Consider the following 144,179-nt stretch of genomic DNA (forward strand, 5'->3'; position numbering starts at 1 on the left):
CTCTGAAAACACCACAAGTGTTTCCAAATCCAATCCAAGACCCCCAAGATAAACCGCAGGGGCAAAAAGGGAAGAATCGTAAAAAGAAGATTGGGACGTACCCAAACCCTGTAGACGAGATTAAGCAGGTGAAACATCTAAGAGGTTTAGTGGAGGAGACTCAAAGGAAACTAGAACCAGAACCCATGCATATCAAAATTCATGACACAGTGTTTCCCACGCAAGTTCATCCACCCCACATGAACCATAGACCGTTAGCCATATCTAGTATCATCCAAGAAGGGAGTGAGGACGGGACATCAGAAAGTGAGCATACACCCTTCTTGTTGGAAAGGATGTTTAACGAAGGAATACCTGATCCCATTGAGGAATATGAGATTCCATCCTCACCAGTTCCTAGTCAAGGACCTACACCCTGCAAAACGCCAATGAATGTTGCCAAACTAGTGGACTTCATGTCTTCTGAGGTCCGAACCACGATCATAGCAAAGCTGTATGGAGATCCTGAGTTATTCCTTGCACTTCGAGCATTCCTTAACGGAGAGCTACGAACGGGATTACCGCAGTTTGCGCAACCAAATAGGCCTGACTCGATTATGATTGATGAGGAAAATCATGTGCAATCACTTGACTTAGATGGACACGAGTCTGTGATTGAGGTACCCATTAACGAATTAGGGCAGTATTTTGAAGGCGACGAGTCTAATGCGACCCTACCCATCACTACCAAGGGATTAACTATAAAGGGAATTCTTGATGGTGGTGCGGGAGTTAGCATCATTACAAAAGATTGTTGGGAATCCATGGGAAAACCCCGCCTCAGTGTTACTAACATTGTGGTAAAGATGGCAAATGGTACCATAGCCAAACCTATGGGGATGCTCAAGGATCTTAAGATCAAAGTTCTAGGACACAAGGTACGACATACGTTCATTGTAATGGATTTCTCTAAACACCTTATGTCATATGAAATGATTTTAGGACGACCATTCATGAGGGAAGCACAAATGGTTCATGATTGGTCTAAAAATCATGTCTATTTACAATTCCAAGACTCTGTCCTTAGAGTGGATTTGGTGACTGGTAAGGTACACCCCTTAGGGAGTAAAACCATTATTGATCATCGCTCTGACACCACAGTTCACTCGGCCCCACTACAATATTGTTACACTTGTAAGAAGGATACAGACATTGGCCAAGATTCTCCTTATATGGATGTGTTACCGGGTATGACGGAATCAGACAACGTAGATTGGGTCCACCTAGCATCAACCATAGACACTTGGGGAAACAGGGGGACGACCTGGGTAACACCTGAGGGGGATGAAATGCCTATACCCTTAAATATGCTACAAGCAATGCATATCGCTTCCGACAAGACTCATCCTAATGTAACGAAGAAAACATACAAGTGGGTCCCTAAAGCTTCTTTAGTGACCATATCTAGTGCTAAAAAACAGAAGCCTTGTAAGAAACGTACCACTCGCTCCAAGAAAAGTAAGAAAATGTTGCGATGGATCCCTAAACGACTATTGGAAGCCCAAGGCTACTATCAAGGAAATGATCAAATCTGGGTGCCAAAACGTAGATTGTGCTCTTACCTATCACCTGACCCAAGTGAGCCCAATCCCGTAGCTCCAAAACGAATCAATGATCGTGGAAAGGAAAAAATCACAGAATGCTACACACCCGCTCCCGAGCTAGTTTGGGTACCAAAGAAAGAACGATTTGTTCCACCTAGCTCAGGAAGGGGGGAGTCCCATGAAGATTCTAGCTCCTCATGTAATACATCCATAGAGGTAAAAGCTTCTACACAGCCTCCATCTATAGTAGTGGACCTCCATGAAGCTACAAAAGAATCCACACCTCCCAGTGTTCAAGAATCACCTGATGAACCACTTCAAGTTCGATCCTGGGAGAGTACCTTACCACCCTTGCAACTTGACGAGGCACCTAGGGTAATAGAAAACTACTGGCAAAAATCCTCACCTATTACCAACTGGAACAATTGGTTTCAAAGGGTGACAAGCTCATTTCAAACGGTATGATCTACCCAAGGAAGGGGGGAGTGTTTGCTGACAGTCATCATTCATTTGTTTCCCTCTCAACCTTTTTCCCTGACCTCTTAATCTCCAATCTTAGGGAATGTACATATAAAGCTTTATACTCACCAAAAAAAAAAAAAGAGCAAGAGCAATTAGCAAACGAGTATGCACAATAAAAGTCAAAACATTGACTCAGACCTACACATGTCACATCTGGTACAGTCAAACAGAAACCTATGCCATAAAACACCTTTGATCCTCATCACTTGAATGATGGAGGGTAGGTAAGATTAGTACGATAGGAGTGTTTCTGTTTTAGAGTTGAGTGATTAGCAAAGTTCTCTTTTCCCACTGATGTGCCTCCTAGAGGTATTGTTTGTGTTTCATAGTGTGTACAGGAGCGTGTTGCTATTGATAGGATTTGGACCTTCATGGAACCTTTCTCTCGTTCACACTTCAAATCAAGCGCGACCATCAACACAAACAGGTGTTTCTTATCCATTAGCATTGCCCTTATCTTTTTGCATCTATGATTGTCTGCTTTGATTGTGATTGGTAGCATAATATTCAGCGCATTTGCTTAGTATCAAACATTTAATTCAATGTAATGTTTTGTCATAATCACTTGTCTAGGTTTAAAACTCAAGCAGTCCGACTAAGCTAGTTTGACCAAGCTAGGTATTAGAGATCTTCTCTTAATACCATGGGGAATGCCTTCCTAATAAGCAATGGTTACTTAGGTTCTTAATCCGATTTAGGCAGCATTGTATGAAATGTACTAGGGCTTTCTAGTGGGCTTAACCCTATTGACCTTTAGCTTAAGTATTATAAAGGGAGTTTACTAATGTGATGAGCCTGGGGAGGGTAACAATGTTATATGACCCCCCAAAGTTACAAAATTTAAATGCTGAAAATGAACAAGCAAAAAATCAAAGTGCCACAATGTAGAATTTTAAGCTGGAAGAGAAATCTCAGCTTGATTTGGTACTTCACTCACATGTATCGCCTATGGTACTAGAGCCCTAGAGGTTCCTAGTGTGGGTGCTTTTCCTTGAAAAGCAAAAAACCCAAGGCATACAAAATAAGCACACACATCATAATTGAATCAATGTGAAAAGACTTTGGGGGGTCAAAGAAAAAGTAATCAGTCAGGCGATGATTTCATGAGAAATTCCTTTTATGGTAGCTTAACTACAAGGTTTTCTAGATATAGCCTCTAGTCAGCCCTCGAACATGAATACTTGGCTCTCGCGATTAAACAACTTAATTGACCACAGAAAATTAAGAAGCTTACCCATGGTATTAATATTCGATCTCTAGTGCCTTTCGACCGTCAAATTAGCGACCCCAAACTTGTTTAATTTTCTACCTTTACATCTGTTTATGCATTTGATTACATTGCAATTTAATGTTCATTGCTAACAAATTGTTTGAAATTCTTTGACCAATCAATTTGTCTACCTAAAACTGCATATGCTTTTTAAGAGAATGCAATTACTGTGCCAATGTTGTTTGATTTTGCAGTGACTGAAGAAGGCTAAGGACATTCATCTCAAATGCTCTTCCACCTCGACGAACCAGCTTCAACTCAATAGCTTCCGATGGACGCGTATTATGTATTATTTAGAGTCAGGTACCGGGCTTGTCGGACCAATAGGGAAAGGTAGAGTGATCGCCGATGAGAGGCGCACTTTAACTGGGACATTCAAGGGATTAGTTGGCTATGTTACCATATACATGTGGTAGTGATGTGTGTGAACACACTAGGACCGCCGGGGCATTTTTTCCCTCTTTAGGAGGTTTTTTCCCCCGTGCATTGTATATACGCCCATCACTCTAGGGCTATCTATCTTTCCATTGCACACTAAGGAATACACTCTCTATTGTGTGCCTTGAGCTTCCTTCGTCTTCTCCAAGCTGTGTGTGTTTTCTCTGCAACCCTAATTCCAACAATTGGTATCAGAGCAGGTCACGTCCTCCCGGGCTTAGTCGCCAGCTGCTCCAGCACACGCCTGCTCACTTTCTCCGATTTCAGTGAGCTTTGGCAAGCGTTCGCAGGTCGACAAATATTTTGGGGGAACTCGAAGAGCTCAGTCTGCTCAGAATTTTGATTTGGGCTCATTTCGGCCTCCGTTTCCACTACGGGCAGTACTGCACAGGTTATTTCGTCATTTTGTGCAGATTTTCTGTCAGTGTCGTTTTCTGCATAACAGGTGCCTTATAGTCTTCTACGGTTTGTGCTATATAGCACAAGTTGTTCCCGCTCCATTTCTCCTATTTTCGGGCAGTTTTCACATCAGGTGCAGCATTTACCATGGCTGACAACAACAACACAGATGTGTTCAAGATGTTTGCTGCTGAGGACAGGTTGGATGGGGACAACTACCCTATGTGGGCTTATATGATGCAACACGTTCTTGTGTCAAAAGGTGTCTGGAACATTGTGCAGGGCATTGATGTACGTCCTGGTTCTGAAGATGTAGGCGATATTGAGGATGTTGCAGGTCTTGCTGCAAGGATTGCAGCTGTTAGAGTTGTTTTGCCTACAGCAGAACAAGCTCGTTGGGATGTTAAGGATGCGCAGGCTCATGCATTGATTGCGTTGTCTGTGAAGCGCACCATTATTCCTCACATCCGTTCAGCAAAATCTGCAAAACAGGCTTGGGATATTCTAGCAGGTCTTTATGCAAGCCGCAATGAGGCTAAAATTGCTTTGCTGCGTAAAGAGCTAGAGTCGAAGATTATGCATGAGGAAGATGATATGGACACTTTCCTTGCTAGTGTCAAGGATATCAATGAGCAACTCATTTCTGCAGGTGAAGTCATTTCTGACAGTTCCCTTGTGCAGACTGTTCTTGATGCCTTACCAGATTCCTACCAGACTTTTGCTAGTACTTGGAGACTGATGACCCAAGGAAATCCTGAAGTTGTCAAGTTTGATGCATTATGCACATTGCTGTTGCAAGAGTCACTTTCTAAAAAAAACAGGACTAGGCAGCGTGCAGTTGAACAGGCTTTTATTGCTTCTCAAAGAAAGGGTGGTAACAGTAATGCAGCCACTTCTTATGGTTCTGCTGCGAGTGGCAAAAATTCTGTTCCTAATGCTTCTGCTGGCAGCACTTCGTCTGGCAATTCTGGTGATAAGGGCAAAAAGAAGATGCGTTGCCATTATTGTAAAGCCAATGATCACTTGATCAAGTCGTGTCCTAAGTTGAAGGCCAAAGAGGCTAAGAAGAAAGAGGGTGGTTCCACTGCAAATGCTGGTTCCACTACAAATGCAGCCATTGTTGAGTCTTCTGTGAAAGGAGATTGTGATGCTGATGTTGATGCAGAATGGGCTTTTAGTGCAGAGTGCACTTACAATCCTGCTGTCCATGATGCATGCTTGTCAGTTGCTGCAGATTCACATGTGTGGTATTTCGACAGTGGTGCTACAAAGCACATTACCTCACATCGTGAATTGTTTACCTCTCTCGAGTCTGTCCCTCATGGGAATTCAGTCACTTGTGCCAACAACGCCTCTTATCCAGTTCAGGGAGTTCGAAAGATTGTGCTCACTGCTGCTAATGGCAGTTCCTTCACACTTGTTGATGCACTTTATGTACCTGGGATCAAGAAGAATCTCTTGTCTGTATCCGCACTTGCTAGACTTGGACTTGTAGTCAAATTTGTGGATGACAGATGTACAGTTCATGATCTCAGTTTTGGTGATGAAATTGTTGCATCTGGGCTTTTGTGCCGTGGGCTGTATAAGCTCACTTTGTATGACAAGTGTGGACAAAATTTTGCAAATGCTGTTGTAGATTCAAGGGCTATTTCAGATGCAAAACTTTGGCATGCACGTTTTGGTCATCTGAATTTTGCCAGTTTGCTGCGTTTGCAGAAATCTGATATGGTTGCTTCTTTGCCGCCTCTTGAAGCACCTATCAAACATGTTTGTGAAGGCTGTATTCTGGGTAAAATGCAGCGTTCTAAGTTTCCAAAGGATGGTTCAGTTAGGGCTACATGCAGGTTGCAGCTTGTGCATAGTGACGTTTGTGGGCCCATGCAAACTCCGTCCTTGGGCAATTACCTGTACTTCGTGACTTTCATTGATGATTACTCCAGGCATGCGTGGGTATTTCCGCTTAAAGCGAAGTCCGAAGTTTTTATGTGCTTCAAACAATTTTTGGCTATGGCTGAAAATGTCTCAAAATGTACTATGGGCACCCTCCGTTCCGATCGATGGGGGGAGTATATGTCTCATGAATTTAATGCATTTCTGGCTAGTCGTGGGATAAAACACCAATGTACAGTGCCTTATACACCTCAGCAAAATGGTGTTGCTGAGAGGAAAAACAGGTCACTAACGGAAATGGCACGATGTGTGGTCAAAAGTCAAGCTTTGCCGCATTCTTTTTGGCTTGAGGACATCATGTGTGCCACTTATGTACTTAACAGGTGTCCTACGAAAGCTTTGCAGTCTATTACTCCATATGAAGCATGGCATGATAGAAAACCTTCTATTGAGCACATGCGTGTTTTTGGCTGTTTGGCATATGCTTTGGTGCCACAAGTGCAGCGCAGAAAATTGGATGATAAGGCTGTCAAATGTATTTTTGTTGGTTATAGTGCTGAAAGCAAAGGTTACAGGTTGTATCATCCGCAAACAAAACGTATTTTGGTTTCACGGGATGTAGTGTTTGTGGAAGATTCTGTTCAACCCTTGCTGTCATGTACTAGAGACAGTAATGTAAGCTCACAGGACATTTATGACACTTTGTTGCCTCTTTTCAGTGGTGGAAATACGAATGTAAGTTCCAATGAGGCAAATGTACAGCCTATTACTGATGCAGATGTACATGATGTACTTGATGAGGAAAGGGCTGAAAATGAGCAGGCTAGAGGTATGCCAAAATGGCTGGTGCACACTTTGCGTGACAGTAAATTGGATGCACCTTTATCTAGTCGTACTCGTTCAGGCTCTCGCCATGCATCTTATGCATCAGATTGTTATGCTTTGGCTGTGTCTAGTTTACATGATGTTGAGGAGCCTCTGTCTTTTGATGAAGCACAGAATTCAGAAAATTGGATTGCTGCCATGAAATCAGAATATGATGCACTTATAGAGAATGACACATGGACTTTATGTGATTTGCCTCCTGGCAAAAAGGCCATTGGTACCAAGTGGGTTTACAAGTTGAAACGCAAGCCGGATGGTGAGATCGATCGCCATAAGGCTCGACTTGTTGCAAAGGGTTATGCACAACAAAAAGGCATAGATTATGAAGAGACTTTTGCTCCCACTTGTCGTATGACTACTGTGCGTTTTCTATGTGCATTGGCAGCTCATTTTGGTTGGGATGTACATCAATCAGACATTGTTACTGCTTTCTTGAATGGTGACATATTTGAGGAAGTTTATGTAACGCAGCCTCGCGGTTTTGTCATAAAAGGACAAGAGGACAAAGTGTGCAAATGTAAGAAGGCTTTGTATGGGTTGAAGCAATCTCCTCGTGCTTGGTATGAGAAAGCTGACACTCATTTGGTTAAACGAGGCTTTCGTAACAGTCCAACAGAAAGCACATTGTATGTAAAGCGTGAGGATGATGTATTTCTCATTGTGGTTCTTTATGTTGATGATTTGCTGATCACTGGACCAAATGAGAGACATATTGCTGAATTTAAGGCTGATTTGAATGCTACTTTCAAGATGAAAGATTTGGGGCTGTTGCATCATTACTTGGGTATACAGTTTAAGCAGTGTGATGGTGGTATTGCATTGTGTCAGAAAAGTTACATAGAGACATTGCTATGTAAGTTTGGACTTGAGGATTGCAAACCTATTGCCACTCCCATGGAAACAGGTTTGAAGTTGAGTCTACATGATGCTGGCGATCCTGCTGATGTCACTCTTTACCAAACTGCTGTTGGCTGCCTCATTTATGTATGCAACACGAGGCCAGATATTCAGTTTGTAGTCTCGCAGGTCAGCAGATTTATGCATAGCCCAGGGTCTAAGCATTGGCAGGCTGTCAAGAGGATTTTCCGCTACCTTAGTGGCACTTTACATCTTGGCTTGTTTTATCCCAAGGGGGGATCATTGCCGCCAGACTTACATGCTTTTTCGGACTCAGATTGGGCTGGTTGTTTTGACACGCGAGTGTCCACAAGTGGTTTTTGTTTCATGCTTGGTAGTTCATGTATATCATGGTTGAGCAAGAAGCAACCTACTGTGGCCACTTCGAGTTGTGAGGCTGAGTACAGGGCAGTCTTCACAGCTACGGTTGAGTGTGTATGGCTCAGACGCCTTATGGCTGACTTGGGTGTTGGACAGGACACTGCCAACACTATCTACACTGACAGTCAGAGCGCATTGGCAGTTGCGAGGAACCCAGTTTTTCATGCTCGCACAAAGCACATTGAGGTGCATTACCACTATGTCAGGGAGAGGCTCTCAGCAGGAGAGATCAGCTTGGCTTATGTGCCAACACAGGACAACCTTGCAGATCTTTTCACAAAGGCATTGTCTCGTGAGAAGCTTGAAGCTTTCCGCAAAGCTTTGGGCTTACTCCCCTTTGTGGACTGATCCTGTCCTCAGGGCATGGCACTTCCCTTTACTCATGTGCCAGCTCTCGTTCACCGCATCACTCCAGGGGGGATTTGTTACCATATACATGTGGTAGTGATGTGTGTGAACACACTAGGACCGCCGGGGCATTTTTTCCCTCTTTAGGAGGTTTTTTCCCCTGTGCATTGTATATACGCCCATCACTCTAGGGCTATCTATCTTTCCATTGCACACTAAGGAATACACTCTCTATTGTGTGCCTTGAGCTTCCTTCGTCTTCTCCAAGCTGTGTGTGTTTTCTCTGCAACCCTAATTCCAACAGGCTAAGCATGGGCGCCCAAGTGTGAATGGGGTGAGCTCCTATAAAAGCCAACTAAACCTAATTTTTACTCATTCTCTCATTTGTGCAATAGAAGAGTGCTCTTGCTCCATCTCCATCTTCTTCTTCTTCACCTCCTTGTGTGTGTGTGTGTGTGAGAAAGAGAGAGAGGGAGAGTGTGTGTGCGATCGAGCATTACAAAGGCACGACGGCGGCGAAGTGGTTGAGCACGGCACGACTGCAGCTTCTTCTTCATCGCGGCGAGGAATCCACCACGAAGGCGAGCGTAGAGCGGTGAGTGACACACCCTTTGCCCTCTTGAGCTTGCTAGTTTAGGCTTGTTGTGTGCTTGGAGCCGTTTGTGGCTCGCACACGGTGTATTGGCAAGTCACTTGCTTCGACAGTGCGGCAAGGAGCGCACAAGGAGTTGCTACCAATGATCAAGTGAGTTGAGCCTTGTTTTGCAAAGGTCGTTCTTTCAAATGCAGGGAAGAGTTCTCATCTCACGATAGTAGTGTTGTGGACATTAAAGACCAGATAAAACAAAAGCAGCACTGGCTATGGATTGTAGAGCATCCTGGAGTAGGCCAAAGAAAGATTTCAGTAGGCAGCAATCAGTGTGGTGGAGATGCTTGGCTTCACAACTCCCTTGCTTGTGGTGAGAGTTGTAAATTATGATAAGTACAATGGGATCATAGTTGTATTAAAAAGTCCAATGTCCATGCAATTATTTAGTTATTGATGCAACATGCACTGGATGGTTGTAGCAAAGCTAATTTCTCTCATGTCAACAACACATTCTTACTCTATATATTTATTGCAGATGCAAAATGAGACAATTTTTCCTATCTGATAGTTGAGCGTTTACATCACTCTGTCATGTAGTATTTGAGTTTAGTGAAACTGGCACATAAGCCACTCTTGAAAGTTTTTCACATGTGTACAAAATCTTCTATGAATAGAAATAACTACTGATCACAGTAAGAAAGGGTTTAGCTACTTCATGATGGCCTAAGGAAAGGCAAGAGTTATGTGCACATGCTAGTTGGTGATTATTGCTAGTATTCTTGTTCATTCCCTCCCCAATCTACTTTGTGCTTGGTTTTTTTTTCTTGATTGAGTCTCCAAGGTGGCTTGTTAGCAATTCTTCAGGGGCTTCATAGTAAGGAGGTTGTATCAAGTAATGGCTTCATTGTAGCCACATGCTCTCCCATTGAAATTTCACTTGATCAAGATGCTATATGGTAGCTGATTTATTAAAATAACCATTATACTTAATTAACTTGGCATGAACAATACCTTTGCAAGAGAGAGATAATTAGAGAACTTGACAACAATTGAGGACCGGATTTATGTGGAGCCGCCCCCCCTCCAATAGGCTTTTGTATTATAGATTCTCCCATAAAGAGAGACTTGGAATAATACAATCTTTGTGTTCCTTGTGACCTTGGTGATGCTATGAAGATGGAAAGCTTCATGCATCACGAGCATAACATAAACTTTGTAAAAGCATTAACCATCCCTGGCCTCAATCCCAAGGCCTCAAACACCTTCAAAGGTGGAGAGAGCTAGCGGGGAATGAGGGTAGGGAAGAGGAAGAAGAAACATTCATAGGAAAAAGAAATAGTTCCTTACTTATCATCACGCTTCTTGCTAGCATACATAATAGCATAGTAATGAATATGGAGAAGATGGCAAGCTTAAGCATTGAAGCATGGCTCTTGGTTGGATTTGCATTCCATGCCCAAGAGTGTTGGTGTAGGCTCTCAACTTCTCAACAAGCTTGGAGAAGGAGATAGAGTTCCTCCTCTTTCACCAAGTGAGAATATGTGAAAAATGAGTGTGTGAGAGGGTGTATACCTCCAAGCACACCCCTTCTTGCTTTCTTTGGTTGACCCCTGCTTTTTGCTCAAGCTTGAAGCTCATTGGACCCCCCTCATCCTAGCCAATCACATGCATAATGCATTTCAAGCAACATGGGTAGCATTAGGACAAGTGTTCTCCTTACCCCTTTGAGAGAGAGAGCTTGAAAATATCTAGATATTTTTTGAATTGAACTAGAAGCTCATTGGACCCCTCTTTAGCCAAGCCAATAGATAGGATTCAAGCACACCATGTGGCTAAGCCTATAGGGAGAGCTTGGCATGTGTCCATGTGCCCCTTGAGAAAGGGGGTGCCCTTTGGGTGAGTGGGAGGTTAAGTCAAAGATTCCCCTAACTTTGGGGCTTTCCCCCTCCTTTCTAGGGTCTCTTTTTGACTGAAGCACCCTACACCCATGCATGGGAAGCTTCTCAAGAACCTTCCTCATCAAGTATGACAAGCACCTCAAGTACCTTAGTCAGCAAGCACGACAAGCACCTCAAGCACCTTAGTCACCAATCATGATCAGCACCTCAAGCTTGGGCCGGGTTCCTAACTCAAGCACAACCCTAGCTTTCCTAAGGTCTAAGGACTTTTAACAGTAGCCTTTGGAGGTCTTTAATGAAGATAACCCTAAGGTATTTTTAGTTCCATTAGATGCATGTTGCTCTTTGATAGACTATCTCCTTTTGGACCCCTATTAAGATGTAACCGTCTCACCTCTTGGTCCCCTGTTGAGATAAGTCTAGAAGCATTTATTACACATTGCTCTTTGGTTGAGATGCAACCATGTCTTCTCTTGCTCCCCTGCTGAGATAAGTCTAGAAGAACTTATTACACATTGCTCTTTGGTAGACAATCTTCTTTTGGACCCCTAATGAGATGCAACCATCTCTCCTTTTCGTCCCATGCTGAGATAGGTCTAGAAGCACATGTCTCTATTCTAACTCTTGTTCTCGTTTATTATCCCACATTAAATGATGATTTTAATATGAAAAAATCAGTTGGGATAGCTAGATATTATATTTTATGACATTACCTCTCTCTTAAAATCATCATCGTCCTCGACTATGAGGTAGAGAAGATAAAGCCTAGTCATTAGTCCATGTTTCTTAGCGGGTATAGGATCGCTTTTTACCCTACGACGTCATTCCAAGATGGATGATTAATCCATTTGGTGCTCGGGAGACTTAGTTGCCGCAAGCATGTCTCCTCTTTAGTCCATATCATACTTCCAAAGTAGAGTGACAAGTTCTACTTGGTGTTTGGGAGACGTCGTCACCATAAACATGATTCTAAGAATGCATACTATTTAAATTTGGCACAATAAAAAGAGAACTAGTCTTATAAGACAAAAATTCATTCAAAATACATTTTCATTTGCTTACTCTAGTAGTATTATAAGCATTGACAAGGTTCATATTATCCTTAAGCTAGGTTCCTTGCATCCACCATCATCTTTAAAAGGATAATCCTTAAACTTAATATGATATCATTGGATAATCTTACCATTTCTTAATACCTTGTCTTCATGTGATAGGATGGACTCACATTGAAGTACTTCTTCTTGATCTTCGATTTTGGAGGGTCTGCAACTATTGCTTCTTTTGGTGGCGCTCCTTTATAAGGCTTAAGTAGGCTCCCATGGAAACATTATGTATGAGCCAATGGTTGGGCGAATTTAATTGATAAGCCATCTCATTGATTGACTTAAGAATTTGAAAAGGAACATAGTATCTTTTTGCTAGTTTAGCATAATACTCTTGGTGGCCTATAGGATTCTTGCTCGTAGTATGCCTTAGACGAGCCTTGAGAAACTTTAGCAAGACCCAATCATTTTCCTTAAAGGCCAAGGCTCTTTTGTGCTTATTAGCAACAACTCTTTTTGCCTTTGCTATGAGATGGATATAACCATTTTAATGTTTGGAAAAGATTCTTGTAAGTCTCGGCTATATTCATCAACACCAGCAAAGATCTTCCCATGTAATTTAAGCAGTAAGGGACTTTTGGATCTTCCCTCTTTAAACTCAAAAGATGCTTTCCCCATAGAAGTATGTACAATGTTATTGTATGCATACTCTATAAGAGGTAGGTACTTCTCTCATTGAGAACGTTGATCTACTTCCATGACAGGGACTTTTAATAGATTCAAGAATCATTAGATTAGTTATTTCACTTTGGTCATCCATTTGTGGATGATAGGAAAGAGAAATTTAATATAATTCTTGGTTATTCTAGTCCTGATCTATGTCCGGCACTATGGATGTTGGCAAGCCATGATACTTGAAAATTTGAGATCTGAAGAGAGTTGCCATTTGATGTGCCTTACTATTCTTTTTGACAGGCATAGAGTGTGTTTTCTTGCTAAACTTGTCGATTGAATCAATCCAAGTTGCTTCCATCGATCAAATTTCAAATTTTGGTATACCACGCATTTTGAAACATACTCTTGTATCTTTACTTTTCATGCTAGACCAACAGAAATACATTTCTACTCCTCGAAGAGGAGATTATGGAATCCCTCTTTGCCCCGCATAAGGAGAAGCATGGGATTCATACATGACTTTCTTATTGTATGGGTGAGTAACACATAGCTTGTTGCCATTTGGAAGATAATCATCCTTCAAGGTAAATGGTTATTTTTTCTTCCCTAATGCAAAGGTTGTAATTATGTACTTAAAGTCGCGGTCAATACCATACTCATCTATCATAAAAGATAGATCATTTTTTTTGCTTTGCTATAGACACCACATTTACCCTTGGCTGTCATGAAAGTATATCGACCACTTGAATGTGCTTGCCAACAATGTGAGCAATAGGAAATTTAAATTGCAAAATAAACTTTGCCCACCTCATTTGTTTGTTAGAGAGCTTGGTTTGCATCATGAAGTTCTTGAGGCTTTGTGATCCATTCGTAGGATGAATGGAGTCCCCAAGAGATAGTGTTTCCATGTGTGTAGGACATATAGAATAGCTAGTAGCTCTTTTTTGTATTTTCCCAATACTCGCTTATCAGAGTTGTCTTTGACTCTCATATGTTGTGGCATGCCCTTCTTGAAGCAAAATAGCTCCAAGACAATCACAACAAGCATCACATTGGACCTCAAATGGCTTTGAGAGATCTAGTAGTGTGAGCACACGTTGAGAGATAAGCTTCTCAAAAGCTTCTTGCCATTTTGCAATCCATGAATACTTAATGTTCTTTTTTGTTAAGGCATGTAATTGGCCTGCTACTATTAGCGATTATTTTTCTATGAAGCATCTATAGTATGCACACACCTATAAAGCTTCATAGCTCCTGTAGGTTACTTGGATTAGGCCATCCTTTTATTACCTCTAGGGTGCCATCTTTAGAGATAATGTGACCTAAATATTGAATATCTTGTAGAAAAAATTCACTTTTCTTTTGATTAATGAAAAGCTTATTCTCTCTCACAACTTGAAAGATTACCTAGAGGTGTTGCTTGTACTCCTCAAGCGAACTTGAATGGCCTGAAGATTTTTGTCCATCATGAGTTTGAATGTGTATAGAGCATTTGTCAGGCCAAAACTTTACTTATCAAATAGATCCTCTACCCGTGGCACACACATGTGATATGTGCCATCTTTCTTTTGCACTAAAAGTACTTGTGAATAGAATGGAGTGGAGCTAGGCCTCACCATCCCATTTTCCACCAATTCATGCACTTGCCTCATGATCTCCTCTTGTTGATCTTGTAAAACTCGATAAGGAGGCTTGCTCAATTGCATGGTCATCCCCATCCCTCATTTTGAAGGTAGCTCAGTAGGGATGTCATCAATGAAAACATCTTGGAATCCATTTAAAAAATTAGACAACTCTAATTCCTCTTGATTGCCTTTATTGCTACTTTTGAAAACGTTGGAATCATTTATAGATTCTCCAATAGAAATCACATACGTAGAAATAGAGCTTTTCATGGACTTATCAAAAGCAAGCGTATTTACCAAGAACCATATTAGGACCAAAAACGACTCAAAAAGGGCTGTTTGTTAATCTAAGGATTAAGGAATAGTCCAATAGTTATTTGACACGTATACAAAAGTATGGCACTCTTGTCTCCTCTATTGTGGGTTTTGGTGGTCCTATTTTGACGGAGAACCGCTAAATGTCTTGATCACAAGGCTGAAACTGCTATATTTAGGTGCTTTCGGCGAGAGAGCTCATTAAATTTGCGGCTCAAAGCAATGAAGTCTCGTCTTTTATTCTATTTTATATTTCACAAAAGCGTTGTCAAAAGATACGAAATCTATGTCAGAAGGCTCTCAAAACAAGAGCATTAATGACAAATCACCTACTTTTTTCAAACGTATACCTTTCTCGCTCTCTAGTTTGTGAGAGGTTTTAGTTTCTCTAGTTTCCGTCTATACTTTCTTTCTTCTCTAATCCTGAGTTTCCATGGCGTCTTTTGCACGTCGCCCTTCACATAACATAACTTCTTGTGACTTTCATAACGTTAGAGAGGATGTTCTTTGGAAGTCCATATCTTTTCGTGTGAATGACTGGGTAACAATTCTTCCTTCATGCACAGGTGTACACAGAGTGAAGAGAACTAAACGCGATAAAGTAAAAAACCATTGGAAAGGTCGTGTTCTTGCTTTCAAAGTGACCGACAATGACTGGCTAGCTAAGGTTCAACATGTGTACATGGCCAAGGATATGGTGTTAGACTGGGAAGAACATCCCACACTACATTCTTACTATAAGTACAAAAAAAAAACTATTTGATACAATGAATTTTTTTCATTATCCCATTGTTTTTCTCATTTTTTGATTCCATTCCAAATATATTTCCTTCAACAGCTGTGGAATGGCAACCTGTGGAGAGTCTGAGTGGGACATTCAAAGCAATGCATAAAGGGATTGCAGATGCTATGTATGCTGACAAGCCACCTTCCTTTTACAAAACAATGGATTTGTTTGTCTATTTTGCAGAATACAAAGTTCCATCACGAGAAGGTGCATATGGAGAACTACATCAGTTACCCGTTCCCACCATAAGTTCACTTGATTGGGAAGCTCCTGATGCATGTACTATATCAAGCTTCAAATCCAAGATCAAAGAATACATCCTTAAAGCTATGTCTCCGGGCAGGATATCAAGAAGGATTAAAGTTCAATGGTTCTTGCCTATACATGTCTTTGTGGCATGTTTCAAAACAATGGATTTGCAGAGGACAAAGACGACGTGGCTTAATAGAAGACTTTCTATGACTGAACTTGATAATGTTCTTGGAGACGGATGGAGCACCAAAGAAACTTTCCATATTGGTGACAATATTAGTTGTAGAGTAAGCCCAAATTCTATGTCTATCTCATATCAACTATATCGTCAATCATTAGTTCTGGGCTACGACTATAGGAGATGGAGAAGCAAATTAGGTAGCTGGGTTCCTCTCGACTCTGAGGAAAATTGTCCAGAGTTTGAACTAAAGGTGACAGTACATCCACACACCGAGTATAGAAGCCTGATAGTAACAACAAATTGGAGACTAAATGATGGTAGAGAATCTCTTGAGTTTCTTGATGAAACATCTCCCGAGTATAGATTCAAAGTGGATGAAATTGTGGTGAGCACAAGGATGGAGAATTCAACCTCTTGCATCACATGCCTTCCCCCAAAAAGAGTTGTATTTGAGCCACTTGCAAGGACGTGAAAAAACAAGTTCAATATTGTAATCATTTTGCAAATATATTTATCTTTTCTCTACTTATGTTGTTTTAAAATTACATGACATCATGATACACATTTAAGAATCGACAGTTGGTATTAAGTATTTGAAGTACAAAATTCTGAATCACCAAAGGGTATATATATATGTTCATATGGACAAAATGAACAAAAGTGTACATAGCTTTTGTGGACTATTCAATCATGAAATTCCACTTTTCTTTTTGCCTGAGAGGATTCTGCATCCTCAGAGACCCTTTTCCTTTTGTGTTCAAAAGGGGGTGAAAGTTCAGGAGTGGGTGGTGGTGGTGACTTGGCAAGGGTTGGTGCTTTGGGATCCTTAGGACTAGCTGTCTTGGGTGATTTGGCATCTTTCTTTGACAGCATAAATGGTAGCTTGAAAGGTGAGCTAGGTGCCTCCCCCTTGTTGTTCTTAAGTGTACGACGCTTTTGAACCTTGAATTTCAATGGTGAGTGGAATGGATGGCCCTTTGTATCTGCTCTTTTTTTTGAAGGGCTCTCAGTGGGACTCTTTCCCTTGGCAGTCTTCTTAGTGGGACTCTTCCCCTTGGCAGGGATCTTCTTTTTGGTAGGAATCTTCCACTTGGCAGGGATCTTCTTCTTGGGACTCTTCCCCTTGCCAGGGATCTTCTTCTTGGGACTCTTCACCTTGGTAGGACTCTTCTTGTGATCCTTTTTCTTTGTATGGATCTTTGCAGGACTTTTCTTCTTTTGATCCATTTTCTTTTCATCCAAACCTTTGGTGGCTCTACCTTTCTTTGGTGGCAAAAGAGAATCTGGATCATTTGGATTTATTGATCTTTCCAAAACCATAGAAACATCCTTCTCTCTCACCCACGTGACCCAAGACTCTGGATAGTCATGCAACTGAAAAAAATAGAAAAAGGAACTAAAGGACATGACATACATACATAAAACATCAAAATAAATACATGAACCACACTTACAGTGAGTGTAGTCATCCGGCACCTTGACTCAAGATATCTCCATGCATTTGCAAGCACCCTCCATCCACAAGATGTTGAGTCTGTCTGTAAAGGCACTTTTTGATTGTAGTACTTGAAAGCTTCTATATTGTAATCCTTGTTTGTGGTACTCAGGTGACCAACAATAAGTTTGGCAGCACTGCAAGAAGACATTGAATCAAAAAGCTACTAATAGAAAACAATGGGCCATCATCAAGCATAGATTATGCTTCATACTTCAAGCATAGATTATGCTTCATACTTACAGTTTACTTTTCCCATGGATACTTGACAATGAATTCATAAATATAATATCTTTCTCCAAAAGATTGAAGATAATAAGACTCCAATGTCCTCTACAAAATAAAAAACAAATTAGCTAAGAATACCACAAAATGTCAAAAATAACATGTGAGGAGTTAAGAATTACCCTTCAACATAGGGGTATAATATGTAATTGCAGGTCAGCATGTTAAAATCATCAAAAAAACTTGAAAGGGTTCCTTGCTTGTTGAAAAGGCACTGTGTCACTAGAGGGTCAAGTATGGCAATTTACATAGCTAGAGCCTCTAGAAGATCCCTCATAAGACACCTGGAAAAGGAAACACAAGCCACAATGAGCCCCTTGTGCATGTCTGCCATGCACATGCACATTATAATAATTAGCAAAGCAACACACCTGAGAGAGATATAGAGCACAGTGTCACCAAGCTCAATGTTGGGATTTACAAGCATATTTGTGTCTTGAGGGAATATGTCCAAATATGCCTCAGTATCTCCAAACAAGGAAACATCCACCACCATTTGGCCTGTGACTTTTTCATAAAGAAGAGAGTTGGATGCTCTTAAAATTTCAGCTTGCTCTTTAAGGATAGCGTCCTCGGATATCATGTCTTGCTCCCTCTCAACTTCCTTTCTTGCTTTAATATCCTGAGACTTTCTTGTCTCGTATTCATGTGTACCACCCTCAATGACAACCCTAGAATCTTTTTGCTGCCTGGAAGGAGGGATGTTTAAAATTTGGAAGGCTCTAAGATCCTCACTAGGAATGAGCTCAAGAGCCTTATCAAACTTGTACCTTAGCCTTGACACAAGCACAAAATCTTTGCTCATAAGTGTGACCCTGTGAGCAAATGCAGCTGCAATGTAGCTATCATTCATAAAGTCTATGAGAAAATCTTCAGCAGCTTCCTGGAGGCACATCACAGCTTGAGACTGTCACCTCACCGAGACAAAAGTTTTGATATTCATCATGCTTACAAGTCTATCAGATATCTCTTTCACAACCCTCATGGAAGAGAGCTTTGGAATTAGTAGACAAGTAGACATTTGTGCTTTCCTTATTTCTCTTAGGGACTTCACCTGATAATTCAATCTCTTTCTGGCATTGGGCCTCTGACGAGGTTGTAGAGGGGGTGCTTTCTCTGCATCTTTCTCAGCATCACCTATTTCTGGATCGGTTGGGGCTTGGTAGACCTTCCTTGCAGTTTGCTTAGTCCTGGCCATTTGGGTACAAGAACACACCACGCGACAGAGGGGTAGGCTACAACCTTCAAGATGTTTCTATCGCGCCGTGTGTGAAGAGAAGGATAACACGACGCGATAGAAGGCTGACAAAAGCTGTGGAAAGCGTCGTATGTGACCACCGGAACGTGCGAAAAGAATATCACAGAACTGCCTGTACGACGCGATAGAGGGCGCAACCACACCCTAGAACATTGCCGTATCGCGCCGTATGCGAGGTGAAATCTTTAAGCCGAGAAGCCCCGCACGACGCAATGAGAGCCCCACCCAGCAGTTGCAACATACGCTTATCGCGTCGTATGGGAAGCCATGAATATTTGGAGGTGGACACAAGCATCTCAATGCAAGAAATGCATCTCTTCATCTTCAAATTTTATAATGTGCAAATTTTCACCTCCATACATCTTTTTACTGCAAAATCTCATTTTTAATGTGAGTTCGTAGAGCTTTTTGTGAAATCTTCAAGGAGAGATGCTATAGAGCCATCAACACAAGATACACGAAGAGGTAAAATCCACATCACTATCACTTTTTTCATTCTCACCATCTGCACAATGCATCAATCGAGGCAAACTATGTCAAAACTAGGGGCCACTTAAAGGAAAATTCATTACTTATCGGGATTCCTCCTCCCCCCGCCCCCGCCGGCCACACCACCACTATTTGCTGCTCCTTGCATCTCATTGCCTTGCCTTTCTCATCTACTATTCAACCTTCACGCATTGTCACTTTTTATCCTTCTCTTCCCACATGCTTCTCATTGTTAAGTATGGAGCCTGATTTACCCTTGTAATTTTCTGTGGTAAAAGCGCACATTTGTAAAGCCCCCATTATGAGGAGAAGCCATCGTGCGTGAAGGAAAATCACTCACCGGAAACCAAAAATTTCATGGACAAGAATCAGGGGAATATTCTTTTTCGCCGGAATATTATGGCCGGAGGTGGTCGGAAAACAACCGATCGGTTGGCCGGTGGCCGGTAGTCAATGGCCGGTGGCCGAATTCAAAAGCGGACTTGTCTTCTCAAGGGCAGCCACACATGGACGGATTGGAGGGTCCGATTTGGACTTATTCGCACAAGGGCGGCTACACATGGCTGTCTCTCATAAGAGAGGGCGGCCCTTTTGGCCTATAAAAGGAGGCCATTTCTACACACATTTCATAGTGTGAAGTTGATGCAACAAGGTGAGTGTGAGGTGGTGAGAGTGAAGCAAGGCGGGAGCTCCATTAAGGGTATAATCCCTTTGTAAACTACTTCTTGTTTTGAAGTACTAAAGCCATTGAGTGGCTGCTTTCCCGTGGACGTAGGCCACATTGGGTGAACCACGTATATCGTGTGTACTCTCTCTCTCTCTCTCTCTCTCTCTCTCTCTCTCTCTCTCTAATCTCGTGTATATAAATCTGTCTCTCTCCATTAAGTAATCTACTCAATTATCTATTTAGCTACGTCTTATTTCCTAACACTCATCCCCTTCTCTCCTCATTTGAGGGTTTGTGTGGCACTTGAGGAAAACGAGAGAGAGAGAGAGAGAGAGAGAGAGAGAGAGAGAGAGAGAGAGAGAGAGAGAGAGAGAGGTGTAGCGAATGACACAAACAAACAAAATGATGTTATCAAAAATTATAAGGACAGCACGAAAACGGTACGATGCTAAATATAAAGCATGAGTGATTTACGTTCTTTTTTTTAAAAAAAATTGTAATGGCTGGTATGTAGTTGAATTTAGTGGGTTCCATGGTATCGCTCTCGTTCTATTGAAGATGGCAATCACCATACAATTTCCAAAGCTGGGTGCCCTTATTCCCCTTTTGATAAAAGCCACTCTTTAAAGTTGTATGAATTCTCCTATTTTGGACTTCAACTTCCCCACCTCCCTTCCGCACCTAGTGTAGAAGCAATGTTTGGGAAAAAGAAATCATTTTCTAAACCACTCACACTTCCTACATTAGGATTTTTCTAAGGGAAAAACAAATGAAATTTAGTTTTTACTAGTTTTACACTTTTCTCCTAAATTTCTAGATGTGGTTTTTTCCTTTCCCTCTTGGCATTTTTTATTTTCAAAACATCACAATGTAAGTTGAAACAAACTTTCCCCAAAAACTACCCTTCTACATAGCACCCCTAAGCGCTCCAACAATCAACCTATAACACCAATAGCAGCATCGATAGACCTCAAATTTCAATGTTGCCGTTACCTTTTGTGGTATATTGATTCGTTCTATTTTAATGCTTGTATTTAGTCCTAGGTTTGAATATAGCAATGTCGCCCTTGCACCTCTAAAGTCACCACATGAACTAATTTGTTGAAATTTGTCCGATCATGTGCTCATGTGAGTGTGCTATACCGGGCACACTTATAGACAAGTGATCCTAAACCCACCATGGGGCCTTGTAGATTTTCGATGTTAATGGGTAGGAATGCCGTAGTATCTATATAATCTGATGTATTATGATTAATTTGTCTTGTTGATGATACCATAAGTCTACAACTTGTACTCTCCCTTAGGGTCCATCTGAGCTTTTGTTGAGGTATATATAAAATCTTGTAGATCTCTCTAGGTCTATATTATTGAGAGATATTTTTGCTGCTAATCTCATATTTTAGCTTACAAAATTAATGTTTCACAAAGCTCCTCCTTTGAAAAACACAAGATTATGTTATCGAATCAACTTTTTTTTTGGATAGTTTAGTGTGAGCTAAAATGATGATAGATTTTTCTTATAATTATGAGGGTGGAGATGTCCATTATCTTACTTCTTCATAGAGGGATAGCCAAATGAATTAGTTATCCTTCATCACCCTTTGGCCATCCTTGCACAATCTAGGAAACTTTGGTTGCTTAGTGTTTTCAATTTATTCAAGTTTGTCCGCCTCTAAAGTTTTTCCTTCAGTTTGCATATGTTAGAAACATCATAGCACATATGATCCTTCAGTATTTAAAAACTCTAGAGGCCATTATTTTGAAAAGCTTTAATATGTAGAGTGAGAACACTATCAATTAAACACAATTTTGTGTGTTATTCTTTGATATGATGACTTGAACAAAGCATATGATTTTATTAATCCATTGATTTGTACATTCCGATTTAAAAGCACATTAATTACTAATTTTCTTTTTTTTTGGGCTTTGCCAGTGTACATTAGAGATAAGATATGTTCAAGATATGTAGATTTTTTTATGATCTTTCTCATATATAAGACTAAGCACATGAGCTATGGGAAACTGGAACAATGGACACCATGATCGTAAGTTATTTTTACTCAAACGTACTCAAATAGTTTCAAGGTGAGATCATTAATTGTAGCTTATGCCATGCTCAAACCATTGTCACATGCACACAACTTTTTCGATTTAGGTAATGTGTAAAAGTTCATCTTGGTGTAGATTCACTGGTTTAGGGAACACTACGATGCAGATTCACAGATTTAGGCAACACAACTTTAAATGTAGATCCACCAGTTTTGGCAATGTTAGTGTAGATTTGTTGATTTAGACCACACAATTGTAAATACAGATTCACCAATTTTAGTAGTATAAATGCAGATCCGTCCATTTAGGTAGCATGAGTACAAATTCACCAATTTGTAGCACGTCTAGTTGGTGTCAAATTACCAATTTAAGCACCTCCAATTACAAAAGCATATTGTAGTAGTTGACCATCACTGCTATTATTACGATTTTGTTGACCCAGGTATATGGTGGAAATGATCATATTTCATATGGAATTGGATTTGGTTAATGATGATACGATGTTGATAATGTTTATGGATTTTGACTTCCAGATTGATGGAACTTGCTTATTGATTGATTATTGTGACTAATGATATCTTGATCTGTCAAAATCTCACACATACTGCTTATTCTAGTGGTATGAGACACTAAAATATACATTTGTGAATGATGAAAAGCATAAGCAAATTAATTTGTTCTTTGTGAGATTTTACTATATAAGAGATGATGCTTTTGATATGTAATTTTCAACTAATACTATTGAAAAGTCTGAATTGGAGATTCATAATGTATCAACTAAGGGTAGTTGCTTCCTTAACGGAGAACGATGTAATGATATTTAATTATGGTCTATAAATAGTTATTAGCTGACAGGTGGTAAAAGACATTTGACTTAAAGGCTGAACAATCGCCTATCGACATTTTACTATATGAGAAATACTATTTTATGTCTAGGCCGCCAATTGTAATCACTATTGAGCATTGAATGAAATCTATAAATAAGTACGTGTAAGAGGGAAAATCTTAGGGAACATTGTACCTAATGCTCATGTCTCTCTTCTCCTATGTTGTTCTCTATCCCATTCTCACTCTCATGCGACATGCCTAGCAATCTGATCTAGGAGGTGTGCATAAACGTGTCCCCTTGCCCTCTTCTTCTCTCTATTCGTAGGCTATGTGTATTATCCTTCACAATTTTAAATAAATGTTTTGAATGGGTAGTGTGAATTGATTGTACAAAAGGAAAGGTTGCCGACGCACTCTTGTGCGCAATCTGCACCCGCCCCAACTTCTAGTGATACTCTCTATCAACCGACACTTGGTTGACTGATATATGTATGCATTACAAAGCCAAATGTTCTATGCGGTTGCAAGTGATCAAATGTATGCATAGCCTGGGTCTTCGCATTGCAAGATAGTTCAGCGGATCTTTCACTACTTTAGTGGCACTACATCTTCGGTTGTTTTATCTCAAAGAGGGGATCATTGGTGGCATATTTACATGTTGTCATATTGGTTTGGGTTGATGCTATGACACACAATTGTCCACTAGTGGTTTTTGTTTCATGCTTGAATCTCTTGTTTGAGCAAGAAGTAGCCTAGAATGGCCACCTCTTGCTGTGAGGTTGAGGTTAAGGCATCTTTCATACCTTATGTTGAGTATGTTTAGCTCATACGCTTTTTAATCGACTCGGGTGTTTGACAACAATCTTCCACCATGATATTCATTAAGAATGCTTTGGAAATTGTGAAAAACGAGATTCTCTTACAAAGCACATGGGTGCAAAAGAGGTCATCTTGGCTCATACGCCTATGCAATACATCCTTGCTAATCTTTTAAAGAAGGCTTTGCCTCATGAGGTGTTTCAAGCTTTTTGCAAAGCTTTGGCCTTACTTCCCTTTGTTGACTGATCACATGGGGTTTTGCACTTTATTATACACGAACACGAATACCACTAAATATTCACTGTATCACTCATATATATTCACTGCATCACTCATATATATTCACTGCATCACTCGATGCAAGTACTCCTTAACATATTACGGCAGTGATGTGTGTGAACACACTCAAGACCAGCGAAGTTCTTTTTTCCCTTATTAGGAGCTTCTTTCCCAGCTATATATATAGCCATCACTCAAAGGCAATTATAGGAGCACACTCAATAGTATTCCTTCCTATGTTGTGTGCTCTTCAACTTCTTTCCATCTTTTCAACATGGAACATTGAAATGGTTCCATATGCTTGCCTATAGTCTACTCATCAATTTATACAAGCTTCGTTGAATTTTGAATTCATTTCACTAAGACTTGCATCACATTAAGCAAGAGGATAAGATTGTCTATGTCTAAGATTTTACCTACAATTTGTGTTGTACTGGTGATGAGGATTACCCATTGCGCTTGATACTAGTGAGTAATCGACTAGCATTGTAGATGGGACAATCTAGGTTATACTCTTTACTTCGTTGAATGAAAACAATACCAACCATAGTCAAACAAAAATTAAAACTAAAATGCTTGGACCTATGACTAGTACCACTCAAAGGGAATAGATGCATTAGTAAGCTTAGTCAAAGGATGTACAATATCAAGATAAATGCAAATAAAGTGATGATATCATACCTTGTATAATTAATAGTGCTTTGTACTCCCATTGGATTGATGGATGTACAAAACCTTAAAATAGATTTTACCTTTTTTGGATTAGGAGCAAGGCCCTTATGACACAAGGCTTATGAAGCATATATTAGAGTCACCAAAAAGTCACTTATTAGGATTAAGCTCTAGCCACACTTCCCTATTGTAGGAACATGGAAGCCAACTAAGCAAGGTGTTTTTCGTAACTCACTAGAGTGAGACTATGCACGTGAAGTTTGATACTTCATCATTAAAATCCTTAAATATTGAGTGAGGAGAGTATACTACTCATGTATAAGTTATACCTCTGACTACTATCTGATGTCTGGGGTCTTGCAAGTACACCATCACTTGGTGGCTCATTGTACTATGTAGCATTCATAGATGATGCGACCAAGAAAACATGGGTTTACATAATGAAAAATAAAACCAATGTGTTTTTCATATATCAAAGGTGAAAAGCCTTTGTGGAGAATGAAGCAAGTACCAACGTTAAATGCCTTAGATCCGACAATGGAGACGAATATTGCAACCAAGCTTTTGAAATCTTTTGTGCTATCAATGGCATTCAGAGGCAAAGGAAAACCCCAATTACACCTCAACAAAATGACATTTTTGAAAAGATGAACAAATCAATCATGGAGCGAGCTCAAAGCATGCGGTTACATGCAAGCTTATCGCTTGAGCTTTGGGCGGAAGGAATAAGCACATGTGTACTTGATCAACCGGTCACTCTCGACAGCATTGGGATGGAAGAGTTCCAAAGAGATGTGGACATGTAAACCGGTGAATTATTCATTTCTCAAAATGTTTGGGCACGAAGCTTTCATACACATAGATAGAAGCCTAAAGTCAAAGCTAGAAGATAATGTGGATACCCAACTCAAGTGGATAAGTCCGAAGGAAATACATCTTTGAAAGACTACATGAAAGATATTACCTCGTCTAGTGGCTGCCGATGGTCCCATAGCCAAGACGCCAAGAGAATAACCTTAGGACTCTTTGAATTCCCTCAGTTGACCTCCTTAACTGGGTCATGGAAGCGGGCTGAAGGAGGGTCCTTATCTCGAGTAGCAACGACACGGGAAACTGAGTTTGGGGTGAGGATGTAGAGGTTCAAAAAATACGTAGTACCAATGGTGGAAAATTTCAACCAGGTAAGAGGTGGTCGCTTTCTGTGACCCTAGACCACCTTGTAAGGTAGTATAGTCGACCAATTGGTGCTCGGAAAGTCCGTCAACAAGCTTACTAGGCAAGCTGGAACTAGTTCAATTAGCTTTAGTTGGAAAGTGAGGAGATTGACCAACATGATTTAGACTAGCTTGAACTAGTGGCACACCACCTCCCCAGCTTCAGGCCGTTCGAACAGCTTGACTACTTGACAGCCTGGACTAGATTAGTCAATCCAACCCATGCCTAAAAATTTGAACGTCATTGAATTCTGCTGCAGCAAAAAAAGAGGACAATATACTTGGAGGCTGACTTTGATCTTTGTTTGCTGACTCATCCTATTTCTAATGAATGGACGTTATCAATATCCCACATTCATCTCAGCCTGCCTTTAGGCGAACAATCAAGGAAGCACAGACCAGAAATATTACGTTTACATCAAGCAATGAATTCGTCCACACATACTAGCAAGGCTCCATAAGTTGACCAATTTCCCGGAAAATCTGCAGGAGTTTGCTAATCCGTCGTGATAAATCAATAGAAGCTGATTCAATAAACCGATTTACTTAAAGAAATCAATAGAAAATAAGATCCATGAACAGGAACAATGTTGATTGAGACAGCTTAATTTATAATGGTGGGGTTCATTAGCTGCATAGTCATAGAGGGTATACTAAGATCTCCATAAAATGTCTGAAAAAACACATGAAGTAATATACAAAACTCGTTTGCAAGATTGGCAAGCCAAAAAATTTCGTAACTTTCCCAGGCAAGCATCTTTGCAGATCGGCTCAAAAAATATATGGGAGTGTTGTGTAACACCACAAAAGCATTTTATCCAACGCTTTCCATGTCTATGTACTAACTGCTATGTTGAGCAGCACACAAAACACATGAGATAGATCAAAAGGCAGAAGAATTTGACTATCCTTTTCTTCGTTTTGCTGGAGGCTTGCTAATTGCTTCCTTGGAAGCAGTCTTTCTGGGCGCTGTTGACCCTTTTCTTTGCTTGCCTGTTACAAACATGTTCATTAATGTATATTCACAGACCCAGAAGCAATAGGCAGAATTTAACTTTTTTGACAAAGAATTTCTTCTTTTTTTTTTAACGAGAAATTCAATTCAAAAATGTAGCATCGAAGTCACCCAGCACAAAAGATAAAACACAAATAACAAACTAAAGCACACACCTGCTTTCCCATTACTTTCCTCCAAATTCAATTCCAACTTTTCATTTGCCTCTAATGCAGCTGTTGATGGCAGTGATACATTCGCATTAGCAAAAACAAATGCTAATCGAAACAAACCACCTTCTGGGCAAAAGCAAAAACTCACCTAGCTCATCACCATTTGAATCATCTTCATCGACATCTGCGTCTGTGGAGCACAAGTGACAGACTAGAATTCAAAATTTGAAGTTCAGCACATTTGAGCACTTGAACAACTTGACAGCTTAAGTACCTAATTCCTCGTCATCCTCTCCTAGTTCATTGTCCTCCAATGGAGCAGGTGATATTTGCAGCCTGGTACGTTTCTTTGGCAGCTTCTTCTGACCAGCTACAGTGAAAACCGGAAGCAAGTCTGATGATCGTACCCGCCTGTCACTCTCTCTTTGCTTGTATGCCTTGGTCAAGGCTGCCTTAACAGCCGGTTGAACACCTGCCATGGGGTCAGGCTGGCCCTGTAGGATCAAAAAGCTTAAGAGATGAAGTCCCTGACCTACTTGGATGTAAATGGAAACAATCCTTATGAGGGTTTAAAGGAGGTTGATGTTCAGTGTATGCAGGAAGCAGACATCAAGATGTAAGACATGGTAATCTATGTGGCATAATTAGACTATTCCATTGTAGCCTGTTGCAGCACAAACACGCACCCTGGCATCTGAGAGGTATACAATTGTACTTAATTCTAGCTAAATTCTGACGGCATGCTCTCTAATAACTAAGCCCCTTTTCCATGGTAAAATAATAGCCATAGTTGGCAGTCACCATAACTCAACCACAAAACCTCAACCAAAAAAAGATACCTGAAATTTAATGAGATCAAAAACAGAGTCTAAATCTTCTTGTGTAAATGAATAGTCCTCCATAACATCAACCACAGTCTTCACCGCCGCTTCCTACAGCAAAAAAATTCTTGATGAACGTCCAAAAAACGGCACAGGATACTCTTTAAGAATGACAGCATATCCTGGCAGCAGAAGGTTCCAGTATTAGCATGGCACCTTAGGCATCTCTTTCAAAGGAGTCGTCAACTTTAGAGCAAGAACATGGAGATAATCTCTCCTGACTGCTTGCCTGCAGGACAGAGTAGTCAGCAAAAGAAAACAGTTTAAACAATTGCCTATTATAAACTTCAAGGGATGTTCGTCAAGCAGCAGTACCGTGTCGGCTCACATGTCCGAGACGCCAACATATGCACATGTATGTCATCCAATAGTCGCAATTTTTTACCATAGGATGAATTTTTGCCGAGCCAACTCCCAAATCGATTGAAATTGCGCTCGCCCTGTTGTCCCACCCCCAAAAAATTAGCTATTACAACCATCAAATCAATCCCCATGAAAAATTCTCATTTAGCTATCCACAGACCATTAGAAAGTACGTAATTAGAATTAAAAAAGGGGCCAGAGCAGGAATGTTACATCACATGCAGATAACTTTGAGCAAGAAAACAAGTGTTGTCTCCCCCTCTACACATAGCTACTCCACATGCATAATTAGACAAGCTCACTGATCAGACAAGTAAACCATTTCTTTTTCGTAGATCAACACAAAGGTGGACTATTGCTGTACCTAAAAACTGCAGACTCCACTTAAGGCTTGACAAGGTTTGCTTCAGCCAAGGCTTACTTAATAATCCTCTGCTTTAGTTTAACGATCCCTAAACTAAAGCAGAGCAATATGAACAATACTGATACATTTATAGTAGTGTGAGGATATGGATTAATGTTGCAAGATCTTAATGAATATTTCAATCCGTATCAATTAAAAAACATTAAAAAAATCAAGCATTGATTGCTGGTGCATTTGTAATTTGGCAGGATTTCTAGACGAGCTACCAAGATCCGCATTTGGATGGAGTGTTGCTGGATTCAATACAGGAAAACGACACAACAAGCAACTTCTTCCCAAATTTACTTCACAAAATGGTCATGAGCATATGGGGCACACAAAACATTGTAAGAACCTCCACAGCAAGATCCTTTCTGAAAACTGACTCATTTTGAAGGACTTTTAATTTACAACCTCCACAGAAAGGGCATTTCTGAAAATCAACTCGTTTTGCGGAATTAAATCTAGAACCTCCACATAAAGGAAATCTATGAAAATCAACTCATTTTGTGGAATGTTATCATTGCTCTTAGCATCTTATTGTCTTGCTCTTCAGGAGTCTGAAGCTCTATCATGAGTGGCAGTAGCAGTAATTTGTACATCCCCCAAGATGCCGATTATGTAGAGCTTTACTTATGTTACCATCTTTACTACACTTTTGCTCATCGCCTCGCCCACCCCCCCCAACCCAAAAAATAAAAAACATAACCACAATTCTAAATAAGTGGGCTAAAACAGCAACATTGATACGCCATATCATCACAAGTTCTAGTACCTGTGTCAATGTCTCCCTTCGTCCATGCATCAGAGCAGCCCTGAACACATGTACAGACAAGACTTGAGCAGAAGAAACAAAGTTTCTCAAATCATTTAATAAGTACTGTATGAAGCAGTCTTTTGAAAAGGTGTAAAAGGAGACTACGGAATTATAGATGACATAAATGCAGCCATTTGTGCATGTTGCCATTGTCGATACTGGCGTATTTGGACATTGACAATATCACCATCCGCTATGCAAGCAGCAGATCTTGCAATCAAATCCATTCGGGCAGTACCATTCTCATCTCTGCCTGCCAGTGCAGGACAATAATTGAGATAATTTTCCTGCATCAAATTCTTATGTGATTAGTCTTTATCGACAACCATGACTCTCAACAAAATTCCATGCAAAGCCTTTCGGCCCTGCTTGATTGCTGATTTGAGAGTAGCAATGATCAATTTGAGAGAAACACTCATAAGATATTGATAGCTTATTGCAGATTATGAGCCATGAATTCAAATTGATTCAGAAGCTAAGGGCTTGAGATCATGAGCATCCCGACAAATAATTCCAAAAACAGTTTTAAGAGAATAATCTGAATAGCACTATTTGACAGGCAGTGAAAAACTGCAGACTTATACCATAAAACTGGAAGAGATGAAATTACACTTCAGGTAAGATTTCAGGGAGTGTACCTTTCTCAGCACTAATTTAGTCGAGTAGATTTCCCTCGATCTAACTTCTAAATGATGGAGATAACCAAAGATCAAATCTGTGCTCGATATGGAGAACGAGCTCATTGCTGGGATACCGTAAATCTACATCTAGGCTCAAGTTATAGAGGCACCAAGTTGGCTGCCTGCAGAGATTGGCCTGAGCCCTGACTGCAGCCATCTACTAACCGCCTACTTTGGGAATCTAAACATGGAGATACAGCCATCATCTCTTGATGAAAAGTGCAGGTGAAATGTTCCTAATACCATAAAGCATCTGCCTATCACATGGATCCAAGAGTTTCCTCTACATCACTCTGTTAAAGACAGAGGACTATAGAGTGGAAATTGTGGCATAGCCTTACGCATTGTTTTGAGTGATAATAGATTTGGCAACATACTCACATTGAGTGAATACTTATATATGCTAGTTGGGCTAACTATCTTTGTTTTAGATTTGCAGATTAGCCCATCAGCATCATAAGTTTAATGGCCCATCTGTCAACCTATCCATTGAAGTTCACTCCTTATGTATACACTGTGAATAGAGTCCTCGTGACCCAACACGGACCATCAAAGAAACCTCACCAATGTTCATGAATAGGGATCCATAACTTTCCTCAAAATAAACCACGCTAACAACCTGGGATTAGCTCACCAATGCGCATTGCAAACCCTCTGTTGATACCAGAATGCTGATCACAATGTAGCATGCAACGTAGTCTGCAAACAACTAGGGCTCAAATGCAAAACCTCGACGACATCATGAATAGGGATCCAAAACTTTCCTCAAAATAAACCACGCTAACAACCTGGGATTAGCTCACCAATGCGCATTGCAAACCCTCTGTTGATACCAGAATGCTGATCACAATGTAGCATGCAACGTAGTCTGCAAACAACTAGGGCTCAAATGCAATTATTGAAACTTAGCCAAACACTGTTCATGTGATATTGATTTCAGTCAAAGATAATCCAACATTGCTATCCAAAATCCTTTGCGAGCCTCGCATGCCCCAAAACGCTTTTGAGCCATGGCTTTTATGAGTCGATTTTGCATGCTGTCTTAAAGGGAGCGCGTGCGCACGAGAGAGAGAGAGAGAGAGAGAGAGAGAGAGAGAGAGAGAGAGAGAGAGAAATGAAATGAAATGTTATATTAACGTCTTCAAAAGGCCATAATGACCTATGAGACCCGAAAGTTACAAAGTGGTGGATCTGATACAAAGTCAGGGTAACAAAATAACCTAACAACAGTACAAAACAAAGATATATACTATGGGGTCCTAAGTTGGTCGATGTGAGCCAAGCAAAAAACTAAGCAAAAAAATGGGCGGCTTGTTGGGATAGCTGAATCACAAAAGATCTAGCATCGGTAGTTGGCGAATCTCATCAATTTCCTCCATGGTTAGTAGTCTGACCAGGCGTCGTGCATGCCTGGCCAGTGTGCTCCGAATTTTCTATCGTGGCCTCTGTCAATGCTGTGTAGTTCTTCACAGTCGCGGGCGCCTGGATTTCTCCAATTCAATCGCTCGGTCAATCAGTGTGTCTCTGGTGTGAGACGAGGGGGAGCTCTGCTGTGGGAGCGGCTCTTGCGGCTGTCCCGTGTCTGCTCTGAAGAAGTCTGTGATCCGTCTTTGAGACTGGCTAGCCTCGCCATTCATCAAGCTATCTCTGTGTCTGCGCAGCTCGAGCAAGAACAAACCCAGACATCTCTGATCTTCGTATCCCATGACTCTTGAGAGTGGTCCAAAACCCTCTCTGAACAAGCAATGGAAGCGACCTCGTATCTCGTAGTAGACGGGACAGCGGCATGTATAGTGTAGCTCTGTCTCAAGTTCCATGTTACACAAGGGGCATGTCCTGTCCTCTGCTGGTACTCCGCTGTATCTCCCAGTCTCAATCCGCAACTCGTGAGAAGATGTGCGTAACTGGCCAAAAGCACCTCGTATCCCATGAGACAAGTGGGTATCCATGTATCTGGGTCTCGCCACAAAACCATCTTCCGTAAGCTGGAGAAGGTGGTCTCTGTAGAAAGCCATCTTCGTGCCCAATTCCTGTGCTGGTTGTATCCATGTCCTCATGGTGTCTAGCTGGGTCAGGTCTTGGCGGATGAGCTTGGTGATCTCTGACTGTGTAAGAGTGAGAGATGGTGCATCCAATGAGTAATGGAATGGTGGCATCCTGTCTATGCTGAACCCATGTGCCTGAAACCATGATGTCATCTCCCCATACCAGCATGTTGTATCTCCTTGTATGGCTAATTGTCGAGAGGATTCAAGTGCTATGCGAGCATATCCGTCTCTAGGAAGTTCCCATGTGCGGTTTATGAAGGAGACTGATCTGGTGAGCGCCTCCACCACAAGTGGGGGGGTCGCTAGCTCTGCTCGGATAATGGCCCATGGTACTGATGCCTTGGCTCTAATGAGCCGCGAGATCATAGAGACGAGAGGTTTCTCCATGTTCCCCCATCCGTCTGAGCGACCCGGTCTCCCATGGTGATCCAATGAAGGTCCCCATATCTCGGTTCCATAGAGCAATGCTGAAGCCACCAAGGTATCAAAGAGCCAGAGCTTCGTCCGGGGCTCCTGGAACTGAACCTACGAACACATCCTCTCCAATCTACCACACACACACACACACACACACACACACACACACACACACACAGAGAGAGAGAGAGAGAGAGAGAGAGAGATGAAATGAAATGTTATATTAACGTCTTCAAAAGGCCAAGATGACCTATTAAGTCCAAAAAGTTACAATTGGTGAATCTGATATCATGTCTGAGTACAAAAATTACAAAGAACTAACACTACCACTAAAACTAAAACACTAAGGAAAAAAGAAATAGGAAATGAATCTGAATCTGAAGCTGATTCGGAATTGAGACGGGATACCGGGGGGGGGGGTTCAACTGAAATCCCTCATCGGTCGCTGTCGAATCTCATCAACCTCCTCCATGGTCAGTACTCTGGTTGGGCGTCTTGCATGTAGAGCTAGAGTGATCTGTATCTTCTGTTGCAGCCTTCGTCGATAGTGGGAGACCCCCCGAGGTCGCGGGCATTTGGATCTACCTAGCTCAGTGGCTCGATCAAGCAACGTACCTCTAGCGTGGGCGGACTGTAACACACTTGGACACTCCAAGTCACGAATCTATCGTGACAGCACAATTAATCACTTCAAAACAATTCACAGTTCACAATTGATTCGACACTGGCCCGGTGGAGTTCCGTGCCTAGAGATATTGGCCCCAAAGATTGGCGCCCCTTTCGGTATTTCTTTTTGTATTAATCCGAGTTCAAAGTACAAGAGTGCAGGCAGGCGCTCACACTCAAACTCTGCATCCAAATGCTCTGAGTTATGAGAGGCCCTGCCTGCTTATTTAAAGGTACGAGGGATGCCAAAAGCAAAGCCCCAAAAGCTGGAATCAAAGCTGTCCCAAAAGCTGAAAATTAAAAGCTTTGGAAATAAAGCAAATCAATGTTTTCTCTCTCAACCCATACTTGGCTATAAAAGCAAAGCTTTTAAACATAAAATCTCTCTATCTCTCACTTAAAGCAGTGCCCAGCCTTGCGTAGCTTTTCAGCTCCCGTAAAATCCGCCGTGATTTGCGGGCTGCCACGTCAGCAGTCCTACACAATTTGCCACGTCAGCAGTCAGCCAGTTCAGTCTGCAGCCAGCAGAGGAAGTATGTGTGTGTGTGCTATGGCACGCCACATCACCAGTTTGTGACACACCCCCCTCTTGAAAGTATTGTAATCACCCTCGATTACGCCTGCAAAACAAACAGAAGCCATAAACTGTCTTAGCAGACACTGAGTGTTAGTACCTACGCACTAGGAACACACATCTAGCACATGTACCCATCGACAGTCACATCACACAACATCACAGGACATCACATGACAAATCACATTCAACATTCATTCGGATCTCAGACCATGATTTATCGGCAATGCAATTAGCAATCGCATCTAGATCCACTCAAGACCTCATAGATGCCCGATTGCAACCATTCTATCGAGAGCATTCAGACCAAAATGCTGCAATCATTTCGTCTATCAGTTCCTGCACTTAAAACAAGTCAAGAACAAATCAATTTCATATTTTTTCCGGAATTCCATTTCATAGAGTCATACAGCAAAATACTGTCAGCTCTCAGTATCCCTGAAGCTCAAAGAGACATCAGTGACTCTAGTATTCAAAAATTCGAGGCATCTGTTGACAAAGCAGCAGAGTAACTCCCCTCTTGTGCATCCCACTGCACCATATCTACGGCCAATCTGATTTTTGGGTTCCATTTGGAATAGACTATGCTAAACCAAAAGCTTCAAGGTAAAGTTTCACAATCTTAGGAGTATCTGCTAGGTCCTCCTCCTCCATCCACTTCGCATCCAATGCAAGATAGTTCTTGAATTTAACCTAGAACCGCCTTCTTACTTTACCCTTATTCTTTTTGTCCTTATGTGCCAAAATTTGTTCAAGAACAAGGATCTCCTCGTTTTCTTCCACTTCGGGTTGCTCATCAGGCTCCCCATCTTCAGGCACATCACCTTTGAAAGGTTTCAAGAGACTCACATGAAATGCATTGTGAGTCCTCCAAGTGTCAGGCAGTTTCAGTCGGAAGGAGACATCATTGATCTTTTCAGAGATCTGGAAAGGTCCATAGTATCGCATACTAAGCTTTGGAAAAAGCCTCTCCTTTTCCTTCTTCTTTCTCAAGCGTGCCTTCTCAAAACATAAGAGCACCCAATCATCCTCCTTCAATTTCGAATCGCGACGATAGCGATCTGCTGCCTTTTTCTTTCTTTCCTGAGATTTTTGCAAAGCCTCGCGGACCTTGGCAAAAGCCGTATCTAAGTCACGCGTGTACTCATCAGCTTCAAAAATCTTATCTTTCGTGCTTAGGAAGGGTGGAACCTTCGCAGCACCTTCAACAATCTCAAATGGTGCCTTCCCCGTCGAAGAGTATATCGTATTGTTGTAGGCAAATTCCACCAAAGGTAGATACTTTTCCCATTGAGTCTTCTGATCTGAGATATAAGACTTCAATAAATCTAAAACCATTGAATTGGCAATCTCAGATTGCCCGTCAGTCTGCGGGTGAAAAGATGACGAGAACTGCAACCGCACGCCAATGTTCTCTCAAATTGCCTTCCAAAACAAACTCGTAAATTTGGGGTCCATGTTGGAGACGATAGTCTCGGGCATGCCATGTAATCTGAAAATCTGTGCCACAAACAGTCTCGCTGGGTGATCCGGCTTGACTGTTTTCTTCACTGGAATGAAATGAGCCTACTTGCTAAATCTGTCAATAACAGTCCATATACCATCGTGACCACTCTGTGTTCTCAGGAGATCAAAAATGAAATCCATTACAATACTTTCCCAAGGGCGGGTGGATATGGGCAAAGGTTGTAACAATCTCTGTGCCTTATGCCTGTTAAACTTGACCTTCTGGCATACCAAGCAACTGCGCACAAACTCGTCCACATCCTTCTTTTGAGTCTCGGCCAAAAGAAGTATCTCTTTACCCCTTTCATGGTGGTAGCAATGCAACAGTGACCCGTAAAAGGCGGACAGTGGCATTCGGTCATAACCTTTTCCCTCAACGGCTACAAAATGGTTTTCCTCATCAAGTAGCCATCCCGAATGGAATATCCCGCTATTGTCTCCCTATCCCGTATCCGTGTGAAAACGTCTGCAAAATCCGGATCTGTGGCATACTAGTCGACCATATCCTCGAAGCTCCTATGATGTATCGCGGAAATAGCCAGAACCAACGGCTTCCGAGACAAAGCATCTGCCACCAAATTCTAATTCTTGCTCTGTGTACATCCTAGGCGTAGGAGGTTTCTTGGGTGGTTCTGTGGTCTGCCGCCACTGCGCGTGCACCTCCTCGAAAGAGGTCTCGCTCATATATTTTGCAAATTTTGGGTCCTTCGCAAAATTGAGCATCATCTTTGTTGCGTCACCGATCAATCATTGACGCTCCATCTCTTCAAGCTCCGCATGAGTAGGTCAAGGCGGGCCATACTCCTTGTGTGAATCTTCGTTGTGATCCCTTCCCGCATTTATGCATGCAAAGGGAGTCGATTGATCTTTGCCTGAAGCCATAAGTGCTACGAAAAAAGAATAGGGATCGGATTTCCCGTAGAAGAGAAATCAGTCGTGCTCTAATACCACAGAATTGGACACTCCAAGTCAAGAATCTACCGTGACAGCACAATTAATCACTTCAAAACAATTCACAGTTCACAATTGATTCGACATTGGCCCGACAGAGTTCCGTGCCTAGAGATATTGGCCCCAAAGACTGGCGCCCCTTCGGTATTTCTTTTTGTATTAATCTGAGTTCAAAGTACAAGAGTGCGGGTAGGCGCTCACACTCAGACTCTGCGTCCAAATGCTCTGAGTTATGAGAGGCCCTGCCTGCTTATTTAAAGGTACAAGATGCCAAAAGCAGAGCCCCAAAAGCTAGAATCAAAAGCTGTCCCAAAAGCTGAAAATTAAAAGCTTTGGAAATAAAGCAAATCAATGTTTTCTCTCTCAACCCATACTTGGCAGCAAAGCTTTTAAACATAAAATCTCTCTATCTCTCACTTGCTATATTGCGTAGAATAAAGTAGTGCCCAGCCTTGAGTAGCTTTTCAGCTCCCGTAAAATCCGCCGCGATTTGCGAGCTGCCACGTCAGCAGTCGTACACAATTTGCCACGTCAGAAATCAGTGTAACAAACTGCTGACGTGTCAAAGCTTAAAGAATGGAGCCAACTTACAGATGCCGGCCGAGGGGCCTAAACCCTAAGAAGAACAAGTAACAAAAGAAGTGTCACAAAGTGATGACGTGGTTGCCCGAGAGCAAAAAACCCTAACCCTGATTTCTGCCTAAAACCCTAACTGCTGAAACCCTAATTCTTGAAACCCTTACCCTAAAACCTGCAAACCCTAATTCTAGAAACGCTAACCCTAAAACTACAGAAACCCTAACCCTAACCCTAAGGGCAACGTGGCAAATTTCCAAAAATTGCATTGGCATGATGATGTGGCAGGCTGTACGGATTTCCGCGTTTTGCGCTGGCTGATGACGTGGCAGGCTATACGGATTTCCATGATTTAGCTGGCAGCTTTTGGCATTGCTTTTTGGACCAGAAGCTTTTGAATTTGAAAGCTTTTCATGTAAACTGCTTTTTGGACCAGAAGCTTTTGAGTTTGAAAGCTTTTCATGTAAACTGCTTTTTAGGCCAAGGGCCTTTAAATATGAGGCTAGGGCTCATTCTCTGGCATGCTTCCTGGAGAAGGTGTAGAGTCTGGAGTACCGGCTTGTACTTTGATGATGCAATATAAAGAAATACCGAAAGGGGCGCCAAGGTTTGGTGCCAATACTCTTTGGGGTGGAATTCCGCCACTCCGTGTCGCGTGTCGTCTCTCTCTTTCAGTTCAGTTGTTATTGAAGTGCTAAAAGTCTGTTCGGTATGTTCTTTTCTATTGGCACGTGGTGCCCGCCTTGTAACAGTCAGCCAGTTCAGTCCGCAACCAACACAAGAAGTATGTGTGTGTGTGTGTATGTGTGTGTGTGTGTGTGTTGTGGCACGCCACATCACCAATTGCGACGGGCTTTGAGATCTGCTGTGATGATTGCTCCTTTGGCTCTCCCCTGGCTGGTGTAAAGAAATCTATGATTCGTCTCTGAGACCGTCTTTCCGTTGCTGTCCTCAGCAAGCTCTCCCTAAGTTTGTGCAGCTCTGTAGACACACCCATGTCTTGTAGTCTCCGTATAAGTCTGGCTCTCGGCACTGTGTCAAAAGCTTTGCGGAAATCCACAAAGCTACAATAGATCCTCTTGCCATGGTGTCTACCCTCCTCAATAATAGTGGAGAAATCTCTCTTGAATCCTGATTGCCCTCGTCCTAGTATGCCTCTTGCTCTGCCCATCTACTCAGCTCCTGCTCAAGAACGGATGCATACAGCCTAGCTAATGTGTCACCAACCATGATGGTGCGATAATTCCCGAGAATCATGGGATCTCCAGACTTGAAAATAGGCACAATCGTAGACATACTCCAAGTCTCAGGGAAGCCTTCATACATGGCTTGATTAAACATCATAGCAAGGAGCTCTGCAAGCATATCTCTGGCATGGATGAAGTGCTCTGCTACCAGACCATCGTGATCATGTGCTCTCCTTGTCTTCATCCTGTCAATGGCTTTCCTTACCCTCTCGGCAGTAAAGAAAGAACATGTCTCCAGGCATGTCTCTAGTGGGTCCGGTAAAGGTGGTTGCCTTGATGCTGTATAGAGAGATGTGGCATATTCCCCCCATGTCTCTGTGGAGGTGACCGCTGGTGGTGGTGAATGCCCGTGGAATAGCCTCCATGCTTTGCCGGAGTCTTGACTCATAAATAGCTGATACAAATCCCACTCTAGCTGAGATAGATAAGCCCTTTTCTTTCGTCGCACTAGGCAGCGAAAGATAATCCGTGACTGTCTATGTGTGGTAATACCCAGGAGCATTTCCCTCTGTAATTTGATCCTCATCTCTCTACACTCCTCATCATACCAATTGGTATGGGACATGCTCCCAGATCGTCTCCGTGTAGGCTCACTCTGGGGGTATGCCTCTGAAGCTGCATCATGGAGCGTCTCTGTCAGTTTCTCAGTGAGTTCAGCTAGTGGCCGTCCCGGCTCCTGAGTGCATGGCTGCATGTATATCTCATCCATATACACAGAATCCGTCTCCCTCATGAAGGTATACCGAGTGTGCGTGGGGACCTCTCCTAATGGATGTTGTGCTGAACTGAAACGTCAGGGTGAAAGACAAGATAGCATGATCAATTGCTACTCCAACTGGCCTAGTGCCCACCATGAAATCCTGAAAGAATGGAATGAGATTTGTCTGGGCCATAGCATAATCCACTGTGCTAGCACCATGTCGGTGTGGAAAGCAAGTAAAACCTCCAGCTGTCGAGAATCTTTGTAGGCCATTCAAAATGGTCAATCTATGTGCAATTCCCATATCTATCAGGTATCTGCCATACTCAGTGTATTCCTCATCTTGTGATAGTCTGGATAGGCCAATCTCTGTAACGTCTAGCTCCCTAAGCATCTCCTCAGAAGTATCATAAAATATTGTCTGGTGATGGGCAGTCCTAGCATTGAAGTCCCCTAGTATGATAATGTCACCATCCTTGGAAAACTCCCATATGTCAGTATCCAAAATAGCAAAGGGGGACTGTCCTGTAGGTGATGCATCTAGTGACATACTAGGAGTAAAGTAACAAATAGCAACGTAGAGGTATCTGCCCTGAGCCTCACCCACATGTCCCTAATTTGTTCATCCTTGCACGCTACAATGTGAGTTCTGTGATCTGTCTCTGAGACTGGCTAGCCTCTTCTCTCATCAGGCTCTCTCTATGTCTGCGCAACTCGAGCAAAAACAAACCCAGGACAAGTAGCCCAAGAGATTGACATGGTACAGCAAAGCCTGTCATCAGCATAGCCAATAAAACAGCTCGGCCCTACTTTATTGAACAGAATATAACAGCTACACTATAGCAGAACTGATTTTGAACCGAGAAATTGGCCAAACTTTTCCTTCATAGCAGGTCTTGTAGCTCAAACTTTCAAAACTTTTCAAAAAGCATCCAACAAATTTCACGAACCTGAATTAATAGAGGAACTAAATCAAGATCTGACATGCTTGCATCAAGACGAGCATCCATGCGTAGCCGTCCTCCATCATAAGACATCAGTCTTCACGAAAGAGAAGTAAAAATTAGCATTGACAGTGTAAATCTTACTAAATCAGTTTAAAGCTACTACAATCATTGAAAGGGCATACTTATCAACTGCATTAAATGGACTAATGTCTTCATCTTTGGCACTGGAACTAAGACGAGCCTTCACATCATCAAATTTGATACTTCGCATTCTCAAACTCATGTACTGCAGCTGATTTAACGCCATCCTCATGTCTCCATTGACCCGTTCAGCCAGCTCCTCCAAAGCTATCTGGACAAGAAGGGAGCATGTGAGCCTTGCATTGCAGCACAACGCATCAAGTACAGACATGAAGTGCACTGCAGAATAACCTCGTCTACTTGCATGCCTTCTGCTCGAGCAATTTGCTGAAGCCTTTTGGCCATCTGTTCAAGTATAGAAGAACAATCACATATATACAAACAAAGAGCAAGGTTGGAAGTTTGCTTATAAGTTATAACACTAAAAATCTCAAATAGAGGTAATTGCATAATCCTGTTATGTTCATGATATCAAATGTTGTGCAACTGTCCAATTGGATCTGATCCATGCCATGTATGATATTGTAGCAAAGAATTCAACAAGACAGGCAGAATGCCCATTTTGCTTTTGAGGATATTTACCTTGCCGTGATCAACATCGAGCAAACAAATTCAATCTCCTCCTTTGACATCCTAAAAGCATACTTACATGGGACACTTGCTTTTGAGGCTATTTACCTTGTTGTGATCAACATCGAGCAAATAGATTCAATCTCCTCCAAAGTCAACTTGACATCCTAAAAGCATACTTACGTGGGAGACACACACACACACAGAGAGAAATGAAACGAAATGTTATATTAAGCGTCTTCAAAAGGCCAAAATGACCTATGAGACCAAACTGATACAATCTTGGTAGATCTAATATGTCTGGGTACAAAATAAATAAAAGCTAAAAGCTAAAATGAACATCAGTGTCCGAGGATGCCTGTCATCAGGAGCTGTCCGAGGATGTACTACATTGGCCGCTGAAGAGCCTCGTCAATGTCCGCCTCTGTAAATAGTCGTCTTGAACGTCTCCGATACCGTGCTAGAATAGTCCTCATCCTCTCATGGAGCCTCCGTCGATGTCGTCGTGGCCCTTGTAGACGTGGGCGTTTAGCTCTCCCAAGCTCGATGGCTATGTTAGTCAATATACCTATGGTATAGGTGGACTCTTAAGTCTACTGTGAAGCTTGCTCATCTGACTCCCGAGTCTCTGCTCTAAAGAAGTCAGTGATCTCCCTCTGTGAATATCTCCCGCTGTCTAATCTCCTCAAGCGACTCTCTCTGTGTCTGCACAGCTCCAACAAAAACAACCCAAGGAATCTCTGATCTTGATATCTCATGACTCGAGTTAGTGGTCCAAAGCCCTCTCTAAATAGACAGTGAAAGCGACCTCGTATCTCGTAGTATACCGGGCAATGACATATGTGATGTAACACTTATCTCTGGCTCTATATGACACAACTGGTAAATCCTGGCCTCTGCTGGTATTCTCCTAAATCAGCCAGTCTCAATCTCCAGCTGATGTGATGATGTGTGCATCTGACCAATAGCACATTGTATCCCATGGGATAAATGAGTGTTCATATAGGCAGGTCTGATTACATATCCATCCTCTGTTAGCTGGAGAAGATGCTCTCTGTAGAAATCCATCTTCATGCCAAGCCTTCGTGCCGGCTTTGTTCAAGTCCTCCTGCTGTCTAGCTGAATCAAATCCTGTCTAATGAGGCGAGTAATCTCAGTCCGTGTGAAGGACAAGGAGGGTGCAACCAACGAGTACTCGAAGGGGGGTAGTCTTTCCATACTACATCCATGAGAGAGAGGCCATAGTTATGGAAGGGGGTAGTCTGTCCATACTAAATCCATGTGAGAGAGAGAGAAATGAAATGATATATTAACGTCTACAAAAGGCCAAAATGACCTATGAGACCAACTGATTACAATGATGAGTCTAGTACCAAGTCTGGGTACAAACAAAGAAAACTACAAACAAAGAAACTGATAGGAGTGCTACCAACTCCTATGGGTGGCTGGTAGGCTGATCAATGGTATCATGCCATAAAGGTACAAAGTGGGGATAAATGTCACCATGATACAATATAACAGTAGCATGAAGCCTATCCTGATCGACACTCTGGGTGTCGTGCTAGAATCCTGTGGATCCTCTGCCGCAATCTCCGCCGGTGCTGCGTGGCTCCCCTCCTCATCAGTCGCGGTCGTCTCGATCTCCCTAACTCTATAGCTCGATCAATGAGAGTAGAGAGAGAGAGAGAGAGAGAGAGAGAGAGAGAGAGAGAGAGGCCATAGCAATAGTGGGCATATTGGCCTTGCCCGTTGTGCACAAGCCCCTTGGGCCTTCTGTAACTCAACAATTCCGGCCCCTACCGTCCTCTTTCCCTCATATGTGGCGTTGGCTGTCTTCTCAGAGGTGTTGCCTCCTTAACTCAAAACCTAGATCAAACAACCCCCCCTATCGCTGGTTTTCTGTTTCTCTGTTAATGTTTTAAAGTTTTGTGTCTTTTCTGTGTGGTTTGTTGTCTATGCTAGGCTGCACTTGTGGGTGAGCGCACACGCGGGCATGTGGGAGCAGGGTAGCCAGGTGTGAGTATGTGAATGGATATGTGTGTTGCTATGTTTGTATACATGTTCATCCATATTTGTGTATGCACATGCTATAACCGGCCCATACAACGTAGAGGGCAGTACTATTTCAATTACCTGTTAACTTTACACAGAGCACTGAGAAGGGAAGAGAACACAGTTGCATCCAGCGACTAGAATGTCACTGCGCACACGAGACCGACACCCTGTAGGCCCCAAAGACTGGCGCCCCTTTCGGTATTTCTTTATTCAAATTAAGGTAGACGATCCGACCACTTAGCACAAGCTTTCACAAAGCTGTCCAAACCTGGCGAGGGCTGAAAACGCAGGTTTTCGACCGGATTTCGACAACATAACGACGCAAAAACCCCTATAGGTCAAAAACACCTGTCTAGGACGGATTCCCTCGATATCTGGAAGCTTTTTGGTGAGCTGTCACAGAAATTCCGCGGGCTGTAATTCTCTGTTTTTCACTGCCGGGAGCCCAAAAGCCTGTACACGCATCCCAAGGCTCTCACGAGGCTCCCCCGATGTTCCCTTGCAGTTTAGGTGCGAAACCCTAAACCTGCAGAAAAACACAGCAGGCTGTAATTCCCTGTTTCGGATCGTTTTTAGCAAAGCGAACACGCCTACGCGTGTCCCAAGGGCTCCCGCACGCAATGGGACAGTTCCCCTATGAATTGGACAAGTTTTCACGCGAGAAAACTCTCCAAACTCGCAATCTTTCGTGATGGAACTGTGCGTACCTGTGGGGGATTAGCAATTAGCTAATCCGGTTCCTGTTCAGAAGGCTCTTGCCTTGGCAAACGCGCATAAAACCCCAGAACTGTACATAGGTCAAATGAGAAGCCCACTAGTGGGGCATAACATACTGTACGTAGGGGAGAAAGAGAGCAGTATGTAGCGTGCGGGGCATCACTCCCGTCACCATACTGTGCATAGAGGGCAAGGTAAGCATTCCATAGCTTCTGTACCTGCTACAATCCACCCGAGGCTGAAAATGGCGCCCCCTTTGTTCATATGCAGCTCGTTTTTGCCTCCCAAAGTGGCAGCATCGCTCACAGGCTGACACGTCGCCCAGTTTCCGAGTTTGGGCTTTCCCTGCTAAAAATATCTCAACTGGTGCGTCAGTTGACTTGGCAGCAGAGCAATAAAATGTTCCCCTTGTCATTCCAGAGCTAATGACGCGAACACATTTTCCGGTCAAAAATAGCAGTTCCCTAAATTTTAGGAGATGCTTCCATGGCATCCCTATCGGTCTCCTGACCATCATTGAAGACTACCATTTGACCAACGTCTACAATGTGGGTTAATTTACTGGCCCCTTTCAACTTATAAAGTTGCAGTGACTTGACGAGTGGCCCAAATTCCAGTTTGGCGCACACGAGCTTCCATACTCATCAGAATTCAGTGCTAACTGGCTCGGGCAGTCCCTATCTGACCGACCTAGATCCCCGATGTGAGAAACCCATTTGGCTGCAGCCGTTTCACACTGGCCATGCAATGTCCACTTGCACCTTTTCAAGGGTTTTGGGACAAACAAGTAAAAATAAAATAAATATATCTAATACTTATTTACGGAAGGCAACAGGAAAAATACACCTCCTGGTGACACATGCCTATATGTAGCTACATGCAGCCTAGACATGTGTTTTTCTGTGTGCACCCTTGCATGTGTCACGTGAGTGTCTGCGCTTGGCACCCTCATTGTTTGTGGCTTTGTTTTTCCTTTTGCACACAAAAGATATCTATATTTACAACAGCGCAGGAAAAAGCCTTTCCTAAAGAGAGTAAAAGGTGCCCTAGCCATTTACATTGGAGAGTAGAACGCCCAGCAACCTCTGAAAGGCAATCACCTCAGTCAATAGCTATAACCACCTTCACCTCAGTTAATGAAAGTGGTCATGGCTGTCCCAAAGAAACAAAAATCCACAATCTAGGCAAAAACTTCCAATCAGCATTTGCTACCACCACCAACCAAAGGCCACCCAAGGAGTATAAGAAACTGACAATGACGCCAAAAGATAAGAAGCTGCACAGAGACACCAAGAACCCTACGACCAGTCTCCAAAGGAGAAGGCACTGATTGCTCTAATTTGATCAACCAAGGAGGATTCTCAAAAGCTGAAGAGACCAATCTACTAGCTGAAGGTGGCTGCTGAAAGCAGTAAATAAATGGACATCTTGACTTTCACAAAATGATGAAGTGACAACACTGCCCGGACACATACACAGCAGATGACCCAGCATATGGCAGAAGTGCCACGTGGCAGCAGTACGGACTCCCGCAAAACGCGCTGGTAGGTTGACCTGGCAAACTGCACAGAAACCCGGATTTTGTGTTGGCTGATTGTGAGAGCGCGTGTGCGGAGAGAGAGAGAGAGAGAGAGAAATGAAATGAAATGTTATATTAACGTCTTCAAAAGGCCAGAGTGACCTATGAGACCAGAAAGTTACAATGTGGTGGATCTGATACAAAGTCAGAGTAACAAGATGACAAAATGACAAAATAAAATAATATGGAATCCTGAAATGCTAGGTGTGAACTAAGCAGCTAAACAGCTAGCTGGAATAGCTAGATCACAGGAGATCCAACATCGGTCGCTGGCGGATCTCATCAATCTCCTCCATGGTCAGTAGTCTGACCGGGCGTCATGCATGTCGAGCCAAAGTGATCCAAATCCTCTGATGCAGCCTCTGTCGATGTTGTGTAGTCCTCCGCAATCATGGGCGTTTGGATCTCCCCAGCTCAATCGCTCGGTCGATCAGTGTGCCTCTGGTGTGAGGCGACGAGCTCTGCTGTGGTAATAACTCCTCCGGGTGTCCAGTGGCAGCTCTAAAGAAGTCTGTGATCTGTCTCTGAGACTGGCTAGCCTCTCCTCTCATCAGGCTCTCTCTGTGTCTGCGCAGCTCGAGCAAAAACAAACCCAGGCATCTCTGATCCTCGTACCGCGTGACTCTAGAGAATGGTCCAAAGCCCTCTCTGAACAAGCAATGGAAGCGGCCACGCATCTCGTAGTAGACGGGGCAGTGGCATGTGTAGTGCAACTCTGTCTCAGGCTCGATGTCACACAAGGGGCATGTCCTGGCCTCTGTTGGTACTCCGATGTATCTCCCAGTCTCAATCCGCAGCTGATGTGAGGATGTGCGTATCTGGCCAATAGCACATCGTATCCCATGAGACAAGTGGGTGGGTGTCCAATGTCCATGTATCTGGGCCTCGTCGCAAAACCATCCTCCGTAAACTGCAGGAGATGCTCTCTGTAGAAAGCCATCTTCGTGTCCAGCTCCTACGCTAGCTGTATTCATGTCCTCTTGATGTCTAGCTGAGTCAAGTCCTTGCGAATGAGCCTGGTGATCTCGGACTGTGTAAGAGTCAGAGAGGGCGCATCCAATGAGTACTGGAAGGGAGGCAATCTGTCTATGCTGAACCCATGTGCCTGAAACCATGATGTCATCTCCCCATACCAACATGTTGTATCTCCCTGCATGGCTACCTGTGGAGAGGACTCAAGTGCAAGGCGTGCATATCTGTCTCTGGGAAGTTCCCACATGCGGTGTATGAAGGAGACAAAATCTGGTGACCACCTCAACCACTAGTGGGGGGGCAGCTAGCTCTGCTCGTACAATAGCACGTGGTACTGAAGCCTTGGCTCTAATGAGCCGCGAGATCATAGAGACCAGAGGCTTCTCCATGTCCCCCCATCCATCACTGTGGCCTGTCCTCTCATGATGATCCAATGAAGGTCCCCAAATCTCAGCTCCATAAAGCAATGCAGAAGCCACCAAAGTGTCAAAGAGCCAGAGCTTCATCCGAGGCTCCTGAAACTTAACCTATGAACACATCCTTTCCAATCTACCCAATGCTGCATGGGCTCTGGTCAATCTAGTCTCTGTTGCCCTCCTCAATGAAAATGCTGGCCCATTAAATACCACTCCAAGGTAAGTGTAAGCATCTGTATACTCCACCTTCTGCTGGCCGTACGTGAATGCTGGCACTGACCTCCTAATCCACTGTGGGGTGGTATTAAATACCATGACCTTGGTTTTACCAAGGTTGACGGACAAACCACTTTCCTGGGCAAACCTATGCAAAGCATCCAAGTGACGTTGCATCCCCTCCGAAGAGTCGGAGATCGACACAATATCATCAGCATATAACAATAGTGGAATCCATGTCCCTGCCAGCTGTGCACCTCTATCACCATCTCTCTCAATGTAGTCAGAAACCTCATCCACATACATACCAAATAGAGTACGAGAGAGCGGGCAGCCCTGCTTCACCCCAATAGTGGAGTAAACCGGGTGTGGATAGACCCTCTGGGGTGCGTACATGCCCTACTACTCATCTGTATAATGCCATGACCCCCCAAATGAGCGTTGTGGGTACTCCCACCTGCTGTAATATGCGCATCAATCTAGCTCTGGGCACTGTGACGTGGCAGGGCTGTACGGAAAACTGCTTTTTGTGCAGCTGAAATCCTACGCAAGCTTTTGGATAAGCTTTGGGTAAGTTGCTTTATTTTAAGATGCTTTTAAAGGTGGCAACTTTTGGGGCTCTGCTTTTGGGGCATCCCTTGTAATCCTTAAATACGTGGGCAAGGCCTCACAACTCGGAGCATCTGGACGGAGAGTCTGAGAGTGAGCGTCTGCCTACTCTCTTGTACTTTGAACAAAGATTAAGACAAAAAGAAATATCGAAAGGGGCGTCAGTCTTTGGGGCCAATATCTCTAAGGCAAGGAACTACGCCGGGCCGCGTCAAATCTGTTTTGAAGTGAATCTCTGCTGTGTAGCCGTAGAATCTTGACTTGGAGGGTCCAAATTTGTTACATAAAAACCGAAAGAATTTCAAGTTTGCCCTTATTTTCTTCGGTTGGGAAAAATGTATTTTTCTAGCCCTACCTGGAACTGAACCTCCCAACATCCTCTCCAATCCTCCCAAAGCCACATAAGCTCTAGTCAATCTAGTCTCTGTTGCTCTTCTCAAAGAAAATCTCGGTCCAGTAAAGACTACCCCCAGGTAAGTGTATGCATCTGTATACTCCACAATCTCCTGACCATATGTGAAAGTAGGTGCTGATCCACTGTGGTGTGCTGTTAAACACCATAACCTTGGCTTTACCAAGGTTTACACACAATCCACTATCCTCTGCAAAACTGTGTAGCGCATCCATATGTCGCTGCATACCCTCTGGTGAGTCAGATATCAACACAATATCATCAGCATATAACAACAATAGGATCCACGTCCCTGCCAGCTGGGCACATCTGTCACCCTCTCTGTCAATGTAATCAGACACCTCATCAACATACATACCAAATAGAGTAGGAGACATGGGCAGCCCTGTTTCACCCCAATAGTAGAGTGAACTAAATCAGATACCCCTTCCGAAGTGCGTACATGTCCCATTACTGATTTGTACAAAGCCATAATCCCCCATATCAACTCTATGGACATCCCCATCTCCTGTAATGTGCACATCAATCGATCTCTCGGTACCATGTCAAATGCTTTGCGGAAATCCACAAAGCTACAATAAATCCGTCTCCCATGTGACCTGCCCTCCTCAATGATGGCTCTGAGTATCAGAATATGATCAAGAGTGGAGAAACCCGTCCTGAAATCGGCATGGCCCTTTGCTCGTATACCCTCACCCTCTGCCCAAGTACTCGAGTGCTGCTCAAGAATGGATGCATACAACCGTGTCAATGTGTGCCCAACCATAATACTGCGGTAGTTCCCACGCTCTGTAGGATCACCTGCCTTGAAGATAGGCACAATAGTAGACAACCTCCAAGTCTCAGGTAAACCCTCACACATGGCACGATTGAACAACACTGCAAGAACCTCCATCAACATATCCCTAGCATGTATAAAGTGCTCTGCTACTAGACCGTCATGATCATATGCCCTCCCAGGCCTCATCCTGTCAATGGCCCTCTGTACCATCCCAGTGGTAAAGAAGGTGCTGGGCATGGCTCTGTAGGGTCTGGAAGGGGTTTCTATCCAAGAACCGTATATAACGATGTCGCATATTGGCTCGACACATCAGGTGAAGTAATCATTGGGGGAGGGGAGTGCTCATGAAAGTGTCGCCAAGAGAGAGAGAGAGAGAGAGACCACAAACACTAGACGTAAGCAGAGGGGACGATCCGCCCCCCACTAACTACCATGAGCAGAAGACCCAATACACAATGACCAGATGATAGCGGAAGTGGGTATCCCCTCGCCCCATAAATAGGTGCCCAAGGGGAGGTAAGGCAATGCCTGAAAAAATCCCCCACGACCCAACAAGAAATAAATGAAGTATGAGGGCACCCAGACAAGGTGGGCGGTCGGCCCAAAAGTGGGCGGCCAGACAGTGCAATCTATATGCATATGCAAAGGGTGGCGAGCCCGGAGGCACACTAGTCGTACATGCATGCCCTAGACATGTGAAGAAGCAGAGTGGTGTAAATCTAACACCCCTTATGCTGAACAAACCGTGTGAAGCCAAAGATGTGAGGCAAATGATGAAGATGTCTGTTGCAATGTCCACTGAAGGACAATACTCGGCGAACTCCGCGAGTGTAGCAACAGTCTGGGGTGTCACGAACAGCCGAGAGATCTCCAAGGTAAAGTGCCATCACGAGCAGTGTAGCAAATTGATGTACTCCGCCGATACAGGGTGAAGATACTGTGTGAAGGTCCCGAACTAAGTGTGAAAACAACTCCTTGTCGTTAAAGAAGTACCCATAGACCCGGAAGTGTCCTGCCCAATAGGATTTGTGGTGTTTGTAGTCAAACCATCTGGAGAAAATGGAGAAGCCCAAGAACCGTCATGAAAATGACAGGAAGCCTATCAATGCATGAACCTATAACCCAGGGGGGCCAGGTGGCTAAGCTATGTAAAACTCCAAGAAGGTGTAACAAACTACTGACGTGTCAAAGTCTAAAGAATGGAGCCAACTTACAGATGTGGCCGAGGGGCCTAAACTGTCACAAAGAGATGGCGTGGCTGCCCGAGAGCAAAAACCCTAACCCTAATTTCTACCAAAAAACCTACGTAACTGTTGAAACCCTAATTCTGGAAATCCTAACCCTAAAACTTGCAAACCCAAATTCTGGAAATCCTAACCCTAAAAATTGCAAACCGTAATTCTGGAAACCTTAACCCTAAGAGCAACAGGAAGATTTCCGAAAATTGTGCTAGCTAATGACGTGGCAGGCTGTACGGATTTCCGTGATTTACGCTCGCAGCTTTTTGAGCATTGCTTTTGGACCATATGCTTTTGAGTTTTGAAGCCTTTTCATTGTAACTGCTTTTCAGGCCAAGGGCCTTTAAATATGAGGTTAGGGCTTTGGAGTACCGGCTTGTACTGTGTTGATGCAATATAAAGAAATACCGAAAGGGGCGCCAAGGTTTGCGGCCAATACTCTTTGGGGTGGAATTTCGCCACTCCGTGTCGCATGTCATCTCTCTCTCTCAGTTCAATTGTTAATGAAGTGCTAAAAGTCGATTCAGTCTATTCTTTTCTATTTGCACATGGTGCCCGTCTTGTGACAAAAGGCCAGATGTAGCAATCTGTGCCGTAAACGTCCTTCGAATCAAGGAAAGCCAGACTAAACAGTCTGCACTATAGAAGCTATCGTAAGCTGCAGGAGTCACCAGGAGACCGCACGGACCACCACCGGATGGTGTCCTGTCAGTAGGTAGGGTAATCCAAGATGAGGGGAAAGCCAGAATCAACAGTCTGCACTGTAAAGGGCCTTTGAGAAGAGGTGTGGTCAGACCAAGCTGTCTGCACCGTAATCATCCTGTATGAAGTAGGGAAGCCAGACTAAGCAGTCTACGCTGTGAAGATCCTCTAAGAAGAGGAAAGCCCAGACCAATCTGTTTACCCCGTCTTGCCTGTATCTCTGTCTCCAATCCTCCGGTGTCAACCAAAACAGAACCCACGCCAACAACGCCACCAAACCGCATCTCGGTGTGGCTCTCAGTGTGAATGAGCTGGGAGTGGCCTACTGCCCAGGTCGTGGGATAAGTCTGTTGTAAGGTTAACAAGGGTGAGTGTAAGCAACTCTGAAAGTAGCAATCCAAATGCTCACCAGTGTAAAAGAGCAACTGCACTATCATCCAAGCCAAGCTCAGGGTGACCCCGGATGTAGTCGGGTAATGATGCCTGATCTCCTGCATCTCGCAGGTAAACTCTCCAAGAGAGTCCAAAGCACTGAAGTCCCACTCCACTTTGTACATCCAAGCAATGAACCTGTCCAAGAAGAGATCCAAGATCCTCTCCCTAAGTCCATGTAGATGCTCCTGTGTAAGCAAGTGATCTGACATGTCGAGGTCAAGTGGTAAGTGTCTCTCCACCCAAGATGGTGGTGTCCTCTCTAGGAATGTCGAAATCCCATATGCCATGAGCATGGCCATATCTCATGTAAACTCCTCTGATGAGGGGATAGGTGTGTCCATAGCAAACCACAAGTCACCACCCCCTCTGGAATGCGCAACCGCAGAATGATGGTTGGAATGAATGCATCTCCCAAGGATCGTACGCCTATAGATGATCAAATTGACGTTGAAGATACTGTGTACTGCAACAGTCACTGAGAGACAGCGTCGACCACCACCGGATGGTGTCCTGGCAAGAGGTAACTTCATCCTCTGTAAAAAACACAAGCCAAGTGTCTGATGTCCACCCAAAAACGCTATTGCGAGGTGATGAAAACGTTGCTGTCCAGCGATTTTCAGCGTGCTCGTACGCTCCCGGCATGGTCCGGAGCGGTGTAGAGGGTGAAGGGAGGGTGGGGAATCAATATCACAGCCCCAAGTGGGCTGAAAAGAGAGAAAGAACAGCAGGTGTATGGCTGAAAACTGATGGAAATGTAGAGGAATCTGAGCCGGTCCAGGCACCGGATGCCTAACCGGATAGATAGGGTAAGATCCGGCAAGATCTGGGGTTAGAAAGTTGAGCGCTGCCCCTCTATGCTGTAAACGCTGATGCTCCCAATAAACGCAGATGGGCTGCAAAAATGCAAGTAGAGGGAGGGGTGTTCTGGCGACGGAAGTGCCCAACAGAGCTAGAGTTGGCAGCCAGAAGCAAAAATGCTTGCTTGATCTGCAAAAACGCAGGTGGAGGGGGATCCTCCGCGTTGAAAACGCTCCAATTGCCATCGCGTGCCTGGCTCATGCAAAACTACTGGCAGATCAGCGAAAACGCTGGCTGATTCTTCTTGGGAGGAGTACATGATGTTGATGTAGCGCCTTGGATTATCGAGAGCCTGAAGCTCTGATACCATGTGAGTGCGCGTGTTCAGGAGAGCGGGGGAGGGAGAGAGAGAGAGAGAGAGAGAGAGAGAGAGAGAGAGAGAAATGAAATGAAATGAAATGTTATATTAACGTCTTCAAAAGGCCAAAATGACCTATGAGACCAATCAGTTACAAAATAGTGAATCTAATACCATGTCTGGGTACAAAAGAACTAGAAGTGGAACAAAATACTACTACTACTACTACAATCTAAAACTACGTGGGTGTAGCAGCTGATACAATAGGTACCCGGTAAACTGGATGTAACAGTGTGAGAAACAAAGATGGAAGAAATGGTGAGGATCCATCCTCATCTGCACTCTGGATGTCGAGAGAGTATGGCTCGAATCTTCTGTTGTAGTCTCCGTCGATGCTGTGTAGCTCCTCTCCTCAGTCGCGGTCGTCTGTATCTCTGTAGCTCCAATGCTCGGTCGATGAGAGTGCCAGTAGTGGTCGAATGAGTGTGGGACGAGCTCTGCAGTGGTGGCTGCTCCTCTGGCTGTCCCATATCTAGTGAAAAGAAATCTGTAATGTGTCTCTGGGACTGCCTCTCTCTAGCTCTCCCCAGTAAAGTGTCTCTATACCTGTGTAACTCAAGTAGATATAGTCCAAGACATCTCTGATCCTCATAACTCATGACCCTAGATAGAGGACCAAAACCCTCTCTGAATAAGCAGTGGAAACGCCCCCGTATCTCATAGAACACTGTGCAATGACATATGTAGTGCAACTCTGTCTCTGGCTCTCTCTGGCATAATCGGCATATCCTGCTGTCTGCTGGTATCCCTCTGAATCTACCGGTCTCAATCTCGAGCTGATGTGAGGATGTGCGTATCTGACCAATGGCACAACGCAAACCATGAGACATATGTGTGTCCATGTAGCTGGGTCGAATCACAAACCCATCTCCTGTGAGGTGGAGAAGATGCTCTCTATAGAAAGCCATCTTTGTGCTCAACTCCTGAGGCGGCTCTATCCATGTCCTCCTAGTGTCGAGCTGGATCAGGTCCTGACGAATGAGTCTAGTGATCTCCACCCGTGTAAGAGACAGCGAGGGTGCCTGAAGAGAATACTGGAAAGGGGGCAACCTGTCCATGGTGAAGCCATGCGTCTGAAACCATGAAGTCATCTGTGCATACCAGCATGAAGTGTCCCCCTGTAGAGCTAACTGTCTGGAAGAGAGAGAGAGAGAACCACAAGCGCTAGATGTAGGAAGAGGGGGCGATCAGCCCCCCACTGACTACCATGAGCAGAAGACCCAATACACAATGACCAGATGATAGTGGAAGTGGGTACCCCCTGGCCCCATAAATAGGTACCCAAGGGAAGGTAGGGCAATGCCTGGAAAAATTCCCCACGACCCAACCAGAAATAAATGAAGTATAAGGCGCCCAGACAAGGTGGGCGGCTGAACAATGCAATCTAAATGCATATGCAAAGGGTGGCCAGCCCGGAGGCACACTAGCCGTACACGTATGCCCTAGACCTGTTAAGCAACGAAGTGGTGTAAGTCTAACGTGGCAACCTGTATGGATTTCTGCAATTTGCATTGGTCCAATTTTTGAGGACCAATTGCTTTTGGAGCAGTTTGCTTTAGAGTTAAACACCTTTTAAGGCTTTGCTTTTGGGCATCCCTTGTAAGAATAAATAAGCCCTAAGGGGCTCACTCTTCACAGCATCTGGACGCAGAGTCTGAGAGCAAAGGACCCTTCGGGAGTTGTACTTTGCTCAAAGATTAATATAAAAGAAATACCGAAAGGGGCGCCAGTCTTTGGGGCCAATCTCTCTGGGCACGAAACTACATCGGACCGTGTCAACCGAATTGAGCTGTGCTTTAAAGTTGTGAAGTATTTCAAGTGATTCTCTCGTGTGTCGTGTCGGTTGCTCTGCTTGGGGTGCCCAAGCTTGTGATAAAGGTATCGGAGCACGGCCGATTTCTCTTCTACCGGGAAATCCGATCCTCTTACCATGACACACATGGGTTCAAATGACGAATCCCGCAAGAATCAGACGAACCCTCCTGATACTTCTGAAACGAGAGATTGCCTAGTTCGTTCTCATCTTCTTCTGACACCTTGGACAACTCATCTTCTGACTCGAGTGATGAGCACAAAAAGGGCAAAAACGACGGACAGATCATATGTTTTATGAAAAAAGGAAACATTTTTACAGAACCAATCAGTATGATTTTCTCGACAACAAGGGCAAAAAGGCCAAAGAATTCAAAGAGGGAGGACATGCAATAAAGTTCAAGTACTTTTTAGGGTTACGAGATGCTCCCAAGGCTTTAGCCTTTATCCAACAGTTTGATATATCATTTTCTGGAGACCGCTATACGGAACACTCAAAGATCAAACGAGCAGCATCCTTTCTGAACGGCAATGCACAAACATGGTGGTCCACTCTTTTGTTAAGGAAACAAGCACCGACAAAGTCGATGAAATTTAAGAAACTCTTTATTTCTTCATGGCTCACACAAGAATATAAATGAGACACGATTACTAACTGGAACCATATTTCGGGTGGTCAAGACAGAATCTTTGGATTCTTATTGTGAGAGATTTTGGGATGTCTTCTTACCTCCTCCATCCTTTGAGAAGATCAGTTTTAAGGAGCAGATTGAACGGTTTTGTTGTGGACTTCCTAAAGAAATTCGAGACTATTGTCTTGAAAAGAAGTCTAAGTCCATATAACAGTTGATGGGACATGCGAAGCGGCGATTTGCTATACATTCGGGAAAGTTGACTTACCCACCAGATGAATCTTCGACAAGTCATAATAAAAACAGACGACAAAGAGATACAAGATCTCGACTTACAGAAGAACAGAGAGAAGAATATTTCGAAGTAGAAAAAAGTTTTGAATATAGAGAACAAGGACATATCGCTGCACGGTGCCCCAAGAAGGCACAAAAATGAAAATGGTTGGACAAATCGGAAATAGAAAGGGACGAGGAGATACTCGTTCCAGAACAGATATTAGGAAATTAAAGATAGCATTATTTTGCTTTATAAATAAAATAGAATTTTTTTTAAAGATGATTTGATTTAAGTATGAAACGAACGTTTTATAGCAGATCTTGCTATTTGTGAACGGATGACAGAATTAAGAATGAGATGATGATGATTTTGGAGCAGTGACAGCTCCCGAATGAAGTTGATATCAAATTATGAATTTTGAATCATGAATGATTCAATGGAACTGTCGTGCGCGCATCAAGAGTCCTTGCTGGATGAGATGGCCAAACAGCTAGAACTGAATGATTGGACCACTCTATTCAGAATGAGCTTAGTGATGGATTGGGATCCACAAGGAATGATTACTCGCACACGAGAGTGCTGGAGTACAGATGAAATGATCACTCGCACACGACAATGCTGGAGTGTAGAAATCTATGGACATGATCACAATATGGGATTAGTCAATCCGACATCAATGAGATCTGGGATAGATCTAGATGCGGTTGGTAAATACGTTGCCAGGAATCATGCTCCTAGATCAGAACCGAATCCATGGACGTGATCGCCATATGGGATTAGTTAATTGACATCAGTGGTTCTTCTTCTACTTCTACTAGGGTTTAGGGCCTAGGCGCCTCGATCGGTATCTGCAGGTTGGCTAGGATTAGAGGCTGAGGGAGTCCTAACCCTCCGGTTCTTTAGTGGCTTGACACATCAACAGTTTGTGACATCCCGCGATCATGTTTGCAAAACAACTCAAGTTAGATCAAAAATATATGAGGGTCAATCCAAGGGTCATTCAATATCGAGCTCTTCATATTCTGGCATAACAAAATTAGCCATCACACCCAAACAGCGTTGATCTGTAATGGGTGTTCTCCATGCACTAAAGTAGCATATCCAAGCAATATGACCCAATTAGGAATATTCAGTGGTTGGCACATCACGATACAACACAAATATTACAGATGCATGTTATAAAACATAGAAACATACAATCACCCCAGCAAATAACTGACAAGGTCCAAGCCATGAGCTACTCGACTCATCCCTCATCACTCGTCCCGCAGATCACCTAAAAAGGTTCGCACCATGAGATATAGAGGCCTTTTACAACCAAAACCGCAGACTATGTTGCTTGGAGGTTCCAAGAGTAAATACATCTTAGACTCGAGCCAATTTTCTTTTCAATACTCCTCCCCCAAAAGCCTGAGCCACAAGTAAAGCACCACTTTTCAATTACTATCTTCTACTGACTACTACTCCCAAGAAAGCCTGACTACTACTCCCCAAAAACCCTAAGCCATGAGATTATCAAGCATCAATTTTTCTCTTCAATACTCCTCTCAAGAAAGCTCGAGCCATGAGTAAAACACAGCTTTGTTATCACAATTTCCTCTCGAATACTCCTCCAAGGAAAGCCCAAGCCATGAGTATCCAAAAGTGTTTCCAAAAACATTGAAACCAGAATCAAGCAATCTCAAATCGGCACCAAACCAAGTTCAAAACAGATAAAATCCATTTCAAACAAATCCTAGACAGTATTTTCAAACAATATCTCAAGTACAACTTCAAGCAAATGGTTCTCCTAGTTGCAAAAGAGTGGATCTCCAACTCCCTGCTCCCAAATGCTTCCAATATTACTTAATTGCAAAAAGCACCCAAAACATAATTTTGACCCATGCTGCAAAAACCCTAATTTGCTGCTTCAAACCTCAATTTTTCGTAATTGTCGAAATCAAAATCCGCTCACGTCAATGCATAGGGCTCCTCGAAAGATCAACGTTGACTTCTCTTGCGTATCCAAATTCTCAACCACCAAAGAGATTTTAAGAGGCCTCCTCTCCACCAACAAAAGCATCATAAAGCATGTTCTTAGAGCTTTTTAGGGGGAAAACGAACTCCTCCATTTTCATTTTCTCCTTCTCTTGACATTTCTTCTTCATCCAGCTATTTCTAAGTTCATGTAGGTCCGCTTTTCTTTAAAAAAAGGGAAAAAAAATTCTATAGAATCTGGAAGCGCCATCTTGCTCTGTCTGCTCTTGAAGCACTTCAAAACAACTAAACTAAGAGAGAGACTTCACACAAGACACGGAGTAGCGTAGTTCCACCCCCAAAGTGCACTAGCCCCAAACTATGGCGCCGCTTTTGGTATTTCTTTATATTGCTTCAACGAGATACAATACGTGCAGCTCTGCTTTGCACCTACCGCGGATAGAATGCCAGAGAGTGAGCCCTTATTACATATGTAAAGGCCCTTGGCCTATCCAAAAGCAAATACATGAAAAGATGCAATTCTACAAGCATCTGGTTCAAACGCAAGCACCCATGAGCTGTCCATACGCTGCTGCCACGTCATCATTCCCCAGCACAAACCGCAGAGCGTACATAGAGTTACCACATCATTATCTCTTCGAGGGGGGGGGGGGCACGTGCGCTTTATTTAGGCCCCATCAGATGGGGTGCAATAAGTTGGGGTTGGGTTAGAATTTAATAATCTTAACCCCTCATATTTTTAGGCCACTCGGCAAGGATTTGTAAGTTGGTAATTCCTTCTTCTTCTTCTACTTCTAATAGGGTTTATGCCCCTCCGCCAAGATCTACAGGTTGGCTAGGGTTAGGCTCAAGGAGTCCCCACCCCTCCTAGTCTTCAGTGGCTTGACACTTGCAGTTTGTGACGCCCTCCCATCAGAAAATCAATGCGAAGTATCTATCACTCCGTGGATGGCTCGCAAGCAGGTAAGAAGGCAACGTGAGAACCAATGGGCAAACATAACTCTGGGTGCCTTGCTCCAGGTGGTCTTCCAATGCATGTCAGTTGCTGCAAGATGGACCATGTACCATGTGGAGATGCTATACATACTTCAAATGACTATCCTTTTAATGTCTGGCATTGCACAACAGAAAATCGCCGGACACTCAAAATAGGAAGGACCTACAAAAGGCAACCTTATTAAAATAAAAAGTGAACATATTGGCTGTTGAAGCCAATGGTTTGAAAAAAGTAGAGTAACTCAAAACCAGAGGCACCTAGAAGCACACTGCAAGTAACAAAAGGCAGCACGGCCGAAAAGCAAGGTACCTATGTTCCACTTTCCATTCATGGGCTCTTACTGTCCTCTCTAAGTCTCTCCTTAGCAAGAATGCCCAGGGATAAGGTTATGAAAAACATCTATGGTATCGTCAATCAAATGAAGGCACCAGCTCAATAATTTTCCTTTAGGACCAGCAAGCTGATGCAGGAGTCTATATATACCCAAAACAAGGGTCCTACAACCAGAAAAGGGCAGCCAGACACTATAAGCTTGTCAGCCACTTAATAAAATGGGCAACCAACTAATGAAAGAGTGCCCAAATAATAAACTGGACAAAAAATGGGCCATACTCTTAATCAAGGCTAAAATAGAGGGTACTGCATATACAAGTCTGAAGTAGCCATGCAACCATAATAGGCAGCCTAAATACTATGATCTGGAGATGACAGAATCTCTCACAAAGACTCCCTAACTTATATGCAAATGCAACTGATCACCAAATATCTACACTTAATCTCAACCCTTTCTTCCAGATCCTTTGCAGCATGTAAAACGAAGGTATACCTGTTGCTTTGTAGGTTTTCGATAATTCAATGGTAGGCAGTAATTAATGAGGCTCTTCAACTTCTGACTGTAGCGATCATTGCAAATGCAGATTACAGGTATCTTGCTAATTTTTATGCTAGCAATCAAGTCAGCAACCCCACCTCTATCGCCCCCTGACATGCCATCAACTTCATCCATGATTAAGACTGATTTTCTGCACAATACCTTTGATAATCAGAGTTCATGGACATAACACACTGAAGCAACAACTGTATAATGCAGTAACTAAAAAACAGACAGACTGACTAACCTGTGTTTATCTCTGTCCACTCCAAAAGCAATTGCTTCATTGCTGACCATTTCTTTGATGGCATTGGCTGTGCTGCCACTGATTCCTTTCCCAACTTTCGCATCTGCCTTACCCCTGTTGTCGCTTGCATTTACCTACATCGTATCCAATAAGAAGTGTAGCTCAGGCACTAGATATTTATATATGCATACATTTTTCCCAAAAAACAATTAATATGAACCTCAAAAGCTTCAAACCCCAATAAATTGCTTATCACTCTTGCTGAAGTAGTTTTCCCGATTCCTGGAGGCCCACTTAGCAAGACGGCTTTCTTTACATTGCTACTGTCCCCACCACGCTTTTTACCTTTCTGCTGCTTATTTGGGGAGTTCTGTTCAAACCACTGCTGCAACCAATCCTGTAATTGCTTCACCTGTCGAAGCAAATAGAAATTCCTTAGCACTTAAATACAGCCTCAAGCTGCAAAAAAAATACACGAAACATGTAAGCAGCTTAAGCAAGCGAACACTTTTCCTCTTAAAGTTTTCTGCCTCAGTAAAGGAAGCTCGAGCACCTAGACAGAGGAACGCAAGAACGGTCTGAGAGTGCTCCACAATGCTGATAATATATACGTCACAAAATACGATACCCACGTCTTTTCCATTGGCACATGGTGCCCGTAAAAGGTTTGAGTATACATATTGTTTATAGAAGGTTGAGTATACATACGCATACACTTACCTGGAAGTGGTCTTCACTGATCCAATGTTCTCCTTGAAAGCAATAGAGACCAGACTAACGAGAGCAAATGCAGCTTTGGGAAGGATGGAGAGGATGCGTTTGTGTCACGTGCACACGGCTGTGTGTGCCACGTGGACATGCTTCATTGACTTCTAGAGCCAGTTTTCCCTTTCTTCCTAGATAGGAGTTTCTAGAATCTTAGGAGGGTTAGTCCGGCATTTTTAATGAGTTTGTTTGCACATGTCCGGACGAGTCCATTAGAGCTGAGTCTCCCCAGCTTTCGCAGGGTTAATGACCTACTAGCAGAAAGCTGGTGGCACCCACACACTGCTTGGCGTGCCTACGAAAACCTTGCTGAAAAATGAAGCCGCAGATCAATTCCTCATTGGCCATGGATTCCGAGAGTCAAGCTCCATCGTTGTCGTCCAAGAAAATAGCTTATTCCCCCCCCCTTTTTCAAAGTGCTAGCAGTGCTTGCCTCCACCTTCGACATTCATGCCTGCTCTCTAGGAGTTACCAAATGTAGTGAATCCAATTCCCCACTCCCCCTGAGTGCGACCCGGCTCTAGATTAGGTTTTTCAGTTTTGGAACCCTCTTGCATAAATGGTTTGTACACGCATTTGGACACACTACGGTGGGCATTTGGCATGACGTGCATGTAGTTTTAGGTTAGAGGATCCGACAAGCCATTCTGTCACAAAGTGATGACGTGGCATGGTCGACTAGACATTCTCCGGACAAAGGAAGGTCCAAACCCTAGTGAATGATGCAGATAAAGTTATTACAACCAAGTTCCAAGAGGCCAAAAATGAAAGATGCAACTTTTTAAGTTTGAACATAAGTTGTTCCAACTTATAGGATCCTGAGATGGGGCCCAAGGGACACAAGAAGTGAAACAAGCCCGTGGGGCGGTAGGCTTTGGCTTTCACCCGTAATTCTTTACTTTACTTCACACACACACACACACACACACACACACACACACACACACACACACACACACACACACAGAGTACTTTGCAAAAGAAACCTGCGACGGAAATTAACACTCAAGTACACACATGGCTCGGAAGCTAGATGCTCCGAGCATACGCCAACAACCTGTAGGCCCCAACATTGGCGCCCCTTTCGGTATTTCTTTTTTCTTTAAAGTTTAGGAGGGTAAATTACAAAGAAGAGTCCTGGGAATCCTTTAACTGTATCCTACTAGATACCACCAGTTCTTGCAAAATTTCGGCAACATAACAACCCCAAAACTTGCCCGAAACCAATTCCCTTGCTAGAACTCGCTTCTACTAGCATAAACCCTCTGATTCCTGCCCAAAAACAGTAAATTCAGCACGCTGTATTTACTGGTTTTTCATCTGTTTCCAGCCCTAAACAGTCCCCCGAACTGTCGTCTAATAGTGGGGCACGGTTCCCAATGATTCTGGCTTCATTGCGGCTGCAAAACAGTCCAAAAACAGCACATACACCGCTGAAAATGCATGACCCTCACCGGTGCCTGCTTTGGAGTAGCAATTAACTACTACTGTTCCTCCTCAAGGAGGCTTTTGCCTCGGCACAAAAGCATGAAACCACACAGCTGTACATCAATCAAATGAAGAGCCCTCTTGTGGGGCATCACATAACTGCACGTAGGGGAGAGAGAGCAGTGTGTAGTGTGCAAGGTCATCACTCCTAGCACCACACTGTACATAGAGGGAAAAGCATGCACTCCATAGCACTTAACATGTGACAGAAGACTACAAATAAGCCTCCCAACTATAAAAACCAACGCCCATTTTTCTGCAAGAGGAAAGTGCACTATTTTGTGCCACTTGGCGCAATTACAAGCATTTTCCCGTTTCAAGGTTGCTGCCTCAAAATCTCCCGATTGGTTGCCCAGTTGACTTCGCAGCAGAGTTCTAAAATGTTCCCTTGTCATTCTGGAGGTAATGACGCGAATAGATTTCATGGCCCAAAATAGCAGTTCCATAAATTTTAGGGGATGCTTCCGTTGGACTCCCACTGGTCTTCTAACCATCTATCCCCATTGGGACCGCATCCAAAAGTGCAATGCGGCCCAACTGTCGAATACTTTCCTTTGGTGATCCCACCTTGGCTTTGTGCCTTTATTGAGTTCACTTCCTAGTATCCACCAACTTGCTAAGTGCGACGGGGGGACCTACATGATCTTGACCTGAGCCTAGACATTTGTCACGTGACACATCCCAACCCTATGTGTCCGTGGACAAGCTACACCATAGCAGGGTTCCCGTCAGTTCAGTCAAGTCTAGATTAGCAATGATCTGGCACTTTTGTGAGTCTATTTGTAGACCGTGCATGCCCAGTCACTTAGCATAGATGCATATCCTCCGGTTGCACACAGCATGATCATCGGAATTCCCATCAGAATCCATTCGCATCAGTTAGAAGAATTTTTCAGTGCATTTAGCCTATTTTCCTATTTATTGGGATTTTTCACTTATTATTTTTAAGTGACTTTCCAACAAAAGTAGGTAGGGCAATTTTGCTAAGTTTCTATATAAGCAAACCCAAGTTAGCACTAAATGGCAGAAGAGGCAGCAGGAGCTTCCCGCTCAACAGGCAACTTCTCAGTAGTAAACCCCCCCCCCCCCCCTCCCCAGCACGTAGCCTCGCCATATTTCCCCATCCCTTGGCGTTTCCAAGCATCAGCATCGCCATCGACTCATCCCCTTGGTGTTCCCCCCCTACAGCCAGCCATCGCCCACAAACCTCCCCTCCCGGCGGTTGTGTCCCCTTCAAGCAGCACCAGTCACTAGCGTTTTTGACAAGCAGCATCAGCCCCAAAACCCTAGTGTTTTGGCATTCCAGATCTTCAGCAAATCAGTGTTTTGCCCTCAATTCAGGTCCTTGAAAAACGCAGCCATTGTGGCGATTTTGCAGCAGGTTTGCAGCCATAAAAAACGCAGTAGTACATCAGCCCCATCAGCGTTTTCTCAGCGTTTTTTCAGCAGGTACATCAGCCCTTACAAACGCAGCCAAAGGGGTACAGATCCTCAGCGTTTTGTCCCCCAGCAGGAGCCCCAACAACCCGATCATTTTCAGCCATGAAACAGCAAGAAAACAGTCATTTCCAACCACGAAGACAACCCCGAATTCAGCTATAGAAGATCACAGATTTCAGCCTTAGCCGTCGTCATCACCGTCGTCGTCATCGGCATAGTCCCATTGCATTAGTCCATTGCATCTGCATTGTACGCATTTGTGCAATCAAGTTAGACCACTCTCGCCGACGAGAGTGGGGCCTTCGGAGGAGGGTTTTACAACCCCTCGGTGTCGTATCTTTTCTCTCTCCTTTTCTCAGTCTCATTCATTTGCACGCACAATATCCACTCACTTTGTTCGTGATCATAGCACTCTCCATAAGACGGAAAGCTCTCTTTCCCTAAGAACTAAAAGGAACCTTGAGCAATAAGGATCACTAATCTTGAGAAAAAACAACATTCATTCCGCTACACCTAACATTGGTATCAGAGCTTTGGAAGTGTTCTGCATTACTCAAGGAAAGAACCACAAGAAATTTTTTTGCTTGTTGCGATCGCACGAACCCAAGTTTACTTGGGCATGGCGATTCCTAATCGTGTTTTGTTGAAGAGTGACAGGAATCCCAAGAAAGAAGGGCTTGTCCAGCCTCCCCTTGTGTCTCTTTTCACTCATTGAGAGCGGACCGTGCACTTAGCGGCCGGCCAATCGACGTGAGGTGGGAAAAAGCAACCTTGGTGTGAGCGCAAGGCCGCCAAGGGGTGCATCCGCAGAAAAGGGTAGAACTCGGGTGAAGAGAAGATGCTTCTCCAACGCAATTTGCAAGCGAAAGAAACCCTCAAGAACCTCAAGAATCTCAAGAACTCAAGACCCAAGTTCCTCGTGAACTTAAGAACCAAAGATCCCAGTGCATGGTCGTCACCCGAAGCGGCATGGATACTTTGCATTCAGGTGATGAGCATGAGAGAGGCGACGAAGGATTTTCCCCACCAGGAGATTTTTTCGACCCTCTCCCTTCGCCATCTACGCCACAAGTTGTCCTCACTCCTATGGAGATGATGGTCAAGTCAATGTTGGACATGATGACACGACAACAAGAAACGAATCGAGTTGCCTTGGAACAACTCGCAAGCAAAGCAGATGAACAAGCGGCAAAGACACGTGCACAAGAAGCCAAGGACCGCGAGCGCGAAAAACAAAACAACAAACTTGCTGCACAACAAGAAGAACATCGACTTGCTCAGGAACGTGAGCGCCTTGCTCAAGAACGTGAGCGCATTGCAATTGCCACAAGACAAGAAGACCAGCGACTTGCCCTCGAACGCGAGCGCATTGAACGCAAAGAACGCAAAGCAGAAAGGGACACCGAGCGAGAAGCTCAAAGGGAGATTCGTCAACAAGAGTTTATTTCCCAAGTCCTAGCCTCGAAGGCCGAATCACCCAAAGATCGTGGGAGTTCGTCAAGTGGCGCAAGCCACAAGGCGGATTCACACAATCCAGTCACAGAGAAGTTGACTTTCAGTAAGTATGACGGTAAGATGGACGCTACTGTTATTCATTCTTGGCTGCATCAATTTAATGCTTATTTTGTGACAACTAAGAAAACAGACAATAGCAAAGTTTTGACGGCAGCTATGTACCTTGCCGGTGATGCCATAAATTGGTATCAGGCTTGGCAAGAGGCACAGCTAGCCGCGCACCTAGAGGCAGCCGACGATCTCACGCCCCTCTCTTTTAGTTGGGCTGATTTCCAAGACAAGCTCAAGGCGCGGTTTATGCCACCTCAGTACCTTGAACGACTAAAGGACGATTAGCGAGCTCTCAAGCAAAACGGTATGCCGGTTATGTCTTTCTCTAATCGGGTTTTGCAGCTCGGCACTCAATTACGCAAATCGGATGCGAAGCGCAAGGAGGCATTTCTTTACGGATTGGACGAGTATATCAAGTATGATGTCGAGGTACTCGATCCAATCGATCTCAACAAAGCGGTAGCAATTGCTCTCGCCCACAATATGAAGCACAACAAAGGAAAGCCTAAGGAGAACAAGACTTCCACAAGTACCTCGCAGACTTCTCAGAACCCGCAGAACGGTAAGAACGGTAAAAATGGTAAGAATGATAACTCTTCTAGCCCATCTTCCAACAGTCTCTCATCAAAGAATTCTTCCAATGAATCTAAGGATAAGGCTAACACAATTGCTAAACCTAAGCTCACTCCAGATGAAAAGGTAGCACAAGGAATTGTAGGAGGTTGCATCACTTCGGAAGAACAAAGCACGTATTCTAAAGAAGGTCGTTGTTTCATTGTCACATTAAGGGTCACATAAAAAGAACATGTCCTAAGCTTGAATCGAAAGAATCTAAAGAACCCACAGTACCCACTACATCTGTCAATGCAATGAATGATAACACGATTGTGCCCAAAGTTTCTCAAGACCCTGCCATTGATGATTCTCTCATTAAATGTTATGGTCGTACGTCAGGGCACCGTTTTGTCATATTGTTTGACCCAGGTAGTATGCATGATGTGATCAGCCCCTCTCTTGTTGAGAGAGCCCGCCTTGAAGTTAGTCCGAGATCCCCTATCGAGGTCTTTGGCTTTCGTCCTGGTATGGACGCTCTCATCACGAAGGAGTGCCTTGATGTGTTGTTTGCAATTCAACAGACTGCCTTCACTAGAAATTTGTTGTTTAGCCTCTCTCGGGATGTGATATGATTTTAGGCATGAAATGGTTTCGTGAAATCAACCCTCTCGTTGATTGGGAGGCTAGCACTTTAACTATTAATGCCAAAAGTGATTCTCCTATTGTCTTTCATGGAGAGGACATTGTTCCTTCTCCATCTCTCATTGCTAATATGCAGGACAAGGTTGAACGAATTCGAGATAAGGAGACTCTCTCGCTCTCTTTTTCTCCACAGCACGACATACAAGATTTGCATGATTATGGGAAGCATGATGATTTGAATGATAAGGATTTGCATGATGATTTGGATGACAAAGACAAGCATGATGACTTGCACGAAGATGATGTGATTGATGATGTGTTAGTAGATGCTTTTTCTAGCGAAGCTAACCTCATTGTAGATTCGATCAATCACCAAAAATCGATCTTGGCTTTCGAGTCGAGGTCCACAGATCCCCCACAAGAAGATTCGATAGATTCCGAAGAAGAGATCTTGGCTCTCGAGCCTTGGTCCCAAGAACCATCACAGGAAGTATTATGTGTTCGCATGATTGATACGCACGCATTGTTCGAGTGTTTCATTCGTGAAGGTTTCCTGTATTTTAGTCAGCATTACTATGTGATCCCTTTTACTAGGCATGTATCACAAAACGGGAGCGTACACGAGCACTTGAAAATCTGAAAATTAAAATACTTTGCAAATGTGAGAGAAGGGAGAAGATCGACACAGTATTGGGGACCAAAAGATGGGCTGGTCCCCCCCCCCCCCCCCCCCCGTAAAGAATATTCTTTTATTCAGGGGGAATTCTTATACAAGCACGAGAACCCGAGGAAACCCCTCCGTTCTGTAATCTTAGACCCGAAGGTCGTGCTTTCCCGTAAAGGGCTTGGGCACAAGGCCGTTCCTTCCCGTAAGGGACTTAGGCGCGAAGCCGTACTTTCCCGTAAGGGACTTAGGCGTGAAGCCGTACTTTCCCGTAAGGGACTTAGGCGTGAAGCCGTACTTCCCGTTAAGGGCCTTCCCGTAAGACGGGAGATTCCTACAAAACAAACCACACAAACACGCGACAACAATTCGTATGGCGAATCCACAATAGATACCTGTCGCTCTTGCGCGGGAAAAAGTGACTTCCGTGCTTCGTAGTCTCGCGATCTCTTGCGGCAGAGTCTTCTCTTGCTGACGTTGGTACCCCCTTTGAGTGAGGGCATGTGGTGCTTTTATAGCTCCCGGGCCACGGCACGAATAGCTGCTCGCGTAGAGATCACGGCCGTTTTTTTTTTTAAAACGTTGTTCTACCCGAAATAGGGAGAGAGAAGTTGCTGGCTGGTTTTGTTGCTTTATCTTCTAAGTGGCTGCCCACTTATTGAGTGGACGGCCAGCATATTTTAAAATTGGTCTGAACCTGCCCAACAACTCAATAAAACCTTATAAGTTAAAACCAATGCATTTCACAACACTTCCCAGGCGTCCCTGGATGCAACCACATGCACGAATGCAATGCAAACATAGATTCCTCGCAGGAAAGCGTCTGCCTTCCCGCGATTGTTCCTGCTTTTCGTAAAAAGCTTCATTGAACCCATCTTTATTCTTGTGCTTGCGTTCTTACGCGTATTTTCTTACTCAGTTCGGATTTCCTCCTTAGCCTACGGGATGCCCCCTTATTGATGCACCCGTCACCCATCATGTGACGCATCAGAGGCACTCGTAACCCGGCCCTTTCCACCGAACTTACGGAAACTCCTTCGCGATGTTTACAGTCACCCATCAAATGACACATCAGAGTTGTCCGTTCCTGATGGCAGTTCCTGTAGCTACAATCTTCTAACAGTTCTTAGTGCACATAATAAAATATCCTAAACAAGAGATTTAATCATTTAAAAAAAAGAAAATAGTCCAATTAGCAACATCCCTCTGGCTTCTAAACAATTGACCTCAACTGTAGTGCTTGGACATATACCTCCAGTATCTCGGGATAAGCTGCTAATTCCTCCTGCGTCATCCACTGAGCATCTAGATTCGAATAGTTCTTAAACTTAACCAAATACTTCCGTGTTATCTTGCCGGACTTAAGGGGCCGCTCCTGATGACTTACAATCTGCTCCGGTTGGAGTATTTCTTCTGTTTCCTCAACCTCGGGAGGTTCCTCAGCACTTGGCTGACTCGGAGGCAGTCCCACATACGGCCGGAGTAAACTGACATGGAAAGCATTGTGGATCCTCCAATTAGGCGGTAGCTCTAATCGGAATGTAACATCATTCACTTGCTCGGTGATCTTAAACGGCCCATAATAACGGGTAGAAAGTTTTACCACCTTCCCCTTATGAGACGCTTGTTTCTTAAGTCTTGCCTTCTCAAACTTGAGTAAGACTAACTGCCCGACCGTTAAGTCGAGATTCCTCCTGTGCTTGTCTGCAGCTTTCTTATGCTTTTCCTGAGAGCGTAAAATAGCTCTCCTAACTTGCCCGTAGACGGTGTCCAAATCCCGGACAAATTCATCTGCTGCAAAAATCTTATCCTTAGTTAAAAGGATGGATGGAAGCAAAGGCTTACCATAAAGAATCTCAAAAGGTCCTTTCCCCGTCGATGAGTGTATGGTATTGTTATACGCATACTCGACAAGAGGCAAATATTTCTCCCAGTCAGATTGCCGGTCTGACACATAAGCTTTTAACATATCTAATACTGTGGAATTGGCTATCTCACTTTGCCCGTCCGTTTCAGGATGGTAGGCAGATGAAAAATTCAACTTCGTACCAAGGTTATCCATCAAGGCACGCCAAAAATTTCCTATCATGCGAGGATCTCGATCGCTCACAATAGACTTAGGCATTCCGTGATGCTTAAAGATCTGTGCTAGAAAGACCCTAGCCATATGATCTGCTTTGATCGTTTTCTTGACTGGTATAAAGTGTGCTTGCTTGCTAAACCTGTCCACAATGGTCCAGATCGCGTCATTTCCACTCTGAATTCTAGGGAGGTCCATGATGAAGTCCATGGCAATACTTTCCCAAGGTTCATTAGGCACAGGCAAAGGTTGTAGCAACCCAGGCGTCTTATGCCGATCATACTTCACTTTTTGGCAAACCAAGCATTCCCTGACATACTTATCAATGTCTGCTTTAAGGCTAGGCCAAAAGAAATATCTTTCCATTGCTAAGGTCGTAGGGAGAATACCCCGATGACCCGCATAAGGCGAAGCGTGTGCTTCATCCATGATCTTCTTTCTTAATGGTTCCGCCACACATAATGGCCTGATGGTGGTAGAGATAACCGTCCCGAATGGAATAGGGAAACTCATTCTCTCCACGATGTAGCTTTCCCCAAACGGTGGAGAAGTCTGGATCATTCGGATACAAATCCGGTAGTGCTTCTAATTCTTGATGATACACCGAAGTGATAGCGTTCACCCTTGGCCGCCTAAACAATGCGTCCGCGACCACATTCTTACTCCCAGCCGTGTGAAGGATCTGGAAGTGAAACATAGACAAAAAGTTTACCCACCTCATCTGCTTCTCAGATAGTTTCCGTTGCGTAAGAAAATACCGCAAACTCTGGTGATCAGTCTTGGTCACAAAATCCGCTCCTACAAGATAGTGCTTCCAGTTGGATAAGGCGTGAATCACAGCCGTGAGTTCCTTTTCGTAGATTGATGCATGCAACTCTGCATCCTTAAGCCGTCTGCTTTCGTAGGCCACTACATGGCCTTCTTGGTTTAACACTGCTCCGATGCAATCGCTTGAAGCATCGCATTGAACCTCAAATGGTTTTCTTAAGTCAGACATTATCAAAATAGGTCCATGGCTTAGCAAGTGCTTGAGCCGATCAAAAGCTCCTTGTTGTCTCGATCCCCATCTGAAAGGAATCTTCTTCTTTGTCAAATCATGAAGTGGTCCTGCTACATGAGCAAATCCTCGAACAAACCTTCGATAATACGAACATAATCCCAGGAAACTACGTACATCATGTACCGTAGGGGGAATAGGCCAATCTTCTACCACTCGGATCTTGGCAGGATCCATACTCACTTGATTGTGAGAGATTATATGGCCGAGATAGTGTATCTCTGAGAGAAAGAACTCGCTCTTCTTTGCATTCACATGCAACTCATGCTTTCGCAATTCTTGAAACACTAAGTCCAAGTGCTTCCGATGTTCCTCTTCTAACTTAGAGAAGATGAGTATGTCATCAAAGAATACTCCCGTAAAAGCTCGATACGGGCTGAAAATGCGGTCCATCATGCGATTGAACGTCGCAGGAGCATTGGTCAAGCCGAAAGGCATTACCAAAAATTTATATAGCCCAAAGGTTGTGCGGAAAGCAGTCTTATGGACATCCTCAGGGGCGATCCGTATCTGATGATACCCACTCTTTAAGTCTATGCGACTAAAGACACTTGCACCCTGCAACTTATGAAGTATATCATCAATCCGAGGGATCGGAAAGCGATTCTTGATTGTGATCTTGTTTAAAGACCGATAGTCTATACACATTCGAAACGTGCCATCTTTCTTCTGCACCAGTAGAACTGGAGAGCAGTAGGGTGAAGCACTTGGCCGTACTAACCCTTTCTCTAGAAGCTCGTAGACTTGCTTCAAAATTTCCTTTTGCTGAGCAAGACTTACCCGATAAGGGGTTTGATTGGGAGGCGAGCTACCCGGTATGAGATCTATGCGGTGATCTTCCGAGCGTACCGGAGGGAGTTCATCAGGAAGTGTTTCCGTGAAACAATCCTTGTACTTCTCAATAAATTGAAGACGCTTGATTTCCAAACTAGAGAGAGAGTCTCTACTAGTTTTATCCTTTGCAAAAATCAAGTAAGCAAAAACACATTTCTTCATTTCTTTCTTAATGGAGATATGGCTTACAATTGGGAATTGCCAATCTCCTGCATCAGCTTGAATCTTTATTTTCTTACCCCCATGATCAAAAGTGAGAGTCTTTTCCACATAATCGGGAATAGGTGTCATGTGAAAGTGCCATGGCATACCCAAGATGATATCACATCCCTCGATGGGTGCCATCAAAAATGATTCGCGGTCCTTGTACTCGCCGATCCGAAGATTGAGTTGTCCTTGCACGGGAGTTGCATTGATTGTCAACCCCTCGAATGCCGATCCGGATGTAACCGGTGTGCCAAACTGAGCCGGTGTGAGGCACAATCGTTCCGCAGTATCCAAGGAGATGAAGTTATCCGTGGATCCTGGATCATAAAGAATCAGTACTCGCTGGTTGTTCAAAGACCCCCAGCCCTTCAGAAGTTGACGCTTCCCTTTCTTCGTTTCTGTGTTTCCTTGAACGTCTGGAATTGAGTTCGAGCTTGGCAGTGCGGGTTCCTTCCTTGCTTTCTCTTGCCTCGTAGAGGCTTGTTCTTGCCGTTGCTGCTTTAGCGGGCAATCCGGTTTCATATGTCCTTTCTCACCACAGTAGAAGTATCTTCCTTCCTCTCTGAAAGTTTGAAGTTGAGTAGGAGAAAGATACTTAGTTTGCTTGCCAGTGCCCTCTGGCTTCTTAGAATGATCGTCTCTAGATGGAGGACGTTTTCTTCCTTGGCTCCCATGGTCATCGTAGACCCCTCTTTGTCTCGCACGGTAAGTGCTATGCTCCATCTTTCTGGGCGTCCCAGTTGAGTGCAAATCCTCAGCAATGATTGTTGACTCCATCATCCTTTGAAGAGTATCATGTGGATACACCTTCATACTCTTTCGAAGCTGCGGTTGGAGACCCGCTTTGAACTTTCTTTTCTTTTCCTCGTCGGCAATCTTCATAAAGGGAGTGACCTTCAGAAGAACCGACCAATACTTGTCCACATAGGTCGTTACTTTTTCATGTTCCTTCTGGGCAAGCCAGTCCCATTCCTTCCATATGTCCCACTCGAAGTCAAGCGGAAGAAATTGTTCATAAAATTCAGATTTGAAGCTCTCCCAAGTTCTGGCCTGAGAACCTTCCAGAATCTTGGCTAACCACCAATTACTTGCCGTTTCCTTGAGGTGCATCCCCACATGGCGTAATTTGGATTTTTCTGTGAAGTGCCCATTGGTAAAGGCGACTTCAAACTGTCTGATGAAGGACAGTGCTTTGGAGATGTCTCTCCGTCCGTTGTAGGTTTCGAACTTGATGTCCTTGTCACCTGATTTGAAGACTCTCATGCGATGTTGAGACTTGCGACCATGCTTCTTGAATCGAGGCTTATCTTTAGGTTGATGAAGAGTAGTAGTAGTAGCGGCTTCCTCCTTCTGACGAGATGATCGAGAAGTAGAAGTATAATCAGGAGAGTAAGATGGTGATGAGATTGAGATGTCCTTGCTCTCGTCTAGCAAAGAGAGCGCTTTTTCCTGGCCTTTCCTTGAAGTAGGCCGTTCATTCCGATCCGAAGATCCTTTGTGCACCTCGGCACATTCCCGATCCGAAGATCCTTTGTGCACATCGGCGATGTTCCCGATCCCGATCCTCTTCAGCGCTTCTCCCTTGGCTCAACATGCTTCTTCCCGTTCTTCCCGAAATCGTCCTTCTTTGCAAAGAAAGAGAGGAGTCTGAGCTCTGATACCACTGTCACAAAACGGGAGCGTACACGAGCACTTGAAAATCTGAAAATTAAAATACTTTGCAAATGTGAGAGAAGGAAGAAGATCGACACAGTATTGGGGACCAAAAGATGGGCTGGTCCCCCCCTCGTTAAGAATATTCTTTTATTCAAGGAGAATTCTTATACAAGCACGAGAACCCAAGGAAACCCCTCCGTTCTGTAATCTTAGACCCGAAGGTCGTGCTTTCCCGTAAAGGGCTTGGGCACAAGGCCATTCCTTCCCGTAAGGGACTTAGGCGCGAAGCCGTACTTTCTCGTAAGGGACTTAGGCGTGAAGCCGTACTTTCTCGTAAGGGACTTAGGCGTGAAGCCGTACTTCCCGTTAAGGGCCTTCCCGTAAGATGGGAGATTCCTGCAAAACAAACCACACAAACATGCGACAACAATTTGTATGGCGAATCCACAATAGATACCTGTCGCTCTTGCGCGGGAAAAAGCGACTTCCGTGCTTCGTAGTCTCGCAATCTCTTGCGGCAGAGTCTTCTCTTGCTGACGTTGGTACCCCCTTTGAGTGAGGGCATGTGGTGCTTTTATAGCTCCCGGGCCACGGCACGAATAGTTGCTCGCGTAGAGATCACGGCCGTTTTTTTTTTTTAAACGCAGTTCTACCCGAAATAGGGAGAGAGAATTCGCTGGCTGGTTTTGTTGCTTTATCTTCTAAGTGGCTGCCCACTTATTGAGTGGGCGGCCGGCATATTTTAAAATTGGTCTGAACCTGCCCAAAAACTCAATAAAACCTTCTAAGTTAAAACCAATGCATTTCACGACACTTCCCAGGTGTCCCTGGATGCAATCACATGCACGAATGCAATGCAAACATAGATTCCTCGCGGGAAAGCGCCTGCCTTCCCGCGATTGTTCCTGCTTTTCGTAAAAAGCTTCATTGAACCCATCTTTATTCTTGTGCTTGCGTTCTTACGTGTATTTTCTTACTCAGTTCGGATTTCCTCCCTAGCCTACGGGATGCCCCCTTATTGATGCACCCGTCACCCATCATGTGACGCATCAGAGGCACTCGTAACCCGACCCTTTCCACCGAACTTACGAAAACTCCTTCGCGATGTTTACCGTCACCCATCAAATGACACATCAGAGTTGTCCGTTCCTGATGGCAGTTCCTGTAGCTACAATCTTCTAACAGTTCTTAGTGAACATAATAAAATATCCTAAACAAGAGATTTAATCATTTAAAAAAAAGAAAATAGTCCAATTAGCAACAGCATGACATATTGTATGTTGAGCATGTTTCTCTCATGGATGGGCACGAATGTATGCGGAATTTTCATGAAAAGTTGAAAAGTCTGTATGTCAAGAAGTCACATTCCATGTTTCTTCCTTGGTATGACAGTTTGTGAGTCTATTCGTAGACCGTGCATGCCCACTCACTTAGCATAGATGCATATCCTCCGGTTGCACACAGCATGATCATCGGAATTCCCATCAGAATCCATTCGCATCAATTAGGAGAATTTTCCAGTGCATTTAGCCTATTTTCCTATTTATTGGGATTTTCATTTATTATTTTTAAGTGACTTTCCAACAAAAGTAGGTAGGGCAATTTTGCTAAGTTTCTATATAAGCAAACCCAAGTTAGCACTAAATGGCAGAAGAGGCAGCAGGAGCTTACCGCTCAACAGGCAACTTCTTAGTAGTAAACCCCCCCCCCACCCCCCCCCCCCCCCCCCCCCCCCCCCCCCCACCCCCAGCACGTAGCCTCGCCATATTTCCCCATCCCTTGGCGTTTCCAAGCATCAGCATCGCCATCGACTCATCCTCTTGGTGTTTCCCCCCTACAGCCAGCCATCGCCCACAAACCTCCCCTCCCGGCGGTTGTGTCCCCTTCAAGCAACACCAATCACTAGCGTTTTTGACAAGCAGCATCAGCCCCAAAACCCTAGCGTTTTGGCATTCCATATCTTCAGCAATCAGCGTTTTGCCCTCAGTTCAGGCCCTTGAAAAACGCAGCCATTGCGGCGATTTTGCAGCAGGTTTGCAGCCATAAAAAACGCAGCAGTACATCAGCCCCATCAGCGTTTTCTCAGCGTTTTTTTCAGCAGGTACATCAGCCCTTACAAACGCAGCCAAAGGGGTACAGATCCTCAGCGTTTTGTCCCCCAGCAGGAGCCTCGACAACCTGATCATTTTCAGCCACAAAACAGCAAGAAAACAGTCATTTCCAGCCATGAAGACAACCCCGAATTCAGCCCTAGAAGATCACAGATTTCAGCCTTAGCCGTCGTCATCACCGTCGTCGTCGTCGGCATAGTCCCATTGCATCAGTCCATAGCATCTGCATTGTACGCATTTGTGCAATCAAGTTAGACCACTCTCGCCGACGAGAGTGGGGCCTTCGGAGGAGGGTTTTACAACCCCTCGGTGTCGTATCTCTTCTCTCTCCTTCGGTGTCGTATCTCTTCTCTCTCCTTCTCTCAGTCTCATTCATTTGCACGCACAATATCCACTCACTTTGTTCGTGATCATAGCACTCTCCATAAGACGGAAAGCTCTCTTTCCCTAAGAACTAAAGGAACCTTGAGCAATAAGGATCACTAATCTTGAGAAAAAACAACATTCATTCCGCTGCACCTAACAACATCCTCTTACTATACGAATTCCAGTGCCGACCAACTCCCCGTCTGCGGGTGAAACTATCGTTCACATTGGCCATAGAATGTCCAACCATTTGCAACTTCAAAAAGAGGGTCTCAAAAATAAAACAAAAATCATTGGAAAGAAACCAACAACTAAGGTTAGCAGTTGCCAGATCCTCGTGACATACTTAACAATTGCAACGTCCTCGTGACATACTTAACAATTGCCACGTCCTCGTGACATACCCCCCTCTTGAAATCGCAAACGTCCTCGATTGCATACCAAAAATACACGCCACTGATGATCTTGTGTTATCAACACTCTTTTATCATCGCATGTATCCGCAAGAAAGGTCGTAACACGTAGATACAAATGACTTAATGAGACCTTCATACTTTTGTCATTTCCATCTATTACACTCAATTCATATGTAATTTGATGTGCTAGCCCTATCATTGCCCCTCCTTTGCACACGTTGGGTTGGGGCATAAGTAGGTTGTAACCCAAAGGCTTCAAGATAAAGCTGCAATACATTTGGTGACTCTGACAATTCATGCTCTTCCATCCACTTTGCATCCATAGGTGGATAATTCTTGAACTTCACCAAGTAGCGTCTTGCAACCTGTCCTTCAACTTTTCTATCCTTATGTGCCAAAACTTGCTCACGTACACCAAGATCTCATCAAGTTCCTCAACTTCTGTCTCATCCTCGTCTGGCTGGCACATCACCCACGAAGAGTCTTAGGAGACTCATATGGAACGCATTATGAATCTTCCATGTATCAGGCAATTTAATCCTGTAAGCCACGTCGTTGATCTTGTCAAGCACTTGAAAAGGCGCATAGTAACGCATACTGAACTGAGCAAATAACCATTTCTTGCCCTTCATCTTCTTTAACCTTGCCTTCTCGAATCTTAACAAAACCCAATCACCAAGTGATAACAGCAATTCACGACGATGACGATCGGCAGTCTTTTTTTGCTTTGCTTGATTCTTCTCTAAGGCAACTTTAATTTTCTTATACAGTTCATCCATGTTCTCAATAGATCGATCTGTCTCAAAGATCTTGTCCTTTGTATGCAAAATGGGAGGAACTTTTTTGTCGCCTTCAACAATCTCAAAAGGTGCCTTGCCAATCAATGAATGCACCGTATTATTGTACGCATACTCAAGCATAGGCAAATACTATTCCCACTTGTCCTTATTGTCAGTGCACATCTAACCCTATGTGTACGTGGACAAGCTACTTCATAACATGGATTCAGTTCAATTAGCTTAGGAAGTGATCAGGCACTTTTGTGAGTCTGTTCGCGGACCGTGCATGTCCAGACACTTAGAATAGATGCATATCCTCTGTTTGCACACAGCATGATCATCAAATTACCATCAGAAGCCATCAGGAGCATTTTTACAGTGCATAGTGTAACAAACTGCTGACGTGTCAAAGCCTAAAGAATGGAGCCAACTTACAGATGCCTGTCGAGGGGCCTAAACCCTAAGAAGAACAAGTAATAGAAGAAGAAGTCCTATCAACTTATGGAGACCCCGTCCGATGGGGACCCAAGTGACATAAAGGATTAAAATAAAGCAGGACCCGCACACATGCAAAAACTAATGACGTGGAGGATTTTCGAAAATTGCGCTGACATGATGACGTGGAGGGCTGTACAGATTTGCGCGTTTTGCGTTGGCTGATGACATGACAGGCTATACGGATTTCCGTGATTTACACTGGAAGCTATTTGAGCATTGCTTTTAAACCAGATGCTTTTAAGTTTGAAGGCTTTTTACTGTAAACTGCTTTTTAGGCCAAGGGCCTTTAAATATGAGGTTAGGGCTCATTCTATAGGATGCTTCCTCGTGAAGGTGCAGAGTCTCGAGTACCGGCTTGTACTGTGTTGATGCAATATAAAGAAATACCGAAAGGGGCGCCAAGGTTTGGCACCAATACTCTCTAGGCTGGAATTCCACCACTCCGAGTCGCTTGTTGTCTCTTTCTCTTTCACTTTAGTTGTTATTGAAGTGCTAACAGTCTGTTCAGTCTGTTCTTTTTCTATTGGCACGTGGTGCCCGTCTTGTGACACATGGACCTATTTTCCCTATTTTAGCCAAATTTCACTTATTATTTTAAGTGACTTTTATTGGGAACTAGGTACGGCAATTTTGATAGCCAAGTATATAAGAAAACCTAGCGCTAGCACTTTCTGACAAAAGAGGTAGCAAGTACACTTGTTCAACAGGCACCTTCTAAACAAGACCCCCAACAAGACACCTAGCGTTTTTTGCAACAGATGAACCCTAGCGTTTTCTGCATCAAGCACAGCTAGAGTTCTTTCAGCAAGATCAGCCTCTTCCGATTTTGCATTGCAGCAGCCTGGCGACAGCAGGATCAAGGAGATCCATAGCGTCTTTGCAGCAGCACGACATTCAGCCCTAGCGTTTTTGGATCAGCAGGAAAAATCAGCGTTTTGCAGATTCACCGCGACGGAACCACCAGAAGCACCAACGTTTTGACTTTTCAACATCAAGACTCCGCACCACAAGTCCCAAACCTCGCAGATCTCACCTTCCAACAGCAGATCCTCGTCGCACGGTCAGATCCAGCGTAGTTTGCAGTTTCAGCCCTGGAAACGCAGATTTCAGCATCTGCGTTTTCAGCGTGTCGTCGTTGCATCGTCGTCATCACCCGTTGTCATCGACATAGAGTCAGAATCCAGCAGATACAAGATTTGCAGATTTCAACCCTTAGCGTTTTCATATTTCAGCTCGTCTCATCGTCGTCCTCATAGTCATCGACATCGTCGGCAAGTCCAAGCATTGTAGAGATTTGTGCAATCAATAGTAGACCACTCTCACCATAGAGAGTAGGGCCTTCGGAGGAGGGTTTGACAACATTCTGGTGTCGTATTCTTCTCTCTCTATCTCTCAGTCTCAGCACCTTCATTCACAGTGTTCATCACTTTGTTTGTGTCCATTGCACTCTCTCACTAAAGGAACGGAAGGCTCTCCCTTCCGTAAGTAAAAGAAACATTTGAGCACAATTCGGAGCACTCATCTTGAGCAAAGTTTGACATTCACTTCCGCTTCACCTTACATTGGTATCAGAGCTTTGGCAGTGTTCTGTATCACTCAAGGAAAGAACCACAAGAATTTTTTTTGCTCGTTGTGGTCGCACGTAACCCAAGACCTCTTGGGCGTGTCGATTCCTAATCGTGTTTTTGAAGAGTGACAAGAAACCCAAGATAGAAGGGCTTGTCCAACCTCCCCTTGTGCCTCTTTTCACTCATTGAGAGCAGACCGTGCACTTAGCGGCCGGCAAGTCGACGTGAGGTGGGAAAAAGCAACCTTGGTGTGAGCGCAAGGCCGCCAAGGGGTGCACCCGCGGAAAAGAGAAGAGCTTGGGTAAAGAGAAGATCCTTCTCTAACACAGATTGCAAGCTATAGAAGAACCTCAAGAACAAAGACCCACAAGAACCCCAAGTTCCTCGTGAACTTAAGAACCCACGACTTCAGTGTATGGTCATCACCCGAAGCGGAATGGATACTTCGCATGGAGGTGATGAGCATGAAGAAGGCGGAGAAGAATTTTCCCCACCAGGAGGTTTTTCCGACCCTCCCCCTTCCCCATCTACGCCAAGGATTGCACTAACTCCTATGGAGGCTTTGGAGCAGATGTTTATGGACAGGAGGATAGACTAGAAGCGCAACGCGCTGCCTTGGAGCGCAAGCGCAAAGAAAGACAAGCAGCATGGGAGCAAAGAAAGGAAGAATTGGATCGTAAACACGAAGAAAGAGAAGCAGAAAGAAAGGCTGACTTGGAGTGTGAGCGTGAGCAGGCACGCGAAGTGGCCAAAGAAAGAATGGCAGTCTTAGCATGAGCATGAGCACGCACACTTGACAACCAAAGAAACCCTAGCCGAATTCGATTGCAAGTGCGAAGACAGACGATTAGAGTATGAAGCGCAGAGCACCCAACAAATGCAAGAGTTGTTGCGACTTTTTTCTAATGTGCAGGCGCAGATTGCAAAGGATCAGGAGAAGAAGAGTCTCTCAGTCTCTTCTTTTCCAAAGCATGACACACATGATTTGCATGATAATGATAAGCATGATGATTTGCATGATCAAGATGTGATTACTCACAAGCACGATGATTTGCAGGAAGAAACTGTAATTGTTTACAAGAATGATGGTTTAGTTGATACTTTTTCTAGTGAAGCTAACCTCATTGCAGATTCGATCAATCACGAAGAACCGATCTTGGCTTTCGAGTCGAGTATTACAACGTTCATTCTAGAATAAGACTCAATGGTTCCCAGAAGCCTCTGCTTCATATTCCTAGGGCAAAACCCTATTCCAAGGAACTTTGTTCCTTATTCCAAATCCTCGAGAATCAATGTTCTCGCCTCTGGATCTCACCTTCCAAACTTGGGGCATGGCATCCCTGCAACTCTTTTCCGACTCTGTTTCCAGAGTCCTCTTCCTGCAGAATAACTCTGCTTTCCTAGACACGAAGTCCTTCCCTTGGGAATTTCAACTTTCAAATCACATCTCGAGAGTCTACCACTCTCGGATCCGTGGCTCTACTTCCCAAACTCGAGTACGAAACCCTTGGGCTGATCTGGCTCTAGTTCCTCAGAGCGCTTTTTTCTATTGCAAAGACCCATGCCTACCTTTGCTCCTACTCCCTCATGAAGAGGAAGTACATATGCAAGCACACACAAACACGGGACAACAATTTGTATGGCAAATCCACAATTGATACCTCTTGCTCTTTGCGAGAGAAAAGGCGACCTCCATGCTTCGTAGTCTCGCAATCTCTTGCATCTTCTGGCGGCAGAATCTCCTCTTGCTGGCGCTGTCAACTCCTCTCTGATGCTTTTATAGCTCCCTGGTCACGACAAGAATAGCTGAGCGCTGGCTGCTCACATAGAGATCGCCGTCATTTTTCTTTTTCTTTTCTTTTCTTTTGGCTCTTTTGCCAGAAAAAAAGAGAGAAAAATCGATGGCTGGTTCTTACTGCTTTATTTAATCAGTTGCCCACTTATTAAGTAGGCGGCTGGTCACCTTTTAAAAATGATATGAATTTTCCCAAAAACTCAATAAAAGTTAAAAACAATGCTTTCACAACACTTCCCAAAGCGTCCCTGGATACAAGCACAGTTGCAATGCAGACATAAACTTCCTCGCAGGAAAGCATCTGCTTTCCCGAAAAGCAACCTGCTTTCTCAGAAAGCAACTGTATTCCCTCAAAGTTTCCTCTAAACCCATCTTCATTCAAGTGCTTGCTTTTCCTTGTGCACAATTCTAACAGAGTTCGGAATTTCCTCCTGACTATGGATATTCCCTTTCCGATACACCCGTCACCCACCTTGTGACGCATCAAGAATACCCATCACCTAGTCTTTTCCTACTGAACTTATGGTACAATCTCCTTCGCGATGCGATATGTCACCCATCCTATGACGCATCAGAGATGTTCGTTCTCGCATGGTCAAATACTTCTTCTCGATGCTCCCTGTCACCCATCCGATGTGACGCATCAGAAGTACCCGTTCTTGGTGGCCTTACAGATATTCCCTTTCACAGTGCTCCCGTCATTACTCTGAATAACGCACTAGAAATAATTTGTACTCGGATGTCTCCAGTGACAAAAACCTTCTCACTTAGAATTCCAATAATTCATTTTAAATTGTTTTTCTTGGTGTTTCAAGCGAGAAAACCCTCTCACTTATAAATCCAATAACTCATTTATAATTATTTTCCTGTCAGATAAAGCCAATTTAGCAACAGGTGCAGATATGGGACCATCATAGTCGAGCTTGCAAACTAATGGATGGAGATGTATGGAGAGACCTCTGGTTTCTATGATTTCCCGGATGATTAGGGCCAAGGCCTCTATACCACATGAGATTATTCGAGCAGAGCTTGCTGCTCCCCCGCTGGTCATAGAGGCACTTACCAAATCCGTCTCTTTTATACACAATATTTGGGATCTCCCCAAAGATTCGACACCTTGCCTCACACGGAGGCACAGCTTGTTGGTATGCACAGATCTGAGATGACATCCTGGTTTCACCTACATGGATTTAGTATGGACAGACTAATCTCCTTCCAGTACTTGCTAGATGCACCCTCCTTGTCTCTCACGCAGACCGAGATAACACGCCTCATCTATTTATCCCATGGGATACGATGTGCTATTGGTCAAATACATACATCATCACACCAGCTAGAGATTGAAACTGGCACATTTAGGAGAGTACCAGCAGAGGCCAGGATTTGCCAGTTGTGTCATATAGAGCCAGAGACAAAGTTGCATCACATGTCACTGTCCATTGTACTATGAGATACGAGGCCGCTTTCACTATCTATTCAGAGAGGGCTTTGGACCATTGGTTACCTTGTGTTTGAACTTTGCACCAACAACTATAGCTTGATGGAGAATCTTACATACTTATCATTTTTCCAACCAAACTTACAAGACGTAAGAAAAAATCCATGAAAATGACGAAGCTAAACCACCCCACCCGACTATGTGACCCAAAAACCTACCCCAAACACATGAATCTGTCATCTCTATCGCTGTAAGTAATTGGCTCATGGTAGTCAACCACAAGGCATTATAACCATCAAGTCAGCATGCACAATATTGATTGCCATCCCAACCAACCAAAAAAATTCTGTAATTGGAATAAAGGACACATCAGACACACAAAACAGGTGCCCTTACCACTGACTGATTTCCAATAATTTCACCAATATTCTTTGGGCTGTACTTCTGCGGCCAGGCCTCAGTTTCCACTCCTGTTCTTGATTTTTCCCCAATGGCAGACGAGAAGGTTTGCTTATCTCTAGGTGCTCCTGTAGAACTTGTGCTAGCTGGCTGAGCTGGGCTTGCTCTTGCTGGTTGTTGCCTAGGAGATTCTGCATCTGTGAAATACGAAGAGCATGGAAAAGAGAGAATTCATAGTCTTAAAAAGCAAGTTGAAGATACTTCCTGATAGCTGCCAATGTGTAGCACCCTTTATCCCAAAAAATTTATTACCTTGCAAATTTGACTTCTTCTCTTGTTGCTTTGGAGGTGGCTTGCTGGGTTTTGAAGATCGAATCAGGTCAAATAGTCCATCCTCGGTAAGAAAAGGCACCCTAGAGAAAGGTTGTCACAAGCCCCAAAAAAAAAAGCTTACTAAAACAGCTTGCAGGAACAATATAGCTCCCTACAATCAACCTCTGCCTGCTTCTGCACGCACTAAAGCTAAAGAATAGGTGAGTGCAAACCCAAGCTCTTTAGCCTTCTGTGACTTGCGACCCCCAACATCCTCATCAGCCAGTAGATAACTCTGGAAACACCAAACCAACAAAGCAAGGAACTAATTGGCAAAGGCCATGAGAGAAAGACTTACAGTTTTTCACTCAATAAAGAGACACTCACTGTCTTTTTGCTGATGGATGTAGTTACTCTTCCACCGTGCCGCTTTATCAAATCTTCGGCCTCTTCTCGTTCTAAGCTGCTCAAGAAGGTAGTAGGGAATATGATTAACCATAAACAAGCCCCTGTCAATGGTCCTTGACAAAAGTGAGTAACATTAACCTGTCAAGAGTTCCACTGATGACAAATGTAGAGCCAGCAAGGCAATTCTCTGCACCTTCTGGTACATCCTGATACATAAATATTCGCCAACATCAAGCTGTAAATCTGATACAAGGGTACATTGATTATTTATGTATTGCCATTGAGGCGTCATTGGAATGCATTCACTTGATTGCCCACCTTTTCACCTTTATGAGGTGGAGGCTGCCTCGGTTGGTAGAAAGGAGCTCCAGCTCTACCTCCTCCACCTTGGCCACGACCAGAAGACGCTGGCTTACTCTGTTCAGGAGAAGTCGATGGCACACCAGAGCGTCCACGACCCCTGCCTCGCCCTCGACCTCGACTGCTAGCGGGTGACGCAGACGAAGGGGTTTGAGCTACATCCTCAAAATCATCTTCATCCGGTGTACTAGCCCTTGCTGACGATGTTTTGGGCTTCTGATCGACGTGCAGAGGAGCCTGTTCAATGCGTGTTTTCTTAGGAGACGGGAAAGAAGGCTGCTTGGGCTCGGAGGTAGGGTTCTCTTGTTTTCGTTTTCCCGCGGAAGAGAGCTGGTGACCATCGTCATCGCTTCCCGGCTTTGCCTTCGAGCCCGGGAAATACTTACTGGTCTTTTTCAAATCCGCCCGCGAGTCCGGGATAGCTGGTGATTGCTGCTCTGCCGCCTTCTTCTCCTTGGGCGACGCATCGTTGCTTTCCTTCTTGTGCGGCTGCTTCAAAAACCATCGCCGAATGTCTGTGTCCCCCATTAGTCCAAACTACTATTTCCGAGCGGTAAATGCTGAAAATGGTTCTAAGATTTCTAGCTTCAACTGAAAGTTTTACAATGATTTTTGGACAAGAGAACGGAAATAAAACCAAGCCCATTAAGAGGGCCTTCCCGTAGGCTTGCCTCCAAGAGCGTTGGTGACTCTGAAGGCCTTCCTTGATCGGCACCGACTAAAAAAGTGCCACTGGTATGGAGAGTGGTTCAAAAGCATGCTACTCCCGATTCATGGCATGATTTTGGTAATGCAGCAAGTGCCCACCCTCCAAAAATGGGCTACAAGCCTTTAAGTACAAATAATGTTGACGGTAGTCATTGACCATCTTAGCTCGCAGACAATTTCCTTGCTGACTGTGGAGCTGGCACATGTAACTACCAATTTCAAAAGGCCATCTTTGTAGAAGTCATTTGTAGGGTACCTCGGTCATTAGGGATTGGATACAAACCATTGCAAAATATAATGCAGCCTTAGAAGAAAACAACACAGCAACAAAGCAAAGTATATCTAGCGTTGCAAATTCCACTCCTTTTGTATTCATATTCATGGTAGCAGCTTGAGCATCAACATAGGAAAGTAGACGTTGAAGTCGCACGAGCTTTGGGAATGGGCATCTCTTGCAGAAGCTAGGCAGAGGTCCATACAATGTGAGGGGTTCAATATACTAAACATGACTAAAAAACCAATTTTGGCCAAAGGCTGGTCTAAGGAAGTGACCACGACATGGGCACAACACGTCAAAGAATAAAAGAGAGAGAGGTCATTCAAGCAGGACCAAGAGTGTTGCCTTATGCAAGTGGTGGATCTCATGTGGCTTAGCAAATTAGTTTGGAAGCGGTGGTTTGTATGTCGAGCAAAATAGTCAACATGGTGATACAAGCTCACAAACCTTAGCTATGTTTGATAACTTACATAACAAGAAGCCTTCAAAATATATGACTAGGTTGGGTCCTTTTCTTTGTGGCTTTTCCATAACACCTTATGAGAAAGGTCCTAAGGTGATGTCTGGAATCTGAAGTCTTATAGTAGACCTATATGTGGTAGAAGGATGTGTTACTCGTCTTTGTACACTCACAACTCAAATGGGACAATTCTATGTGAAGGCCAGCATGCTTATCTTTTCCTTGTGCAAAAGAACATACATATAGGGAGTCTACGATTGGTCAACTATGAATCATGTTACCTATAAATTAGCAGCTCTCAAAGAGTACATCAGATTTCAAGGACATTGCCAAAGTTCACGATCTGTGATTAGCCATATATGGAGGGTGAGAGGGGCTCTCACCCTTATCTTCGTAGTAGCTAAATCAAGGTATGTTCTTGATTTTTTCACTCTTTACTGCAACAATGAGGGGCATGGTGCACTTGGAAAATAACAAGAAAAGCACAAATCGTGAGAGAATAGAGAGCAAGTAGACATGTGCACCTCTGCAACCGAAGTGCTACGCATGCACATGAGAGAGGTAGAGGAGAGGAGAAAGTGACACAAGCACTAGGTACAATCTCCCCCCATGCAAAAGTGAGCTTCTTCCTTCTACACTTTTTTTATTTATAAATGAAGAGTACATCTCAATATTTTGACCACTTTGGGTAAAAAATAGTTCTTGACCAGATACTCTATTACAACTAACATATAGTTTCTTTAATAAAAATAATTGGTCTATGCCATTTGCATAGATATCTGAAGACATCGCCAATGCATCTTGCACTTAATCACTCACTAATCTATCAAACCACCACCATACCATGTGATCATTGTAAACATATCAATCTTGATTGCATCATCAATAAAACCATATTCAAATGATCAATATAAAATTATTCAAATATTTATTTCCATTACATACCACCACAATCTTAAAATGTCGGGGTTAAAGGCAAATGTGCCTTTGCCCTGCCCGACCATCTAGTGTTTGGCCCGTCCACTGACTGTGACCATTGACCTTGTTCTTTGTACATACACAAGAATAAGGATTGAGGGCTTTTTTCCCTTGCCACTCTAATCTACCCACATTCCTATGTCATCTCTCCTCTTCCCCTTCCTGCTTCGCACATGCACGCATCGTGCGCTACAACAAGTATTAGAGCAACGGAAGGGTGTGGTATCCTGAACCCCTCCCCTCGCATGCGCAACAATGGCCATGGCTTGGAAAATCTTGGAGGCCTTTTGGCGGGTTCTTTGCAGAAATCGAAGCTCAAATTTTCTTTGGGATTGAACCTTAGCTTTGAAAAATGCTTCAATTGAGTAGGTGATTTGAGAATCTGAGAGAAGTCAAGGACATCGTACCGGAAACATAGTGAGGAGATGAGGTTTGGAGGCATTGGGCACATTGTCCACCTCCCAACATTTGACCTCCCCTTGGATTTAGAGAGAGAGAGAGAGAGAAGATTCCACTTCTTCCTAGCCTGACATCGGAGATAGACAAAGAGAGTAGGCTCTCGGCTTCTAGGCGAGGTAGCTAGCGACTTTCGTCCGATGGCAAAAGATGGAATTGGCGGCATCAAACATTCTTCTTAGAATTGACATAGCGAGGGGGGGAGAGAGAGAGAGAGAGAGAGAGAGAGAGAGAGAGAGAGAGCACTTTGGCTCTCCTCCATCATGTCTTTGATTTGACACCCTCATGGCATAAAGAGAATATAAAAAAGGAGAGCATTTGACACTCCTCTTGCTTGTCCCCTCGGTATCTTCTCTCCGAGACGGACTTTTGAGGAGAGAGAGAGAGAGAGAGGTATCAGCTCTCGGTTTGGCTCTTGACATTGGTGGGCCCACTCTCACCTCCTCAGCATCGATAACCCTACCCGTTGGATTTTGACATTGTTGGGGTTCAGGCCAACTGACCGACAAACACCCATCTCATTGATTGATTGTACTACTAACCTTATCTCTATTCTTTGGTTATATAGAAAAATAAGGAACAATGAGGTATTTAACCTTCGCTAAGAGCTCCACACACACAATGTGTCTTCTGTTGTTCTCCTCCCTCGGACTCTGCATGCACCGTGCACCACTTCTGCACTTAACATGCTCACAAGTGGTATGAGAGCCGATTGGTTGCTAGCGAGAGAGATTCATCATTGTGAGTGCTTTGTGCACTATTTGGAGCTGATATGTGGTCATTTGTGAGTGCTTTTATGGAGGTGAGTGCTTTTATGGAGGAGAGTACTCAACCTGAGTGTTGTCCTTTGTATTCGGCTCTTCTCCTCCCTTGCACTCCGCACACACCGCTTCTGCACCTAGCGCACTCACAAGTGGTATCAGAGCCGACTGTGTAAGGATTGAGTGAAGCTCAAACTGTAGATTCAAACTCAACAATTTGTTCAATATGTAAATTCAAACTCTCAAACTACAGAATCAGACACAACAGTCTGATTGAACTGCAGAATCAGACATAGCAGTAAAATGACGGAGATGCACGCACAAAAGATGAGCAGAAGTTAGAGATGGAGAGGTGAAAGGGTGGTGGTAATGCGTGTGCTAGTCTCCACCCAGCCGTGCTATTTTATAGCCTCCCCCTAACACGTACACACTATCTGGCCGTGCCGGTGGCCTTGCCCATAGGACCCATGTCCTTACTTTACCCCCCCTTGGAGAATCGTTTTTGTCCTTGAAAACGAACATAGGGAAACGTTTCTTAAGTGCAGAGACATTCTCCCATGTAGAACCTTCTTCAAGTCTATCTAGCCATTTTACCAACACCTGTCGTCTGACATGATGTCTAGTGTGAAGCTCATGAGAATCCAAAAGAGGAATGCTTGGCGATTCGATAAGGTCAACTAACATACCTGTGTCAATGACGTTATCATTCTGTCCTAGTTGTTTTCATAAACGACTAACATGAAAAACACGATGAACTCGTGAGTGCTTTGAGAGAGCTAACTTATAGGCCGCTTGACCTATAGATGGTAAACGGTCCACAATAGCGTGGTGAAAGTTTAAGAACTTTTCCCGTCTTCAGACTTTCTGAATGCTCCGGAACTTTGAGGAAAACCTTGTCTCCTTCTTCAAAAGTAGCAAGACGATGATGCTCATTAGCGTACTTCTTATATTGATCTTGAGCTTGCTTCACATTCTATCGAGCAACTCGAAGCATGTCAAAATGGTCTTAGAGAAAATCCTTCACTTGTTTTATCTTCTCCTTAGCCAACCCCACCGTAACGGGTGATCTAGGTTGAAATCCATATAAAAGCATAAATGGACTAAACCATGTAGTCACATGCTTTGAACTATTATAAGAAAATTCCAATATAGGTAAGTAGTCTTCCCAATTCGTTTGCTTCTTGTTTACGTACGCTCGTAGCATATCCTCTAGCACTTGATTAACTCTTTCTGTTTGACCATCCATTTCTGGATGATCAGCCGTACTTAGATTAAGTTTAGTTTCCAACTTTTGGAACACAACTCTCCAGAAGTGATTATCAAACTTTCAATCTCTATCACTAATGATACTAGCTGGAAGACCGTAGAGTTTATATATATGCTCTACAAATAGACGTGTTGATTCTGGTGTCTTAACCGTAGCCTTAGTGGAAATGAATCGACCCATCTTTGTGAGACGGTCTACAATTACCCAAATGGCATCATGGCCACAATTTGTAGTAGGTAGTCCTACTACAAAATCCATAGAGATACTCTCACACTTACCTTGTGGAATCTCTAAAGGATGTAAAAGGCCACCTACCTTGAGGTGCTTTGCCTTATTAACTTGGCATTATTGGCAGTTTAGTACATACTCTTCAAAATCATGATGTAAGCCAGGCCAATAAAATTGTCGTCGAACTAAGGCATACGTCTTACGGATACCTGGATTGTGAGGATTCTAGGTACTAATCCTCTATTAAGTACTTAAACTCATGATTAAGACTTAAGAAACTGAACTAAACTCAAAGAAAGACTTAAGAAGACTCTGTGTTTGATTGATTGAATGTCTGATACAAGGGCTCCTTATATAGGAGACGAATAGACACAAATGAAAAGACACGCCTCTTGGTGAAGAGACATGACTTTAGACGTAAAGACACATCCTTTCGGCGAAGAGCTGCAACCATTGGGCGAAGAGTCACACCCGTAGAGCGAAGGGGTGTGACCAGTCGTCGAAGGAGTGTGGCTTTTGGCGAAGAGGCATGTCCTTTGAGCGAAGAGTCGCAACCATCTAAGCGTAGGGGTCCTCCTTGGCATGGCACTTCGCGTATCTACATCAACAAGTAAGTATTGTAATGTAGTTAAGTCACAAACGTGACATTCCCTCCCTCTTAAAATAAAACTCAGGGTAGTTGTAGAAACTCCGGGAGGAGGAAATGTATTATCGTTGTGCTTCTGCATCCAAAGCTCTTTTTGTTAATTCCCACGTCATGTCACTGTTATTGATCATGACTATTTTGCCAAACTGAAAACTGATCATATTTGCAACTTGTCTCATCTTTTTCAAAAGTATCAGTATCACATCTGCAACTTGATTAGTGCTTTTGTCAAAGTCATTTGTAACTTCGAGCTTTGTCCAATAAAAGATTGAATCTGTATCTACTTCGAGTGAAATTGGTAAACCGACTTGCGTTTTCTGTTGGGTGATGACCACTGGTTGGAAATTTGTAAGGTATTCCATTGGTTTGTTTGGAACAGTAAAATCCTCCTGAAGGGATGTTGTAGACTGAGACATAGTAGTGTTTGGAGGTACGTCCATCTGTAAAGGTTTATATGTGAAACAAGTTGTGTCCAAATATTCAATTGCAGCGATTGAAGTCGTGCTGCAAGATTTTGTATCCAATTAGCAACATCCCTCTGGCTTCTAAACAATTGACCTCAACTGTAGTGCTTGGACATATACCTCCAGTATCTCGGGATAAGCTGCTAATTCCTCCTGCGTCATCCACTGAGCATCTAGATTCGAATAGTTCTTAAACTTAACCAAATACTTCCGTGTTATCTTGCCGGACTTAAGGGGCCGCTCCTGATGACTTACAATCTGCTCCGGTTGGAGTATTTCTTCTGTTTCCTCAACCTCGGGAGGTTCCTCAGCACTTGGCTGACTCGGAGGCAGTCCCACATACGGCCGGAGTAAACTGACATGGAAAGCATTGTGGATCCTCCAATTAGGCGGTAGCTCTAATCGGAATGTAACATCATTCACTTGCTCGGTGATCTTAAACGGCCCATAATAACGGGTAGAAAGTTTTACCACCTTCCCCTTATGAGACGCTTGTTTCTTAAGTCTTGCCTTCTCAAACTTGAGTAAGACTAACTGCCCGACCGTTAAGTCGAGATTCCTCCTGTGCTTGTCTGCAGCTTTCTTATGCTTTTCCTGAGAGCGTAAAATAGCTCTCCTAACTTGCCCGTAGACGGTGTCCAAATCCCGGACAAATTCATCTGCTGCAAAAATCTTATCCTTAGTTAAAAGGATGGATGGAAGCAAAGGCTTACCATAAAGAATCTCAAAAGGTCCTTTCCCCGTCGATGAGTGTATGGTATTGTTATACGCATACTCGACAAGAGGCAAATATTTCTCCCAGTCAGATTGCCGGTCTGACACATAAGCTTTTAACATATCTAATACTGTGGAATTGGCTATCTCACTTTGCCCGTCCGTTTCAGGATGGTAGGCAGATGAAAAATTCAACTTCGTACCAAGGTTATCCATCAAGGCACGCCAAAAATTTCCTATCATGCGAGGATCTCGATCGCTCACAATAGACTTAGGCATTCCGTGATGCTTAAAGATCTGTGCTAGAAAGACCCTAGCCATATGATCTGCTTTGATCGTTTTCTTGACTGGTATAAAGTGTGCTTGCTTGCTAAACCTGTCCACAATGGTCCAGATCGCGTCATTTCCACTCTGAATTCTAGGGAGGTCCATGATGAAGTCCATGGCAATACTTTCCCAAGGTTCATTAGGCACAGGCAAAGGTTGTAGCAACCCAGGCGTCTTATGCCGATCATACTTCACTTTTTGGCAAACCAAGCATTCCCTGACATACTTATCAATGTCTGCTTTAAGGCTAGGCCAAAAGAAATATCTTTCCATTGCTAAGGTCGTAGGGAGAATACCCCGATGACCCGCATAAGGCGAAGCGTGTGCTTCATCCATGATCTTCTTTCTTAATGGTTCCGCCACACATAATGGCCTGATGGTGGTAGAGATAACCGTCCCGAATGGAATAGGGAAACTCATTCTCTCCACGATGTAGCTTTCCCCAAACGGTGGAGAAGTCTGGATCATTCGGATACAAATCCGGTAGTGCTTCTAATTCTTGATGATACACCGAAGTGATAGCGTTCACCCTTGGCCGCCTAAACAATGCGTCCGCGACCACATTCTTACTCCCAGCCGTGTGAAGGATCTGGAAGTGAAACATAGACAAAAAGTTTACCCACCTCATCTGCTTCTCAGATAGTTTCCGTTGCGTAAGAAAATACCGCAAACTCTGGTGATCAGTCTTGGTCACAAAATCCGCTCCTACAAGATAGTGCTTCCAGTTGGATAAGGCGTGAATCACAGCCGTGAGTTCCTTTTCGTAGATTGATGCATGCAACTCTGCATCCTTAAGCCGTCTGCTTTCGTAGGCCACTACATGGCCTTCTTGGTTTAACACTGCTCCGATGCAATCGCTTGAAGCATCGCATTGAACCTCAAATGGTTTTCTTAAGTCAGACATTATCAAAATAGGTCCATGGCTTAGCAAGTGCTTGAGCCGATCAAAAGCTCCTTGTTGTCTCGATCCCCATCTGAAAGGAATCTTCTTCTTTGTCAAATCATGAAGTGGTCCTGCTACATGAGCAAATCCTCGAACAAACCTTCGATAATACGAACATAATCCCAGGAAACTACGTACATCATGTACCGTAGGGGGAATAGGCCAATCTTCTACCACTCGGATCTTGGCAGGATCCATACTCACTTGATTGTGAGAGATTATATGGCCGAGATAGTGTATCTCTGAGAGAAAGAACTCGCTCTTCTTTGCATTCACATGCAACTCATGCTTTCGCAATTCTTGAAACACTAAGTCCAAGTGCTTCCGATGTTCCTCTTCTAACTTAGAGAAGATGAGTATGTCATCAAAGAATACTCCCGTAAAAGCTCGATACGGGCTGAAAATGCGGTCCATCATGCGATTGAACGTCGCAGGAGCATTGGTCAAGCCGAAAGGCATTACCAAAAATTTATATAGCCCAAAGGTTGTGCGGAAAGCAGTCTTATGGACATCCTCAGGGGCGATCCGTATCTGATGATACCCACTCTTTAAGTCTATGCGACTAAAGACACTTGCACCCTGCAACTTATGAAGTATATCATCAATCCGAGGGATCGGAAAGCGATTCTTGATTGTGATCTTGTTTAAAGACCGATAGTCTATACACATTCGAAACGTGCCATCTTTCTTCTGCACCAGTAGAACTGGAGAGCAGTAGGGTGAAGCACTTGGCCGTACTAACCCTTTCTCTAGAAGCTCGTAGACTTGCTTCAAAATTTCCTTTTGCTGAGCAAGACTTACCCGATAAGGGGTTTGATTGGGAGGCGAGCTACCCGGTATGAGATCTATGCGGTGATCTTCCGAGCGTACCGGAGGGAGTTCATCAGGAAGTGTTTCCGTGAAACAATCCTTGTACTTCTCAATAAATTGAAGACGCTTGATTTCCAAACTAGAGAGAGAGTCTCTACTAGTTTTATCCTTTGCAAAAATCAAGTAAGCAAAAACACATTTCTTCATTTCTTTCTTAATGGAGATATGGCTTACAATTGGGAATTGCCAATCTCCTGCATCAGCTTGAATCTTTATTTTCTTACCCCCATGATCAAAAGTGAGAGTCTTTTCCACATAATCGGGAATAGGTGTCATGTGAAAGTGCCATGGCATACCCAAGATGATATCACATCCCTCGATGGGTGCCATCAAAAATGATTCGCGGTCCTTGTACTCGCCGATCCGAAGATTGAGTTGTCCTTGCACGGGAGTTGCATTGATTGTCAACCCCTCGAATGCCGATCCGGATGTAACCGGTGTGCCAAACTGAGCCGGTGTGAGGCACAATCGTTCCGCAGTATCCAAGGAGATGAAGTTATCCGTGGATCCTGGATCATAAAGAATCAGTACTCGCTGGTTGTTCAAAGACCCCCAGCCCTTCAGAAGTTGACGCTTCCCTTTCTTCGTTTCTGTGTTTCCTTGAACGTCTGGAATTGAGTTCGAGCTTGGCAGTGCGGGTTCCTTCCTTGCTTTCTCTTGCCTCGTAGAGGCTTGTTCTTGCCGTTGCTGCTTTAGCGGGCAATCCGGTTTCATATGTCCTTTCTCACCACAGTAGAAGTATCTTCCTTCCTCTCTGAAAGTTTGAAGTTGAGTAGGAGAAAGATACTTAGTTTGCTTGCCAGTGCCCTCTGGCTTCTTAGAATGATCGTCTCTAGATGGAGGACGTTTTCTTCCTTGGCTCCCATGGTCATCGTAGACCCCTCTTTGTCTCGCACGGTAAGTGCTATGCTCCATCTTTCTGGGCGTCCCAGTTGAGTGCAAATCCTCAGCAATGATTGTTGACTCCATCATCCTTTGAAGAGTATCATGTGGATACACCTTCATACTCTTTCGAAGCTGCGGTTGGAGACCCGCTTTGAACTTTCTTTTCTTTTCCTCGTCGGCAATCTTCATAAAGGGAGTGACCTTCAGAAGAACCGACCAATACTTGTCCACATAGGTCGTTACTTTTTCATGTTCCTTCTGGGCAAGCCAGTCCCATTCCTTCCATATGTCCCACTCGAAGTCAAGCGGAAGAAATTGTTCATAAAATTCAGATTTGAAGCTCTCCCAAGTTCTGGCCTGAGAACCTTCCAGAATCTTGGCTAACCACCAATTACTTGCCGTTTCCTTGAGGTGCATCCCCACATGGCGTAATTTGGATTTTTCTGTGAAGTGCCCATTGGTAAAGGCGACTTCAAACTGTCTGATGAAGGACAGTGCTTTGGAGATGTCTCTCCGTCCGTTGTAGGTTTCGAACTTGATGTCCTTGTCACCTGATTTGAAGACTCTCATGCGATGTTGAGACTTGCGACCATGCTTCTTGAATCGAGGCTTATCTTTAGGTTGATGAAGAGTAGTAGTAGTAGCGGCTTCCTCCTTCTGACGAGATGATCGAGAAGTAGAAGTATAATCAGGAGAGTAAGATGGTGATGAGATTGAGATGTCCTTGCTCTCGTCTAGCAAAGAGAGCGCTTTTTCCTGGCCTTTCCTTGAAGTAGGCCGTTCATTCCGATCCGAAGATCCTTTGTGCACCTCGGCACATTCCCGATCCGAAGATCCTTTGTGCACATCGGCGATGTTCCCGATCCCGATCCTCTTCAGCGCTTCTCCCTTGGCTCAACATGCTTCTTCCCGTTCTTCCCGAAATCGTCCTTCTTTGCAAAGAAAGAGAGGAGTCTGAGCTCTGATACCACTGTCACAAAACGGGAGCGTACACGAGCACTTGAAAATCTGAAAATTAAAATACTTTGCAAATGTGAGAGAAGGAAGAAGATCGACACAGTATTGGGGACCAAAAGATGGGCTGGTCCCCCCCTCGTTAAGAATATTCTTTTATTCAAGGAGAATTCTTATACAAGCACGAGAACCCAAGGAAACCCCTCCGTTCTGTAATCTTAGACCCGAAGGTCGTGCTTTCCCGTAAAGGGCTTGGGCACAAGGCCATTCCTTCCCGTAAGGGACTTAGGCGCGAAGCCGTACTTTCTCGTAAGGGACTTAGGCGTGAAGCCGTACTTTCTCGTAAGGGACTTAGGCGTGAAGCCGTACTTCCCGTTAAGGGCCTTCCCGTAAGATGGGAGATTCCTGCAAAACAAACCACACAAACATGCGACAACAATTTGTATGGCGAATCCACAATAGATACCTGTCGCTCTTGCGCGGGAAAAAGCGACTTCCGTGCTTCGTAGTCTCGCAATCTCTTGCGGCAGAGTCTTCTCTTGCTGACGTTGGTACCCCCTTTGAGTGAGGGCATGTGGTGCTTTTATAGCTCCCGGGCCACGGCACGAATAGTTGCTCGCGTAGAGATCACGGCCGTTTTTTTTTTTTAAACGCAGTTCTACCCGAAATAGGGAGAGAGAATTCGCTGGCTGGTTTTGTTGCTTTATCTTCTAAGTGGCTGCCCACTTATTGAGTGGGCGGCCGGCATATTTTAAAATTGGTCTGAACCTGCCCAAAAACTCAATAAAACCTTCTAAGTTAAAACCAATGCATTTCACGACACTTCCCAGGTGTCCCTGGATGCAATCACATGCACGAATGCAATGCAAACATAGATTCCTCGCGGGAAAGCGCCTGCCTTCCCGCGATTGTTCCTGCTTTTCGTAAAAAGCTTCATTGAACCCATCTTTATTCTTGTGCTTGCGTTCTTACGTGTATTTTCTTACTCAGTTCGGATTTCCTCCCTAGCCTACGGGATGCCCCCTTATTGATGCACCCGTCACCCATCATGTGACGCATCAGAGGCACTCGTAACCCGACCCTTTCCACCGAACTTACGAAAACTCCTTCGCGATGTTTACCGTCACCCATCAAATGACACATCAGAGTTGTCCGTTCCTGATGGCAGTTCCTGTAGCTACAATCTTCTAACAGTTCTTAGTGAACATAATAAAATATCCTAAACAAGAGATTTAATCATTTAAAAAAAAGAAAATAGTCCAATTAGCAACAGCATGACATATTGTATGTTGAGCATGTTTCTCTCATGGATGGGCACGAATGTATGCGGAATTTTCATGAAAAGTTGAAAAGTCTGTATGTCAAGAAGTCACATTCCATGTTTCTTCCTTGGTATGACAGTTTGTGAGTCTATTCGTAGACCGTGCATGCCCACTCACTTAGCATAGATGCATATCCTCCGGTTGCACACAGCATGATCATCGGAATTCCCATCAGAATCCATTCGCATCAATTAGGAGAATTTTCCAGTGCATTTAGCCTATTTTCCTATTTATTGGGATTTTCATTTATTATTTTTAAGTGACTTTCCAACAAAAGTAGGTAGGGCAATTTTGCTAAGTTTCTATATAAGCAAACCCAAGTTAGCACTAAATGGCAGAAGAGGCAGCAGGAGCTTACCGCTCAACAGGCAACTTCTTAGTAGTAAACCCCCCCCCCACCCCCCCCCCCCCCCCCCCCCCCCACCCCCAGCACGTAGCCTCGCCATATTTCCCCATCCCTTGGCGTTTCCAAGCATCAGCATCGCCATCGACTCATCCTCTTGGTGTTTCCCCCCTACAGCCAGCCATCGCCCACAAACCTCCCCTCCCGGCGGTTGTGTCCCCTTCAAGCAACACCAATCACTAGCGTTTTTGACAAGCAGCATCAGCCCCAAAACCCTAGCGTTTTGGCATTCCATATCTTCAGCAATCAGCGTTTTGCCCTCAGTTCAGGCCCTTGAAAAACGCAGCCATTGCGGCGATTTTGCAGCAGGTTTGCAGCCATAAAAAACGCAGCAGTACATCAGCCCCATCAGCGTTTTCTCAGCGTTTTTTTCAGCAGGTACATCAGCCCTTACAAACGCAGCCAAAGGGGTACAGATCCTCAACGTTTTGTCCCCCAGCAGGAGCCTCGACAACCTGATCATTTTCAGCCACAAAACAGCAAGAAAACAGTCATTTCCAGCCATGAAGACAACCCCGAATTCAGCCCTAGAAGATCACAGATTTCAGCCTTAGCCGTCGTCATCACCGTCGTCGTCGTCGGCATAGTCCCATTGCATCAGTCCATAGCATCTGCATTGTACGCATTTGTGCAATCAAGTTAGACCACTCTCGCCGACGAGAGTGGGGCCTTCGGAGGAGGGTTTTACAACCCCTCGGTGTCGTATCTCTTCTCTCTCCTTCGGTGTCGTATCTCTTCTCTCTCCTTCTCTCAGTCTCATTCATTTGCACGCACAATATCCACTCACTTTGTTCGTGATCATAGCACTCTCCATAAGACGGAAAGCTCTCTTTCCCTAAGAACTAAAGGAACCTTGAGCAATAAGGATCACTAATCTTGAGAAAAAACAACATTCATTCCGCTGCACCTAACAACATCCTCTTACTATACGAATTCCAGTGCCGACCAACTCCCCGTCTGCGGGTGAAACTATCGTTCACATTGGCCATAGAATGTCCAACCATTTGCAACTTCAAAAAGAGGGTCTCAAAAATAAAACAAAAATCATTGGAAAGAAACCAACAACTAAGGTTAGCAGTTGCCAGATCCTCGTGACATACTTAACAATTGCAACGTCCTCGTGACATACTTAACAATTGCCACGTCCTCGTGACATACCCCCCTCTTGAAATCGCAAACGTCCTCGATTGCATACCAAAAATACACGCCACTGATGATCTTGTGTTATCAACACTCTTTTATCATCGCATGTATCCGCAAGAAAGGTCGTAACACGTAGATACAAATGACTTAATGAGACCTTCATACTTTTGTCATTTCCATCTATTACACTCAATTCATATGTAATTTGATGTGCTAGCCCTATCATTGCCCCTCCTTTGCACACGTTGGGTTGGGGCATAAGTAGGTTGTAACCCAAAGGCTTCAAGATAAAGCTGCAATACATTTGGTGACTCTGACAATTCATGCTCTTCCATCCACTTTGCATCCATAGGTGGATAATTCTTGAACTTCACCAAGTAGCGTCTTGCAACCTGTCCTTCAACTTTTCTATCCTTATGTGCCAAAACTTGCTCACGTACACCAAGATCTCATCAAGTTCCTCAACTTCTGTCTCATCCTCGTCTGGCTGGCACATCACCCACGAAGAGTCTTAGGAGACTCATATGGAACGCATTATGAATCTTCCATGTATCAGGCAATTTAATCCTGTAAGCCACGTCGTTGATCTTGTCAAGCACTTGAAAAGGCGCATAGTAACGCATACTGAACTGAGCAAATAACCATTTCTTGCCCTTCATCTTCTTTAACCTTGCCTTCTCGAATCTTAACAAAACCCAATCACCAAGTGATAACAGCAATTCACGACGATGACGATCAGCAGTCTTTTTTTGCTTTGCTTGATTCTTCTCTAAGGCAACTTTAATTTTCTTATACAGTTCATCCATGTTCTCAATAGATCGATCTGTCTCAAAGATCTTGTCCTTTGTATGCAAAATGGGAGGAACTTTTTTGTCGCCTTCAACAATCTCAAAAGGTGCCTTGCCAATCAATGAATGCACCGTATTATTGTACGCATACTCAAGCATAGGCAAATACTATTCCCACTTGTCCTTATTGTCAGTGCACATCTAACCCTATGTGTACGTGGACAAGCTACTTCATAACATGGATTCAGTTCAATTAGCTTAGGAAGTGATCAGGCACTTTTGTGAGTCTGTTCGCGGACCGTGCATGTCCAGACACTTAGAATAGATGCATATCCTCTGTTTGCACACAGCATGATCATCAAATTACCATCAGAAGCCATCAGGAGCATTTTTACAGTGCATAGTGTAACAAACTGCTGACGTGTCAAAGCCTAAAGAATGGAGCCAACTTACAGATGCCTGTCGAGGGGCCTAAACCCTAAGAAGAACAAGTAATAGAAGAAGAAGTCCTATCAACTTATGGAGACCCCGTCCGATGGGGACCCAAGTGACATAAAGGATTAAAATAAAGCAGGACCCGCACACATGCAAAAACTAATGACGTGGAGGATTTTCGAAAATTGCGCTGACATGATGACGTGGAGGGCTGTACAGATTTGCGCGTTTTGCGTTGGCTGATGACATGACAGGCTATACGGATTTCCGTGATTTACACTGGAAGCTATTTGAGCATTGCTTTTAAACCAGATGCTTTTAAGTTTGAAGGCTTTTTACTGTAAACTGCTTTTTAGGCCAAGGGCCTTTAAATATGAGGTTAGGGCTCATTCTATAGGATGCTTCCTCGTGAAGGTGCAGAGTCTCGAGTACCGGCTTGTACTGTGTTGATGCAATATAAAGAAATACCGAAAGGGGCGCCAAGGTTTGGCACCAATACTCTCTAGGCTGGAATTCCACCACTCCGAGTCGCTTGTTGTCTCTTTCTCTTTCACTTTAGTTGTTATTGAAGTGCTAACAGTCTGTTCAGTCTGTTCTTTTTCTATTGGCACGTGGTGCCCGTCTTGTGACACATGGACCTATTTTCCCTATTTTAGCCAAATTTCACTTATTATTTTAAGTGACTTTTATTGGGAACTAGGTACGGCAATTTTGATAGCCAAGTATATAAGAAAACCTAGCGCTAGCACTTTCTGACAAAAGAGGTAGCAAGTACACTTGTTCAACAGGCACCTTCTAAACAAGACCCCCAACAAGACACCTAGCGTTTTTTGCAACAGATGAACCCTAGCGTTTTCTGCATCAAGCACAGCTAGAGTTCTTTCAGCAAGATCAGCCTCTTCCGATTTTGCATTGCAGCAGCCTGGCGACAGCAGGATCAAGGAGATCCATAGCGTCTTTGCAGCAGCACGACATTCAGCCCTAGCGTTTTTGGATCAGCAGGAAAAATCAGCGTTTTGCAGATTCACCGCGACGGAACCACCAGAAGCACCAACGTTTTGACTTTTCAACATCAAGACTCCGCACCACAAGTCCCAAACCTCGCAGATCTCACCTTCCAACAGCAGATCCTCGTCGCACGGTCAGATCCAGCGTAGTTTGCAGTTTCAGCCCTGGAAACGCAGATTTCAGCATCTGCGTTTTCAGCGTGTCGTCGTTGCATCGTCGTCATCACCCGTTGTCATCGACATAGAGTCAGAATCCAGCAGATACAAGATTTGCAGATTTCAACCCTTAGCGTTTTCATATTTCAGCTCGTCTCATCGTCGTCCTCATAGTCATCGACATCGTCGGCAAGTCCAAGCATTGTAGAGATTTGTGCAATCAATAGTAGACCACTCTCACCATAGAGAGTAGGGCCTTCGGAGGAGGGTTTGACAACATTCTGGTGTCGTATTCTTCTCTCTCTATCTCTCAGTCTCAGCACCTTCATTCACAGTGTTCATCACTTTGTTTGTGTCCATTGCACTCTCTCACTAAAGGAACGGAAGGCTCTCCCTTCCGTAAGTAAAAGAAACATTTGAGCACAATTCGGAGCACTCATCTTGAGCAAAGTTTGACATTCACTTCCGCTTCACCTTACATTGGTATCAGAGCTTTGGCAGTGTTCTGTATCACTCAAGGAAAGAACCACAAGAATTTTTTTTGCTCGTTGTGGTCGCACGTAACCCAAGACCTCTTGGGCGTGTCGATTCCTAATCGTGTTTTTGAAGAGTGACAAGAAACCCAAGATAGAAGGGCTTGTCCAACCTCCCCTTGTGCCTCTTTTCACTCATTGAGAGCAGACCGTGCACTTAGCGGCCGGCAAGTCGACGTGAGGTGGGAAAAAGCAACCTTGGTGTGAGCGCAAGGCCGCCAAGGGGTGCACCCGCGGAAAAGAGAAGAGCTTGGGTAAAGAGAAGATCCTTCTCTAACACAGATTGCAAGCTATAGAAGAACCTCAAGAACAAAGACCCACAAGAACCCCAAGTTCCTCGTGAACTTAAGAACCCACGACTTCAGTGTATGGTCATCACCCGAAGCGGAATGGATACTTCGCATGGAGGTGATGAGCATGAAGAAGGCGGAGAAGAATTTTCCCCACCAGGAGGTTTTTCCGACCCTCCCCCTTCCCCATCTACGCCAAGGATTGCACTAACTCCTATGGAGGCTTTGGAGCAGATGTTTATGGACAGGAGGATAGACTAGAAGCGCAACGCGCTGCCTTGGAGCGCAAGCGCAAAGAAAGACAAGCAGCATGGGAGCAAAGAAAGGAAGAATTGGATCGTAAACACGAAGAAAGAGAAGCAGAAAGAAAGGCTGACTTGGAGTGTGAGCGTGAGCAGGCACGCGAAGTGGCCAAAGAAAGAATGGCAGTCTTAGCATGAGCATGAGCACGCACACTTGACAACCAAAGAAACCCTAGCCGAATTCGATTGCAAGTGCGAAGACAGACGATTAGAGTATGAAGCGCAGAGCACCCAACAAATGCAAGAGTTGTTGCGACTTTTTTCTAATGTGCAGGCGCAGATTGCAAAGGATCAGGAGAAGAAGAGTCTCTCAGTCTCTTCTTTTCCAAAGCATGACACACATGATTTGCATGATAATGATAAGCATGATGATTTGCATGATCAAGATGTGATTACTCACAAGCACGATGATTTGCAGGAAGAAACTGTAATTGTTTACAAGAATGATGGTTTAGTTGATACTTTTTCTAGTGAAGCTAACCTCATTGCAGATTCGATCAATCACGAAGAACCGATCTTGGCTTTCGAGTCGAGTATTACAACGTTCATTCTAGAATAAGACTCAATGGTTCCCAGAAGCCTCTGCTTCATATTCCTAGGGCAAAACCCTATTCCAAGGAACTTTGTTCCTTATTCCAAATCCTCGAGAATCAATGTTCTCGCCTCTGGATCTCACCTTCCAAACTTGGGGCATGGCATCCCTGCAACTCTTTTCCGACTCTGTTTCCAGAGTCCTCTTCCTGCAGAATAACTCTGCTTTCCTAGACACGAAGTCCTTCCCTTGGGAATTTCAACTTTCAAATCACATCTCGAGAGTCTACCACTCTCGGATCCGTGGCTCTACTTCCCAAACTCGAGTACGAAACCCTTGGGCTGATCTGGCTCTAGTTCCTCAGAGCGCTTTTTTCTATTGCAAAGACCCATGCCTACCTTTGCTCCTACTCCCTCATGAAGAGGAAGTACATATGCAAGCACACACAAACACGGGACAACAATTTGTATGGCAAATCCACAATTGATACCTCTTGCTCTTTGCGAGAGAAAAGGCGACCTCCATGCTTCGTAGTCTCGCAATCTCTTGCATCTTCTGGCGGCAGAATCTCCTCTTGCTGGCGCTGTCAACTCCTCTCTGATGCTTTTATAGCTCCCTGGTCACGACAAGAATAGCTGAGCGCTGGCTGCTCACATAGAGATCGCCGTCATTTTTCTTTTTCTTTTCTTTTCTTTTGGCTCTTTTGCCAGAAAAAAAGAGAGAAAAATCGATGGCTGGTTCTTACTGCTTTATTTAATCAGTTGCCCACTTATTAAGTAGGCGGCTGGTCACCTTTTAAAAATGATATGAATTTTCCCAAAAACTCAATAAAAGTTAAAAACAATGCTTTCACAACACTTCCCAAAGCGTCCCTGGATACAAGCACAGTTGCAATGCAGACATAAACTTCCTCGCAGGAAAGCATCTGCTTTCCCGAAAAGCAACCTGCTTTCTCAGAAAGCAACTGTATTCCCTCAAAGTTTCCTCTAAACCCATCTTCATTCAAGTGCTTGCTTTTCCTTGTGCACAATTCTAACAGAGTTCGGAATTTCCTCCTGACTATGGATATTCCCTTTTCGATACACCCGTCACCCACCTTGTGACGCATCAAGAATACCCATCACCTAGTCTTCTCCTACTGAACTTATGGTACAATCTCCTTCGCGATGCGATATGTCACCCATCCTATGACGCATCAGAGATGTTCGTTCTCGCATGGTCAAATACTTCTTCTCGATGCTCCCTGTCACCCATCCGATGTGACGCATCAGAAGTACCCGTTCTTGGTGGCCTTACAGATATTCCCTTTCACAGTGCTCCCGTCATTACTCTGAATAACGCACTAGAAATAATTTGTACTCGGATGTCTCCAGTGACAAAAACCTTCTCACTTAGAATTCCAATAATTCATTTTAAATTGTTTTTCTTGGTGTTTCAAGCGAGAAAACCCTCTCACTTATAAATCCAATAACTCATTTATAATTATTTTCCTGTCAGATAAAGCCAATTTAGCAACAGGTGCAGATATGGGACCATCATAGTCGAGCTTGCAAACTAATGGATGGAGATGTATGGAGAGACCTCTGGTTTCTATGATTTCCCGGATGATTAGGGCCAAGGCCTCTATACCACATGAGATTATTCGAGCAGAGCTTGCTGCTCCCCCGCTGGTCATAGAGGCACTTACCAAATCCGTCTCTTTTATACACAATATTTGGGATCTCCCCAAAGATTCGACACCTTGCCTCACACGGAGGCACAGCTTGTTGGTATGCACAGATCTGAGATGACATCCTGGTTTCACCTACATGGATTTAGTATGGACAGACTAATCTCCTTCCAGTACTTGCTAGATGCACCCTCCTTGTCTCTCACGCAGACCGAGATAACACGCCTCATCTATTTATCCCATGGGATACGATGTGCTATTGGTCAAATACATACATCATCACACCAGCTAGAGATTGAAACTGGCACATTTAGGAGAGTACCAGCAGAGGCCAGGATTTGCCAGTTGTGTCATATAGAGCCAGAGACAAAGTTGCATCACATGTCACTGTCCATTGTACTATGAGATACGAGGCCGCTTTCACTATCTATTCAGAGAGGGCTTTGGACCATTGGTTACCTTGTGTTTGAACTTTGCACCAACAACTATAGCTTGATGGAGAATCTTACATACTTATCATTTTTCCAACCAAACTTACAAGACGTAAGAAAAAATCCATGAAAATGACGAAGCTAAACCACCCCACCCGACTATGTGACCCAAAAACCTACCCCAAACACATGAATCTGTCATCTCTATCGCTGTAAGTAATTGGCTCATGGTAGTCAACCACAAGGCATTATAACCATCAAGTCAGCATGCACAATATTGATTGCCATCCCAACCAACCAAAAAAATTCTGTAATTGGAATAAAGGACACATCAGACACACAAAACAGGTGCCCTTACCACTGACTGATTTCCAATAATTTCACCAATATTCTTTGGGCTGTACTTCTGCGGCCAGGCCTCAGTTTCCACTCCTGTTCTTGATTTTTCCCCAATGGCAGACGAGAAGGTTTGCTTATCTCTAGGTGCTCCTGTAGAACTTGTGCTAGCTGGCTGAGCTGGGCTTGCTCTTGCTGGTTGTTGCCTAGGAGATTCTGCATCTGTGAAATACGAAGAGCATGGAAAAGAGAGAATTCATAGTCTTAAAAAGCAAGTTGAAGATACTTCCTGATAGCTGCCAATGTGTAGCACCCTTTATCCCAAAAAATTTATTACCTTGCAAATTTGACTTCTTCTCTTGTTGCTTTGGAGGTGGCTTGCTGGGTTTTGAAGATCGAATCAGGTCAAATAGTCCATCCTCGGTAAGAAAAGGCACCCTAGAGAAAGGTTGTCACAAGCCCCAAAAAAAAAAGCTTACTAAAACAGCTTGCAGGAACAATATAGCTCCCTACAATCAACCTCTGCCTGCTTCTGCACGCACTAAAGCTAAAGAATAGGTGAGTGCAAACCCAAGCTCTTTAGCCTTCTGTGACTTGCGACCCCCAACATCCTCATCAGCCAGTAGATAACTCTGGAAACACCAAACCAACAAAGCAAGGAACTAATTGGCAAAGGCCATGAGAGAAAGACTTACAGTTTTTCACTCAATAAAGAGACACTCACTGTCTTTTTGCTGATGGATGTAGTTACTCTTCCACCGTGCCGCTTTATCAAATCTTCGGCCTCTTCTCGTTCTAAGCTGCTCAAGAAGGTAGTAGGGAATATGATTAACCATAAACAAGCCCCTGTCAATGGTCCTTGACAAAAGTGAGTAACATTAACCTGTCAAGAGTTCCACTGATGACAAATGTAGAGCCAGCAAGGCAATTCTCTGCACCTTCTGGTACATCCTGATACATAAATATTCGCCAACATCAAGCTGTAAATCTGATACAAGGGTACATTGATTATTTATGTATTGCCATTGAGGCGTCATTGGAATGCATTCACTTGATTGCCCACCTTTTCACCTTTATGAGGTGGAGGCTGCCTCGGTTGGTAGAAAGGAGCTCCAGCTCTACCTCCTCCACCTCGGCCACGACCAGAAGACGCTGGCTTACTCTGTTCAGGAGAAGTCGATGGCACACCAGAGCGTCCACGACCCCTGCCTCGCCCTCGACCTCGACTGCTAGCGGGTGACGCAGACGAAGGGGTTTGAGCTACATCCTCAAAATCATCTTCATCCGGTGTACTAGCCCTTGCTGATGATGTTTTGGGCTTCTGATCGACGTGCAGAGGAGCCTGTTCAATGCGTGTTTTCTTAGGAGACGGGAAAGAAGGCTGCTTGGGCTCGGAGGTAGGGTTCTCTTGTTTTCGTTTTCCCGCGGAAGAGAGCTGGTGACCATCGTCATCGCTTCCCGGCTTTGCCTTCGAGCCCGGGAAATACTTACTGGTCTTTTTCAAATCCGCCCGCGAGTCCGGGATAGCTGGTGATTGCTGCTCTGCCGCCTTCTTCTCCTTGGGCGACGCATCGTTGCTTTCCTTCTTGTGCGGCTGCTTCAAAAACCATCGCCGAATGTCTGTGTCCCCCATTAGTCCAAACTACTATTTCCGAGCGGTAAATGCTGAAAATGGTTCTAAGATTTCTAGCTTCAACTGAAAGTTTTACAATGATTTTTGGACAAGAGAACGGAAATAAAACCAAGCCCATTAAGAGGGCCTTCCCGTAGGCTTGCCTCCAAGAGCGTTGGTGACTCTGAAGGCCTTCCTTGATCGGCACCGACTAAAAAAGTGCCACTGGTATGGAGAGTGGTTCAAAAGCATGCTACTCCCGATTCATGGCATGATTTTGGTAATGCAGCAAGTGCCCACCCTCCAAAAATGGGCTACAAGCCTTTAAGTACAAATAATGTTGACGGTAGTCATTGACCATCTTAGCTCGCAGACAATTTCCTTGCTGACTGTGGAGCTGGCACATGTAACTACCAATTTCAAAAGGCCATCTTTGTAGAAGTCATTTGTAGGGTACCTCGGTCATTAGGGATTGGATACAAACCATTGCAAAATATAATGCAGCCTTAGAAGAAAACAACACAGCAACAAAGCAAAGTATATCTAGCGTTGCAAATTCCACTCCTTTTGTATTCATATTCATGGTAGCAGCTTGAGCATCAACATAGGAAAGTAGACGTTGAAGTCGCACGAGCTTTGGGAATGGGCATCTCTTGCAGAAGCTAGGCAGAGGTCCATACAATGTGAGGGGTTCAATATACTAAACATGACTAAAAAACCAATTTTGGCCAAAGGCTGGTCTAAGGAAGTGACCACGACATGGGCACAACACGTCAAAGAATAAAAGAGAGAGAGGTCATTCAAGCAGGACCAAGAGTGTTGCCTTATGCAAGTGGTGGATCTCATGTGGCTTAGCAAATTAGTTTGGAAGCGGTGGTTTGTATGTCGAGCAAAATAGTCAACATGGTGATACAAGCTCACAAACCTTAGCTATGTTTGATAACTTACATAACAAGAAGCCTTCAAAATATATGACTAGGTTGGGTCCTTTTCTTTGTGGCTTTTCCATAACACCTTATGAGAAAGGTCCTAAGGTGATGTCTGGAATCTGAAGTCTTATAGTAGACCTATATGTGGTAGAAGGATGTGTTACTCGTCTTTGTACACTCACAACTCAAATGGGACAATTCTATGTGAAGGCCAGCATGCTTATCTTTTCCTTGTGCAAAAGAACATACATATAGGGAGTCTACGATTGGTCAACTATGAATCATGTTACCTATAAATTAGCAGCTCTCAAAGAGTACATCAGATTTCAAGGACATTGCCAAAGTTCACGATCTGTGATTAGCCATATATGGAGGGTGAGAGGGGCTCTCACCCTTATCTTCGTAGTAGCTAAATCAAGGTATGTTCTTGATTTTTTCACTCTTTACTGCAACAATGAGGGGCATGGTGCACTTGGAAAATAACAAGAAAAGCACAAATCGTGAGAGAATAGAGAGCAAGTAGACATGTGCACCTCTGCAACCGAAGTGCTACGCATGCACATGAGAGAGGTAGAGGAGAGGAGAAAGTGACACAAGCACTAGGTACAATCTCCCCCCATGCAAAAGTGAGCTTCTTCCTTCTACACTTTTTTTATTTATAAATGAAGAGTACATCTCAATATTTTGACCACTTTGGGTAAAAAATAGTTCTTGACCAGATACTCTATTACAACTAACATATAGTTTCTTTAATAAAAATAATTGGTCTATGCCATTTGCATAGATATCTGAAGACATCGCCAATGCATCTTGCACTTAATCACTCACTAATCTATCAAACCACCACCATACCATGTGATCATTGTAAACATATCAATCTTGATTGCATCATCAATAAAACCATATTCAAATGATCAATATAAAATTATTCAAATATTTATTTCCATTACATACCACCACAATCTTAAAATGTCGGGGTTAAAGGCAAATGTGCCTTTGCCCTGTGCCCGACCATCTAGTGTTTGGCCCGTCCACTGACTGTGACCATTGACCTTGTTCTTTGTACATACACAAGAATAAGGATTGAGGGCTTTTTTCCCTTGCCACTCTAATCTACCCACATTCCTATGTCATCTCTCCTCTTCCCCTTCCTGCTTCGCACATGCACGCATCGTGCGCTACAACAAGTATTAGAGCAACGGAAGGGTGTGGTATCCTGAACCCCTCCCCTCGCATGCGCAACAATGGCCATGGCTTGGAAAATCTTGGAGGCCTTTTGGCGGGTTCTTTGCAGAAATCGAAGCTCAAATTTTCTTTGGGATTGAACCTTAGCTTTGAAAAATGCTTCAATTGAGTAGGTGATTTGAGAATCTGAGAGAAGTCAAGGACATCGTACCGGAAACATAGTGAGGAGATGAGGTTTGGAGGCATTGGGCACATTGTCCACCTCCCAACATTTGACCTCCCCTTGGATTTAGAGAGAGAGAGAGAGAGAAGATTCCACTTCTTCCTAGCCTGACATCGGAGATAGACAAAGAGAGTAGGCTCTCGGCTTCTAGGCGAGGTAGCTAGCGACTTTCGTCCGATGGCAAAAGATGGAATTGGCGGCATCAAACATTCTTCTTAGAATTGACATAGCGAGGGGGGGAGAGAGAGAGAGAGAGAGAGAGAGAGAGAGAGAGAGAGAGAGAGAGAGAGAGAGAGCACTTTGGCTCTCCTCCATCATGTCTTTGATTTGACACCCTCATGGCATAAAGAGAATATAAAAAAGGAGAGCATTTGACACTCCTCTTGCTTGTCCCCTCGGTATCTTCTCTCCGAGACGGACTTTTGAGGAGAGAGAGAGAGAGAGAGGTATCAGCTCTCGGTTTGGCTCTTGACATTGGTGGGCCCACTCTCACCTCCTCAGCATCGATAACCCTACCCGTTGGATTTTGACATTGTTGGGGTTCAGGCCAACTGACCGACAAACACCCATCTCATTGATTGATTGTACTACTAACCTTATCTCTATTCTTTGGTTATATAGAAAAATAAGGAACAATGAGGTATTTAACCTTCGCTAAGAGCTCCACACACACAATGTGTCTTCTGTTGTTCTCCTCCCTCGGACTCTGCATGCACCGTGCACCACTTCTGCACTTAACATGCTCACAAGTGGTATGAGAGCCGATTGGTTGCTAGCGAGAGAGATTCATCATTGTGAGTGCTTTGTGCACTATTTGGAGCTGATATGTGGTCATTTGTGAGTGCTTTTATGGAGGTGAGTGCTTTTATGGAGGAGAGTACTCAACCTGAGTGTTGTCCTTTGTATTCGGCTCTTCTCCTCCCTTGCACTCCGCACACACCGCTTCTGCACCTAGCGCACTCACAAGTGGTATCAGAGCCGACTGTGTAAGGATTGAGTGAAGCTCAAACTGTAGATTCAAACTCAACAATTTGTTCAATATGTAAATTCAAACTCTCAAACTACAGAATCAGACACAACAGTCTGATTGAACTGCAGAATCAGACATAGCAGTAAAATGACGGAGATGCACGCACAAAAGATGAGCAGAAGTTAGAGATGGAGAGGTGAAAGGGTGGTGGTAATGCGTGTGCTAGTCTCCACCCAGCCGTGCTATTTTATAGCCTCCCCCTAACACGTACACACTATCTGGCCGTGCCGGTGGCCTTGCCCATAGGACCCATGTCCTTACTTTACCCCCCCTTGGAGAATCGTTTTTGTCCTTGAAAACGAACATAGGGAAACGTTTCTTAAGTGCAGAGACATTCTCCCATGTAGAACCTTCTTCAAGTCTATCTAGCCATTTTACCAACACCTGTCGTCTGACATGATGTCTAGTGTGAAGCTCATGAGAATCCAAAAGAGGAATGCTTGGCGATTCGATAAGGTCAACTAACATACCTGTGTCAATGACGTTATCATTCTGTCCTAGTTGTTTTCATAAACGACTAACATGAAAAACACGATGAACTCGTGAGTGCTTTGAGAGAGCTAACTTATAGGCCGCTTGACCTATAGATGGTAAACGGTCCACAATAGCGTGGTGAAAGTTTAAGAACTTTTCCCGTCTTCAGACTTTCTGAATGCTCCGGAACTTTGAGGAAAACCTTGTCTCCTTCTTCAAAAGTAGCAAGACGATGATGCTCATTAGCGTACTTCTTATATTGATCTTGAGCTTGCTTCACATTCTATCGAGCAACTCGAAGCATGTCAAAATGGTCTTAGAGAAAATCCTTCACTTGTTTTATCTTCTCCTTAGCCAACCCCACCGTAACGGGTGATCTAGGTTGAAATCCATATAAAAGCATAAATGGACTAAACCATGTAGTCACATGCTTTGAACTATTATAAGAAAATTCCAATATAGGTAAGTAGTCTTCCCAATTCGTTTGCTTCTTGTTTACGTACGCTCGTAGCATATCCTCTAGCACTTGATTAACTCTTTCTGTTTGACCATCCATTTCTGGATGATCAGCCGTACTTAGATTAAGTTTAGTTTCCAACTTTTGGAACACAACTCTCCAGAAGTGATTATCAAACTTTCAATCTCTATCACTAATGATACTAGCTGGAAGACCGTAGAGTTTATATATATGCTCTACAAATAGACGTGTTGATTCTGGTGTCTTAACCGTAGCCTTAGTGGGAATGAATCGACCCATCTTTGTGAGACGGTCTACAATTACCCAAATGGCATCATGGCCACAATTTGTAGTAGGTAGTCCTACTACAAAATCCATAGAGATACTCTCACACTTACCTTGTGGAATCTCTAAAGGATGTAAAAGGCCACCTACCTTGAGGTGCTTTGCCTTATTAACTTGGCATTATTGGCAGTTTAGTACATACTCTTCAAAATCATGATGTAAGCCAGGCCAATAAAATTGTCGTCGAACTAAGGCATACGTCTTACGGATACCTGGATTGTGAGGATTCTAGGTACTAATCCTCTATTAAGTACTTAAACTCATGATTAAGACTTAAGAAACTGAACTAAACTCAAAGAAAGACTTAAGAAGACTCTGTGTTTGATTGATTGAATGTCTGATACAAGGGCTCCTTATATAGGAGACGAATAGACACAAATGAAAAGACACGCCTCTTGGTGAAGAGACATGACTTTAGACGTAAAGACACATCCTTTCGGCGAAGAGCTGCAACCATTGGGCGAAGAGTCACACCCGTAGAGCGAAGGGGTGTGACCAGTCGTCGAAGGAGTGTGGCTTTTGGCGAAGAGGCATGTCCTTTGAGCGAAGAGTCGCAACCATCTAAGCGTAGGGGTCCTCCTTGGCATGGCACTTCGCGTATCTACATCAACAAGTAAGTATTGTAATGTAGTTAAGTCACAAACGTGACATTCCCTCCCTCTTAAAATAAAACTCAGGGTAGTTGTAGAAACTCCGGGAGGAGGAAATGTATTATCGTTGTGCTTCTGCATCCAAAGCTCTTTTTGTTAATTCCCACGTCATGTCACTGTTATTGATCATGACTATTTTGCCAAACTGAAAACTGATCATATTTGCAACTTGTCTCATCTTTTTCAAAAGTATCAGTATCACATCTGCAACTTGATTAGTGCTTTTGTCAAAGTCATTTGTAACTTCGAGCTTTGTCCAATAAAAGATTGAATCTGTATCTACTTCGAGTGAAATTGGTAAACCGACTTGCGTTTTCTGTTGGGTGATGACCACTGGTTGGAAATTTGTAAGGTATTCCATTGGTTTGTTTGGAACAGTAAAATCCTCCTGAAGGGATGTTGTAGACTGAGACATAGTAGTGTTTGGAGGTACGTCCATCTGTAAAGGTTTATATGTGAAACAAGTTGTGTCCAAATATTCAATTGCAGCGATTGAAGTCGTGCTGCAAGATTTTGTATCCATTTTAGCCTTTGTATCATTGAAGGTAAGAATTGGTATCTTCAAGTTTGAAGAATTATCATTCACCACAGCATCAGTTATCTCATCAGAAACAAAGACTTCATTCTGCAAGGGCGGTGACGAGGCTTTTGTTTTTTCCTGGACCACAACCAAAGAAGTTGTGTGCATTTGGGATGCCACACATGAACTAAAATCTATTGAATCTTCAGCTTTATCAGCGGGTGTTAAGGCTTCCAGAGTAAGAGGAGCATGGCATGGCTCGCAAGGGGGAACTTGTCCAGCGTTGCAGCGTTCACGACCGAGTACTTGACTAGGGTCGGAAATATGTGCCACTATGTGAGCCCACTTCGAAGAGGTTGAATGCTCTTCAAGGGGAGATCTTCTGAAAGCTTCATGTTGTTGCTTTTGCCGATGATCATTTTGAGGTTGAGGCTTGTTATAACAGTCATGCTGCAAAGAATGTTGCTTCTGAGCATGTTGTTGCTGAAGCAAAGTGAGTTTGTGTTGGGTTGTCTCTGAAGAAACATGCTGAGGGTGAGACATAGATTGCTAAGAAACCGTCGAAAACTGTTTGATACCAAAAGGTTGTTGCAATTGTTGCCGGAGAGCCTCCAATTTCACTGTAAGTGAGGAGATGTCTTGTTCCAAGGCGGCTACCCGATGCTTCCACAATGAGAGGTGAGAGTCCATACTCGAGCATGAACCGTTAATGAAAAGGAAGGCTTTGCTCGGACGCCAATGAAAGGGGTTCCTTCTTGTTGAGGGGAATGAAAACTGTTCAACACAGAGGGGGACTGAAAAAGCATGTAGTACTCAAACATTAGAAAGGGAGATTGATAACCATCACTCCTGGGAGGTAAAAGTGGCGAAGAAGAAGATCATTTGGTGCTGAAAATTGAAGTATTTTGCTGTTGTAATTTATGGACAGCCATGCAAATCCGCCTTCGAGAGCACACCGCGAGCCCACATCACCGCAAGGAGGCGGGGGGGGGGGGGGGGGGGGGGGGGGGCTGGCTGGTGATGAGGCGCACCCAAGGAAGGGAAGGGGGGTTGGTTTCTTGCACGCAATCGAAGAGGGGAGGGGTTGATATGCTCGCGCGTCAAAGAGGGGGTTGAAAAAAAAAATCCCGTGGTTAGGTTTTTTAAAAAAAGTCCAGGGTCACTTTTTTTAAAAGAAAAAGGTCATTTCCATGTGAAAGGGCATGTTTTAAAAGTTGTGTCCTTTCGAAGGGGTGCATCACTTGGAGAGGTTCCGAGAGGGTAAAAGGGACATGGGCGGGCTATTTTGAGTACCTCCACGCGTCACACGGGACAGGGCACCGCCATCAATGCCATGTTGAACCTCCGAGACTTTAAGAGAGCATCTTGCATTACACTAGTGTTGCCCGAAAGTGGTAATTTAACAAATGTGCGGGGGGAAAAGAGGGAAAAATCTTGGGGATTTCATTCGTTCTCCTTCTTCCATACAACTCCGGGAAGGGGGGGGGAGAGGGTAGCGGCGAGGGTGAGAGGCTCACAACCTTTGGGTCCCGGGAAAAAATTTGCTCTGATACCACTGTGAGGATTCTAGGTACTAATCCTCTATTAAGTACTTAAACTCATGATTAAGACTTAAGAAACTGAAGTAAACTCAAAGAAAGACTTAAGAAGACTCTGTGTTTGATTGATTGAATGTGTGATACAAGGGCTCCTTATATAGGAGACGAATAGACACAAATGAAAAGACACGTCTCTTGGTGAAGAGACATGACTTTAGATGTAAAGACACATCCTTTCGGCAAAGAACTGCAACCATTGGGCGAAGAGTCGCACTCGTAGAGCGAAGGGGTGTGACTAGTCGTCGAAGGAGTGTGGCTTTTGGCGAAGAGGCATGTCCTTTGAGTGAAGAGTCGCAACCATCCAAGCGTAGGGGTCCTCCTTGGCAAGGCACTTCGCGTATCTGCATCAACGAGTAAGTATTGTAATGTAGTTAAGTCACAAACGTGACATGGATGACCAGCACTTGGACTATCATGAAACTCATATAAGATTTGGTGCCTAGTGTCTGAGTCCTTTGGCACACATACTCTACCTTTGTGGAGTAAGTAGCCATCATCAATGAAAAAATTCTTCCACCGCTTAAGCTCTTCCTGAGCAGGGGTGGAACCCTATGTGGTGGAGTTTCTATCTGCGCGTGCAGAGATATGTTGATCTCGCTATTCAGAGACATGTGAGTGTGAGGGATCCCTTTTTAAAACTGCACTCCACACTTTAGCATATGATTGATCTTGTGCACACTTGCCACGTAATGACTCCAAAAATCCACTCTTTAGTTCCGTGAAAGCAAGTGAATTAATCTGAGGCATCCGACTTAGTGCATCTGCTACTACATTATATCGCCCCTTGCAATATCGTAGCTTACAATCATAATCTTGAAGGATTTCTCCCCATCTAGCTTTACGACCCTTCAAGTCTGTTTGAGTAGTAAACCATTTGATACTCTCATGGTCAAAAACTACTTCAAATTCGGCACCATATAAATAGTGTCGCCACTTTCGTAAAGCGTGAATTATGGCATAGAGCTCTCTCTTATAAATAGAATAATTTTGTTGAGATCTATCTAACTTTTTACTTTCAAAGGCTATAGGTCTTCCCTCCTGGAGAAGTACCGCACCAATGGCTTTATCACTAGCATCAGTCTCTACCACAAACGGCTTAAGTGGGTCAACGATTGCTAGGATGGGAGCAGTGGCTATAGCTACCTTGAGCAATTCGAAACTGTGTTTTTGGGCTTCTTCCCAAGAAAAGGTCTTACCTTTTGCTTTAAGTTGATCCGTCATAGGAACAACGATTTTGGCATAATCACGGATATACTGTCGATAAAATCCAGCCATGCCTAAAAATATTTGAAGCTCCTCAACCGTGTTGGGATGTGGCCATCGAAGAATGGCAACGACCTTGTCACTGTCCATCTTAATGCCAGAATAAGAGATCACATGACCGAGGTAATGTATCTCTGTTTTAAAGAAATTGCACTTGCTTTGCTTAGCATACAATGCGTGAGCTCGTAGCTGTTCGAACACTAATCGTAAGTGTTGTATGGTTCATCTTCAGTCTTACTGTAACTGAGAATGTCATCAAGGAAAACCACAACAAATTTTCCAAGATAGGGACGTAAGACACTATCCATGAGTGTCATAAATGTGGCTGGAGCATTGGTTAGACCAAAAGGCATAACCAAAAATTCAAAATGCCCGAACTGTGTTCTAAAGGCAGTTTTGGAGATATCTCGTAAAAGGATACACACCTGGTGGTATCCTGAACGAAGATCTACCTTTGTATAGTATCTTGCCCCATGGAGTTGATCAAACAACTCATCTGCTCTTGGCAGAGGACACTTGTTCTTGATGGTTATGGCGTTTAATCCGCGATAATTTACACACATACGCATAGTACCATCTTTCTTTTTTACCAATAGAATTGGTGATGCCCAAGGCAAAGTGCTAGGTCTAATGAAACCACGGGCTAGGTAGTCAGCCAACTGACTCTCAACCTCCTTGGCTTCTTTAGCACTCATATGATAAGGTGGTTTACTCACCGGTTTAGACCGGTTTAGTGCCTCGCAAGACATCTATTCCATGCTACACATCACGCGTAGGGGGTAAACCCGGTGGTAAATCACTTGAGAACACATCACTGTACTCCGTGAGTAATTGAGTTAGCTTTTGCCATGCAAAAGGAGAAAGTAAACTAGAGTTATGCTAAGATGGAGAATCTTGTAATTCCTGTAATGTTTGTTTTACAACAGTTGCACGTTGCTCTATAGAATTGAAATTGAGAGCACTTTGCTCGTTAGATTTGTTAACACTTTGTTTATCAATAGAATTCATTGCACTTTGCATACCATTACTAGAATTCACTGCACTTTGCTCTTGAGAATTCACAAGACTTGGAGACAAGTAGTAACACAAAAAGACTTCATCTATTAAATCTACTTTCTGCAAAATAGAAAGCTTGGCTGTACATATAAGAGGTGTATATGGTATATTTTTCTCACCAAGAAAAAGCACATGCTTACCATTGGCCATAAAGGATAAGGAGTTGTGTTCATAACTAGTGTGCAATGTGTTTCCTAAACCATGCAGCCACTCCCGTCCCAAAACTACATCAGCACGGTCCATGTTTATAACTTGGAAGTCAAGGGTCATCTATGATCTTGAACAATAAGCTCAACCCCTTGAACTACCGTGTCCCATACTTCTTTATCATTCCCAGACGTCTGCTCCACCACATACTTGTGAGAGCAGGGAGTCTGTGTAAGCTTCAATTTCTTGACTAGCTTATAGTTCAAGAAGTTATGAGTTGCACCATCATCCACTCAAATACGAACACGTTTCTCGTTAATAGTGCCATGCATGCGAATCAAATCATGGGGGCCAAAGGTGGGTTGCCACATTGAAGCAGGCACACAACACTTGTGCTTTTCTTCCATATGAAGAACCTCTACATCACAATATTTAGGAGATGAATCTAATGTGAGGCGTTGCATCGTGTGCATGGCCTTTTCTTTGCCTTGCAAAAGAGGACAATCTTTCTTGTTATGTTGGTCCAAAAAACATCAAAAACACAAATTGTGTTTCTTTGCACGCTCAAAATCAGCAATGCTGAGAGACCCATGTGGAGTATCTCATGATTGCTTAGGCTTCTTAGCCTCTTGTGGGCGTGGAGAGGTAGATTGTCTCTTATTCCTCTTGGAACGTGTGCGAGATCTACCTCGCCATTGGCTCTTAGCCACATTGCTCTTAGCAAAAGTATTCTTAGAGTAGGAAACATTTCCTTTCGTCTCTTGGTCATCATCACATCTTTGCGCATGACTGATGGCTTCTTTCGAAGTTTTTGGATGTTGGGTCTTGACATGAAGACGATAGTCTTTGTCAAGACCCCTATTAAAACCTCGTATCTTTTGGAATTCATCTAGACCTTCTAGTTTTAATATGATTTTCCGATACTTTGAAAGGTCCTGCGTGAGAGAGAGGCCAGACATGCAGCATGCATCCCATGCTAACCAATTCTTTATCTTCTTCATTGGAGTCCAAAAACTCTTTGGAGAAAGAAGCTTGAAACGCAGCCCAAGACGAAGGACGAGCATCTATTGGAAATGTCATCCACCACTTATAGGCCTTGCCTTTAAGAGATAGAATTGTTTCCACAACCGTCTTTATATCCGGGGTGTGTCTCAATCTATGAATATCACTCCATTTGTGTAAGAACGTATTGACCGCATCCTTGTTGCGATCATGCTCTTCCCCGTGAAAGTCGGGAATGGTGATATTCTTAAGTAATGCATTGCTACCTTCTGCATCTTCTGCAACACTTGTCTCTTGGACTCCTTGACTCGTGTGAGCTTGGTTCCCTTGAACTGTGCCACTTGTGGCTCCTTGAGTCGTCTATGGATTCATAAATTTCACAAGTAACTCCGTAAGATTGATAACGTTGCATTGCGTGCAGAGAGGTTGCTTTCAAGTACGCTTTGGTGATGTTCCAAAGTCTTGAAAGAAGCCATATCTACAAGCCCATGATCTCCTAGATCATCATCATCATGCATATTAGTGTCAGCAGCACCCGTGGTGCCCTGATTTTGATCTACGTGCTCAAAATCAAACGTATGTGTAGGTGGGATATCCTCACTGGCCATGGTAAACACACACTAATGCAAAGAGAGGAAAAAAAACAACAACTAGTACCTTGAGAAATTGAAGTCTTTGTGTTTTATATGCTCCGCGATTTGCGTTGCATGCGAACCTCGCCTTGCGAGAATTTGAGCGCTTCACTTGTCGTTTGTTGTAAGAACACCTTTGATGCTTCTTCACGAAAACTCGTCGTTTTTGTGAAGGCTTTCTTCACTTTGAAGTTACCTCCTTGAGGAAAAAAGAATTTTTGGAGGAAAACTTGCCTTCCTCCGAGAAGTGAAAAGGAAGGGTGAAGCTACTTCCTTGAAGTTTGAAGCTTTCCCTTTCCTTCTAGTTTTCCTTTCAACACAAGTAAACTATATTTCCTTGTTGTACACAACAATGGCCAATAGCTTAGCTTGATGGTAAAGTGTTGGCCTCTTACCCTCATGGGGTGGGTTCAACCCTCCTTCATGCAAGGGTTAAGTAGGCCTTCCTACGTGCGTAGCCAACGGCACCAACGGAAGCCTCCGGAGCCTCGGTGCCATCGAGTTGTCGGTCGAGTTTGCCTTGGTTGCCCGTTGTGCAGGGCGTAAGTGGGGCGATCGCGGTCGACTGTCGCTATCTGTCCACGCGCTGCTCGCACATAAAAATGTGTCTGCCTCCTTTCTGCTGCACAGCAAAGACATCGCTATCTGCGGAATGTGGGAGAGAAGCAGAGTGTCACACGCACATGCAAGCCACCGCTTTTAGCCTCCTCCCAAAAATAGCTCAGATACCAGTGAAAGGACGGTGCTAATGCGTGTGCTAGTCTCCACCCAACCATGCAATCTTATAGCCTCCCCCTAGCGTACACACTGTCCGGCCGTGCCAGTGGCCTTGCCCATAGAACCCATGTCCTTACAAGAGGATAGCTTGGAAACAGCATGTATGGTACCAAAGAGTTGTACCTCTTTAGGTTTTTCCTGATAGATATAGTGTAGAATTATACAACTACTCGATAAGGTGCAAATATACAACTGCCCAATAAGGGTGCGGACGGGCACGTGGCCCTTTATCCTAACAACCTCCCACCTAAAGGCAACATGCTTGAAGTGGAGGAAGGAATCAACTATGTTCAAAGCGACAAACACCTATATCTATCAAACCCCCATCATCTGTTGGCAATGAGCAAACCTCTTAGCTAGAAGACCCTTTGTGAGAAGGTCCGCAAGATTATCATCTGTATGTACCTTGACGAGATCAATACTCTTGCTATTGGATAAACTGATACTTCACGTGTATGTGCTTTGTCTTTGCATGAAAGACAGGATTTTGAGCTAGCATGATAGCACTCTAACTGTCATAGTGGAGAATCGAAATCTCTGAAATACCAAGCTCGCCCACCAAGCGTGAAAGCCATAAAGCCTCCTTGCATGCCTCGGTAGAAGCGACATACTCTACCTCTATTGTAGACAATGCAACACACCGTTGTAGCCTTGATATTTAAGAGATTGCTCCCCCTGTGAGAGTGAAAACATACCTTGAAGTAGACTTCCTGCAGTTCGCATGACCAACATAGTCTGCATCCGTAAAGCCTGGCACAGATGCCTTTTGCTTGCTAAAGCAGATGCACAAATCCTTTGTGACCTTGAGGTACCTCATAATAGCCTTCACTACTTCCAAATGCTTTTTGTGAGGATTTGCCATGTACTGCAAATTCAATATCGAGACATGTAGCCACCATAACATACATCAAACTACCAGTAGTTGGAGCATACAAAATCTTGGTCATTTTGTCCTTTTCATCATAGGATGTAGGATTGTTTGCTGCACTAAGTTTCACAAATGGAGCAATGGTACACCAATTTCTATCCCCCCTCCACATGGAAACATTCCAAAATCTTGGATACATATTCCTGTTGTGACAAATAAAGGAGACCTTTTGACCTATCTCTGAATATACGCATTCCAAGAATATTAGCCTCATCGAGATCCTTCATATCAAAATTGTTTTATAGGCTTTGCCTCAACATGTCCAATGCATGAACATTCCGATCTACAATCAACATATCATCCACATACAAAACCAAGATAATCAGACTATCGTCTACTGCCCTCTTGGTGTACAAGCAGTGATCAATCTGACTCCGGCTGAACCCTTGAGATTGTGTGAATGTATCAATTTTCCAATATCATTCTCGAGGTGCCTGTTTCGACCCATATAAACTCCTTTTGAGTTTGCATATCATCTTTTCCTTCCCATTTGTGACAAAACCTTCAGATTGCTGCATATAAATTTCCTTGTACAAATCACCATGTAAAAATGTGGTTTTTACATCCATTTGTATGAGTTCCCAATCCTCTAATGAAACCAAGCCCAAAACGATATGCAAAGTAGTCATCTTGACTATGGGAGAAAAATCCTTATCAAAATCAATTCCCTCTTCCTGCTTATACCATTTGACAACCAATCGTGCCTTGTATTTTACCAAGGAGCCATAAGTGACTTTGTTTTTGTAAACCTTTTGCGCTTTTGGAAAATGCACCAAATCCCAAGTATCATTATTCTCTAGAGATTCCATTTTCTGGCAGCATGACCCTATACCATTTCTTGATATCCGGACTATCCAATGCTTCCTTGAAGCAAGACGGTTCACCACAATATGTCAACATGACATAGTTAGCACCAGAAACAAATTTATCTGACAACCTTCATGATCGGGTCTACCTCCAAACTAAAGGCTCCATATTTTGAGCTTTTTGTCCAGCCTACAAATCTGCAGCTTGCTATCTTGGCAATTCTGATTGACCAGCTGGTTGTCTTGCCAATTCAGATTGACCTGATTTTTGTGTTGTTCCGACTGTGGACTATGATGGGTAATTTTTGGTTGAGCATTTTCAACACCGTCCCTTGCACTTTCAGGAACATCATCAACAATTTGTTGATGACCATTGGGCATACAATGATGTCCAAAAGGTACATCTTTTCGAAGAGCATCTTTTCTGACTTCTTCAGTCCTTTGAGGTTGTTTGTGCATGTGATTCTCCCTAAAGATTACACCATGGCTGCAAAAAATTATCCTCTTCTTTAGTCCTTTGAGGTTGTTTGTGCATGCGATTCAACCTGAAGATTACACCATGGTTGCAAACAATTCTCCTCTTTTTGGGATCCCATAATCTATACCTCATTTCACCATAATCACCATATCCTACGAATACACACTTATATGACTTTGGCCCCAACTTGTCGCGGTCTTCCTTACGGATGCGAGCAAAAGATTCACAACCAAACACTCTCAAATGGGAACTCCCCCACCCAAAGACCTGTGTGGTGACTGATTAATCAAATGTACGGGTATCATAATAGCCTCTACCCAAAAACCATGGGGTAATGTAGCATAAGACAACATACATCGGACTTTTTCTTGAATCGTATGATTCACCCGCTCTGAAACACTATTCTAGGGTGGATTTTGAGATGCAATCAACTCCCTCTTTATCCCTTTGTTGTCAAAAAAGCCCTGGAAAGACTTTGCCACATACCTACCCCCATTGTCAGAGCGCAGACACTTTACCTTACTGTGCTAACCTGATTTTCAGTAAGTGCCACAAATTGTTTGAGCTTATTAAGGGCCTCATCCTTATGCTGGATCGGATATACCCACACCTTGCAAATAGCATCATCCACAAAGGTAACAAAATGCTTCTTTCCCCCTAGAGATAGCCCTGACATCTGACATACGTCGAAATGTACCAATTCCAAGAGAGAAGCCTTCAATGAAAGAGATTTCTTGTGAGGAGTTTGAGCAAGCTTGAGATAGATAGAGTGATCACAATGGTCAAAATTAGCATACCTCAAGCACGATAAATACCCCAAACAAGAAAGCACCTTCATTCCAGTTTGACTCATGTGTCCCAACCTACCATGCCACAAGGAAACACTTGGCTATTCGATGATGGCGACTACATGGCCTGACAAACTAGATACATGCAGTGGATACAGAGTGTCACTTTTAGGACCTCTAGCAATGATCCTAGATCCCTTACTGATTTTCCACCTCATATCCCCAAAGGTGGTGTGATAGCCATCAGCATCTAGTTGCCCAATGCTTATCAGGCTCTTCTTAAGCTTGGGTACATGCCTCACATGATGCAATGTAAAATCTGATCCATGCTAAAATTTCAATTTCACACCATCGATTCCCTCGCATTGTTGTCCCCCAAATGAACAACACCTTGTCTGCCAGCATTGTAGCTAGAGAACCATTCCCGATGTGGTGTCACAGAATGAAGCACTTGAATCCAGAATCTAGGTGTGCATGTCATCATCAGAATCAGCAACCAAAAGTTGTGCACTAAAAGAAGAAACGAAGAGAATATTATTGCCATTGTCCACATGAATGACTACATTAATTTCCTTTATCTTAACCGTGCTCTTCTTTTCAAGGTGACCATCCTTCTTGTCATCCCTGCTATCATCAACCTTTCTCTTTCTCCACTTAAAGCAATCACGCTTAAAGTGTCCTTTCTTGCCACAATGATGGCAACCAAAATCCTTCCCACGATATTTGCTGCTATCTCTGTTTTTCAATTTCCCCTTTTGCTGAGATCTACCTCTTGTATGCAATACACTAGAAGACTTATAAGTTGCAATATTTTTTCTATTCAGCTCTTCCATTAGCAAAGAGCTCTACACATCCGAATACATCAGCATAGCATTGGAGTTTCTCATGGCTATCCTGAATGTATCCCAACTTTTAGGCAAAGTGCATAGTAGGAAAGTAGCTTTGAATTCTTCATCAAAGTTGAATTTTTCAGAGCAACCAGCTGGCTAAAAATCGAGTTGATTTCATTAAGATGTATAGTCATCGGAAGACAAAGTCTTTAGTATCTTCTAAAAATTATTTGCAATGGTTGAGAACCAGTCATGTAAGAAGTTGAAGGCTTTGTGCACTAACAACGGGGGAGTGTTATGGTAGTGGCCTATGAACTTTGAAAATAGCGGAATTAAGAGAATTAGAGTGAGCATTTTTGTGAGACTACTTTGAGAACATAGAGGGTGAACTTAATTAGCGGTAGCAACATAACCATAGTACTTAATGAGTACTTGATCAACTTGGCATGAACAATACTTTTGTAAGAGAGAGAGTTTAGAGAACTTGACAATAGTGGAGGACCAAATTTATGTGGAGCCGGTCCCCCTCCAATAGGCTTTTGTATTATCTCCCAATCAAGAGAGACTTGGTACAATACAATCTTTGTGTTCATTGTGACCTAGGTGATGCAATGAACATGGAAAGCTTCATGCATCACGAGCATAACATAGACTTTGTAGAAAGCATTAACCATCCCCGGCCTCAGTCCCAAGGCCTCGAACACCTTCAAACGTGGAGAGAGCTAGCAGGGAATGAGGGTAGGGAAGAGGAAGAAGAAACATTCATAGGAGAAAGAAATAGTTCCTCACTTATCATCACTCTTCTTGCTTAGCATAGTAATGAAGATCGAGAAGATGGCAAGCTTAACCATTGGAGCATGGCTCTTGGTTGGATTTGCATTCCATAGCCAAGAGTGTTCGTGTAGGCTCTCAACTTCTCTAAAAGCTTGGAGAAGGAGATAGAGCTCTTGCACTTTGCAACTCACACAATGTGAGTGAGTATGTGTGTGTGTGGGGGAGAATAAACCCCCCAAGCTAGCCCCCTCCTTGCTTTGGTCAACCCCCTCTTCTAGCACTAGCTTGCCCTTGTCTTGGACCTCCTCAAGCTTGGCCAATCACATGCTTAGTGCATATCAAGCAACAAGGGTAGCATTAGGACAAGTGTCCTTCTTACCCCTTTGAGAGAGAGGACTTGAATAATTCTTAAAAAATTAATTAAATAAACTAATTTCTCATTGGACTGCTTGAAAGGCCAAACCAATAGGCTCTAGGCACCTTATGAGGGCAACATGGAGAGGAGCTCGACATGTGTCCTTGTTGCCTCCTTGGTCTAGGCTTGCCTTGTGTGAGTGTGTGTGTGTTCTCTCGCATGTCCCCTACTTGTAGGGCTCGCCCCCTCCTTGTAGGGATACTTGTTGACTTTTTGACATCTCAAGCCCCTCAACCTTGGGTCCGGTTCCCACCACAAGCTCGCCCCTTAAGCCCCTCAGTTCCCACCTCAAGTACAACCCTAGCATCTCAAGCACGACAAGCATCTTAAGCTTGGGCCGAGTTCCCACCTTAAGCACAGTCCTAGCTTACCTAAGGTCCAAGGCTTTTCACACTAACTATTGGAGGTCTTTAATGAAACTAGGTCTTTTAAGCTCCAATAGCATTGCTCTTTGATAGACCATCTCCCGTTTGGACCCATTACCTTTGGTCCTATGCTAAGATGCATCTAAAGCACATATCCATATTCTAACTCTTGTTCCCGTTTATTCTCTCACATTAAGTGATCCGTTTAATGTGAGAAAATCATTTGGCTATAGTTAGATAATGAGTTCAAGACTTTTTGTAGCAAAAAAGGAAATCAACCATAGTGTACCACATCGTACACGTCTGCCCATAATGGAGTTGTTGAGCATATTAATAGAACTATTTAGGAGAGGGTTACTTCCATGCTATCTATGGAAAAAGTTATACTTTCAACAAAGATGAAGTCCAAGGTACTATGGATAAAGTTGGAATCACTAGGATAGGTTACCAAAAATTATTCAAGCTCATCAATAAAAACCTTAGGTAGTTAAGAGTGAAGGGGTCCTTGCTACCAAATCCATCAATTGTTTAACAGGCCAAGCTTAAAATTAATTCCAAGGTCATGAAGATGCTTAAAGAGCCTTTTCAAATCAATGACATATATCCTAGTAAGAAGAAAGACCTCAAATTTAACTCTATCAACAATCTGCTCTTTGACTTGAGAACTTTGCAAAGAGAAATGATAAAATTCAATGATCTTTAACATAGTGAGGTGAATGTGCAAGCCATTTTTTTTATCAAATTAGATGAGAGTGAAATTGTGAAGGGTAGAAATCTTGAGAGTATATCAATAACCCTCATGAATAAATCTCTTCATACCATAAAGGGGAGGGGGGGAACCCTAATATTTTTGAGTGTGCAGTCAAAGAAGAACATTTAGTGGTTGGGTGCTTTTGAGGTTGATAGCGAAGATTTCAATGTGTTGAATTGGGTATTCCACCATACTAGTATCCCTGCATTAATCAAAGCTCAATAGGATGGGGAGGAGCTAGATGTTGTGGGTTTTGGTAGGTACAAGGTGGAATGGCACATGGGGAGAGATCTTAAGACACTAACGTGTATGTTCATTGACTGGGTTGCATTTATACAATCGTAATGAAAATTATACGTATTATTTGGAATTATACGTTATATTTTTGAACAATACCATTTAAAACGTATAATCAAAGCAATCTTTTGATTGAAGTCCGTATTATATATACGCACCTTCCATTGAAAGATCGTACAGTGCTTCGCGTGATTTGGACATCGACCAACGATAGAAGAGTAGGTAAAGGTAAATTTTATTTTGAAATATTTTTTTTATTTTGCTAGTTCGTGTTGTGCTAGAGGGTTTTCTCACACACATAATTAGTTTGCAAGTGAGTAGAACTATTCCGAGGTTTTGTAGACCTACATGTCACACTCTTGGAATAGATAGACACTAGCATTCTGTCTTGTTGTTGTGTAGACCTATCGATCGCACTCCAGAGAGAGTTATAGGGAGTATAGATTCCCACTCATACTATGTAGAGGTTTCCTCTTTGTACTTCAGAGATGGGGTAGGAGGTCACTTCGTGATGTGTATAGAGTTTTCTCATACTTCAGAATTTTTTAAAAATGTGGACATATCTAGAATATCACTATCAAGTTTAATATGCTTTACACGTTAGAGACAAAGCTAAACAATAGTGTATATAAAGTATACACATTGCCACATTGAAGAGTGAAGAGTTTCTCCTCATCTACAATTGTATCAATGTGTCTATTTTATTTGCACTATATTGTTTATGCTTTTGTTTTATGTATTCAACTTACCTGAATAATAGTAACATATAGTGAGTATTAAGCCAAATCTTTGCTTCTCTTTTCATCATTGTCTGCTACTTACAATAGGTGAGCAAAGATATATTGTAATGGAAATGGCCCATGAACTTTGAGAGTAGCGGAATTAGGGAATTAGATAAAGCACTTCTGTGAGATTACTTTGTGAGCATAGCGGGTGAACTTAATTGATGGTAGCAACAAAAACATGGTACTTAGTTATCTTGGCATGAACAATACTTTTGCAAGAGAGAGAGTTTAGAGAACATGACAACAGTTGAGGACTGGATTCATATGGAGCCTGTCCCCCACCAATAGGCATTTTTATTATAGTTTCTCACATCAAGTGAGACTTGATACAATACAATCTTATGTTTCTTGTGACCTGGGTGATGCAATGAAGATGAAAAGCTTCATGCATCACAAGCATAATATAAACTTTGTAGAAAGCATTAACTATCCCAAGGCCTCAAACACCTTCGAAGGTGGAGAGAGCTAGCAGGGAATGAGGGTAGGGAAGAGGAAGAAGAAACATTCCATAGGAGAAAAAAATAGTTCCTCACTTATCATCACTCTTCTTGCATAGTAATGAAGATGGAGAAGATGGCAAGCTTAAGCATTGAAGCAAGGCTCTTGGTTGGATTTGCATTCCATAGACAAGAGTGTTGGTGTAGGCTCTCACTTCTCACAAGCTTGGAGAAGGAGGTGGAGTTCCTCTACTTTCACCAAGTGAGAATGAATCCACAAAATGAGTATGTGTTTGTGGTGTATACCCCCCCATCACACCCCTTGCTTGCTTGGGGCGAGTTCTACCTTTTTCTCATGCCTCAAGCTCATTGGACCCCTCTCTCCCTAGCCAATCACATGCATCATGCATTTCAAGTACATGGGTAGTCTTTGGACAAGTGTCCTCCTTACCCCTTAGAGAGAGAGAGCTTGAAAATATATAGATATTTATTGGATGGAACTAGAAGCTCATTGGACCCCTCTTTAGCCCAACCAATAGAATTCAAGCACACCACGTGGCTAAGCATAGGGAGAGTCTGACATGTGCCCCATGTGCCCCTTGAGAAAAGGGGTGCCCTTTGGGTGAGTGGGAGGTTAAGTCAAAGATTCCCCTAACTTTAGGGCTTTCCCCCTCCTTTGTAGGGTCTCTTTTTGACTCAAGCACCTTACCCCCTATGCATGGGACTCTTCTCAAGCACCTTCCTCATTAATCATGACAAGCACCTCAAGCGCCTTAGTCATCAAGCACGACAAACACCTTAGTCATCAAGCACGACAAGCACCTTAGTCATCAAGCACGACAAGCACCTCAAGCTTAGGTCGGGTTCCCACCTCAAGCTTAGCCCTAGCTTGCCTAAGGTCAAAGGACCTTTAACACTAACCATTGGAGGTCTTTAATGAAGCTAACCCTAAGGTCTTTTAAGCTCCATTAGTTAGCCTTACTCTTTGACATACCATCTCTCATTTGGACTCCTGTACCATTGGCCCCGTGTTGAGATCCGTAAGCACATGTCTATATTCTAACCCTTGTTCCCGTTTATTATCCCACATTAAATGGTCAATTTAATATGAGAATATCATTTGGATTGGTTAGAGATTATATTTTATGGCATTACCTCTCTCTTGAAATTATAGTCGTCCTCGACTATGAGGTAAAAGAGATAAAGCCATAGTCATTAGTCAATTTGTCTTAGCGGGTAGAGGATCCCTTTTTACCCTATGACATCATTCCAAGATGTATGACTAATCCATTTGGTGCTTGGGAGACATAGCTACCGCAAGCATGTCTGCTCTTTAGTCCATTTCATCCTCCCAAGTAGAGTGAAAAATTCTACATGGTGTTTGAGAGACGTCATCATCACAAACATGATTCTTAGTATGCATACTACTTAAATATGTGCACAATAAAGAGAGAATTAGTCTTATAAGACAAAAACATTGATCATTTTAAAGAAACATGTACATTTTCTTACTCTAATGTAGCATTGTAAGCGTTCACAAGGTTCATACTATCCTTAAGCTGGATCCCTTGCATCCATCTAGCATCTTCAAAAGGATAATTTTTGAACTTAATAAGATACCATCGGATAATCTTACCATGTCGTAGTACATTGTCTTCATGCCGAAGGATATCTTTGAGTTGTAGCACCTCTTCTTGGTCTTCGATCTCGGGAGGGTCTTTAATAATTGGTTCATTTGGAGACTCTCCTTTGTAGGGCTTAAGTAAGCTCACATGAAAAGCATTGTGTATGAGCCAATGGTTAGGCAACTTGAGTTGATAAGCCACCTCATAGATTGGCTTCAAAATTTGAAAAGGATCCTTTTGCTAGTTTAGCATAATACTTTTGATGGCCCGTAGGATTTTTGCCCGTTGTTTGCCTCAATCGAGCCTTAGGAAACTTAAGTAAGACCTAATCATTTTCTTTGAACATTAAGGCCCTTTTGTGCTAGTCAGCAACAACTTTTTGCCTTAGTTGAGAGATGGATATAGCCTCCTTAATCTTTTGATAAGAAGCTTGGAGGTCGCGGCTATACTCATCGGCAGCGAAGATCTTCCCATGTACTTTAAGTAGCAAGGGACTTTTAGGTCTTCCCTCTATGATTTCAAAAGGTGCTTTTCCCATAGAAGTATGGATATTATTATTATACGCATACTCTACAAGAGGTAAGTACTTTTCCCATTGTGAGCGTTGATCTACTTTTGTAACATAGGTCTTTAGTAGATCGTATTGTAAGATTGGCTATCTCACTTTGGCCATCCGTTTGTGGGTGATAGACTGAAGAGAAACTCAATCTTGTACCTAGATTTTCAAAGAGACCTTTCCAAAAATTACTGGTCATTCTAGGATCTCTATCTGACACGATGGATGTTGGCAATCCATGGTGTTTGAAAATTTGGGATATGAAGAGAGTTGCCATTTGGTGTGCCTTAATAGTCTACTTGACAGGGATAAAGTGGGCTTGCTTGCTAAACCTGTCTATTGTCCATATTCCCGTATTTCCATGGATAGACTTGGGTAATCCATGGATATACTCTCCCATGGTGAATTAGGGATTGGAAATGGCTGAAGTAATCCAGGTTGCTTCCCTCTATCATACTTGGTCTTTTGGCATACCACACATTTTGAAACATACTCTTGTATGTCCACTTTCATGGTAGGCCAATAAAAGTATGTCTCTACTCCTCGAAGAGTAGGTCGAATGCCTCTATGCCCCGCATAGGGAGGAGCATGGGATTCATACATGACTTTCTCACGAAGGGAGTGGGCAACACATAACCTATTGCCATGGAGAAGATAACCATACTGCAAGGTGAATGGTTCCTCTTTCTTCCCCAAAGCAAGGGCTGACATTATGTCTTTAAAGTCACGGTCAATAGCATACTCATCTATCATAGAAGATAGATCATTGTGAGTTGCTATAGACACAACATTAACTTTTGGTCATCGTGAAAGTGCCTCAGCCACTTGATTGTGCTTACCAGCAATGTGAAAATTAAATTGTGAAAGAAAATTTTCCCACCTCATTTGTTTGTCGAAAAGCTTTGTTTGCGTCGTGAAGTACTTGAGACTTTGATGGTATGTTTGTAAAATGAATGAAGTACCCAATAGATAGTGCTTCCATGTGTCTAGGGCATGTGGAATAGCTAACAGCTCTTTCTCATAAATGTCTAAGACCCGTTCATCCGTATTGAGCCTTCGGCTCTCATATGCTATGGCATGCCGTTCTTGAAGCAAGACTGCTCCAAGGCAATCACCACAAGCATCACATTGGACCTCAAATGGCTTTGAGAGACCCGGAAGCATAAGGACTAGTCGGGAGGTACGCTTCTCTTTGAGCTTGTCAAAAGCATTTTTCTCCTTAGCAGTCCGTGAATACTTATCATTTTTCTTTGTTAAGTCATGTAATGGTCCTGTTATTTGAGAGAATTTTGCTATGAAGCGTCTATAGAATGCACACATACCAATAAAGCTTCTTAGCTCATGTAGATTCCTTGGATTAGGCCACGCTTTTATTACCTCCAACTTTGATGGATCCATACGGATACCATCTTGAGAGATAATATGACCTAAGTATTGAATCTCTTGAAGGAAAAATTCACCTTTCTTTTGATTGAGAAAAAGCTTATTCTCCCTTAATGCTTGAAAAATCACTTGAAGATGTTGCTTGTGTTCCTCCAAGGACTTGGAGTAGATGACGATATCATCAAACAACACTCCAGTGAATTTGGGTAGGGTCTAATTTTTTTCTCCATTAATCAATTGAATGTAGCTGGTGCATTAGTCACGCCAAAAGGCATGACTAGATATTCATAAAGGCCAAATGTTGTATGAAACGCGGTCTTTAGGATATCTTCATTCACTATCCTTATTTGATGGTAGCCACTTTTAAGGTCAATCCTACTGAAGTAGATAGAGTCTTGCAGCTTATCAAATAGATCTTCTACCCGAGGTATGTGAAATCTGTTTTTGATAGTGATATGGTTTAGTGCACGATAGTCCACACACATGCGGTATGTACCATCTTTCTTTTGCACTAAAGGACTGTAGAACAAAAGGGAGAGGAGCTAGGCCTCACCATACCTTTGTCTATCAATTCTTGTACTTGCCTCATGATCTCCTCTTGTTGAGCTTGGGAAACTTGATAAGGAGGTTTGTTAGGTGGTGAGCTTCCTGATAGGAGCTCAATACGATGGTCATCATCCCCTCGTTTTGGAGGTAAGTCTATAGGGATATCATCGATGAACACATCTTGGAATCCTTTTAAAAAGTTAGACAAGTCTAAATCTTCTTAATTCCTACCATTCACTTTTGATGAAAGATTAGGACCTTTTAGGGACTCTTTGACAAAAATCATGTACACAGAAACTGAGCTCTTCATTGATTTATCAAGGGCAAGAGGATTTACAAGTGGTATAGTACGACCAGACTCTTTAGCATCTATATACATATTCTTCCCCTGTAGGTGAAGTAGATTCTCCTTTTAGGGAACTTCATGTTGGCAGCCATGCGGTTGAACCATGGTGCCCCTACGATATCATCCTCATGTTGGAGAGAAGAGATAAAGAAGTCTTCTTTGTCGACATAGCTTTGGATATAAAGCCTCAATTTTCCAAGCAAGGGAGTAACGGAGGCTTGCTGTCCCTTGAAAGCGGCATCGGCAATTACAACATCTTCCATCTCAAAAGCTTGAATGCCCAACTTGGTGGCCAACTCCGTTGATATGAAGTTGTGAGTAGAGCTAGGGTCAAATAAGATGAAGGCATCATGCTCCCTTACCTTCCCCCAAGCATAGGAGAGAGGTGATCCTTTGCAATGAGTATCCTCTTTTGGAGCTTCGATAGTGTAAGCTCTAGGAGTCTCATTGCGAGCATTTCTTTTGGGGCAAGAACAATAACAGTGTCCTTGCTTCCCATACTTAAAACATTTGTGATCCTTGCGAAATTTTCAGGCTCTTTTGGAGAGAGTTTATTTTTACCTTTGTAAACTCCTTTCTCCTTGGACCGATTGTTGTTGGAATGGCCTTGGGAAAAATTTTGGGCATTAATTTTTCCCTTTGCATCACTTTTGTCTTTATTTTCCATGGGCTTGACATTCCGTCTAGCCCCTTGATGAAAATTGATGCGCGAAGCAACTATGGTATGGTGGATTACTTCGGTGATAGAACTAGGCCGTTGAGGGTTGACATACTCGGCCATCTCTTCAGGTGATCGCGCACAGAATTGTTGCTTTTGCTCGGTGAAGTCTATCTTTTGAAAGACAGTAGCCTTGAGATGTAAATCCCAAAACTTGTCCACATATTTGTGGATAGACTCATGAGAGAGAAGCCTCAAACTCCACCATTTGGTGAGCACTTTGTCCTTTGCATCGCTTGCAAGGAATTGCTTCATGATGGAAACTCGTAGATTTTTTATGTCTTTGGGGCTTCGCCGTTGCCACGAAGGCTAGCCCACCATTGACGAGACGATTTTTGGAAATGCATAGCTACATGGTGTACTTGGAGGACTCCGTGAAGCCCTCATCTCCAAAGGCCACATCAAATTGTTGGATGAAGGCCAATCCTTTGTGAGTAGCACCAAAGGTGCCTTCATAGGTGAGAAAAGAGATACTCTTTCCTCCCTCTTTGAACTTCTTTATCTTATGTGACCTTTGCCATGCAGGGTAATATTTGCGATGTCCTCCCCTCTTGTATTCTTTAGGAGAATAGCCATAGCTTTCATCGGTAGAGAAGGAAGGTGAAGAAGAAGGAGAAGAGGGTGACCTATTTCTTGCCCTTTTCTTCCTTTGTTTCCTCTCTTCCCTTTCAGAGTGATGAGAAGAAGGACTATGGGTTAACCGTTTCCTCTTGGGAGGAGTTGGTGATTGTTTAGTCTGCCATCTTTGTGGAGCCACATCTTCAGAGTAACTTAGGGATTCATTAGTTTCTTGTTCTTTGGATTCCTCCTCTTGTATGGGAGAGAGTCTTCTTTTGGGGGTCTCATCAAGAGGCCTCCTAAGCTCTCTCTCCTCTTGGAGAGGAAAGGAAATCCCATAAGCACGAAGTTGTTGAGTAAATCCGGCTTGCAAAGCGGGGTTGCCCATAGCTTGTTGCAACCTAGTAACAAATTAACAAACATGGAGGCATCATCATTAGCACCTTCATGTGCAAAATCAAAGTTATCAATGTTCATTCTACTCTCTTGGTTATTGTCAGCCATGTTAAATAAACTTATGTGTTTAGTGTATGCTTTCGCAATTCAAAACCTTAGTTGCTACTCCTCTTAGCCTTTGAAAGTACGCACTTAAGTATCTATACCCACGGCTCAAATTGGTTAACTATAGAGAGTAGTGGAGTGGGTCTAATATAGCAGAGTTGCCGAGGGATAGCTCCTTTCGGACTTCTTATGGCTCAATAATGGTAAAGCCGTTGGCAAGTCTAAGAAGACTCCATTATTAAGACCAAAGCTCTCGAGGTGTGCACCATATCCCACATAGTGGGCTCAACAAAACTGAGAATAGATCCATGTCCCACTTACCCTAATATAATCAATAAAATCAACCATTAATAGGCTACTTAAGGACCTCTCTTCTTAAGCAAGAAAAGAGAAACCAAATGCTCTGATACCAATGTAATGGAAATGGCCTATGAACTTTGAGAGTAGCGGAATTAGGGAATTAGATAAAGCACTTATGTGAGATTACTTTGTGAGCATAGCGGGTGAACTTAATTAATGGTAGCAACATAAGCATGGTACATAGTTATCTTGGCATGAACAATACTTTTGAAAGAGAGAGAGTTTAGAGAACATGACAACAGTTGAGGACCGGATTCATACGAAGCCGGTCCCCCCTTCAATAGGCATTTGTTTTATAGTTTCTCCCATCAAGAGAGACTTAGTACAATACAATCTTTGTGTTCCTTGTGACCTAGGTGATGCAATGAAGATGGAAAGCTTCATGCATCACAAGCATAACATAAACTTTTTAGAAAGCATTAACTATCCCCAAGGCCTCAAACACCTTCGAAGGTGGAGAGAGCTAATAGGGAATGAGGGTAGGGAAGAGGAAGATGAAACATTCCATAGTTGAAAGAAATAGTTCCTCACTTATCATCACTCTTCTTGCTAGCATACATAATAGCATAGTAATGAAGATGGAGAAGATGGCAAGCTTAAGCATTGAAGCATGGCTCTTGGTTGGATTTGCATTCCATAGCCAAGAGTGTTGGTGTAGGCTCTCACTTCTCACAAGCTTGGAGAAGGAGGTGGAGTTCCTCTACTTTCACCAAGTGAGAATGAATCCACAAAGTGAGTGTGTGTGTGTGTACACACCCCTTGCTTGCTTGGGTGAGTTTTACCTTTTTTCTCATGCCTCAATCTCATTGGACCCCTCTCCCCCTAGCCAATCACATGCAACATGCATTTCAAGTACATGGGTAGTCTTTGGACAAGTGTCCTCCTTACCCCTTAGAGAGAGGGAGCTTGAAAATATCTAGATATTTGTTGGATGGAACTAGAAGCTCATTGGACCCCTCTTTAGCCCAACCAATAGAATTCAAGCACACCACGTGGCTAAGCATAGGGAGAGTCTGATATGTGTCCCATGTGCCCCTTGAGAAAAGGGGTGCCCTTTGGGTTAAGTCGAAAATTCCCCTAACTTTGGGGATTTCCTCCTCCTTTGTAGGGTCTCTTTTTGACTCAAGCACGTTACCTCCCATGCATGGGAAGCTTCTCAAGCACCTTCCTCGTTAATCATGACAAGAACCTCAAGAACCTTAGTCATCAAGCATGACAAGCACGACAAGCACCTCAAGCACGTTAGTCAGCAAGCATGACAAGCACCTTAGTCATCAAGCACGACAAGCACCTCAAGCACCTTAGTCATCAAGCACAACATGCACCTCAAGCTTAGGTTGGGTTCCCACCTCAAGCTCAGCCCTAGCTTGCCTAAGGTCAAAGGACTTTTAACACTAACCATTGGAGGTCTTTAATGAAGCTAACCCTAAAGTCTTTTAAGCTCCATTAGTTAGCCTTTCTCTTTGACAGACCATCTCTCATTGGACCCCTTTACCATTGGCCCCGTGTTGAGATAGATCCGTAAGCACATGTCTATATTCTAACACTTGTTCCCGTTTATTATCCCACATTAAATGGTAAGTTTAATATGAGAAAATCATTTGGGCTATTAGATATTAGATTTTATGACATATATTCTTTACGTGTTACTTGCTACTATGACATGCTAGATGTGTCGATTAATAAATTGATTGTTGTGTTGTGTTAGAGACTTTGTTCTCACACTTCAACCATGACCAAGATGATTGTTCAATGAATTAATCTTTCAATCACTTAAATAGTAGTGTCCACTCTTGTGTTAGAGCTATTAACTCACATAATTGAGCTACTTTAGGGTAACATACACTTTTAGTGGTCTAGTGGACTACTTATACGTGACGTAAACTTCTAGTGTTCTGTGTCTAGTAGTTTCCACTCTTGTGTTAGAGTTATTAGCTCACACAATTGGGATAGTTTTATGTAATGTAAATTTCTAGTGGCCTGTGTTTGAAAATTTTACCTTACACTGCATTAGAGATAAATTGATAGTACATTTATTGATGATTATTTCTTATTCAAGAATCACATTTGTTGAAATCACGGTATGATCAACAATCAAGATGTGAACTAATGTCTACTAACATCTCCTTCTTTATGGCTTAGTGCATTCTTTTCAATTGTGAAGTATCTTTAATGTATATGGTTGGACAATGTATTTGATGAGCGTTTTCGTTATGGTTTGACCAATGTCTTTGATTGTGTGATATGCATGATATATATATGATTAACAAACATCTCTAATATATATTTTGTTGCCATAAATTGACTTATATATTGATTGTGTAACATGTGTGAATTCTATTTGATTGGAACCTGGATACACTATGCTAAACATTTGAATCTTTTTTTTTTAAATTTCCCCATGTAGAGATGACGCCTGGACAGAAAAAGATCATCATGTGAGCAATTTGTAAAGAGTGCATACTAGCAATCTCAACGTGTGTAGATACAAGAATCCATCAGATTAATGAACAGTGGCATTTTCATTTAGAGTTTTATTAGCACTGTGTGGGAGAATACGAAGTGCAGGCTATGTGAAGAATCCCATCATGAGTTATTAGTGCCATCAGCTATCAGAGAATTCAATCCACACCACAAAATCAGAACGATGCTTATTAGCATGAAGATCTGTGGCAGAGATTTGAAAGAAGGCATTCTTTCCACATGCAATATAACCAAGGTGGAGCTATGGAACAAGCAATGGGAGGAACAAAAGATAAAGATGATGAGAGTAAACATTCACTAACAATCCACTTTGCCCTAGTGAGTAAAGATGGTGGAAGATGCCATTGATGGTAGGTTAGATACTAGCAGCACGAGAACAATCATACGCACATAATTGAATACTAAGAGTGCTCATCTAATTGGCATCCCCCACAAAGCTTTGTTTGGAGGTGCCAGAATTAGATCAGGTTCATTTGGTGTTTGCAGCTTATACGTTATTAAGAGAATTTCCTCCTTTCTAGTGCACATTAGTTACATAAAAAAATACTACAAGGGAGGTACAAAAGCCAAGTTTGATAGTTTCCAAATAGAGCAAGTATGAAAACACTGCATTTGTCAATTGTCAGATACATTAATTTTACCATAGGGGCCCCATGGATCACTTTTTTTCCATATTACAATGGAGGCTCTCTGGGAGATTTGATGTGCCGAGTGCCTTCTTTGCAAGGCGCGTTTTGACACTACATACACAAACTCCAATGTGGTTGGAAGAAACAACTTCCAATAAATTTTGAACCATCAAAGATAAACCATGCTTGCTTTTGAATGGTGATCCAATACATGATAACGATTTTGTATGCATTGTGGTATCGCAGTCGCTCAGTCAATTGGCATTGTGCATTATGATCTACATCCGCACAATATAATGTTAGATTTCACACGCTAATCAACCTTGCATCAATATTATTGATTGGGTCATAATGCTAAGACCCTCGACCAAGAAGGTGGCAAAATAACTATGTATATAATGGGAGTCAATTTTTAACAACGATTTTGGAAGCAAAAAGTAGAGGAGAACAAGAACTTTCAAAGCGGCCATGGATTGCACCAGCAATTTTTGACACTACATACACAGACTCCAATGTGGTTGGAAGAAACTACTTCCAATAAATTTTGAACCATCAAAGATAGACCATGCTTGCTTTTGAATGGTGATCCAATACATGATAACGATTTTGTATGCATTGTGGTATCGCAGTCGCTCAGTCAATTGGCATTGTGCATTATGATCTACATCCGCACAATATAATGTTAGGTTTCACACGAGCTAATCAACCTTGCATCAATATTATTGATTGGGTCATAATGCTAAGACCCTCAACCAAGAAGGTGGCAAAATAACTATGTATATAGTGGGAGTCAATTTTTGACAACGATTTTGGAAGCAAAAAGTAGAGGAGAACAAGAACTTTCAAAGCGGCCATGGATTGCACCAGCAATTTATGATCCACATTGTAATGAAGCATACACAAAGGCCAATGATATATATGCTCTTGGTTTTATGTGTGAGATGATAAAAGATATTTGAAAGGTACCCACAAGAGTATTTTTCAAAGACGAAGTGTTTTGCCATCCAGACCACGACACTCTTAGAGCTATACAACCAAAAATGGACATGTGGATGAACTGAGAGAGCGTGAGGCCAAAAGCAATGCTTCTGACATTTTGCTATTTTTTAAAGAGTAGCTAAACACAGATCCTTGCCCTATTCAATGACCACTGATTGAACGTAGGCCTGTTTTTTACCCAATCTAAACACATAATACCTACCAATGTTTGTTGTAAATGGTTTTTCATATGTGCCAACTATCTTATTGATTACTCTATTTTTGAATGGTGTATACAATTCAGTCTATTCTCTCAATGAATTTAAGCATTTTGTCTTCTCAATCTGATATGGTTTTATTTTGGTTGATAACATTGTGAACTAAAGAGTTAAAAAATAGATATTTGAGAGAACAATGTTAAACAAAAATGTTCAATAGTGTATCTATTTGTGAATTTCAATTCTGAGGTACCATTAGGGGAATTTTGAGGTCTTGAATTCACCCTGTAAGAAATGCTAGAGAGAGAAAATACTTTTCATTTTTTGAAAATATGAACAAGAAATTTTAAAACCGAAATTGGGGGAAAAATTTTATATTTTTATTGGGTGCACGGAATGTCACTCTTCGGGCCCCACATGTAGTGTTGTTTTCAGATTTTTTGGGAATGTGTCCCTTTTTCAAAAAATCTCCCTCCCAATGCACCGTTTTTCTTTTTGGTCCAAATTTCAAATTTTCCTCTGTTCATTTTGTCCTTTCTCTACACCTTTCTTTGCATCTTTCTTTGCACCATATCCAACTCATCATCTTTCCCATATCATCTCCATGAATCTTGTTAAGAGAGGTATCTATCATCTCCATGTTGAGTTGGAAGATGAATATTCCCCTCTCTCCAAAAGAAATAGGCTTTTTGAAACTCCACCTTCTGCCATGGAAGCATTGAGATTAGAACAGAAGAAGCACATTGACCTAGATGGTAGATTGTATCCCATAGACCCCATCACCAAATACACCCCACTATTTTTCAATTGTTCTTCATTGATGAGATTTGTAGGAGATGGTATGAAAGGGCTATTAGGCTATACACAAAACCTTGCAAAATAGAGAGGGACATTTTTAAGTTGGAAAACCATTTGCTACTATACTTGAAGGATTCTTTTAAACATCAGCTTCAAGAAAGAAAGGAGAAGGTAAAGAACCTCCAATCATTGCTGAATATTGTCAGAAGAAAGAGGACAGAGCTTGGCTTAGACAAAGACAAAGAAAGTTGAAGAATCTTGAGAGTCTCAAGCGAGGAGGTGGACTTTTTGTCTTGCAAGTTGGTATCTTTGGGTTCTGTAGCCTTGTGTCTACCTCAGGTTCGTAGCTCAACCAGACCGTTCACAAGGAAACATGAGAGGTACATCACAATCATTTTGTGAAGTGATTCCAGTGGTTGTTGCTGGCAACCTATTGGATGAAAGAAGATTTAGGGTTCTTAGGTGGAAATGCATTGAGGGATTTTGTTTACCTCAAGAGATTTGGGGAGAGGTTGTTAACTGGTGCATTTAATCGATAGTTTGTTTATTAGTACACCATTTACTACAAGATTCCACGAGAGGTGTGGATATGCAATAAGCCTAATTATGACTGATTACATGTGTTTAGGCGTGAGGCATTCTAACATGTGCCTAAAGATCTTAAAAAGAAGCTAGACCCCAAGTCACAAAAAATGCATCTTCATTGGTTATGATGCAGATGGAGATAGGGGTTATTGTCTTTTGCACCCAGAATCTCAAAGAGTTTTTGCAGCTTACAAGTGATCTCTAATGAATCAAAGATGCACAAACAACCAGTGAAAGATGTTGAGTATCACAAGTGAGATTCGAGGATGTAGCCTTGAGTCCGATTATGCAAACAACTCAGTCTACTAGAGATATACCTACTATTGCTAGTAGTGCTCATCGCAAGAGAGCAACATCCAGTATTCAATAGGCAATGAGGTGTATGATCATGTCAATGGAGATTATGTCTCCAAGATTGTCCAGTAGTACTCGTCGTGAGGGAGAAAATTCCAGTATTCAATAGGCAATCATGTCTACACGCGTATCTCGTTCCCTCAGCTAGGATTAGACTATTTGTTGGTCACTGACTACGAAAGGCCTTCCTGCTACCAAGAGACTATCAAGATGGAAGACATGCAATTGATGGTCTAATTGCATCCTTTTGCATATCAGAGGGAGATAGTGGACACCAGGGTTTTGTAGAGCATCAAAAGCAACCAATATTTGTCCCAAGGTTTGCTTGACAAGTCCCCGCACTTGACCGCCAATGAAAATTGCAATGTCAAATGATACTATGGGAAATGATTGTTGTAACCGCTCAAAGTAAATTTTTGTCAAAGTATTGACAAAATCATTGAAAATGGAAGGCTCTGCAAACTCAAAACATCGAGGTAATTACTTCTCTTTAGCACCATGTAGATAACAAACAGTCTCTTCAATGGCGGATTTTTGATGTGCTTGTTATAGCTTCATCTCTGACATGGCTATTTAAACAAGTAAATATATATTGACAAAAAGTTAACAATTCAAATATGCAGACATGTTTCCTAATATCAATGTTGAATATTTAAACACATTAAGATGATTAACAAACTTTAAGTTAAAGATTTGTTGTACCAAATGAAACTATACAAGCATACGAGAGTGTCATAAAATCTAATATCTAGCTAAGCCAAATGATTTTCTCATATTAAACTGATCATTCAATGTGGGAGAATAAACGGGAACAAGAGTTAGAATAGAGACATGTGCTTCTAGACCTATCTCAGCAGGGGACCAAAAGGAGAGATGGTTACATCTCAATAGGGTGCAAAAGGAGATTGTCTACCAAAGAGAAATGTGTAATAAGTGCTTCTAGACTTATCTCAGCAGGGGACCAAGAGGAGAGATGGTTGCATCTCAATAGGGGTGCAAAAGGAGATGGTCTACCAAAGAGCAATGTGCAATAAATGCTTCTAGACTTATCTCAACAAAGACCAAGAGGAGAGATGGTTACATCTCAAAAGGGGTCCAAAAGGAGGTAATCTATCAAATAACATCGTGCATTTAATGGATCTTAAAAGATCTTAGGGTTAGCTTGATTAAAGACCTCCAAAGGTTAGTTTTAAAAGTCCTTAGACCTTAGGCAAGCTAGGGTTGTGCTTGAGGTGGGAACCCGGCCCAAGCTTGAGGTGCTTGTCATGCTTGTTGATTAAGGTGAGTGAGGTGCTTGTCATGCTTGATGAGTAAGGTGCTTGAGGTGCTTATCGTGCTTGTTGACTAAGGTGCTTGAGGTGCTTGTCGTGCTTGCTGACTAAGGTGCTTGATGTGCTTGTCATGCTTGACGAGGAAGGTGCTTGAGAAGCTTCCCATGCATGGGGGGTAAGGTGCTTGAGTAAAAAAGAGACCCTCCAAAGGAGGGGGAAAGCCCCAAAGTTAGGGGAATCTTTGACTTAACCTTCCACTCACCCAAAGGGTATCCCCTTTCTCAAGGGACACATAGGACACATGTCAGACTCTCCCTATGCTTAGCCACATGGTGTGCTTGAATCCTATTGGCTCGGCTAAAGAGGGGTCCAATGAGCTTCTAGTTCAATTCAATAAATATCTAGATGTTTTCAATCTCTCTCTCTCAAAGAGGTAAGGAGGACACTTGTCCAAAGACTACCCATGTTGCTTAAAATGCATTGTGCATGTGATTGGCTAGCTTTAGAGGGGTCCAATGAGCTTCAAGCTTGAGCAAAAAGGAGGGGTCAACCAAAGCAATCAAGGGGCGTGCTTGGGGGTATACAGGTATACACCCTCTCATACACTCATTTTTCAAGCATTCTCTCACTTGGTGAAAGTGGAAGAACTCCATTTCCTTCTCCAAGATTGTTAAGAAGTTGAGAGCCTACACCAACACTCTTGGCTATGGAATGCAAATCCAACCAAGAGCCGTGCTTCAATGCTTAAGCTTGCCATCTTCTCCATCTTCATTACTATGCTAAGCAAGAAGAGTGATGATAAGTGAGGAACTATTTGTTTCTCCTACGAATGAGTCTTCTTCCTCTTCCCTATCCTCATTCCCCGCTAGTAGCTCTCTCCACCTTCAAAGGTGTTTGAGGCCTTTGGACTAAAATCGGGGATGGTTAATGCTTTTTACGAAGTCTATGTTATGCTCGTGCTGCATGAATCTTTCCATATTCATAGCATCACCAAGGTCACAAGGAACACAAAGATTTTATATACCAAGTCTCTCTTGATGGGAGAATCTATAATACAAAAGCCTATTGGAGGGGGGACCGACTCCACATAAATCCAGTCCTCAAATGTTGTCAAATTCTCTAAACTCTCTCTCTTGCAAAATTATTGTTCATGCCAAGTTAATTAAGTATAATGGTTATGTTGCTACCGCTAATTAAGTTCATCCTCTATGTTCTCAAAGTAGTCTCACAAAAATGTTGTCTTTAATTCTCCTAATTCCGCTATTCTCAAAGTTCATGGGACATTTCCATTAAATTGGTATCAGAGCTATTGGTTTATCTTTTCTTGCTTAAGAAGAGAGGTCCTTAAGTTCTCCATGAAAGGTTGGGCCTGTTCATTGCAATAGGGTAAGTGGGACAGGGATCTATTATCTTGGTTGAGAAGGACTTAGTTCGAGGTACACCATTGGGAACTATAGTCTTAATTATGGAGTCTCTCGGGGCTTGCGTTTGGCTTAATCATTATTAAGCTACTGGCAAGCTCAACAGAAACTATAATCAACCAAGAAATGTCAGACCCTCTCCACTAGTATTTGCAATCAACAATGTCTAAACCATGGGTGTGGCTGCTTGAGAACTAATTTTCAAAGGTAAAGAAGAGTAGCAACTAAGGGTTTTTTGAGGGTACCAAAGCACAAAGTAATTTTATACATGAGTTTAATTAGCATGGCTGACAATAACCAAGAGAGTAGAATGAACACTGATAAGTTTGATTTTGCACATGAAGGTGCTAATGAGGATGCCCGCATGTTTGTTAATTATCTTGTTACTAGGTTGCAACAAGCTATGGGCAACCCTGCTTTACAAGACAAAGTTACTCAACAACTTCGTGCCTATGGGATTTCCCTTCCTCTCCAAGAGGAGAGAGAGCTTAGGAGGCCTCTTGATGAGACTCGCAAAAGAAGACTCTCTCCTATACAAGAGGAGGAATCCAAAGAATGAGAAAGTAACAAATCCCTAAGTTCCTCAAATGATGTGGCTCCATGAAGATGGCGGTCTAGACGATTGTCAACTTCTCCCAAGAGGAAATGGTTAACCCAGAATCCTTCTCCTTGTCACTCCAAAAGGGAAGAGAGGAAACAAAGGAAGAAAAAGGTAAGAAAGAGGTCAACCTCTTCACCCTCTTCTTCACCTTCCTCCTCTTCCGACGAAAGCAATAGCTATTCTCCTAGAGAATACAAGAGGGGAGGACATCGCAAATCTTACCTTGCATGGCAAAAAGTCCCAAAAGCTCAAGAAGTTCAAAGAGGGAGGAAAGAGTATATCTTTTCTCACCTATGATGGCACCTTTGGTGCTATTGACAAAGTATTGGCCTTCATTCAACACTTTGATGCGGCCTTTGGAGACGAGGGCTTCACGGAGTCCTCCAAGCTATGTCATGTAGCTATGCACTTCCAAAAATCTGCTCGTCAATGGTGGGCTAGCCTTCGTGGCAATGGCGAAGCCCCAAAGACATGGAAAACTCTACGTGTTTCCATCATGAAGCAATTCTTTGCAAGCGATGCAAATGACAAAGTGCTTATTGAATGGTGAAGTTTGAAGATTCTCCCCCATGAGTCTATCCACAAATATGTGTACAAGTTTTGGGATTTACATCTCAAGGCTACCAGTGCCAAGCCCATGGAAAAAAAAGATCGAAATGAAGCAAAGAGGAAGAACACTGCTTAAAATTCTTCCCAAGGAAACTCTATCAACAACAATAAAGCTAAGGAGAAAGGAGTGTACAAAGACAAGAATCGACTTTCTCCCGAGGAGCTAGAGCGTTAACGCAAAGATAACCGGTGCTTCAAGTGCGAGGAGCAAGGACATGCCTATCGTACTTGCCCCCAAATAAATGTGCACAATGAGCCGCCTAGAACCCCTATGGTTGAAGCTCCAAAACAGGATGCTCATTGCAAAGGATTTCTCCTTTCCTATGCTTGGGAAAAAAATGCAAGAGCATGATCCCTTTATTTTGTTTGACCTTGGTTCAACTCACAACTTCATATCCACGGAGTTGACCACCAAGCTAGGGATACAAGCCCACGAAATGGGAGATACATTGAAAGTTGATGGAGCTATCAAGGGACAAGATATCTTATTTACTCCCTTAATTGGAAAATTGAGGCTTCATGTCCAAAGCTATGTGGACAAAGAGGATTTCTTTATCTCCCCTCTCAAACATGAGGATGTTATCGTTGGAGCACCATGGTTTAACCGCATGGCTTTCAACATGAAGTTCCCTGAAAGGAGAATCTACTTCACCTGTAGGGAAAAGAGCATGTATATAAATGCTAATGAGTCGGGGAACACCATATCCCTGGTAAATACGCTTGATTTTGATAAGTCCATGAAAAGCTCCACTTTTGCGTATATGATTTTTGTTGGAGAATCTGTAAATGATTCAAATGGTTTCACAAGTAGCAATAAAGGGAATCAAGAGGAATTTGAGTTTTCTAATTTCCTAAATGGATTCCAATATGTTTTCATTGATGACATCCCTAGTGAGCTACCTCCAAAATGAGGGATGATGACCATACAATAGAGCTTCTACCAGGAAGCTCACTGCCTAACAAGCCTCCTTATTGAGTTTCCCAAGCTCAACAAGAGGAGATCATGAGGCAAGTGCATGATTTGGTGGAAAAAGGGATGGTGAGGCCTAACTATTCTCCATTCTGTTCACCAGTACTTTTAGTGCAAAAGAAAGACGACACTTATCACATGTGTGTCGATTATAAGCACTAAATAAGATCACTATCAAAAAAGAGATTTCATGTGCCATGGGCCACTCAAATTCTCTTGAGGAGTACAAGTGACACCTCCAGGTAATCTTTCAAGTTGTGAGAAAGAATAGCTTTTTATTATTCAAAAGAAAAGTGCATTTTTCCTATAAGAGATTCAATATTTAGGTCACGTTATCTATAAAGATGGCACCCGTATGGATCCAACAAAGTTAGAGGTAATAAAAGGATGGCCTAATCCAAAGAAATCTACATGAGGTATGAAGCCTTATAGGTATGTGTGCATAGTATAGATGCTTCATAGCAGGTCCATTACATGACTTAACGAAAAAGAACGTTAAGTATTCATGGACCGCAAAAGTGCAAGAATCTTTTGAGAAGCTTATCTCTCAACGTGTGCTCACACTACTAGAATCTTTTGAGAAGCTTATCTCTCAACGTGTGGTCATAGTACTAGATCTCTCAAAGCCATTTGAGGTCCAATGTGATGCTTGTGGTGATTTTCTTGAAGCTATTTTGCTTCAAGAAGGGCATGCCATATGAGAGTCAAAGACTCAACTCCAACAAGCGAGTATTGGGCAAATATGAAAAAGAGCTACTAGCTATTCTATATGCCCTAAACATGTGGAAACACTATCTCTTGGGTCTCCATTCATCCTATGAATGGATCACAAAGCCTCAAGAGCTTCATGACGCAAACCAAGCTCTCCTACAAACAAATGAGGTGGGAAAATTTTCTTTCACAATTTAAATTTCATATTGCTCACATTGTTGGCAAGCACAATCAAGTGGCTGATACAGTTTCACAATGGCCAAGGGTAAATGTGGTGTCTATAGCAACTCATAATGATCTATCTTTTATGATAGTTGAGTATGCTACTGATCGAGACTTTAAATACGTAATTATAGGTTTTGCATTAGGGAAGAAAAAAGTACCATTCACCTTGAAGGATGGTTATCTTCCAAGCGGCAATAGGCTATGTGTTACTTACCCATACAATAAGAAAGTCATGTATGAATCCCACGCCTCTCCTTATGCGGGTCAAAGATGGATTCCATAATCTACTCTTTGAGGAGTAGAAATGTATTATGTTCGGCTACCATGAAAAGTAAACATACCATAACATGCCAAAAGTCAAAATTTGACTGAGGGAAGCAACTTGGATTGTTTTAGTCGAAAGTCTTAACAAGAAAACACACTCTATGCTTGTCAAAAAGACTATTGAGGCACATCAAATGGCAACCCTCTTCAGATCTCAAATCTTTAAGCATCATGGCTTGCCAACATCCATAGTGTCGGACAAAGATCCTAAAATGACCAGTAATTTCTAGAAGGGTCTCTTTGAGAATATAGGAAGTAGATTAAATTTCTCTTTTGGCCTATCATCCACAAATGGATGACCAAAGTGAAATAATTGATTTAAAGATTCTTGAATCTACTAAAAGACTATGTCATGAAAGTAGATCAACGTTCTCAATGAGAAAAGTATCTACCTCTTATAGAGTATGCGTACAATGACATTGTACATACTTCTATGGGAAAAGCACCTTTTGAGGTTAAAGAAGGAAGATCCAAAAGTCCCTTACTAAAAGTACATGGGAAGATCTTCGCTACTGATGAATATAGCCGAGACTCACAATAATCTTTTTCAAAGATTAAAGAGGTTATATCCATCTCAAAGTAAAGGCAAAAAGGGCTGTTGCTAATAAGCATAGAAGAGCCTTAACCTTTAAGGAAAATGATTGGGTCTTGCTAAAGTTTCTCAAGGCTTGTCTAAGGCATACTACAGGCAAGAATCCTATGGGCCACCAAGAGTAATATGCTAAACTAGCAAAAAGATACTATGGTCCTTTTTAAATTCTTAAGCCAATCAATGAGATGGCTTATCAATTAAAGTTGCCCAACCATTGGCTCATGCACAATGTTTTCCATGAGAGCCTACGTAAGACTTACAATGGAGCGCCACCAAAAGAAGCAATAGTTGCAGACCCTCCAAAAATCGAAGATCAAGAAAAAGTACTTCAATATGAGTCCATCATATGACATGAAGACAAGGTATTAAGAAATGATAAGATTATCTGACGATATCTTATTAAATTAAAGAATTATCCTTTTAAAGATGCTAAATGGATGCAAGGACCCTAACTTAAGGATAATATGAACCTTGTCAATGCTTACAATGATGCCTTAAAGTAAGCATATAAAAATGTATTTTAAATGAACAATGTTTTTGTCTTATAAGACTAGTTCTCTTTTTATTATGCACAAATTTAAATAGTATGCATGCTTAGGATCATCTTTGTGATGACGACGTCTCCCAAACACCAAGTAGAACTTGTCATTGTACTTTGGAAGTATAATATGTACTAAAGAGCAGACATGCTTGTGGTAGCTAAGTCTCTCGAGAACCAAATGGAT

At 43.1% G+C, this 144,179-nt stretch overlaps 1 protein-coding gene across 2 annotated transcripts; it reads right to left on the reverse strand.

The window, feature by feature from the left end:
* Positions 1-26,610: 26,610 nt before the first annotated feature.
* On the reverse strand, positions 26,611-104,358 carry RFC1 (replication factor C1). 2 transcript variants are annotated; one of them, XM_086501962.1, is made up of 27 exons: positions 103,601-104,358; positions 103,421-103,488; positions 103,262-103,337; positions 103,108-103,169; positions 102,875-102,975; positions 102,560-102,759; positions 82,211-82,741; positions 82,031-82,098; positions 81,872-81,947; positions 81,718-81,779; positions 81,485-81,585; positions 81,170-81,369; positions 59,069-59,260; positions 58,849-58,982; positions 58,557-58,752; positions 40,409-40,462; positions 40,159-40,328; positions 39,980-40,070; positions 29,770-29,951; positions 29,623-29,662; positions 28,397-28,521; positions 28,238-28,310; positions 28,040-28,132; positions 27,475-27,694; positions 27,349-27,390; positions 27,204-27,263; positions 26,611-27,026 (listed from the first exon to the last, which is right to left on the reverse strand). In XM_086501962.1, the coding sequence occupies exons 1-27, from the start codon at positions 104,168-104,170 to the stop codon at positions 26,938-26,940; spliced, it is 3,876 nt and encodes a 1,291-aa protein (XP_086358088.1). In that variant the 5' UTR covers positions 104,171-104,358; the 3' UTR covers positions 26,611-26,937. The 2 variants fall into 2 exon arrangements, with proteins under 2 accessions (XP_086358088.1, XP_086358089.1); XM_086501963.1 differs by lacking the exon at positions 82,211-82,741 and having other exon boundaries at positions 103,601-104,331.
* Between the last annotated feature and the right edge of the window lie 39,821 nt (positions 104,359-144,179).

Source organism: Adiantum capillus-veneris, chromosome 26 (assembly GCF_014529385.1).
Source record: "Adiantum capillus-veneris isolate H3 chromosome 26, ASM1452938v2, whole genome shotgun sequence".
Taxonomy (NCBI): domain Eukaryota; kingdom Viridiplantae; phylum Streptophyta; class Polypodiopsida; order Polypodiales; family Pteridaceae; genus Adiantum; species Adiantum capillus-veneris.

Bases quoted from the DNA above. Each gene is read 5' to 3' on its own strand.
- RFC1 (XM_086501962.1), bottom strand. From the start codon at position 104,170: ATGGGGGACACAGACATTCGGCGATGGTTTTTGAAGCAGCCGCACAAG. The intron at 81,780-81,871 runs GTGAGTGTCTCT...TGGTGTTTCCAG, and splicing joins CATCCATCAGCAAAAAGACA to AGTTATCTACTGGCTGATGA. The intron at 28,522-29,622 runs GTACTAGAACTT...GTGGGACAACAG, and splicing joins GAAGGGAGACATTGACACAG to GGCGAGCGCAATTTCAATCG.